The sequence below is a fragment of the Saccoglossus kowalevskii genome, chromosome 3 (assembly GCF_978046115.1).
Source record: "Saccoglossus kowalevskii chromosome 3, keSacKowa6.1, whole genome shotgun sequence".
NCBI classification, from domain to species: Eukaryota; Metazoa; Hemichordata; class Enteropneusta; family Harrimaniidae; genus Saccoglossus; species Saccoglossus kowalevskii.
In genome coordinates this window covers 18,747,791-18,869,080 of record NC_140643.1, presented here as the reverse complement: position 1 = coordinate 18,869,080, position 121,290 = coordinate 18,747,791, and the positions used below count along the sequence as shown (strand labels likewise).

At 35.7% G+C, this 121,290-nt stretch overlaps 7 protein-coding genes and 1 long non-coding RNA gene across 9 annotated transcripts; 7 read left to right on the top strand and 1 right to left on the bottom strand.

Moving 5' to 3' along the window:
- The first annotated feature begins 15,984 nt into the window (after positions 1-15,984).
- LOC100375684 (PI-PLC X domain-containing protein 3-like) lies at positions 15,985-20,591 on the top strand. Its single transcript, XM_002738348.4, has 2 exons — positions 15,985-16,109; positions 19,285-20,591. The coding sequence occupies exons 1-2, from the start codon at positions 15,989-15,991 to the stop codon at positions 20,118-20,120; spliced, it is 957 nt and encodes a 318-aa protein (XP_002738394.4). The 5' UTR covers positions 15,985-15,988; the 3' UTR covers positions 20,121-20,591.
- A 35,524-nt stretch (positions 20,592-56,115) lies between these two features.
- LOC102805479 (aminopeptidase N-like) lies at positions 56,116-64,073 on the top strand. The gene is made up of 17 exons (XM_078012331.2): positions 56,116-56,705; positions 57,236-57,509; positions 57,943-58,063; positions 58,638-58,792; positions 59,077-59,190; positions 59,354-59,491; positions 59,686-59,817; positions 59,905-60,086; positions 60,175-60,267; positions 60,430-60,559; positions 60,771-60,974; positions 61,462-61,538; positions 61,699-61,806; positions 62,083-62,253; positions 62,815-62,943; positions 63,124-63,196; positions 63,452-64,073. The coding sequence occupies exons 1-17, from the start codon at positions 56,116-56,118 to the stop codon at positions 63,605-63,607; spliced, it is 2,847 nt and encodes a 948-aa protein (XP_077868457.2). The 3' UTR covers positions 63,608-64,073.
- A 3,924-nt stretch (positions 64,074-67,997) lies between these two features.
- LOC146747534 (aminopeptidase N-like) lies at positions 67,998-74,293 on the top strand. The gene is made up of 5 exons (XM_085497336.1): positions 67,998-68,641; positions 71,246-71,528; positions 73,366-73,486; positions 73,842-73,996; positions 74,150-74,293. The coding sequence occupies exons 1-5, from the start codon at positions 67,998-68,000 to the stop codon at positions 74,291-74,293; spliced, it is 1,347 nt and encodes a 448-aa protein (XP_085353462.1).
- A 95-nt stretch (positions 74,294-74,388) lies between these two features.
- LOC100375538 (glutamyl aminopeptidase-like) lies at positions 74,389-78,565 on the top strand. Its single transcript, XM_085497335.1, has 8 exons — positions 74,389-74,418; positions 74,605-74,739; positions 75,616-75,747; positions 76,342-76,523; positions 76,703-76,791; positions 77,686-77,825; positions 78,174-78,377; positions 78,488-78,565. Exons 1-8 carry the CDS (start codon positions 74,389-74,391, stop codon positions 78,563-78,565), a joined length of 990 nt encoding a protein of 329 aa, XP_085353461.1.
- A 1,144-nt stretch (positions 78,566-79,709) lies between these two features.
- On the top strand, positions 79,710-80,729 carry LOC144359143 (uncharacterized). The gene is made up of 3 exons (XR_013421939.1): positions 79,710-79,832; positions 79,928-80,000; positions 80,306-80,729. It is a non-coding gene; the product is annotated as an uncharacterized LOC144359143 (long non-coding RNA).
- A 10,740-nt stretch (positions 80,730-91,469) lies between these two features.
- LOC102808355 (uncharacterized) lies at positions 91,470-96,058 on the top strand. Its single transcript, XM_006820894.3, has 5 exons — positions 91,470-91,607; positions 93,679-93,769; positions 94,060-94,183; positions 94,697-95,294; positions 95,856-96,058. The coding sequence occupies exons 2-4, from the start codon at positions 93,710-93,712 to the stop codon at positions 95,287-95,289; spliced, it is 777 nt and encodes a 258-aa protein (XP_006820957.1). The 5' UTR covers positions 91,470-91,607; positions 93,679-93,709; the 3' UTR covers positions 95,290-95,294; positions 95,856-96,058.
- Positions 96,059-100,374: 4,316 nt separating this feature from the next.
- LOC102805243 (protein CFAP20DC-like) lies at positions 100,375-115,550 on the bottom strand. 2 transcript variants are annotated; one of them, XM_085496851.1, is made up of 20 exons: positions 115,461-115,550; positions 115,198-115,300; positions 113,983-114,072; positions 113,382-113,475; positions 112,526-112,598; positions 111,796-111,916; positions 110,623-110,779; positions 110,212-110,306; positions 109,322-109,409; positions 108,735-108,850; positions 108,098-108,152; positions 107,721-107,777; positions 107,020-107,388; positions 106,818-106,890; positions 104,948-105,050; positions 104,334-104,675; positions 103,502-103,726; positions 102,932-103,014; positions 102,627-102,709; positions 100,375-102,052 (listed from the first exon to the last, which is right to left on the bottom strand). In XM_085496851.1, the coding sequence occupies exons 2-20, from the start codon at positions 115,216-115,218 to the stop codon at positions 101,895-101,897; spliced, it is 2,403 nt and encodes an 800-aa protein (XP_085352977.1). In that variant the 5' UTR covers positions 115,219-115,300; positions 115,461-115,550; the 3' UTR covers positions 100,375-101,894. The 2 variants fall into 2 exon arrangements, with proteins under 2 accessions (XP_085352977.1, XP_085352978.1); XM_085496852.1 differs by having other exon boundaries at positions 115,198-115,550.
- A 206-nt stretch (positions 115,551-115,756) lies between these two features.
- LOC102808151 (translation machinery-associated protein 7 homolog) lies at positions 115,757-121,060 on the top strand. Its single transcript, XM_085496512.1, has 4 exons — positions 115,757-115,834; positions 116,958-117,013; positions 119,755-119,842; positions 120,873-121,060. Exons 1-4 carry the CDS (start codon positions 115,819-115,821, stop codon positions 120,905-120,907), a joined length of 195 nt encoding a protein of 64 aa, XP_085352638.1. The 5' UTR covers positions 115,757-115,818; the 3' UTR covers positions 120,908-121,060.
- Positions 121,061-121,290: the final 230 nt, after the last annotated feature.

Below are 121,290 nucleotides of genomic sequence, written 5' to 3'. Positions count from 1 at the left end.
AGAATACTATCTGCTTATAAAATAGAGCAGTTTCCTTACCTTACCTTACCTTACCTTACCAGAATATTATCTGCATATAAAATAAAGCAGTTCCCTTACCTTACCTTACCAGAATACTATCTGCATGTAAAATAGAGCAGCTCTCTTACCTTACCAGAATACTATCTGCATATAAAATAGAGCAGTTTCCTTACCTGACCTTACCTTACCTTACCAGAATATTATCTGCATATAAAATAGAGCAGCTCCCTTGCCTTGACTTACCTTACCTTGCCTTGCCTTACCAGAATACTGTCTGCATATAAAATAGAGTAGCTCCCTTGCCTTACCAGAATACTATCTGCATATAAAATAGAGCAGCTCCCTTACCTTGACTTGCCTTACCTTGCCTTGCCTTACCAGAATAATGTCTGCATATAAAATAGAGTAGCTCCCTTACCTTACCAGAATACTATCTGCATATAAAATAGAGCAGCTCCCTTGCCTTGCCTTGACTTACCTTGCCTTGCCTTACCAGAATACTGTCTGCATATAAAATAGAGTAGCTTCCTTACCTTACCAGAATATTATCTGCATATAAAATAGAGCAGCCTCCTTACCTTACCTTACCAGAATACTATCTGCATATAAAATAGATCAGCTTCCTTACCTTACCAGAATACTATCTGCATATCAAATAGAGTAGCTTCCTTACCTTACCAGAATACTGTCTGCATATAAAATAGAGTAGCTCCCTTACCTTACCAGAATACAGTCTGCATATAAAATAGATCAGCTTCCTTACCTTACCTTACCTTACCTTACCAGAATACTATCTGCATATAAAACAGAGCAGCTCCCTTACCTTACCAGAATACTATCTGCATATAAAATGGAGCAGCTCCCTTACATTACCAGAATACAGTCTGCATATAAAATAGAGTAGCTCCCTTACCTTACCAGAATACAGTCTGCATATAAAATAGAGCAGCTTCCTTGCCTTACCAGAATACTGTCTGCATATAAAATAGAGCAGCTTCCTTACCTTACCAGAATACTATCTGCAAAATAAATAGAAAAGCTTCCTTCCCTTACAAGAATACAGTCTGCATGTAAAATAGAGAAGCTCCCTTACCTCACCAGAATACTATCTGCATATAAAATAGAGCAGCTCCCTTACCTTACCTTACCAGAATACTATCTGCATATAAAATAGAGCAGCTCCCTTACCTTACCAGAATACTATCTGCATATAAAATAGAGTAGCTTCCTTACCTTAACAGAATACAGTCTGCATATAAATAGAGTAGCTCCATTACCTTACCAGAATACTATCTGCATATAAAATAGAGTAGCTCCCTTACCTTACCAGAATACTATCTGCATATAAAAAAGAGCAGCTCCCTTGCCTTACCAGAATATTATCTGCATATAAAATAGAGAAGCTCTCTTACCTTACCAGAATACTATCTGCATATAAAATAGAGCAGCTCCCTTCCCTTACCAGAATATTATCTGCATATAAAATAGAGTAGCTCCCTTACCTTACCAGAATACTATCTGCATATAAAATAGAGCAGCTCCCTTGCCTTACCAGAATAATATCTGCATATAAATTAGAGCAGTTTAATTACCTTACCAGAATACAGTCTGCATATAAATAGAGCAGCTTCCTTACCTTACCAGAATACTGTCTGTATATAAAATAGAGCAGCTCCCTTACCTTACCAGAATACTATCTGCATATAAAATAGAGCAGCTTCCTTACCTTGCAAGAATACAGTCTGCATGTAAAATAGAGAAGCTCCCTTACCTTACAAGAATACTATTTTCATATCAAATAGAGCAGCTCCCTTACCTTGGCTTGCTTGCCTTACCTTACCAGAATACTATCTGCATATAAAATAGAGCAGCTCACTTACCTTACAAGAATATTATCTGCATATATAATAGAGCAGCTCCCTTGCCTTACCAGAATATTATCTTCATATAAAATAGAGTAGCTTCCTTACCTTAACAGAATAAAGTCTGCATATAAAATAGAGTAGCTCCATTACCTTACCAGAATACTATCTGCATATAAAATAGAGTAGCTCCCTTACCTTACCAGAATATTATCTGCATATAAAATATAGCAGCGTGCTTACCTTACCAGAATACTATCTGCATGTAAAATAGAGCAGTTCCATTACCTTACCAGAATACTGACTGCATATGAAATAGAGCTGCTTCCTTTCCTCACCTTACCAGAATACTATCTGCATATAAAACAGAGCAGCTCCCTTACCTTACCAGAATACTATCTGCATGTAAAATAGAGCAGTTCCTTTACCTTACCAGAATACTGACTGCATATGAAATAGAGCAGCTTCCTTACCTCACCTTACCAGAATACTATCTGCATATAAAATAGAGCAGCTTCCTTTACCTTACCGGAATATTATCTGCATATAAAATAGAGTAGCTCCCTTACCTTAGCAGAATACTATCTGCATATAAAATAGAGCAGCTCCCTTGCCTTGACTTGCCTTACCTTGCCTTACGTTACCAGAATATTGTCTGCATATAAAATAGAGCAGCTTCCTTACCTTACTAGAATACTATCTGCATATACAATAGAGCAGCTTTCTTAACTTACCAGAATACTATCTGCATATAAAATAGAGTAGCTTCCTTACCTTACCAGAATATTGTCTGCATATAAAATAGAGCAGCTCCCTTACCTTACCAGAATATTATCTGCATATAAAATAGAGCAGCGTGCTTACCTTACCAGAATACAGTCTGCATATAAATAGAGCAGCTTCCTTACTTTACCAGAATACTATCTGCATATAAAATAGAGCAGTTCCTTTACCTTACCAGAATACTGTCTGCATATAAAATAGAGCAGCTTCCTTACCTTACCAGAATACTATCTGCTTATAAAATAGAGCAGTTTCCTTACCTTACCTTACCTTACCTTACCTTACCAGAATGTTATCTGCATATAAAATAGAGCAGCTCCCTTACCTTACCTTACCAGAATACTATCTGCATATAAAATATAGCAGCTCTCTTACCTTACCAGAATACTATCTGCATATAAAATAGAGCAGTTTCCTTACCTTACCTTACCTTACCTTACCAGAATATTATCTGCATATAAAATAGAGCAGCTCCCTTGCCTTGACTTACCTTACCTTGCCTTGCCTTACCAGAATACTGTCTGCATATAAAATAGAGTAGCTCCCTTGCCTTACCAGAATACTATCTGCATATAAAATAGAGCAGCTCCCTTGCCTTGACTTGCCTTACCTTGCCTTGCCTTACCAGAATAATGTCTGCATATAAAATAGAGTAGCTCCCTTACCTTACCAGAATACTATCTGCATATAAAATAGAGCAGCTCTCTTGCCTTGCCTTGACTTACCTTGCCTTGCCTTACCAGAATACTGTCTGCATATAAAATAGAGTAGCTCCCTTACCTTACCAGAATACTATCTGCATATAAAATAGAGTAGCTTCCTTACCTTACCAGAATACTATCTGCATATAAAATAGAGCAGCTCCCTTACCTTACCTTACCAGAATACTATCTGCATATAAAATAGAGCAGCTCCCTAACCTTACCAGAATACTATCTGCATATAAAATAGAGTAGCTTCCTTACCTTAACAGAATACAGTCTGCATATAAATAGAGTAGCTCCATTACCTTACCAGAATACTATCTGCATATAAAATAGAGTAGCTCCCTTACCTTACCAGAATACTATCTGCATATAAAAAAGAGCAGCTCCCTTGCCTTACCAGAATATTATCTGCATATAAAATAGAGAAGCTCTCTTACCTTACCAGAATACTATCTGCATATAAAATAGAGCAGCTCCCTTCCCTTACCAGAATATTATCTGCATATAAAATAGAGTAGCTCCCTTACCTTACCAGAATACTATCTGCATATAAAATAGAGCAGCTCCCTTGCCTTACCAGAATAATATCTGCATATAAATTAGAGCAGTTTCCTTACCTTACCAGAATACAGTCTGCATATAAATAGAGCAGCTTCCTTACCTTACCAGAATACTGTCTGTATATAAAATAGAGCAGCTCCCTTACCTTACCAGAATACTATCTGCATATAAAATAGAGCAGCTTCCTTACCTTGCAAGAATACAGTCTGCATGTAAAATAGAGAAGCTCCCTTACCTTACAAGAATACTATTTTCATATCAAATAGAGCAGCTCCCTTACCTTGGCTTGCTTGCCTTACCTTACCAGAATACTATCTGCATATAAAATAGAGCAGTTCACTTACCTTACAAGAATATTATCTGCATATATAATAGAGCAGCTCCCTTGCCTTACCAGAATATTATCTTCATATAAAATAGAGTAGCTTCCTTACCTTAACAGAATAAAGTCTGCATATAAAATAGAGTAGCTCCATTACCTTACCAGAATACTATCTGCATATAAAATAGAGTAGCTCCCTTACCTTACCAGAATATTATCTGCATATAAAATATAGCAGCGTGCTTACCTTACCAGAATACTATCTGCATGTAAAATAGAGCAGTTCCATTACCTTACCAGAATACTGACTGCATATGAAATAGAGCTGCTTCCTTTCCTCACCTTACCAGAATACTATCTGCATATAAAACAGAGCAGCTCCCTTACCTTACCAGAATACTATCTGCATGTAAAATAGAGCAGTTCCTTTACCTTACCAGAATACTGACTGCATATGAAATAGAGCAGCTTCCTTACCTCACCTTACCAGAATACTATCTGCATATAAAATAGAGCAGCTTCCTTTACCTTACCGGAATATTATCTGCATATAAAATAGAGTAGCTCCCTTACCTTAGCAGAATACTATCTGCATATAAAATAGAGCAGCTCCCTTGCCTTGACTTGCCTTACCTTGCCTTACGTTACCAGAATATTGTCTGCATATAAAATAGAGCAGCTTCCTTACCTTACTAGAATACTATCTGCATATACAATAGAGCAGCTTTCTTAACTTACCAGAATACTATCTGCATATAAAATAGAGTAGCTTCCTTACCTTACCAGAATATTGTCTGCATATAAAATAGAGCAGCTCCCTTACCTTACCAGAATATTATCTGCATATAAAATAGAGCAGCGTGCTTACCTTACCAGAATACAGTCTGCATATAAATAGAGCAGCTTCCTTACTTTACCAGAATACTATCTGCATATAAAATAGAGCAGTTCCTTTACCTTACCAGAATACTGTCTGCATATAAAATAGAGCAGCTTCCTTACCTTACCAGAATACTATCTGCTTATAAAATAGAGCAGTTTCCTTACCTTACCTTACCTTACCTTACCTTACCAGAATGTTATCTGCATATAAAATAGAGCAGCTCCCTTACCTTACCTTACCAGAATACTATCTGCATATAAAATATAGCAGCTCTCTTACCTTACCAGAATACTATCTGCATATAAAATAGAGCAGTTTCCTTACCTTACCTTACCTTACCTTACCTTACCAGAATATTATCTGCATATAAAATAGAGCAGCTCCCTTGCCTTGACTTACCTTACCTTGCCTTGCCTTACCAGAATACTGTCTGCATATAAAATAGAGTAGCTCCCTTGCCTTACCAGAATACTATCTGCATATAAAATAGAGCAGCTCCCTTGCCTTGACTTGCCTTACCTTGCCTTGCCTTACCAGAATAATGTCTGCATATAAAATAGAGTAGCTCCCTTACCTTACCAGAATACTATCTGCATATAAAATAGAGCAGCTCTCTTGCCTTGCCTTGACTTACCTTGCCTTGCCTTACCAGAATACTGTCTGCATATAAAATAGAGTAGCTCCCTTACCTTACCAGAATACTATCTGCATATAAAATAGAGTAGCTTCCTTACCTTACCAGAATATTATCTGCATATAAAATAGAGCAGCCTCCTTACCTTACCAGAATACTATCTGCATATAAAATAGATCAGCTTCCTTACCTTACCAGAATACTATCTGCATATCAAATAGAGTAGCTTCCTCACCTTACCAGAATACTATCTGCATATAAAATAAAGCAGCTTCCTTTACCTTACCGGAATATTATCTGCATATAAAATAGAGTAGCTCCCTTACCTTACCAGAATACTATCTGCATATAAAATAGAGCAGCTCCCTTGCCTTGACTTGCCTTACCTTGCCTTACGTTACCAGAATATTGTCTGCATATAAAATAGAGCAGCTTCCTTACCTTACTAGAATACTATCTGCATATACAATAGAGCAGCTTTCTTAACTTACCAGAATACTATCTGCATATAAAATAGAGTAGCTTCCTTACCTTACCAGAATATTGTCTGCATATAAAATAGAGCAGCTCCCTTACCTTACCAGAATATTATCTGCATATAAAATAGAGCAGCGTGCTTACCTTACCAGAATACAGTCTGCATATAAATAGAGCAGCTTCCTTACTTTACCAGAATACTATCTGCATATAAAATAGAGCAGTTCCTCTACCTTACCAAAATACTGTCTGCATATAAAATAGAGCAGCTTCCTTACCTTACCAGAATACTATCTGCTTATAAAATAGAGCAGTTTCCTTACCTTACCTTACCTTACCTTACCTTACCAGAATGTTATCTGCATATAAAATAGAGCAGCTCCCTTACCTTACCTTACCAGAATACTATCTGCATATAAAATATAGCAGCTCTCTTACCTTACCAGAATACTATCTGCATATAAAATAGAGCAGTTTCCTTACCTTACCTTACCTTACCAGAATATTATCTTCATATAAAATAGAGCAGCTCCCTTGCCTTGACTTGCCTTACCTTGCCTTGCCTTACCAGAATACTATCTGCATATAAAACAGAGCAGCTCCCTTGCCTTGACTTGCCTTACCTTGCCTTACCAGAATAATGTCTGCATATAAAATAGAGTAGCTTCCTTACCTTACCAGAATATTATCTGCATATAAAATAGAGCAGCCTCCTTACCTTACCAGAATACTATCTGCATATAAAATAGAGCAGTTTCCTTACCTTACCTTACCTTACCAGAATATTATCTTCATATAAAATAGAGCAGCTCCCTTGCCTTGACTTGCCTTACCTTGCCTTGCCTTACCAGAATACTATCTGCATATAAAACAGAGCAGCTCCCTTGCCTTGACTTGCCTTACCTTGCCTTACCAGAATAATGTCTGCATATAAAATAGAGTAGCTCCCTTGCCTTACCAGAATACTATCTGCATATAAAATAGAGCAGCTCCCTTGCCTTGACTTGCCTTACCTTGCCTTACCAGAATAATGTCTGCATATAAAATAGAGTAGCTTCCTTACCTTACCAGAATATTATCTGCATATAAAATAGAGCAGCCTCCTTACCTTACCAGAATACTATCTGCATATAAAATAGATCAGCTTCCTTACCTTACCAGAATACTATCTGCATATCAAATAGAGTAGCTTCCTTACCTTACCAGAATACTGTATGCATATAAAATAGAGTAGCTCCCTTACCTTACCAGAATACAGTCTGCATATAAAATAGAGCAGCTTCCTTACTTTACCAGAATACAGTCTGCATATAAATAGAGTAGCTCCCTTGCCTTACCAGAATGCTGTCTGCATATAAAATAGAGTAGCTTCCTTACCTTACCAGAATACTATCTGCATATAAAATAGAGCAGCCTCCTTACCTTACCAGAATACTGTCTGCATATAAAATAGATCAGCTTCCTTACCTTACCAGAATACTATCTGCATATCAAATAGAGTAGCTTCCTTACCTTACCAGAATACAGTCTGCATATAAATAGAGTAGCTCCATTACCTTACCAGAATACTATCTGCATATAAAATAGTGTAGCTCCCTTACCTTACCAGAATACTATCTGCATATAAAAAAGAGCAGCTCCCTTGCCTTACCAGAATATTATCTGCATATAAAATATAGCAGCGTGCTTACCTTACCAGAATACAGTCTGCATATAAATAGAGCAGCTTCCTTACCTTACCAGAATACTATCTGCATGTAAAATAGAGCAGTTCCATTACCTTACCAGAATACTGACTGCATATGAAATAGAGCTGCTTCCTTTCCTCACCTTACCAGAATACTATCTGCATATAAAACAGAGCAGCTCCCTTACCTTACCAGAATACTATCTGCATATAAAATGGAGCAGCTCCCATACATTACCAGAATACAGTCTGCATATAAAATAGAGTAGCTCCCTTACCTTACCAGAATACAGTCTGCATATAAAATAGAGTAGCTCCCTTACCTTACCAGAATACAGTCTGCATATAAAATAGAGTAGCTCCCTTACCTTACCAGAATACAGTCTGCATATAAAATAGAGTAGCTCCCTTACCTTACCAGAATACAGTCTGCATATAAAATAGAGCAGCTTCCTTACTTTACCAGAATACAGTCTGCATATAAATAGAGTAGCTCCCTTGCCTTACCAGAATGCTGTCTGCATATAAAATAGAGTAGCTTCCTTACCTTACCAGAATACTATCTGCATATAAAATAGAGCAGCCTCCTTACCTTACCAGAATACTGTCTGCATATAAAATAGATCAGCTTCCTTACCTTACCAGAATACTATCTGCATATCAAATAGAGTAGCTTCCTTACCTTACCAGAATACTGTCTGCATATAAAATAGAGTAGCTCCCTTACCTTACCAGAATACAGTCTGCATATAAAATAGATCAGCTTCCTTACCTTACCTTACCTTACCTTACCAGAATACTATCTGCATATAAAACAGAGCAGCTCCCTTACCTTACCAGAATACTATCTGCATATAAAATGGAGCAGCTCCCTTACATTACCAGAATACAGTCTGCATATAAAATAGAGTAGCTCCCTTACCTTACCAGAATACAGTCTGCATATAAAATAGATCAGCTTCCTTACCTTACCTTACCTTACCAGAATACTATCTGCATATAAAACAGAGCAGCTCCCTTACCTTACCAGAATACTATCTGCATATAAAATGGAGCAGCTCCCATACATTACCAGAATACAGTCTGCATATAAAATAGAGTAGCTCCCTTACCTTACCAGAATACAGTCTGCATATAAAATAGAGCAGCTTCCTTACTTTACCAGAATACAGACTGCATATAAATAGAGTAGCTCCCTTGCCTTACCAGAATGCTGTCTGCATATAAAATAGAGTAGCTTCCTTACCTTACCAGAATACTATCTGCATATAAAATAGAGCAGCCTCCTTACCTTACCAGAATACTGTCTGCATATAAAATAGATCAGCTTCCTTACCTTACCAGAATACTATCTGCATATCAAATAGAGTAGCTTCCTTACCTTACCAGAATACTGTCTGCATATAAAATAGAGTAGCTCCCTTACCTTACCAGAATACAGTCTGCATATAAAATAGATCAGCTTCCTTACCTTACCTTACCTTACCTTACCAGAATACTATCTGCATATAAAACAGAGCAGCTCCCTTACCTTACCAGAATACTATCTGCATATAAAATGGAGCAGCTCCCTTACATTACCAGAATACAGTCTGCATATAAAATAGAGTAGCTCCCTTACCTTACCAGAATACAGTCTGCATATAAAATAGAGCAGCTTCCTTACTTTACCAGAATACAGTCTGCATATAAATAGAGTAGCTCCCTTGCCTTACCAGAATGTTGTCTGCGTATAAAATAGAGCAGCTCCCTTACCTTACCAGAATACTGTCTGCATATAAAATAGAGCAGCTCTCTTAGCTTACCAGTATAGTGTCTGCATATAATATAGAGCAGCTCCCTTAACTTACCTTACCAGAATACAGTCTGTGCGTATAAAATAGAGCAGTTCCCCTGCCTTACCTTACCTTAACTTACCAGAATACTATCGGCATATAAAATAGAACAGCTCACTTTTTTCAGACGTGGTGTCGTTTCCTTTCAAATATACAAATATTTCACGAAGTGAATGTCATTATTTGCGCTGTATGTGTCAGCTATTCCAAATATTCGAATTTAGCGAAGGGGTTTAATACATTGACATCCATATATGTTCCAAGAGGTATGTACTTCAAGTTCGTAAGTGCAGTGAAATTGTATTTTATAAAAGTAATGTATATGAAAAGTACTCGTTCCAAATTCCAGGGAACGTATGAGAACTTTTTGATCACTTTGAGGAACAATAAACAAATGGTTTATGTCGGATATGTTCAAGTTAGAGATCAAGACCGACGCATTCCTTTAGATTTGTTGATTGTTAAAGTGGGAGGTCGTCACCTGCGCACGCGCGGGAATTGAGTCCCAAGCGACGGCAGACTCTTGTTAGTAAACAATGACACGCTATGGCCATCTGACACATGCGCAGGTGACGAATCCTCCGTTTTAACATCATGTTTTCTACTACGTATTGACATTCCAATGAACGGGCCACCGGGATTCGTGTCTGTGTTCGTCTCTAGCCCCGGGGAGTACCATAAACAAAATCGACTCATCGACCATGTCCTACGGAAATTGTGATTTGAAAAATGTCCAGAAAACACTATTATTTGGAGGGGGAACAGTCACATTTTGGCGTCATTCATGTAAATTAAATTTTTGTCCAATTCGGCCAAAAACCTTACTTACCTATTCCCCACAATAAAGTGAACCCATGTCAGAGAAATATTTGAGAAAAGGATCCAATTTGGATGACACATCATGAGTAATTCTCTTTTGTGAGTGCCCACCTCCCGATATACTATCAAGCAAACTCACTTCGCTAAGCTGTGGCTCAGCTGACGGTAATAGTATTCCACTCTTTAACCAGCGTGCGGTGTATCCTTCCTGTTTTGAATGGTCGTTTATGACAAATGAATCATTACCCATTTGAGCGCCACAATGTTTCTATTCAACATTTTACACATTTTTTTCTATAATTTCTTTGTTAATTTTAAACCAAATAAATGAACATTGGCTGCACTGCAAAAAAAAAGTTCCATTTTATCAAACTAAAGGTGAGCAACGAGGTTAAATGGTATGTAAAAACGAACCTTCTCTTTTTCCAAACTATTACATCATTTTTTAAGAACAACAAGAATGCCTTTAATCTTCAAAGGTTTCCTTTTGACATGTTGGGGTTAACGCTTTTACATATATTATACGACAACCTTGGACACATACATAGAGTTATCAATGACGGTCACACGGCATATATTTTTCACGCTTAGATATTGTCACTATATTGGATGTTATTTGTTATTGTCTAGTAATTTGTGTATGTAGGTTATAGTACTGTAAAAGTAACTTAATTGAATAAACTCATCACATAATATACTTAATAGTGCTTAGTCTGTTGCTTAGTAACTAGTGTACAGGTGTACATGAATCAGGTCATAGTTTAATGTGCAGTGTGCTGGTATGCGAATGTGAATTGGAAGTTGGTGGTATGCACTTACATGTGGGTGTATGGAGGTTTACAAGAGTAGGCTGGAGTGATGAATAGAACTGCTTTTGCGATGCAAAGTAGGTCAGTGTGCTTGGTAATTCTGCAGTGTGATGTGGTTAGTTGTCCATCAGTTGTCCAGGAGTGAGCATCTCCTGCAATTCTACTCGTGGTGACTCGTAATTTTACTATCAACTGGCAAGGCGTTCAGGCTTTGAGTTGGTGGGAGTCAGTGGTGACTTCGCTGTATTAGGTCAGCCAAGTATATAGAGTAGAGGTCTGCCAAATTGGTCTTGCAGCTTGGGGATATTCCTGAGACTTGGAGATTCCACCTTTTGGTGAGGGAGATGGACAAGACGCCAGCACATAGAAACTGTAAGTTGAGAATTCAGTTTAATCGTTTCTTAGTAGTTCATTCAACTGTACCGGGTACGGTAGCCCGATTGAATACATTCATATTATGTTTCTTTAGTTGTGTTTAAAACGGCAGGTATTATGGAATGTACTTGTCCCTTTTCCAGATGACCCGTGAGTGGTGAGCCGTCGTAACGCATGGAGCATGGAGCGCAGTCTGAGTGGAAGGCTGTGAAGTGGAATTCTGGATTGTGTGGAGTGAAGCAAAAGTGTCGAGCAAGTGAACGTTTGAACTTACCGGACATTAGGACAGTCTGAACTTGTCATTGTGTGACGTGTTATTAGGTCTAAGGGAATCACCAGTTAATTTGACCGAGGGGTGCCGGTGAATTTCACATGTTATTGTTAAATAATCACAAGTCCCCCCCTAGGTGTATATTAAAAATTGGGCTGTCCCCCCTTAGAAAAAGACAAAATATGGTAGCCCCCCTCCCCCATGATTTTTTTTAAACAATAAAGATTTACATTAATGAATCGTTGCATGCTTCCAGGTTCCAGCTCTTCTCCCTGACCTCGTCACTACAGTTTAAGAAACTATTAAGTCATCAGTCTCTATTTCCTCTGCACTGTCAACGAGATCATCACCATCAGAGTCCTCTGAGTCAGTTTCGTCAGTGTTGTACATTCTGGTGTTTACAGTTTGTAAATGTTCAGTGATTTTATGTGTTTTTGCTTGATCTTTATATGATTTTCTGATTACATCACTGGTAATTGCTTTCATTTTGTCTTGTTTGTTCCCTTTTTTGGTAGCTTATTATGGTCCAGGTACTTTTCCAACTCAGCTACTGTCAATGTTTTTAGTGTCCCATTCAACACCAAAGAAATGCAGTCATAATCACTATGACTTTTTTCCTGCTTCTTTTTTTGTTGTTTCTTTCTACCCTTTTCCCTAATGGTTTTCATTTGCTTTAGTGTGGTAAGGTGTTGTAAATAGTCTATGACATATTGCTCTTCCACTGCATACTTAGAGGAAAATTCTTTGATGCTCTCAGTATTCTCCAAAGATAAAAGCCTATTTTTGAAATTCTGCGTGATGTTGAAACGCGGCTGCCAATCATCTGGCTGTCTTCTTTCAGTATTACTATTCACACATTGGGTCTCATGCACGCTTAAGAAGTGGTACGGCCTCTCACTGTTTGGCACTGGTTGTGGAAAGTTACTCTGACTTATTTACCAGTTATGGAAGACACCTAAAATAGTGGGCTACTGAACAGACGGCTTACAATGACAGCATGGTGAGTGAACTGCAGTCAATCTACTGAGTTCATGGCAGATCTTGATAAAACACTGACTTGGTTAAGAAATGTATTTCATGGACTGTCAGATGTAAGTGAAATAAGAATAAGTAGAGAAAAGAAAACAGGAGAAAAGTGAAGAAGCGAAAACGAGATCGTTTTGCAAGAGGTGTTACAGCTTTGTTACAAAGGATAACATCCACTGAGATAGTACAAAGATGTTTCCCTGATGGTATACATGGTTCAGTAGATTTTGAAATCTCAGATCAAAATGAAGCCAATTTGAAGTTGTCAAAGATGGATGCAGTATATTTGCAATACCTCATTCATCGCAATGTCTTCTGTGCTGCAGCTAAGCAGCAGATGATACAGCTGTATGAAGAACTGAAGTTAAAATGTGAGTGCCTGTCTGATAGTTCCAGTGGAGAGAGTTATGAGGATGGTGAAAGTGGTTCTAATGATCCTGGTGATAGTGCCGATACTGACATTCTTTGCGATGAGGATAGAGATTTATTTATTTACATACAAAATATTACACTATATAAATATATTTTATCTTTATATTTTGTGTTATATTAGTGTGTTTGCTTTTCACAAACTTGTTTAAAAGGTTTGTTTTTCTTCATACAGTGGAAAGTGCAGTAAGTATTTTTAAGCCATTCACAGAGGTTTATACTGTTTACAAATGAAGTTTCATATTTAATGTTTTATACTAATTTGATTAAGTTATTGTTGTGCAATAAAACTAAAAACAATAACTTTTTCTCATTGCAGTATGTTCATCACAGCAGCCGTCGTCTATACAATATATGTGAATAAACCCAGAAAATTATAACCCCCCCCTCCTTCACTCTTGGAAAAATTGTTAGCCCCCCTTTTCATATACAGAAAATCGAAAGACCCCCCTTAGAATTGCCCGCCACCCCTAGGCCAGATTAACTGGTGATTCCCTAACCGGTTGTATTAACAACTTATAATGCCAGTTCTTAATTTACTGCTTGTATTTATAACGAGTATGCTTCACGCATTATTGTAATTTTGATGAGCGTATAGTCTAGTTTGTCTTATAATTGTATGCCGTTTTATTATGACATGTATTAATGTAACTACATGTAGTAATATTTCTCTTAGCATCATCCCGTTGTGTATATAAATCACTACTAGCTTAATAAAACGTATTAATTCTGTACCGCACACTGGCGTGATTTCTGCTTGTTATTTATATAGCATGTGCGGCTTGAAAGAAAATTCTGACAGCAGGTGCGTATCAAGAATCGCTGTATTTGCGTGATCGTCAATTTATTTATTGAAGGGCGCCACCAAGCGTTCATTGGTACGTAGTTGGGTCGTTTTGATCTTGACAAAAATATTTAAAACGAGTATTTTTTGTTCTGGACGTCCGAGCATGGATACATGCTAATGTATTTTTACAAGGTATTTCCCAAAATCATTGTAAAAAAAAATGGTCAAATAAAGGAAGAATTTCCATAGCACATGGATATATTTTCTGGGCAGTGTGGTTTTGTCAAGTTGAGCAGTTACTACAAAAAGTAGAATCGGTGTCGGGTGAGTAATACACAAGCGAGCAAATTTGTCAAAACCATGACTTGTATTTTTTTATCATTATTTGAACTTGTTATAAACATTTTGGTTCTCTATCAAAATTTCCCCTCCCGCAAAACAGGTATCTCCAGCACATTACATGTAAAGTTGTTTAAATTTCCTTCTCCCCTCCATTAGTTTGTCGAATTGCTATGCTCCCTGTACACATTTTAGACAAATGTTCTGTGAAAAGAAATGCAGAGCGCCCTCTAGAAGTGGTGAGACAAAATAGCTATGTAGCAATTTCGCTGGTTCCGGCGTCCCTTGCCCAAAGTCACGTGACTAAGTGACGTAATTTGAAAACATAATATTCGTTTACAGTATAAAACAAGTCTTCATTACGCCATGCCCACACATTCTGCCTGCTTAGACTTACTTATTTATATGCCGTTACTACCTGATACTTCCATGGCATTGCAATTGCACAAACCGTTGATACGAACGGGCAGAAATTAAAAAAAAACACATGTACTACTGACATGTTAATAAAAACGTTGGAAATAATTATTTTATACTGGTAGTTTGTAGATCTATGACTATAAACGGCATCATAAGGCGCCGATTAACCACGTGTTAAACAAGGTGAATAGTATAATGGGGGGCAAGGGTTATTTTCGTTCAACGTAATTGCAATATTTTTTTTGTTCGTACAACGTAAATTGAAAAAATAAATTCCGTAATTTTGTAATCACAGGCTAGATGTACAACGTAATCAATCAAACATTTTGTTCGTACACTGCAAGAATGTGTATTTTTTCTCGGTACGTACACAGTCCCTCTATGTGGTACGTACAAGAATTTACATCCAAATTAAAAAAAGTCGTAAAGAATAATCCAGGGAAGTTACATTTTCGAAACTGTAAAACGACTAGATGACACAATTCACTGCAAAATTTAATTTTCACTGTAAACTGTAAAAACGTCTTTTTTTTCCCTTGTAAATTGTGAAAAGCACATTTTATTTCCCGTAAAACTGTACCCCCTCTATAATCTCTCAAATATGGTTTACCGGCGTGACAATGACCTATCAATATTTGTATGAGGGATAATCAGACGGCCAGTAAATTGGCACGGCTTAAAAATGACACAGGAAATAATGGCACGCTGCAACTGTCCTGATGCAATATACCACAAATAAAATTATAGTTTTGTTATATTGTTTGTTTTTATTTTGAAATATTTATGTGAATCCACGCTGCCAGAGTTACATGAATACACGGGAACACTTAGACCATTGAATTACGCTGTATTCGGCGTACATGCTTACACGATACACCAATCCCTTTTATACGCGAGTCATAAGGTTACTGGTGCATTGTGGGACGATGGCAGGTGCAAAAATGGCGGAAGTTGGAAACAGGGAGACCGGTGTCGAAACGAAACCCCAGCTATACTGCGATTGGATGGGAGACTTGCCACCAAGATTATGCAGGGAACCACTCAAGAATATTGCGATTCCAGGTAAATTGCACGATTTGTATTTACACTGACCGAATTGAAGTTGCGACACTTTCTTCGTGACGTTGCGATTTCTTCAACTTGAAAATTCATGATGATGGGACGTTCATGGTTAATTGCGTTCCCGTTCACGTGTATAGATAGGTATCACAACTTAGGAAATATTCGTAAAAGTTGTCACAGTTTCAGGGAGTATATGACCTCATAATAATGTGTTAACTATTTTTTTAGTTTTGCATTATAATATCAAGACATTGGTCCCCTGACATTCCAGTTGCCATGGAGGCGTGACCCGTTACTAAGTACAATTACAATACATTCAATGCAATTATGAACTACGCTCATATTTGTGCGATTGAACAAAACAAAATAATATCACAATACATACCAACCAGTCTGCAATTTTGTTTACGGTATACATAATATAATAATAATAGCTATTTTTTAATTTCATCCCCAGAGGATTATTTTTTTTACTCTTTGAGTCCCCACCTTTTTCATTATTCACAAAATAAATTTGCATTTTAATTTATTTCCAATTTTTTTTCAAAAACATGTGATCGATGTAGAGCAATGGAAAAGTAAATCTATTTACTCTAGTAATAACAAAGCAATTGGTAGGAGAATACACAAATGTGTGCAACATTTTGCGCTTAATTAATTTTTGCGTCAAATTGTGACATACATCAACAACAAATGCAAACACATACTACTGTGAGAAAATAAAATGTAGACATATTTTGGAGACTGTGAAAAACATTATCAGTAATTTATTGTATAATGAGTGTTAAATGGACTCTATAAATGTCAGGACTATACAGAGTCATTGAAATGTTGACCTTGTCTGTCCTGTTTCACTCTAGGCAGTACATCAATGTATGGTGGGTGTCACTACAAATGGGAGGCACTGACCCATAATATGTAGTCATACTTCAGTAACCAAAGCCACTACACCTATACATCATAGCATGTTGACATTCTGCCTCTGAGATCATAAGACCTTGACGTCTGCTCTTTTTGTTGAAAAGAATTTCTTTGGCCTAAATAATTTATACGATTTAATAACATTGAGACTGTTATATAATTTGGCAAATAGGATCTAATGGTGACTATTTTTTAACTATTCAAACTCACACTTGCCATGTGTGAAGCATGAGAATATTATCTGTGACCTAGTTAATTATTTTTCTAGGTAAATGGGGGAGCAAGTATGTAAATGTAATAAATTGTGAATCTTCTCTAGTAACACTCATCATACTATGGTATTTTCTATGACACAGTATTAAGGAATGAACTTTTCTTTTATGGTGCTGGGAAAAAAAGCTATACAAAATTTAATTAGGTTTCTTTGATACATTGTATAATGGTAGAGTGAATATTGCATTTAATCATATTCTATATTGGAATTAAATTCAGTCTTACACGACCATATTACTATCCAAATGGTCTTACGGTAATTTATTAAACGATATCTTAGCAAAAATTTTTTATGCTTCCATATTAATAATTCTTTCACATCTTTACTACACCAAATAAAACAATTTTAGTGTTTCTGTTAATGATCTAAAAAAATACTGGGTTGGTAGTTAGGCAGGGATTTTTATTTTATATTATACTTTTATTTTATTTTTCCCACTAAGTTGTATTCTTGAGTTTTTTATTAAAATAATCTGTATTTAGCTACAGATGCGAAAAAAATGACATCAAAGTTAGTTTATCAGAATATTTATAATTTAATCCCATGATATTTAATATTGAACAAATTATGGTGGGTTTGCAACCTGAATCAAGACCACATTATGGAAATCTATTTTACTGTAAGATTTATGAGATAGAATTGTGTCGGATAATTAAAAAACAAGTTAAAAATTGTACATTAAGTGTCCTCTACCCTGGCTTCTAAAAACACTCTGTTTCTATTACAAACAAACATCTCAGCCACTGATATAGAAAGATGATCACGCAACCCTAGCATATAGCCATAAACATTAGGTATCATTTCTGTGTCAGTAATGAATATCAACAGTGCTTGGACTTGCAGTGTGCATGAATTTAAACAACTACCGGTACCGGTAAACAAGTCAGGACGGGAGAGACACGAGTGACGTTCAATGCTAGGGACTATTGCCTGGCACGAACATGTGAAAAAAGTTACTTGGATTGAGAAAATTAGTTTATGCAGCTTAAATTAATGTAATGTAATTTTAATAACTTTCCCAATCTATATTTAATCTACTCTTGATAATAAAAAGTCTTGCTTTTTCTGCGGTTAAAAAACATTTGTGAAACCATACATTTTTCACTGCAGGTGTTAACAATTCAATGAATTGTGGGTGATCACTATGACAAGTTAAAATGATAAAATCGTCATGCGTCATTCGCAGAGCTTTCAGTTGAACGCCCAAAAATATGTAAATTTCAAGTCAAAATGTGAAAAAAATACTAATATAATAAAAAAATAAGTAATATAAATTTGAAATGCTCAAAAGTATGTGAATTCTGTACATGTCTTAATAAAGTGCTGATCACATAAAAATAGATATTGGGAAAGCATGATCATGTAATAATGTATGATTGAATTTTGATTCCATTTTATAGTGTGAATTACACAATGTCTCTTGTTATATGCTTTAATCGTTACTTACGTCATTCCTGTACATCATTAGAAAATCAGCTGTAGTAGTATATCATGTTTCATGCACCCTGAACCTGCATAATTAATAACCTTGTTACTATACTTCATTGAAGAGTATTAATATGAATGAACTAAATTATTAAAGCTCTTTACTTAAAAGATGTTTCAACTTCAAAGTACATCTTAGCATCGTAACAAGTGACATTCAATGATATGTACCGCAGATTAAAGCATATACCTATAGCCTTCTCCTTCTCCCCATGCCATTTTCAAGGTCTGCAAGGTATACAGTGATTTACATGACATACTCAAAATTCAAGTAAAATTTATTGTGTTTACTCTGTCACACAATACCATGTGGAATTCAATTACTGTCATATTTAAAATAACAGTAAACAGGATTCTCTGAAGTTTCACATAAAATGCCATATTTGACATTTTTGTACATTGCAATATTTGGATTCTGAGTAAGATTAAAAATGAACATCATCCATTACAACTGATTGATTAAACAGAATAATAGTATTAATATTTGTTTTTCAGGTTCTCACAACTCTGGTTCATACTTCCTAGACCTGTCTTCTGGAGTGGCACCAGGCTCCCCAGACACCATACGCCATCTGGTCTCAATGTTTGGTAGTGCTGCCAAGAATATCATACAAAATTGGTCTGTGTGCCAGACTCTGTGTTTCCGTGACCAACTGGAACATGGGGTTCGATATTTTGATATGCGCATATCCAAGCAAGATGGAAAGCCAGATATCCACCTGGCACATGGTTTATTTGCCGGCAGAGTCATCGATGCCATGAATGAAATCAATAAATGGCTGGATGAGCATCCCAAAGAAGTGGTGCTCATCGATTTCAATCACGTGTATCAGATGGATGAAACACTTCACTTGGATCTGTTTGACAAATTTGCGGATATTTTCAGTCACAAAATCTGTCCTCGCATGGACTGTAAAGATTGCACCCTTGAGTTTCTCAGAGAAAACAAATGGCAGGTCATCATATTTTACCAAGACGATTTCGCTGAAGAATACCCCACCATGTGGACAAGCCAGGCAATTTATGCTCCCTGGCCGCAAACGCCTGAGCCTGCCAAAATGGTGAACCGATTGGAAGCTTTCCACACAAGGGGAAGGCACCTGGATAAGTTTCATGTCACCCAAGGAATTCTCACCCCGACTGGAACAACAGTGTTGGGAAACTTGGGCAGTAGTCTGAAAGACTGTTTAGCTGCATCGGCAATCAGGAATTTGCAATTTTTTCTGAAGGGGAAGAAGATAGGAGAGAAAGGCATCAATATTGTTTTGGTGGACTTTGTTGAGATGGGTGATTTCATACCTACTGTACTTTCTCTCAACTCCAAGGAATAGCATATTTCACTGCTTTGTGATTTCCTACCAAAATGCAGTGGCTGGTATCCTACCCCAATGATTTCCTAAACACATTGTCTGCTGAAAGCCTCTACAGACATATCAAAATCAATGGAGAAAAACAGGATTCACAAGACAATGTGTCAAATGTTTAGTAGCAGGGTCAACAGTAAAGGGTGGTGGACTAGTGGTTATGATATGATAGAAAAATGGTTTATTTTGGTGCAATGTAGAATGCATCGGTTGCAATAATTTTGTCATTTACTGTATGTTTTATAAACTATTATAAAGTAAGGAATATTTGATATTTAAAATTTAATTAGGTATCTAAATCTAAGTAAATTGATGATTGGTACATCCATAAGGTAATCAATACAACAATATTCAGTCATGAACATTTATTAGTAGTCAAAACAGATTATAGAATCTGTATTTCCAAATGTTTAAAATAGTAAATTCATCATTTCTATATTTCTCTACCTCTAATTATGTCTAAAATAGTTGATCAAACAAATTTCAACAAATCACTGGAGGCTTGTGAATCAGTGGATCTCAAGTTCTGATTTTACCTGGGTTCAACAACCCTGGGTGTGTGCTGGCACAGACTCAATGGGAGCGTCAGTTCCACTGGCTGAGATTCATCACTAACATATGCAACTTTGGGGGAACCATACACACGGTCTGCAGGTGCTTATGCATTCAAATTGCTGTTATGATTTGAAGATGGTCACACATTCTTGTCACATAGTACCAAAGATGGAATGAGGTTTCAATGCGTGAAACAAGAGGAATTACACTACTGATTTTATAATGCCTGTTAGTGCAACGAGAGAAAAGAGTTGCTGATGAGGTTTAAGTCAAACATGTGCTCCCATTTGCAGTGATGTTTGGATGGGACCTATACTGTAGCTGTTTTAGCCAGCCACTCTAAAATTAAAAGATGCACAAAATGTGATTGAACAGGCTATAAACTTGTCAACTTTTGATTGAAAATTTCAAACTTTCACAAAAAAATAATCAACAAAAACTAGACTAGGAATTATCATCTTGTATTGCAATATAAATTTAGACTGGGACTTTCCATTCTGGCTATAAACCTGTCACTACATGTCCAGAATTACAGGTGGTTGTGACATGCTTTTGATAATCCTAGAATTTTTTTAAGGTTCTAGCCTTACATGCTAAAGGCAATTTCATTCTAAATACTTATCAACATACTGTGACTTCTATCAAAATGGTATAATGCAACAAAGGGATGTGACTGATTTTTGACAAGTTGAATGTAAAATATAGGAAAAAAGGTATATTCGCTGGAATTTATTTTTACTGAATCATTCCTTCAGTGAAAATAGCGAAAATTAATTCCAAGCGAAAATAAAGTATTCTACAGTAATTGAAATTTTACAGAGAATTATTTAAATTATTCAAAAAGAAATGAATATAATTTGAGTTTCAACTACAGTTGAAATTAAGTAATATGTTTTTATAATTACATGAATGATATGGTTGAGCTATGAGATACACATTTTGAATGGATAGTGCAGTGTAATATGTGTGGTAACAGGTTACATATGTATTAGTACCTGTGTATTTACTACCAGTACTGGTGGAAATTTTCACGATTTTGTGGCTGTCACCAAGCTCGGTTGGAAATACCTTCGTCCTGCTACTCCTTCCATAATCGTGCACTAGCATACAATTAAATGGAATGAAACTATCGTATTTGAATATTCACAATACTATTTTAATACACACGAAACTATTACAAACGTGTTAAATCAATACCATTCAGGACGTGACACATTCAATGACCTAAACAGGGTACCCCTGATCAAAACAGGGATAAATTAAAAGATTCTATACTATATAATGAGTGGTCGACACAACTCAACAAACCAAGATTACATTAAATTAACAATATCGCTAGCGTACAAACAAATGACAAGTACTGGTTTCAATAAGCTCACAATATAACAAGTAATTGTCCTACACAACAATTAGTAGAGCGACGGCGTTGCGGCGTGTATACCAGTTCCTTTGTGACTTCTTCCACGTCAGCTTTGCTAGGATTCGAACCTAGACTCCTCAATCCATTACGAGTGTGCTCCCGTTACACCACCAGTTACGTAGTAGTTCACTAGGACGCAGACCTATCATGTATCATGTAGTGTTTGTAGGGGAGCAAAAAAAAATGTGGACAGCAGCAAAGAATTGTGACTTAAATTCACTGATTTGTGAAAATTTGTTTCTCAAATTTAAAACAATTTCCAGAATATCAGTTCATTTTATGAGACAACACATATAAACAAAAATTAATCACAAACTCATTTAGTTTTAGCTGTATATTTAAAAAAAATTTTTTTTTAAATTCATTCATATGTGAAAATTAATTTGTGGTTTTAGATTAAGATATTTATGGATATCCTTTTCAGAAGATGAGTTTGTAATTTTTATCATATTCATATCAGATATGTGTATGTTATGTAAAGGTATAAGTAAGGTAAGATAGGTGTGATGAGATACCATTGCTCTGTTGATTAAGAAATTGTAATTCTAAGATTTTAAGTAAATATTATTAAACCTTAACAGAGATAAGATCAACTTTATTTTCAGTATTTTGTGGCTGTGTTATTTTACAGTCCCTCTATCATGAGACTGTGGTTACCTGTACCCATTTTATTTGGATATTTATGGATAAACATGGCGTGAAGAAGCTTTTTCCGATAAGCAAGTATTGAAAGATGATTAGATGATGCATACAAAGTATTATAGCATCGACAAATTTTCTTTGAACCAATTTGTTCATCTTGATCAGATAGATTCGATGCGGCGACCAGATTTAGGAGTAATAGTCCACTTGGCTTCTGACAAGAGACTGAAACAAATTGCCTGCATGTTTGTTTGACAAGCCAAGGGGGATACTGGTCATGCTTGATACAATTAATAATTAATATTAGGCTGACATGTAGGCGTGAGTGGCGCCCTTGCTCTGGGTTTTGGAGCACCACGGAGGGTGCAACTCACGCGACCTTGTCTATTTTGGTTGTGAGAAAGACCCCCGAGGTCTTTTTCCAGGAAATCTTGTTCAATTATATCGCCGTAAATTTTCTAGTTGTGAAGAATTATTGTACAGCCACGACACACAATCATCAAGGAGCGTAAAAACATGCCCCCCCCCCCCCATGCGCGCCCGGAGGTCTGTTTTTTTAATGCACAATTCTTTTTAAAAGGCGGACTAATTTGTATCACCAGAGGGTCTGGAAGTCCTTGAAAAATGTTGTCATAGAATGAAAATGAACCCTGCGGTTTACAGTTAGTTTTTCCCTAGTCCGTATTATACTGCTAAAGATTACTGTTGAAGCGGGAGGTCGCCACCCGCGCACGCGCGCGCGCGAATTGAGTCCCAAGTGACGATAACAATACATGCTAAACACGCAAAGGCTCGTGGGTAGACGCTTGTTTGTAAACAGTGACACGCTATGGCCATCTGACGCATGCGCAGGTGACGTACATTAAGTTAATACCAAGTACGTTTGTTACCTGTAAGGTATGAATTCAGACTGCTATGGTTGCAAGGATATTAGTTTAAGAGCTAAGTTAAGACTCTAAAGGCCATTGGGTTAGAACATGATTATATAAGCTTTATATCAAAGACTAATTAAAATCCGGAATCCATTTCATAAGGGACATACTCAACCTTTCGTTTTCATCCAATAAAATGTTGTCTGAAGCAGTTATGTGAGTGTCGCTGATTTTTTCTTTGAAATCCTTTCAAAAACACCATTTCAGGAAGTTAAATTTTCACAATTTTCTGGGAACCATCGGGAGCGTTGGTCCCCTAGAGAGTAAAAAGAACCCCCAACCCCACCAAGCAAAATCCTGGCTGCGGGCATGAAAAAGAATCGCCATCGGAGGTAAGCATCGAATTCCTTGTAAACAAACAAATCACTGCGGGATAAAGCGTATATGACATTCAGACACGCAATTTAGTTTTCGAAAACTATACTATATACTATAACACTAAACTCTAATTTCTCTAACTTCTGGTCTCAAACATTGAGCAACAGTTGCATCACTTTTGTCATTTTCATGTGACAACAAATCGGTAACAATCGTCTTTTTTTTTTTTTACACAGACTATTTATACTTTCGTTTGAAATCCGTTGAAAACACACTTTTCTAACATTAACAAAGAAGTTCCGTGGGTTGGTGCCAATCAGTTTAGCATTACACAACAAATTACATCATCGCGTCTCCGACGTCTGACTGTAAACACTACAAAGAACAATTTGACAAGACGTTTTTAAACACATTAGACGGAACCTAAATTGAATACCTTATAAATAAAAAAAGATTAATAGCAAAATTCGGAATAACAATTATGAACTCATTATGTTGCCAATCCAATTTTCTCTCATAAATATTATTTACAAATTTCGGGAATACAGCCATCATTCCTTACCCCCGTTTTACTTCTCAAACCCTTACTCAGCCCAGGCTGCCACTTTGGTCCAACAAATCTGAATGTTAGTTACATATATCAGTTTTAAAACTACGCTTAAATTACGATACTATCTATAATTACCCAACATGCTTGGCTATGATCGATGTTTTTTTATTCCGAAAATGAATCTTATTATGAGCCGAAATTTACTGAAACAAAACTTGTTTGAATTTCCAAGCACAATAAAACATGAAACGACATGTCATACTTTAAAATCAACACTCATGAATAACATTCCATTCACAGTTAAAATTTGCCTCGACCAATCTGAATACTAAATGACCAGTTTACGAGTTTACGACAGTTGTTGGCCACTGTCCTTGGATTGACATACAGGCGTATCCAATCTCCCACGCAGAGTGTTATTTTCGGTGTTGGATTATTTTATTTTATTTGTAACAGGAATGTGTGCTATTTCCATTGATTGTGTCATTATTTCTTGTGAATATTTTACCTGTGCCAATTTTTCCATAATTCAATACTGGCCGTCAGTTGACATGTATACCATAACATAATACAGTGCGTCATTAAATAATATTTTTGTGTTATTTCCTTATTTTAAACTTGTATCGCAAAAGAGTGGTCATTCTGCGAGTTGTGGCGATAATTCCCATTACTTTACTACAATACCACACAAGGTTTCGCTGACATGTATCATCGCTCTGGATCTATCTTGATGATAACGTCGTGCCGTATTTATCTTTCTTGCGGTGTGCAGAATATACCCGAATCTAAATATGTTTGTCAGGATTAAAACGACCTTACTACTATCAATGGACGCGTGATGGCGCCCTTTAACAAACGATCTCACATAGTTGAGCAATTCTTGTTACGCACATACTAACATTACTATATAAAATGTGGAATGATACATTAATTAGTAGATATTATATATTCAATAATATAATCTAAATACCAACATCAATAACATTTAACCGTGAATGATATGAGTCAAATTAACCTTTGATAATTGTATGTGTCTGTTCAAAGTGTCGTATAATGTATGTAAAAGCCCAAACAAGTATTCGTGTGAAAATGTTAAAAGACAATTTGAAGGCATTCTCGTTGTCTTTAAAAAATTATTTAATAGTTTTTAAAAAAAAGAGAAAATTCTTTTTTTATTATTTGCCACTTTTTGAGCACCTTTAGTTTCAACAAATAAAACCTATAACTTTATCAATATTTTTTCAAAATTATCAAGAAATGTACCTAATGGTCATTATGTCGATTTGGTTTAAAATTAACATATGAATTATAATAGGAAATGTGCAAAATGTTGACAGGAACCATTATGGCGCTGGCGCCATGTCATACATGGCCAATCAAGCAAATAAATGATGGGATTGATACATTGCTCACGGGCAAAAAAAGTGAAATATTGTTGTACTAAATAGATTTTAACCATTCGGTGAGTAAGTTTGCTTGATACATCCTGGGGAGAGTTTTACATGATTTTCCACCCAAATAGAATACTTTTCCGCGAGTATTTTTAAGCCATGGATCCACTTTATCGGGGACAAACAACATGGTTCAGATTTGGGGAAAAAAAGTAAGGTTTCATGGCCGAAATAGAACAAAAATTAAATTTAAGGAAATGATGCAATTTTGAACAAAAATACCCTCTCAAAAATGTACCTGTTTCACTCCAAAATAATAGTGTTTTGTGGACATTTTTCAGACCACAATTTCCGTAGAACATGGTCGATATTTTGGGTTCGGGTAGCAAATCTCAGTATTTTATTTTGAGTACTGACCCCCCAGGCTTGAGACGAACAAATCCATGTTGACAGATTGGTCCCCAACAAAATCGACGGGAACCATTTTTTCACCCAAAAATAATAGCATTTTGTGGAAATTTAACATTTTTTATTACGTCTCGGCGATATATCGTCATTGTTCTCGATGGCTCTATCATCAATGAGATCATTTTATTGTAGCAACCTCTGTGTGCTTAAACGGGCCATCCAGACAATGCGTGATGTGCAAGCTGAACTCGGCCTTAGGGCTTCGGCCTCAGTGTAAATTTATGTGAACAATAGAAACGTGTATACATTTAGCACAATCAGTTGAACGTTATTATTCATTACAATCTGTACAAAAACACTACAGTAGTGGTTGAAGTATTGTAAGTCGATAATGCACTTATGTCGTGTGTTTGTTCACATATTTGATCGACACGAGGTCCCACGACCTGAAAACACTCCACTCATGCATTATCCTTTAATTATGACATTTTCCCACTTTCCTAAATGTGTTGCCAATTTGAAAGACTTCTAACCAACTTCACAACTTTGCTTCAAATGTTTTTGATGTTCCAGACAACTTTCCGACTTTAAAACCAATTTTCTTGCCTTTTTTTTATATAATTTTTACGACTTTTCAATCCATTCGTTTGACTTTTTTGGCAACATTTCGATTTTCCATGATTCATCGCTCGGGCAACTTTACACCAAAACACAATAATGAGGTGCAATTGGCGATTACAAACCTTATTTAAAATAAAACATAAATCCTAAGCAAATCCAAGTTAAATTTCCTTTAGTGTTGGGAATGCACCAAATGAATGTACTTGTTTAAAAACGTAACATTACGTTTTTTTCTGTAAACAGTGATTTGCTAACACGAATTAAAGAAAACGCAGACAAAGTTTACAGAACCGTTTGTTGAACACAGTATAGAGTTATCGTGTCCTTTATTCGCTTCAGTAATTCATTCTACGAATGCCCATAAGTAGCATATATAACATGTTGTACCATTTTGTTTTTCTAACAAACTACACTATAATATTAGCACAGAAAATATTTACTTAGAGAAGAATAAATTCAGTTAATGAGCACAATATAAACAATGCCAAGAATGCAATCTACTGTATGCTATTAGTCAATGCATAGTTCAACATTCCGACTCCCAATTTTTCTTGCTTTCAGGTTTTCCTCATAATTCTCAAACGTTTGTCTTGGTTTAGGCATAAATCCCCATCTTCTACAGGCAAGCCGAAACCCACACCGCCGCCACGACGATAATTACATTCATCGCACAATCCTTCAATTTAACTAAATAACAGTTTTAATACGAAACCACTGTTTATCTAGTGTCGATAAATATGAAATAATACACGCCGTGTATTACGATATATTTCCGGATTGTAATCACCAGGCAGTCGCATTTCAACAGGCCCGTAGCCAGCACTTTTGAATAGGGGGTTCGAAAACAAAAAAAATATATTTGACGTGAAACGTGTGAATTTTATATTTAAAAAATGTCTATGAGCTCTGTTACAGACATTTTTAAATTATCGTTATTAAATAAAATTGGTTTACTTTGTGTTACGTTGGTAAGTTGTTTCACATAACGTCTTTGAACTATTTTACCATATGATTTTAGAGAAGGGGTTCTGAGCCATTCCCCACCCACAGACAAACGCACCGACACCCTAGATCCACTATGGCAAAATGTTGAAAACAAAAAAGACAAGACTATACGTATCTTAGCATTATTGTCTAAGCATTTTAAGGTAGAATGCTACTCACGATTTTTTTCGCTCTTCGCAGATGTTAGCGCACATAAAAGTGACACGATTTCATGTCGCTATCTGTCTACAATTATTCATTTTAGTATTTAGTAAATTTTGTATTATGTAATTTTATTTTTGTACAGGGCCTCAGCCCATCGTAGAAAATGTAATGAGTAGAAAAGTGCATAGCACGTTTTATAAAAAGACAATACAACATCCATGTAAACATATGGTACTAAGTTAAGCTGGATTATTATTCATCTCGTCGCTTGAAAACTTTTAAAAAGATACAGAACTAGTTGATATATAGTGTGGCTGTTTGTGTAGCGACGAAGTAAGCCCAAACTATCAGTATTTGCAAAATTGCATATTGCATTATTTGACAAAAGATCAACCCTTAGATCATTTAAAATGGACATATGAAAACAAAGTGAATTCCATTTTCTACCATGCTAAATTCAAGCATATCACTGCAAAAACTAAAAATTTATTGATCTAACTATATTTTTGTGTGTAAACCTAATTCAACATTATGTTAATGGCCAAAACAGCGAAAAATCGTCAGTATATATTTTAGTCTATAATTGCTTGCCAATAAATCTCCCAGGTTATAATACTACTTTGATTTTTCCTAAAGTACACAGCCTGGATGATTGTGAAATTGAGGCATGGCATTCTTGCTGACAAATTGTTTTTATTGTTTGAGTAAATATCTCTATGAAATTTGCAATATCTCCAACTTGTTTTACAAACCAGACAATGCCGAAACCATATTATGAACAGGCGATTTTTATGTGGGTATCCCAAGTAAGTCTGCCGGTTTTGTCTAATCGTTTAAGCATGATATAACATGTTTTGGGGTTCCAGCTATTTTTTACTTCAACTAATTTTAATCAATATAAGATACAACGCTTAAAATAACGACAGCATAATGGCTTCCTTCCACATTCATCCAATATCGCTACATTGTTAGTACAACTATTAACGCTAAGTAGATATCTGCAAAATGTTGTCTATACCCTCTCGATTTCCGAATTTTCGTACCCCCATATCGCTACCATAAGAAATAGCTGGCACAATGATTGTATCAAACAAATTAAATGCACTAACCAATGGCATACCACCAAGTTTCTTACAGTATATAAATGTTTTGGTTCATTGTAAATTTGTTTTTAGAGAGCGATAAAATAATATACATATAGTGGCAGTTTAGCAGCGGTCTCAATAGACTTCAATGACTCCATCTCCTTTTATGAACTCACCAAAAATTATAGTAAATGTTCTAAGACATCAAAACAAAAAACGTGATTAAAAATATGTTTGAAAAATATGATTCCTCGTATAGTTTCAGTGCTGAAAAAACACCGTGGGGGTAAATTGTTGGCTGCAAGGAGCTCTTCGACCTATACAACTCGTGATGATAAATCTTCGGCATTTTTTTAATGATCTGTTGAATCCGTAGCTATACACTATTGTCCAATAACACAGGCTACACGTACTAATGCAATAAGTTGACTACATTTAGCTGATACACTTGAAACAAAACAGTATATATGCCATCATTTAAGAATACAAAACTAATGAACCAAACTAGGAAAGTACAGTGTCGTGTTGTGTCAATCCCGTTTGATCCCCACCGTGACACTTTACTAACTGAGCGAACACTCGCACAAGACAGACGGCCGTATTCAGGACCACCACATCATTCAGAGAGTGACTACCATTATATTATTGTTTCAATGTTGTTTTAATATTTAACATCAGCTGCTGAATCTGATAGTTACCTCACTGAATCAAGTGATTTAAACGATGATAATTATTTTAACTAATACTGTTTGTTTTATTATGTTCTAATCTACGATAATAAATCTATTCACTTCCAAAATTTAGGAGGTTCGACCGAACCCCCCGAACCCCCCCCCCCAAACTACGGGCCTGTTCAACGTAGCAGCTCTGTTCGAATGCCTTCTGCTGCTCAGTAATATTACAACTTTTTAAATCATTACCCAGTCTCAAGTGTTTTTTTTCTGGGGTCACACTGTCAATCAAGATGGCTGTTGCTATACACCAGGAAAGAAGATCTTAGCTTGTTTTTCGGCAAATCTCGGTACAACCCGGAACACTGTAACATTCATGTACATGTTTTCAGTGCCTGGGAGCAGGAATTGTATGGGGGATGTGTAGCTTTTTGTATACCATTATAAACTCAAGCTGAAATCAAATACTGTGGTCATTTACAATTTTTGAAATGAAACTTAAAGAAAATGTAGAATACACAATACATTTCACAAAAGAAACATTTTTTTGGTTCACAAATAAAACATGTATTATACACATACATGCATTATACAAACATAAGTGCTTGCGCAATCGGAATTAATGCAATACAATAGGCTAACAAAATATGTATGAATTCTTATGGGGAGGAAGAGACAAGGTTGCTCGAAAACAATGATAGGGGGTTTGGGCCAACAGGGAATTGGGATGCCAGATCTTCATAACATGAAGAAACAACAGAGGCTACTATAGGTAAAAAACACTATGTGAATCCGGACAAGATTCATCCATAAAACTATTTATTGAAAAACAGCTTGGGAGCGCAGGGGGAAACATTATCTTCAAATGTAGTTATAAAACAAAACTATTACCGATTAACTGTACAGACTTCCTGTGGGAAATGCTTTGAAACTTGAGATAGAGACAGTACTATACACAGATACAAATCAGATTATCTAGAATAATAAAAATAGGGTATAATCCATATTTTATAGGGATCTAGCTAATCTAAAATATAAATAGAGTTTCAGATTTGTTTGATGAAGAAGTCATTGTACCAAGTGGAACAGTTATAACACATGGGGAAATTTCATTAATTCAAAAACTGAAATGGTTTGTCTAGTAGATGTCATTCCAGAATATTTGTAGTATTGAAACCAAGGTATTGATGAGACATGTTTATCAATATCGGGAATTTAATCAGCAGGTGAATATGTTACAAAACAGAGTATAAAAAAATGATCTGAGAAGTAGAGGGAAGAAAATTGAAGAGATGTTGAACCTAGGCTTTATAGGCTAGAAGAAAATGTATCAATTCATGATGAAAAAGTCAGTTGATAGTAAAATCAGGGAATTCCAGTTTAAACATTGTTTACACTAATAAGAAACTTCATAAAATAAATCCAGGAAAATTGCCCACAGAGATGTGTACATTTTGTCATGAAAACCTGAAAGCATTCAGAACATCTTTTCTATGAATGTCCTCTGGAGAGATATGTTGTTTAGTTGGGGAAAACCATTAAAATTAATAAATCTACCAAGTAGAATATGTATGATACTCTCAGATCCAGATGAATCACTGATAGTGAATTATATTTGTCTGCTAGCACAAAAATATATCTATCACTGTAAAATTACTGACATGAAACCCAACTTTACGTGTTTGCTACCATATGTAAAGAGAGTACTAGTATACCAATGTGAAAGCCTTATTGCAAAAACAAACAAAATGCTACAACACCTAAAACATAGAACTCACTAATAAAATTTATAACATAAATTGGAGAAACGCAAACTGAAAACAAATATATAGAAATGTAACATTTATAAAACATTTTTACCATTTATATTAGATTACTCAATAAAAAAATCATAAATTACAAAAATACACAAGTGCGTTCAAATTTGCGCTTAAACAAATCAAATATGGATTTTATAAAACAATGTTGCGTTATATTAAAGGAAATATGGAATTTGCAATAAAATTATTATCAATAATAGTACATCACTTGTGCCTTCAAGTTGGTATATGGTATTTGCTACCGCTTTGATTAGTTGGTGAAACAGACAACTGTTCTCAAATTCAATTACCAAAACTACAGGTACATCAATAAACAATATTGGAAAAAGTTCATGTTTTACTTTGTCATAATATTAGCCGATCAATTTTTAAATTAATAAACTGCCTAAACCAATGACAGTCGGATATACTAGTATGTCCCCGGGGTTCAAATATTCATATAATTATGGCCAGGCCGAGTTCAGAGTTCGAACCTTGTGTTTCTTGTGAATATGTTTGCATGTATGTCTGTAATTTTGATTCAGTAGTCAATTGTTATTTTTCAATCAGTTTCAAGCAACATTTAAAACACTTTAGTCGCCATAATTTTTTTAAAAATTTGACTGGATTATTCGGTCCACCAGCCCCATGCCAGGAAAATCCATAGCTATGATTCCCCATCTATTTTTTTAGCACTGCTAATGTGGTTGTAAACTTTTTCATTAACCTTTTCCGCGCAATCATATGGGATTATACCCCCCGAACCACTGCAGTACGTCACATACATCGTGGAAATATTTCCTCTTTTGGCTTCGTCTAGATGGGCGATAACATTGTCCACTTTTTCGCGTACTTTATAAAATTTTACGTCATATTTATCTGCGACGTTAAGGAGATCGTACTTGATTCCAAACGTTGCTTCTCCGTAACTACAAAGAACTACAATTTTCCCACGAGCTTCCTTCAATGTCGGCATAGTGTCAACTTCATTCCAAAAATCTTTCGCTCGGTCATGTTTATCGATGTATAACTGCACAGATTCGTCCATTGACCTTGAATTTTGTCTTGGTTTATGTTCTTCCTTGATTCTCAATATTATCGTTTCACTGCTGTTGTCTTTTAAAAAACTGATACAGGTCCAGAACACGTCATCCAAATTTGCATATTGGTAAACCATTCCATGGTGTAATGGGAGATCGTTCTCATAGTGCCTACACCCAATGTCTAACCACCTTATACCAGCATTTAATTGGGCACGTAGGCTTCGACTTTGACACTGGTAAGCTATACCCCCGTGTCTAGCCATCGTCTGATGAGTACCTGGTATGGACAGTGCAGCAATACTGGTATCACCACTTATTCTTGACATCCAGTCAGTCCTATAAAACTCTTTTTCACCATTGTCGTAGTAAAGACTCTCTTTTCGCGGGATTCCTGGAGTGTTGCCCATTTTGTCTTAATTAATTAAGTCAACTTATTCGACGAAAGAGGAACTAAGTCAACTTACTTTAATGCGCCAGCACCGTGACACGACGAAGGAGGGGCTAACATTCCAATTCATTATTGATCTAATATAACAGGTGTGACTCATTTTATAATATCTCATGTCATGTGAATGCATGAATAGATATATCATACATATTTCTGTACACAAAACATATATTGAATATACGAGTCAACGCCGCCCGCACATTTTTTATACGATTGATGTTATTGTAGCAGTTGGTTTTGACCTGTTACAATGTGATGAAAGGCGTTCACATATGTTGATTATACATTATGTTTCCATGACGATTGTCACATGCATAAACATATTAGTCAACTGTTATCTCAGTTGTGTCGGGTTGTACCTGCCTCGTTGTACACCGTACCATGTCTAGACATGACGTGGACTTCGGCATAAACAAACACATGACATAATCGGCAATCGAGAGAACAATTGCAAACACCTTAAAGGGCGACAGTCGTCGTGCCTCGTCCTATTCGATATGGGACTCATAGCGACGTATACAACGCGTGTAAAATACATTGTTTATTTACATGAAATTCAAATACGCGCTGCGCGACGACCACCGCGCTTTAAACTCATAACCGTTGAATCTACAGGCAATACCTACAACTCCATGTGCTGCTACATCACACAGGCGCTGTCAAGAATTTTTATTTAGTATTATCCAGAAACTGTAATATCCGCAATTTTTATCTCGTCTTCTCAAAGTCTCAGACAAACAAAGACGGCGACTTTGATTGTTGCGCATACTAATGAGTACAAACCTAGACCAAGCTTTAATTAGGTATTTTAAGGTGATTGGAAGGTATTAAAGAAGTCGCCGGCGGTAATTAGTGGAAGTCGCGCCCAGTTCAAAACTTGTTTAAGCGATTTCATTAGAAGAACGCGTTGGATTGTGGGAAAATCAATGTTTTTCAACACAATTGTCGCGCATGCGCGGCGCGACGACCACCGCCTTTTAGTTAACAATTAACTCGTGTCTCGAATGTTACTGCTTTAGTATTATTATACAAATATTCAACCCTAGCCAAGGTCAACAAATCTGTATATCATCCGTGGTAGGGGCAATATTTGTATTATTTTATCGTATAAAAACAGCACTGCGAGATCTCTTCCTAAGTGTCGGTTTATGGTTCTAAATGTGCACATTCTTGAGATCAAAAAATAAAAGAAGTATTTAAATTCAGAAAACAAATAAATAACACTAGGAGAGCGTCATCAAACCTATGTCTCTGTGGCCATCTTCTTAATGGCTTTCCAACTACTTTTTTTAGACATTTCACTCAACTTTTTTCGACTTTCAAAACAACATTTACATCTAGTCAACCAACTTTGTAGACTCTGCTATCAACTTGAACGACATTCTAATCAACTTTCACAACTTTTCTTCAAACGTTTTCGATGTTCCGACCAACCTCTCAGCTCGTAGTTGATGCCAAACGTTGCTCCTCCATAATTACAAAGAATTGCAATTTTCCCAGGAGCGTTTTTTAACTTAATGTCGGTATAGTGTCGTATGCATTTCGGAAATCTTTTGCTTAGTCATGTGTATTGATAAATAACTACACAGATTCGTTCACTGGCGCGAATTATTTTTCGGTTTATGTTCTTTCTTGAGTCCCAAAATTTACGTTTTTATTATATTATCTCGAGAATGGACAGATGTAGATTATATAAAATATAAAGTATTTGTTATTTAATCTTGACTGAGACAGGTCTAGGTAAACAATGCTATGGTGTTTGAAGAAATCCTTCTCATATTGATAATTTATCTAAAAGGATGCGATGATTAACCAGACCGAATTCCTTTATAAAGTCGCGAAACACTTTTACCTTTATATCCAAAATATAAAACTATAAAGTATTTGTTATTTAATCTTGAATAATGAGACATAACACTTTATACCTCAAAGGTACCTACACGTTTAATGTCCAATTCAAACGCTTAAGCCAAACATTATTTGCTATTTTTCATTCCTGCATGTACGTTGTTTTAGGTCGTATTACTCATTCCCATAGTTATCGTGGACAACACCACAGCATTTTATTCCCCCTCCCCCACAAAAACGTATCTACATTGTCATATATAGGGTATAACTTGAGCATTGGTTTACATTCATGGCTAGAGAAGTCTGAACGATGGAGGCCTGAGTTTAAATGAAAAGTCATTTTCTTTTACATTTCAAAAAATAGAGTGTTATTAATAACATATATCATTGGTACAATTTATTCCAAAGCCGGGAATTTGTGGAGATAATACATGGAGATACCACACAGAGCTTCTAACTGCAAATATAGCAATATTAATAAAGTGTATCACGAGGATTTCGAAGATGAAAAGTTGAAAAATATATCCCGTGCTTTCGAATAAATTCATCCTATAGAGGGCGACGTTCTCAGATACGTGGTGAATTGATGATCCACGAATCATATCGACAGGAGAGTATTTGGTGCAAAGATGTTGAGGGAAACTAGAAAATTCACTTCATAGTAGTACCTAATGAACTATTTGATGAGCGGATAACCGCGGAAGCATACACACTTGGGCTGATGACAATTCATGAAGGGCAACACTCTAACGGCAACCACACAGTACAGGGACTGTAGTTAGCGACGGATGTATGTTTTTTTGCTCGGGCTACATTTACAATGTAGTATTATGGAATGTGCGTGTACAGATGTTTTAATAGGGGGCGCGTAACTTCTAAGTCCGCCGCTGGTAGTGTGATCTCATTCTTGGAAGACAAATTTGATTTTCAGCCTGAGCCTCATACTTCACTTTAGTCTTCTTAGCCAATATGGGTTCTAACTATCAGTCCATACGTTTTGTTGAATCGCGCCTCCATTAAGGCCGGGATACACTCACTATACCAGATTTTGGGCGGCAACAATTCTCGGACACGCAGATGATGTCACTGTTAAACAGTGTTTAAATTTATCGAGCGCACTCACCAGAGTTAAAAATATTCGTACATTTTGTATTATGATACAAAATAAATTTGGGTTGAACAACATTTTTTTTTTATCTAATCGGGAAAGAGATAAATTAATATATTACAGCGTTTTTCATTGTTGTTTGGTAACGAGTTGTCATTTAAAAAATCAAATGGCAATGTAATGAAATGCATTACGTTGGGAATTATTGCTCGTAGAGAGCGTTAATGGCGTCACACGTGCGCCACATGAAATAATGTCCTGTTCAATCGTGCGACTGACATTGAGAATACATGATTTATATTCAACACATGCGAACGCCTGCCATCACATGGCGACAGCTCAAAACAAACTTATACTAGTACAATAACATCAATCGTATAAAAAATGTTAATTCATCCTAAAAGGCGGCAGTCGTCACGCCGCGTCCTGTTCGATATGGGACTCATAGCGACGTATACAACGCGTGTAAAATACATTGTTTTGTTTTTTTACATGAAATTCGAACACGCGCTGCGCGACGACCACCGCGCTTTAATATACTAGTATTTCTTGTGTACAGAAGTATGTATATCTATTCATTCACCATGATAACTCGTATGTCAGACATGAGATATTATAAAATGATTCATACATGTTTTGTGAGTTCGATAATTAATTTGAAAGTCAACCCTTCCTTCGTCGTGCCATTGTATACTTCACGGTGCTGGCGCATTCATTTAGCCGACTTTATAATTAAGACGAAATAGGTAACACACCAGAAATCCCGCAAAACGAAAACCACTACTACGACAATCATGAAAAGGAGTTTTATAGGACTGACTGGATGTCAAGAATAAGTGGTGATACCAGTATTGCTGCACTGTCCATACCAGATACTCATCAGACGATGACTAGACACGGAGGTATATCAGCGTCTAAGTCGTGCCCAACTCAGGCTGAATGCTGGTATCCTACGGGGCGGAGCTACATCACAGACGTTCTACGTTGCTAAGACGCGCACCACTGTACCACGTATTTCTATGGGCTTTGTGCGCGCTGCTGTGGAACGCCGGTGGAGCCGGTGAAAACTCGAGAAAACAACACAAACTCAACTTTAAAGTAATCCTGAACAACCAAATTTATATATGTTACACACGTAGGGCTAATTTTGTTGCACTGTTCAGGGGAGTCTCAACAATCATCCCAAAGTACCATGGAATGGTTTACCAACATGCAAACTTCTTGGGCGACGTGTTCTGGACCTGTCTCAGTTTTCTAAAAGACAACAGCAATGAAACGGTAGTATTGAGACTCAAGCAAAAATTGAGGGCATGACGGATGAGGGCGTGATTTCGTGAGCTCAGAATGTCAGCGCAACTGCTGTAATCCTTCCGCAAACACGAATAAGTAAATAATTCCGCGTGCGCCGAGATCCCGTAACCTGAACGTAGCTATTATCACCTAGCGGGTTCAAGACAAAGAAAATCGTGTTCGCAAATTTAGAACGTCACTGCGGACAGCACGACTGCACGAGCCAGAAATACCCCTAGTTGTTTGAAATGAAATTCAATATGTTAGCATTTTTCACTGACCCGAGTCAGATACGGTGTATCTGTTTCAAAACGTTGAAGCATATAGTTAGTAGACACCCAACAACCATCTAATCGGAAAAGAACGATCTCGGGCTCAATCTCAGTGATTATCCGATCGCAGACTTGAATTCCCAGAGCAGGCGATAAACTCAACTTGACTTTCCGATGTGTCGCTTTCTATCGATGTTTTACAACGGAGATGAGATGTCATTATGTGATGCAAATCTCAAATTTATAATTAATATTGTCACGTATCAATGGAACCTGACACTGTTTATTACCTTCCACTTTTAATATTTGGGTCACAATGATATATAATTCCACCATTCCACAAACACTTTATCTTTTCAAAATGGAATTATTTTGTCCATGTTTATTTCATTTATGCACGAAATGTGTGATAATGTAGTATTGTGGTGATAATATAGAAGGAACACGTATTATCGTGGGATAATACAACACTGGGGAAATATCCATTTAGCTAATGGAATTGAAATACTGTGTGGTGAATTGAAATGCTCAAACGATATCAATGCATTGTATTATATATATTTTAAAGCTTGTCAAATAAGGTAAATACTGGAGTTGGTAGTTAGTTCATGCTATGACATGGGCGAATTTTATTTAACACCACCCACAAAAAACCTGAGTGCGTATGGTTTCAGGGAAGACTGTGTGAATAAACAGGTTTTCATTTTTGTATTGCTAAAGTACATTATTAATATATTAATACAGAAATACAACAAAAATAAATACACGTTATAATAAGGACGAAAATGTAAATGTAACAGCGAGTAGATCAATGCTGCCATTTTCAGTCGAACGAGCCGAAACCCACTCGGAGTGGATGGTAAATTCTCTAAACATCTGCCGTTCTATCGTTTATCGTTTATTCGGTGTTATTTGCTTAATGTTCTATCGTTTATACAGTTATAGTCATGTGATCACACGTATACGCTGAGTTGATCATATGATTGGTCACCTGGTCACTGTGTATGGAAAGCCATGACTGTCTTAAGTAGCAAACTATATTATCGTGATGCTCATTGGCATGTTATGATGTCCATTAAATATAACATGATGTACATTCATCATATTATGATGTCTATTTACCATATTATGATGTCCATTCACTATATTATGATGTCCATTTACCATATTGTGATGCCCATTCACTATATTACGATGCCCATTCACCATATTACGATGCCCATTCACCATATTATGATGCCCATTCACTATATTATGATGCCCATTCACCATATTACGATGCCCATTCACCATATTATGATGCCCATTCACCATATTATGATGCCCATTCATTATATTATGATGCCCATTCACCATATTACGATGCCCATTCACTATATTATGATGCCCATTAACTATGTTATGATGCCCATTCACCATATTACGATGCCCATTCACTATATTACGATGACCATTCACTATATTATGATGCCCATTCATCGTATTATGGTGTCCATTCACTATATTATGATGCCCATTCACCATTAATTGTACCTTATCCTGAGGCATATTAAACACATGATGTGTTTAATATGTTTAATATGTTCATTTATTATATTGCGATGACCATGTAATAATTGTGATGGCCATTTACTATATTGCGATGGCCATTCACCATTTCATGATGTCCATTCATCAAATTGTGATGTAGTCATTTCCCAGAAACCAACGCGCCTTTTGCACATGCGCAATTTATTTCGCGGGACTTAGCAGACATCTTGACTCGACCCGGGAATTCAACTAAAACTGTGAGAGATTGTGTCGGACAATAGATTAATATCTTGGATGACATCTTATCACAGATGTCTTTGGGAAGTCTAGCCGACAACTTCAGAAAGGAGAATATCGAGCCAGCCATTGTACACACGCTACGAGATGGTGAACTTATACGCTTAGGTGTCTCAACAATTGGTAAGCGTGCACGTCTCCGAGCCTTGTGTCAACAACATCACGATAATTCAGGTACAGAATTAGAAACAGCAAGCAATTCCGGGTTTAGCGGAGGATATACTTCTAACCGTACTGCTGTCAGTATAAGGGAAGAAAGAAATGCTATGTTCCGTTCCAACCGCGGGCGAGGTGCTCACAGGTCTCGGCCTCGTAAACGTTCGCATACGCAGTCGGTGGGCAATGCCAGTGAGAAACCTCGCTATACTACCGTGGCTTGCTTCTGCCTTGCTGATCGCTCCGAGGAAAAGGTTCCAAACACCGTGACAAGGCAGATATTGCACAAAGCGGGACTAGGATTGAAAAAAATGAAATTTTGTTTGGATGACAACGAATCACAAGTAGTAGAAAAGTTAACCGATGAATCTGGTTTCCCGCAGCTAAAAACTTGCGGTGGTTTTGAAATACTTCAGTGTCTGGGAAACTGTCGAAATTTAACTGTCGTAAATTGTGCTTGGTCTATGCAAGAGTTGAAGGCACATATGGGCTCACAATCAAAAATGTATTTGCGACCAATTCAGAAAAACTTGAGTACGAAGCCTATCCATGATGTACCAACTTCAAATCTCAAGGAAATGTGTCATGGTTGTAAAGAGGAGTTCCCGACTCTTGAATTGAGAGACCACTTGAAATACTGTACCCATTTTTCTTCTTCATCTGAGTCGGACACTGACAGTCCTGCACCAATTTCAGATAATATCTTGCAACGTGGTACAACTACTGATGTGATAACTTCGGATATTATTCAGCCTGAGACAACAATTGATTTGACATCAACTGCCATTCAACAAGATACAACCACTGATTTGACAACAACAAATGCCATTGGACATGAAGCTACTGATTCAACAAGTAAAGCAGATGATAGTACTCAGGTACGTAAAATGATGCTCCCATTTCTAAAATATATAAGACACTATAATACGCTGCTATATGGCTGTGTTAACGATACAAAATAATTCCCAGGAATACTGCTAATGTTGACAAACCAACTTGTGTTGCCCATGAGAGATGTACTTAGCCCTATATAATGCGGCCAATAAAAAAAAAAAAAATTCTGTGTTTCTGGTAACCCTACCTACCCACATTTTTGGTAAAATGGAAATGTTTATTTTATGCAAATTAGCTGTACAGTTCGTATTTTTATGCAAATGAGTTAAGTTTTCCCACATTTAGCAGCCATAACTATTCTGTGTTCAAAAATCTCTTCATATTACCTTCTAAAATGAACAAAAATTGATAGTTAATTTCATCATGTCAAACTAATAATTGTTTAAAATCCTCCTATGTGATTTTATAGGATGTAGACTGAACAGTGGGAAAAATAATAAAATAACTAGAGCCGAAAGCTAATATGTTCTGGTTCCCAGAACATTAGTGAGAAGGCAAACCATTATATTGTTGCGAAGATAATAATGGATTGAGCTAATTTGCATATTTGGGGGTGGGTAGGGGTGCTCATGGCTACCAGAACCACATCTACTCGTTCCAAGGTGAAATCCTCTCAGTGGTTTACCGAGATATAAGCAAATAGTGGATTGAGCTAATTTGCATATTTGTTTTTGTTTCTTTGCTAAGCTTTCATTGGTACCCCTGTATTTTTATAATGGTAGCGTTTTATCCATGGTTTCGCAGTATTTTGGGTCTGGTTAGGTTAATATTTTTCGATCAATGTAATGACGTTAGGGTCCGGCCACGGCTAGGTACAAAAATGTAGCATTTATATTGCTTATGTCTTAAGAACTCTGGATGTGCAATATACATATATCAACATGCCATTGCCAATAACACTTGGTTTATTCTTTTATTTTCACAGCGTAATCAAGACTTGTCTGTGAGTGATGTTGTTGGGAAAACTGTTGATTTTTGTAAAACAAAGAATGTTTCAAATCCGGTAGAGATTTTAAAATTTTTTCAAAGTAAAATGGTCACTGGGAGAAAGCTTGATATTGATAATCCAGCAGAATGTCCGAAAGGTTCTACAAATTTTATAACTGTCAACCGCTCCAATATATTAATCACTGGTTTTAATGAAATTAGCATTATGGAAAATCTGCGAGACACGCTTGAAGTCAAATTTTATGACGAGGTAGGTAAATTTTAAAAATTTTACCCTTTTATTGACTCCCATGTGCGAAGCACAAAATGGGAGTCTTTGCAGTTAGTGTGTCTGTATGTGTGTGTGTATGTGTGTATGTGTGTATGTGTGTATGTGTGTGTGTGTGTATGTGTGTCCGACTGTTCCACTGCTATCTCAAGAACCATACATCGGTTTTTGATGAAACTTGGTGCATAGATGCTCTGGGCCAATGCGCAGATTTGATTAGGTTTTGGTAAAAATCCATGCTCGTTAATTACCTAATTTGCATGATAATTAGCTAATTTTTAGCTGTTCTATGACTGTTCCACTGATATCTAAAGAACCACTCATTGGATTTTGATGAAACTTGGTACATAGATGCTCTGAACATATGCGCAGATTTGATTAATTTTTGGTAAAAATCCGTGCATATTAATTACCTAATTTGCATGATAATTAGCTATTTTTTAGTGGTTCCATGACTGTTCCACTGATATCTAAACAACCACTCATTGGATTTTGATGAAACTTGGTACATAGATGCTCTGAACTAATGCTAGGTTTTGATTAGTTTTTGGTAATAATCCGTGGATACTAATTACCTAATTTGCATAATGATTAGTCAATTTTCGGTTTTTCCACTGATATCTCAAGTACTAATCATCACATTTCAATGAAACTTGGTACATAGATGTCATACGACACTGCACAGACCTGATAGTTTTTATGGTAATATCAGTACATATTAATTACCTAATTTGCATAATTAATTAATTTTCAGCATTTGATATAAGTAGTTAGCATTACATTTCAATGAAACTTGGTACTTACATACTCAAGGACTATGCAGAGATTGATTGTTTTCGATAAATATTTGTGCATATTAATCACCTAACTTGCATAATTAGTTAATTTTCAGCTTTTCCACGGGTATCTCAAGTACTAATCATCGCATTTCAATGAAACTTGGTACATAGATCCTTTAGGACTATGCAGAGACCTGATTAGTTTTAGGGTAAATAATTGTGCATATTAATTACCTAATTTGCATAATTAATTTTCAGCTTTTCTACTGATATCTAAAGTACTAATCATCACATTTCAATGAATCTAGAATTATGCAGACCCAATTAGTTTCCGGTAAATATTTGTGCATATTAATCACCTAATTTGCATAATTAACCAACTTTCACACTGATATCTCAGGTACTATACATCACATATCAATGAATGTACATGGATGCTGTAGGACAATAGACAGACCTGAATAATTGTGGGTTAAAATCTGTACATATTAATTACCTAATTTGCATAATTAACCAATTTTAAGCTTTCACACTGATATCTAAAGTACCGTAAAAACTCCAAAATTTCGACCGGTTTTAAATAATTGGTGTTAGATATGTGACGTGTTTTTAGAGTCAAAATTAAGGTGCATTTTCGGACGGTCGAATTTTTCAGAATAGAAATCAGCAAATGAAAAAATGGGGATGATAGACAGTGTGCTTCATTAGTTTTTAAAAAATGCAATGTCCGTCAATTGACGTAAACTTCCTCATGTTTCACGGTAAAAGCAAAGGTCGTGGCCGAGTTGTAACTCAAAATCTAAACAAAGTCATCAATCAGTGAGTATTATGACAAGCAAAACAAAACATCAAGACGCGGAGAAGAGGTCAGCACAAAACTAATAGGTCAAAAGACAAAGCTGTCTCGCACTACCTAGAAAAACTTGCGAATGTTCGAAGTACAGGTACCCATTGGACAAAAGATGCATGGAAGTTTAGCAAACTATCTCCCCGACCCAGTGCAATGTATCCGGTTAGAATCAAAGCTCACGTGTCCCTTATTTGAGGGACCAAATTCTGCCGTAAATTTGCCCTTGGATTAAAAAATAAAATGGGATTTAAGAAAATAAAATGGGACTTTTAAGGTGTATTTTGGCGTCATTTTTCGGACATTTCAATCAATCCTGCCGGCTAAAATAGAGTCTAAGTTTTACCGTAGTCATTGACGTTTGTCTATTCAAGAGTACACGTGTATGATTTTTATCGTGACTAGCGTGAGCGGGTAAGCTTCCTTTCGAGAATGAGCTGTTATCACTGTGAACAATGTTAAATTATTCTTCAGATGACCAGTTTATTTTTTAAAAACAACTAATTTTTTTATTTAAAAAAAATCATGCCGTTTTCGCATCAAAATCCAAGCCAAAACATCGTACTACAACACCAATCTCTTCCGCATTGCGTTCAATAACATTAACATATTTAAATAAGCTATGGTAATTTGAACACGTTGGCATCATCCAGCTTTTTGATTGGTTAATTAGCGATTTGACCTATTTGACCTAAGAGAACATGGCGGATATCCTACAGCATCAAACGTTTATACGAGACCGGAATCATTCGCTTACGATGAAACTAAGTTGACTTTTATTTGTATTTCATAACCATTCAACAAATTTATTTTGTGTACATTATTATAATCACTACTGAGTACAGTAATAATCAACAATTCAGAAACGCAGCATGCCGAGATTTTTGTGTTCGTTTTTATTTCAAACTTCGTTTATTTAGAATATATTTTCGTTACCAATAAAATAAAAGTCTCTCAGTCAATCAGAAACCCGGATTCATGCCTTCGAGGAAGGTCCCGTTTGAACGCTCACATCGTTTTTTTTTTCGTTTGTGGGAAAACTAAAACTGGTCGCAATTTTCGAATAAGAATGAGTCGGCAATTTTTAGTGGAATCGAAAATTTGGAGGTAAATAAAACACCGAAACCCGGTAAATAAATAGGCGATCGAATTTTTAGAGGGGTCGAAATTTTGGAGTTTTCACGGTACTAATTATTCCATTTCAATGAAACTTAGTATAAAGATGCTCTAGGACAATGTACAAACCTAATTAGTTTGGGGTAAAAATCTGTTCATATTAATTCCCTAATAAGCATAATAATTCATAATTTTTTGGTTCTAATCACATTTCAATTAAACTTGGAGACATAGATTTTCTGTTACATTGCGCAGACCTCATTAGTTTTACACTCAAATCTGATCATATTAATTTTCTGATTTGCATAATTAGTTTTCAGCTAAGTAATTTCGAATTATATTTAATGTGTCTCCAATACTCTCAGCACATGGGAGTTCTTTCTAAGCTTTCTTTGATTTTTTGTTGATTTCTGAGTGACCATGCATTTACTGGGTAATGTAATACTTGAATGAATCACTTATGGTAATTATGTCTTTGTATGCTTAAATTATTATCACTCAGTTAAGGGGCCATAATCTTCTTCTTTCTTCTTCCATTGTTTTTTTCGCCACACACTAACTGTACTTCAATCCACTCAAAACTTTACACACACCTTGTGGGCCATGAGATCTAGTGCATATAACTGTTTCGAATAAAATCAGTCACATGGTTCGTGTTCATGTGACTTGTGCCATTTTGTTTTTTTTCGAAAAAAGAAGCTAAATTCTTCAAAATCTTCTCCAAAACTTCCTACCAGATCCCTTTGATATTTTGTATATATCATTTACTGGTCATTTAGTGTCAGATTTGATCATTTGAAAGTGATTGGTCACATGCTGTGGTCGCCATTTTGTTTGTATTTCGAATCTTGATCTTATCAAATATTAATAATTCTGAACACATCTGATTTAAACCTACTAGATGTGTACCATGCATGGTTTGTTATATTTTATATTAATTAGTAATAAATAATTTATTCATTCATTGTAGGATGCTGAAGACTATGGAGGACCAAGAAAAGAGTTTTTCTCTCGTATATTAAGAGAAATTAAAGTTCAATATTTTGATAATGGACTGAAAGACCACATGGAAGAGGATTATAAAACAGTTGGCATTATAATGGGTAAGACTTCTTTGTGCGTATGGTCTGTGTTTGCATTCAGACCTGTATTTTGGACAGATTGATTCCCTTCAAACACACCCATACAAAAGTATCCCATAGGAATCCCATAGGACCATAATCCTATTGGATCCTAATGCAAAAATCCTATAGTATTGTGACACAAAATCCTATAGGACTTTTAATATGATCCTATAGGATCTTTTAAGATATTCATGATATCCTAGAGAGGACCAATTCCTATAGGATCCTATTGAAAGTTCTATAGGATTTTGTGTCACAATACTATAGGATTTTTGACAAATTCTTTAGGATTTTGCTAATCAAGGATACACCCCATTCTCTTGTCTGAGAATAAATTCATGTTCTCAAACTTGAATGAATAGTATAAATGAATAGTACCTGACTGTGTGTGCGTTTATCCAGACCTGTAGCTCGATCAGACATCCATGGAGCGATTCTTTTCAATCTTCACATGTATCTAGATGTAGTATCTGAGCAATATGCACATGCAATGATTTCATGATTGGATCAAAGATGGCTGACTGGTGGCCATTTTTGTTGTAAAAATGACTTTAAATCAAAACATGCATTTTGACATGTCTGGAACCAGATCTTGGGCATGTGTTCTCTGATTCTCCTCAAACTTGGTGGAAGGATTAACCATTAAGTAATTTTTGCATGTCACTTTTAATTACAAATCTGACCCAAGATGGCCGAATTTTGATTTTGACAAATTTGATTTGAGACCATATCTTGGACATGCCCAGAGCAATTACACTTTCTATAAATGTATGATATGTATTTAGTAATACTGTATTGTTTCAGCAAACAATATGTAAGTAAGAAACCTTCTAGTTACCCACATACTCACTGCTCATGGACTTTCTAGCCTGGCAGAAAATAAATTTATAACAATGGAAATAGAACACTGAAACAATGATGATGGCAGTCTGTAGTTACCAACCATCAACTACCAATTAACAAAATATCACAGTCTCATGGCCACTGACCATGGTTCAGTCTCATTTAACAAAACAATACTATGACCATGGTTGACCATGATAGTTGATGGTCACGTTTGTCTGGGTAGCTTTCCTTGATTTTCAATATGTGTTAATCTCTAGGGCTGAGTTTATTGCAAAATGGAAAAGCGCCTCAGTTTTTGGAAGAGAAGATAACAAATGAAATCTTTCGCGATATATCACCTGCCAGTGTTAGTCCATGTCTTGTGAAATTAAGAGAAGGTTTGGATGAACTTGGGATTTATCAGGTATGATTTGACTAAACTAATGTTACATTGTACTCCATTAATTATTAGTCCCCATCTGAAACAGGGACTACCGTACTCATTTTGGTCATTTCTGTCTGTGTCTGTGCTTGTGTTTGTCTGGAGTTATATTTCAGTGGTGCTTTGGTGCTTTTTTTGGCATTTTTGGTCAAAATATGATATTTTGGACCTTTGTGAGCTTGATTACAGGAAAAGTTTTGATATGAAATCAAATTTACATTTAGTGAATATATCCTCAAAAATCTTCACCGATACAATACACAATGTAGTAAGGTAGATGTGATTACACTGCAATTCCCAATTCTATTAATAGAACTAAATTCAGTGATGAATTTAAATATTATTGATTTGTTTAGAATATTAAATATACTTGCCAACTCAGAATATACATCAACTAGGGCAAGGCTATAATAGTGTCCCTATGTTTATTCTATTTGTGCCTCCATGGTCATTTTTAGAACACAATGTTTCTAATTTTGGGATAGAGAACAAGCATAATAGTATACATGCATGTGTATATAACAATTTTTTAGTGACTTGTCACTTTTGACAAAATGGTGACTATTTTAGTCCCAATAATGATATAAAAATGTTCCTAGCAACCCGAACACCTTCTGGGATTGCTATTGCTATTACATTTGCCAGAAGTCACCAGGTTTCCAACTGGAGAGGTTTACCCGGTCCTCATGTACATTGCTAATGACACAAAATCCCATAACACCCCCATCTCCCTACGTTTACTAGGTCCTCAATCATGGTGTCACTAATCACTAGGTATTCATCTTCTTGTGGTCAACATGCAGGTCTACATAGCTGACTGTATGTTTACCTTTTAACAATGTAATACCCTGATTTGGTGCCTGCTTAATTGTGACAATGGGTACATTTGAGAGATGTAGTCTGATATGGGCCAGCATCATGATCAGTGAAGGAGTGACATATTGTTTAAAAAAGTTAACCAATGACACTTGATTTCCATCTTTTCTTTGCTGATCGATTTAGCATAACAAATGCATTTACTTTAGTTTCGTTGGATTTACAAAAAATGATTTTCTTATCAAAGAATCAACCAATCTAATAGATGCTAAAAAAATGAATAAAGCCAATGAAAACCATGGAGTGAATACCCTGTACCAAACTACGTTCTCAGATAGTACTCAGCATTGCATTGCAGTGGAACAGACTACACGTTATCCATCCTGCCATATCAGGGCAATGGTGAAATGTTCTTTTAATAATCATTTACAATATTGTTCAGTATTGTGGGTTGTTTTTTTCAGCTCAGTCAAGAAGTACCAGATTTTATTCATCTTTTTCAACCTAACCAAAGTAGTATATTGACTCAAAGGAAATTGATTTTACTTCTAAAACCTCAGTTCAGCCCAGAAGGGTCAAATGCCAGAATGTTGGAGAGTAATGTTTATGCACTCTTCATGATATACATAAGGGAAACTGCAAGTAAGTACAAGTTACAAGTTTATAAACTTTAAAGGGCCATAAGCTGAGTTTGGTGTATTTTTGTTATGGTTCGGTTGTTAATTTATATTGTACTAATGATGTCCTTATGAACTATGAGCGGGTAAAAAAAAACCCTGTTGAAAATAGTATTTTTACTGTATACATTCATCAGGAACTATATATCATGATCGGCGGAGTGACACAGAACTAAAGTCAGTGCATGCCAAATCACTACAATTATTCAGTGATTTTTTTTCGAACAAAAAAAGATTTTTCCCGTGGCTGTACTGAAAAACAAGTACAGCAGGATTTTTTTGTAACCGGCAAAATTTCATAAGGACGTCACTAGTATAATAAGGTAAGATAGAAGCCGAACCATAACAAAAATAAAAGCGATAAAAAGCTGTACCGTCACACAATTGTTTGTCGTTTTTTTCCTCCGTGTACCATTCAAAAACGCATAAATTGCTGACGTTCAACATGAATATCATCATGTTTAGTGTGAAATATCAGCAGTGATATTTCACGCTAAACGTCGCAACAGGGAGCGATATGCACCATAGTCATGTGATAAAGCATGATATATTTATGTTGTTCTCAATCTTTGTTAATGCATGTAGTAGAAGTGTAATTAACTTGCTATGTTAACCAGGAACATCATTTTTTAATTTGTTTCAGGGGGTAAAAGAGGTAATATCACTGTATCCGATATTTTGCGGTTTGCAACAGGAGCTGATGAAGAGCCTATATTAGGATTCATGATGTAACCCTCAATAGAGTTTGTGGAAGTGGACAATTCCTTTTTGCCTACTGCCAATACATGTATAAATTCTATGAAGTTACCAAGAAGCACTCTTACCCAAGAACTTCTACCAATGGATGCTCTATTCAATTTGTATGATTATGCTTTCTCAAATTCTGTTTTTGGTATAATTTAAAACATAAGTTCAATAATGTTTGGATAATATCAATATCTTTATCTACAACAAATATTTTTGCCAATGCATAAGACAAAGAAAAAACATTTGTTTCTACTTCCAGTCCAGCTCATCATCAGAGGGCCACCTCATTTTGTTTTCACACTTTCAACTTCAAAGAAAATTACTGAACTTAAAGCGAGTTTGGTGAGCTATTGCTGTTATAGCTTGTCTGCTAGCTTATACTGTACTAATGATGTCCTCTTGAAATGTGACCAGTTACAAAAGAATCTTGCTGTACTATTGTGGGTGGGGTAATTACTTGTCTGACTCAATTGGTAATGAGCATCAATCTATCCTCAGGTCTCTGATGGGGACATGTCATGTCATGCCATGCCATGCCATTGACAATATGGTGTTACACATTTTTCTTAGAGTACATGCATAAGTACAGCGTTAAAATGTTTTTTCAAGGCCTTTGCCATGTATTAAAGTTGTATTGTCTTAAAATTTATATCGAAGTGTTTTTGAATCATATTATAAAAGAAAAATCAAATTTGACCAATACGAACATCACCTGTTGCCTCAGTGACTTTTCCTCTTCATGTCCAAGTCAATTTTAGTCTTCAAGATCCTGTCATACAATACTGTCTTGAATTCTACTTGAGTGCATGCTATAGAAACTAACTAGGAAGTACAACATATTTGCCTAGATTTAGTGGTACTGAACCATCCTATAAATTTGAAAAAATTCAGTGTGCAATTCGATGATAGAAAATCTTCTGAAATTCTCCGCAACATTTGACTGTTGGTAGTAAAAACTTAAGGCAAATATTATTGTATGTAATATTGTGTTGCAGTATGTCACTAATTACTCTATGGTCAAATTTGAGAACATGTATTTTTAAAAAATGTTATTATTGTACACATAGTTTCATTGTTAGTCCCCGTTCGGACGAAGTCCGAAAACGGGGACTTATAATTCGGTCTCCGTTTGTGCGTCTGTGCGTCCGTCCAGAGTCATATCTCAGAATCCCTTGGACCAATTCATTCTTTACATGTGCCTAGTAATTTATGTGGGACATATGCACATGCAGTGGTTTTAGTGATTTGATTCAAAATGGCCGACTGGCAGCCATCTTGTTTTTTTAAAATGTTGTATTTTGGACATGCTTTGTCAGTTGTCATTCAAACTTTGTACATAGATTATACACGTTAGGTTACATGTCCATAACGATTTATTTCGCAATTGGATCAAAGATGGTCGGTATCTTGTTTTTGTTTTTTTATGCGGTATCTTGGACGTGCTCTGTCAGTTTTCATTCAAATTTGGCACATACATGTACTTTATACAGGTTAGGATGCATGTCCATGACAATTTTTTTCAAAATACACGTGTTTTGATGTAAATAAACAATTTGTTGTATACGCCACTTGGAACTCAAGTTTTAAGGACACACTCTCCACAACCCCTCTGCTTTAATATGATGAGCACAAAAAGAACTTTAATGGGGACTGTGTCATTTTCAATGACTTGTTTATACTATAGAATTAGCTTGAACTTTAGTAGATCAAGATATGATTTTCATAAATTTATGAATGTATGGATTCTAAGATGCGAGGTTTACTTTGTAAATGCATACTAAGCTGTTGTTTAAATTTGTTTTCACAAATGAGTTTTTTGCCAGAAATGGTGATAAAACCTAATATAATGGGTTCCTGCCTGTTTAGGGAGACTTTTTACCCACCATCCTTCACTTTGGGATGTTGTGTAGTAAACTTACCAAAAATGGTGTAAAACACTGTTAGCGTTTACTAGGAAATGCATGCTTATCCTCCCAGACCCACCTCCCCAGTTCATGCCCAACAATTTGTTGTAGCATTATAGTGGAATGACATTGGTCTGGTATCATGATTGGTACAAGGACAACCAAGTTTAACATTTTCTGTTGGACATTTTGATTATTGATTATGCATTTTCTAGTGAACTCTAAAACAAACTCCACTTAGCACCAGTTTTGGTAAATTGATTACCACAAAACAATTTGATTTACCAGTGATTGTATTACCAACATTCTTGTCATATGTCTAACCCTATATGCATGTCAAACAAAACTTGTGTATTCACATTGATAAACATACTTTAATCTAATCCGCTTTACTTGTACATCTTTCCCTAATAGTAGGGTTGTCATTCACAAGACATATTGCATTATATTAACTAATGTGAAAACATTTGGTCAGAAACAGATTGAGACATCTGTAGCAATTTTTTGTGGAGTAATTCAAACATGCAACCTCAGTAACAATCTTGCTGCTGTGTTACAAACTACAAATGAAAATGATTGGTTGAACAAGTATTATGCCCAGCGTGTCAAATTACTTGCTGAACTAAAAACATAGTATATTGTAACAAAATTAACAAATATGATAGGGCAAACTTGTATATCTCGTTATTGAATGACATCCATAACTCCTGACTTATTTAACAGTGAAAAATGTGGACGTGGGGATACCATACCAAAAGGCGATGATGGAGGGTAGTGCCAAAGATAACCCAACACTTCAATAAAGTTAAAATATAGATTCATTGCAAGCAATGAAAATCTTCAACTTCTGTACACAGACAAAACATCTCAAGCTTGTTGGCATACCGTATTTTCTTCATTAGTTACGCATGCGCTTACATAAATTACAGAGTTTCTTATAGTCTAAATAAGTGATACTGTAATGATTTAGTATACAACAAATGTGATGTTTGGTTTGGTTTGCTTTCTATTGGAGATATGCTTCTACTAGAGCAAATACGGTATTCTGATTATGTGGACTACTAATTGTCGATTTCACTTTAGCTTGCTACTTTGACATCTGCCACAATGAGTTATTTACAATTTCTCTCTCAAAATATTCTCAATTGGTGTTCGAATGATTGTTTATAATTGATAATACATTCTGATACACATCTATGCCATAATTTTCGGATGTCCACATCTGTGGAACAGTTAGGGAAAGTTCATCTAAGCACTCATCAGATAATTGAAATGTCAGTGGTTCGAGTAATGGTCTTGAATCCAAGTGGTTTTCACTAGCATCATCAACAACCCCTTCAATACCATAATGCATTATGTCACTCTCATCTAACTCCAACATGACTGGATTCTGTAGCTGGCCAGCAACCCACAGACGAAGGGGGGATGACCTAGTTGTACGCATTCTGTGTCTACACCAAGCATCCCTCCATAGTTCCAATTTTTCATTGATTCTGCTTAAAAAAACATAATGAAGAGCAGCTAGATGAGAGGTATTTAAGGGATCTAAATAGCCTTCCTCCTCCATGAAATAAAAGAGACGATAATACAGGGCTAGAACACCTTCAAATACGTCACGCCATAATCTTTCGATCCTTTGGTTATGGACACTTGCCAGTTATCATGCTTCCTCTGTTCACTCCTCGCTTCTCTAACATGAAATCGGCAATATCTACATTCTCCATGCCTTTATCAGACCGTACTCTGCTTGGAATTCCATAAGTATGCACAGCATCCAAGAAATACTGCATCAACGTTGCTGCTCTATTATTATCCTCACATCGCAGCATTACAGGAAGACGACTAAATCCATCAATACCTCCAATTACAACAAAGTTCCAACGAATAAGTTTATGGTTTGTATCGATGTGCCACAGGTGGTTTGGGCCTTGGACATTGTAAACTCGTCGATGTAATCGACCTCTCTTCCTCGCTTCCACACCATTTTGATCCTTTCGGTGGATACTATCACGGAGTCTCATGCGTTGCACTCTGATACCAAATCTTGTCAGTAACATGTGTTTTAACATGTTTTCTCCACAGTATGGAAAGTCTTTAGTCAGTTCCATAACATAAAGATCAAGACCGTCATCATCAATATCTGTAAAAAGCATTTTACTAAGGCCATATTGTCGCATTCTGCGGTAAATAGTGCTCTCTGACACAGATAACATTGATGATATTTCAAGTATTGTGAATCCTTCTTCCAAATGTGTTTCCAGTATGTCTTTGGGTATTGAGAATTGTGGTGCACCACAGCCTTGTCTACTCCTGGACGGTTTCTCATATCCAAATGTGACACATGCTGTGCGTAGAGCCATTTGATCTGCACGGTTGTGTACACCAAGACAATCTAGTTCATAGCTGGATAAGTAGCCCACAATATCTGGAGTTACATCCTCTTCTTCAAACAAATGAGTTAAATCACCTAGATTTAGTTGACCCAAAATGGTTGACATACTATGCTGCTTTTCCATGATTACACTACTATTCAACAGATCAAATTTACAGTCCTGCTTTCAATATGGCTGTCTTTGTGCAGAGCAATGCATTATGGGAAAATCATTGGTATCAAGATATGAAATTGTGAGTGCACATCATGATTATATATGTGTATACTTTAAGAAATTGTGATGAATTCACATCACAATATGGCTAATGGACATAATATTGTGATTATACATCACAATTTGATGAATGGGCATCATAATATAGTGAATAGGCATCATAATATAGTGAATAGGCACCATAATATGGTGAATAGGCATCATAATATGGTGAATGGGCATCATAATATGGTGAATAGGCATCATAATATGGTAAATGGGCATCATAATATGGTGAATAGGCATCATAATATAGTGAATAGGCACCATAATATGGTGAATGGGCATCATAATATGGTGAATAGGCATCATAATATGGTGAATAGGCATCATAATATAGTGAATAGGCACCATAATATGGTGAATAGGCATCATAATATGGTGAATAGGCATCATAATATGGTAAATGGGCATCATAATATGGTGAATGGGCATCATAATATAGTGAATGAGCATCATAATATGGTGAATGGGCATCATAATATAGTGAATGGGCATCGTAATATGGTGAATGGGCATCATAATGTGGCGAATGAACATCACAATATAGTAAATAAGCGTCACGATATAGTAAATGGACATCATAATATGGTAAATAGACATCATAATATGGTGAATGGGCATCATAATATGGTGAATGAGCATCATAATATGGTGAATGGGCATCATAATATGGTGAATGGGCATCATAATATAGTGAATGGGCATCATAATATGGTGAATGAACATCACAATATAGTGAATGGGCATCATAATGTGGTAAATGGACATAATATAGTGAATGGGCATAATAATATGGTAAATGAACATCACAATATAGTGAATGGGCATCATAATATGGTAAATGGACATCATAATATAGTGAATGGGCATCACAATATAGTGAATGGGCATAATAATATGGTATATGAACATCATAATATAGTGAATGGGCATCATAATAGGGTAAATGGACATCATAATATGATGAATGGGCATCATGTTATATTTAATGGACATCATAACATGCCAATGAGCATCACGATAATCTAGTTTGCTACTTAAGACAGTCATGGCTTTCCATAACTGTGACCTCTCTATAATGGAAGAACGTGAATGGCTCGAGCACCGTCCCTCAACACCTTGAGGGACGGTGGCTCGAGCTAGGTTTTGCTGAGCATGTTCTATGACTGAGTAATATTATAAATAAATAGATAAATAAATAAATAAATAAATAAATAAATAAATAAATAAATAAATAAATAAATAAATAAATAAATAAATATAAAATAAATGTACACAAAGAACACAACTGTTGCCTTCTGGTATGATATAGTGTTGATTATATTGAGCACTTCCTCTTCTATCCCTAGTGGATAGATAACCGAATGAGAATCACCCGTAGAGTCAGCACCAAATGTTTGTATAAATCACTCCATTGAAAAACCTGTTCAAACTATGAACAAACAACTAATAAGAACAAGGCAGTAACCCCGGCAAGACGAAGCGTATGTATTTATGTATGTAGTTTACAATAATAAGTATATGGGATGTCAGTTAAATAAATAAATTAATTAATCAATGAAAAATTAATTAATTTATTTATTTATTTATTTGATCTAATTAATTAAGTGGGTTTGTTTTTAAGTCTTTAAGGCTTTCTTTTATAAACGTTCCTTTGCTAGATCAAATTTTAATTAATTAATTATAACGCTCGGTTATATCAAAATGAGATTGCCATTGTTTCCACCTGTCAAATGAACAACGTTACTAGGTTCTTCCAACAAATATGTTCGTATTCGAGCGTCCCGGCCAGTTACGGACATTTATAAGTCTATTATCAAGCTATCAGTCGCAGCAAATATCATCGCCAGCATAAACCACATATTCCCACAGGGGTGCGTATTTTGTTTTCAACAACACAATGACTGTGTCGACCGGATGCCTGGTGTGGTTGTCAACATAACGTGAACTTCATACATACATATATCGCCAAATCCTGTACTGACGGTAAATTGAACAGCAATTCATATATAGCAAACTACAAACGATTATAATGTAATGACAGTATAATTTGCTTCGTAAATATCACCAACAACAATTGACGACTTATAATGTTATGATAGCAAAATGAACAGCAATCTAAATTTTATATAAACCACTTACTGACGAGTTATAATGTAATGATAATGAATTGAACAGCAATTTATGTTTGTATTCGTCAACAAATGAATTTCTCCAGTTGTCAGTGCCATATGAATGTTGTAATAAATGATTCACTTTGTTAACCCTATACGTCCTGACTATTCAAACAGTGCAATCGTTAAATAAACAGTCATTATTAGTTAGGTCAACTTTCTGACCAGCTTCATGAGTGTACATACGTAAGCGATAACAACACCCATTTGAGCCGGGGACATGGAAAAACCAAAAGCTGGGTGTTTTGTGTCCCGATTTGTGGGTATCGTGATTATCGTGACCGTGGCATTGTTAATAACTGGCGCCGTGCTCATCGCATATTACGTACCGCAGTGTGACGAAGTGGAGCCGGCCGAACGGTCCGTGGGATTACCGCCAGAACCAGATATACCAGAGGAATCGTTGGAACCGTTCTATGGACGACTGCCAGATACATTGTTGCCGGTACATTACAACTTGTATATAAAAACGTATTTGGACGATGAGGATGGACCTGACTTGCAATATACTTTTTCTGGAACCGTAGAAATACTGATAAATTGTTTAAAATCGACTGACGTTATCACTTTGCACGCCCATGAGAGCGTAACTGTGATTTCGGCGACGCTGACACCGGAGGACGGAGGCGATCCTACAGATGATATCGACATTCAACGAGAATACGAATTTGCTTTTGTGCATTTTAATTTACAGTCCAGCATGATAGAAGGCCATAATTACGTATTGTATGTTACATATACGGGGTCACTAAAACAAAGTCCTCCTGTCGGTTACTACTACAGTGACTACGTCGTAAATGGTACAAACAGGTATGTTCTGTAAACCACAGTCCCTCTATCACCAGTCTCGTAGGATTGTGTGCAAATCTTGTATATCTACTAATTAAATATGACTGTCATAAAAATCGACCACAATTCGCTTCAGTTTGCCGAGCAAAGGTACACATGATCTTAACCCGAAATAGAACATTTTCCGCTATTATAACATGGCGTTACATTTTGAGACATTCAGTGGCAAGCATTGAATAGAGGGTGGATCATAGCTGAATGCGAGTTTATGTATTATTACGCAATGGAACTAGTAGACAATCTTCCCGGGTTGTGTTCTACGTGATATGGAAGACATACATTTTGTTTTGCAATTGTTCCATAACTATTGTTTTCCGGCAATCATGATGAGTGCTCCGGTAGTTTATTGTGTTGTCCCTAATGAATGAGATTATTGTTTACCGACGTTCTACACTTGGTAAACGAGATACACTGATCATTTTTATCTTTTATTTAAAATTCAGACCTTCAGTAGCATAATTTAAAACAGAACTTTTCAATTATAATTATAGACGATTGGCGAGTACACAGTTGGGACTGACGTACGCACGTAGAGCGTTCCCGTGCTTCGATGAGCCAGACATGAAGGCCACTTTTGACGTTGCGATGGAGTATCGTAACACAAGACTGGCGTTGTGCAATATGCCTATTATTAGCACCACGGAGACTAGCGACGGATGGGAGAAGACTACGTTTGAGAGAACGCCAACGATGTCGACCTATTTAATAGCGTTTATCGTGGCCGACTACGTAAACGTCACAGATTACACGAAGAGGGGGACACCGGTGAGTTATCGATATACTGTATAGAGAAAAATTCATGTATATATAATATATAATATAATATTGATAATTATATATAAATGACAAAACACATGCCCCGTTTTAGAAAAACATAAACAATATGTACAAATAATACGAGCGTATGGAAGACCCATCAAAGTGATGTTGCGGGTTAGAGTTGATCATCATTTACTTGGTGATTTCCTGTTGCTTAGTTACGAAATACAGCTGTTATAATAATGATGTATTATTGTGATGAATATCAATTAAATCAAGTAGAAATGCAACACTCGTTTAAACATAGTGCGCCTCTTTACCGTGATGGAGCATGTTCGTTTTATATGGCGTAATTCATTCAGTGTATTGCATTGCGTTCTATAATTTCCCGATACACGCTCACAAAAACACTGGTCAGTGTGATTTCTGTTCACCATAGGTGAGTGTATGGGGTTCGAAGGAACACATGGACATTCTTCAGTACTCATTGGATATGGCCACCAAACAGCTGCAAATATTTGAAGAGATATTAGATGTGCCGTACGACCTTCCAAAGTTAGGTGAGCTAAAGGTCCAGTTTTACCCACATGTGGTTGTAATTTTCTGGCCTGATAGCGAGATTAATCAATTTAATGTTTTAATAGAGCACCATGCCTTTGATCTAATTTACTCGCATTGCCAGTCACAAACAACAAGATTGGTGATATTTGTCTTGGGTCTGCAATCCTACAGACAGACCCTATTGGCGATGACGTTCTCAGATGTGAATCCTATTGTCAGATCCCACTGCCGACGATGTCCCCAAACGCACAACCCCATAGTCAGATGGCCTTTAGTGACGACGTCCCCAGACGTATATCTAATAGTCAGATCCCACTGGCGACGATGTCCCTCATCATACAATCGTAGAGTCAGCTTGCCCTTAGTGCTTATGTCCTCAGGCGTGTAATCTCAGAAGCACACCCCCCTTGATGATGTCCTAGGCGCGATTCCCAACGACAGATCATCTTGCAGCTCTGTGTCAATTGATTTAAAGTGCCCTTTGTCGCGAGCCGCTAAATACGAAACAATGTTTTTTCTATGCATATTGAACACGATGAGCTCATACTAACATATGTATGTTTCTGTCTGTAGATCACATTGCCATACCGAAATTTTATTTTGGTGGGATGGAAAACTGGGGTATTATAATGTACAGAGATAGCCGCATTACGTACGATTCAGCCTCAGACCCGCCTTCTAAAATGCAGAATGTTAATTCATTGGTGTCCCACGAGACCGCGCATATGGTAAGCTAACCCACTAAATATAATGTTTTACACTTTGAATGTTAAAGTAAACTGTTATCACCCTTCAATAACCAAACCGGTATAAATCGGCGCATACGCCGAATACATTCGTGCATTTAGTTGTTCTTGTGAAATCGTTTTGTGATTACTATAGAAACTGATGAATGTTGTGTAGATGTGGTCTACAAGGTTCGAGAATTCTATTCAGAAAGCACTGAAATTAATGATAATACCTTATAAGTACATTATCTAAGAATCTTACGCATTCTTCAATTCTATAACAGTGGTTTGGCGATTTAGTCACGTGCCAATGGTGGAATCATACCTGGCTGAACGAAGGTATCACGAGTTTCGTTGAATATATCGGCACGCACAGAACCGAACCAGATTGGCAAGTGGTAAGGGCATACTACCGACAGTGTTGTCTGCAACGAACATATTTATTTATTTATTTATTAATTTAACTGACATTCAATATACTTATTATTGGAAACTATATAAATACATACGTTTCGCCTCGCTGGGATTACTGTCTCGTTCTTATTAGTTGTTTGTTCGTAGTTTGAACAGGTTTTTCAATGGAGTGATTTATACAAAGCATTTGGTGCTGACTCTACGGGCGATTCCCATCCGGTTATCTATCCAGTAGGAACAGAAGAGGAAGTGCTCAATATATTCGACACTATATCATATCAGAAGGTAACAGTTGTGTACATTTATTTTTGATAAACCTTTGATGTTTACCGACACGAAGGTTTTAATGAGAGACCAGGTCCATGGTCGGTTCGTAATACGAGATATGGCACAAGTCAATACATTCCTGTATCAATGGGTTTATGTAGCCACATAATAAATATTTACAATCATGTTTTACTAACTTTGTTTTGTTTCAGGGTGCGAGCCTTGCTCACATGATGGCCGGATTCCTCTCCAAAGATACGCTGAACGATGGTTTCACTTCGTATCTTAAGGAGCATAACCATGACAACGTTGTGTCTGACGACTTATTTGCGGCGCTGACAGAGGTTCGTTGTCTTCAGACTACAACAGAATAGTTCTGTCCTGTGAATAAATTTGTAACATATCTTATGTACACTGTTTTCTGTTTGTAGGCCGATAAAGGTGGCTCAAACTTGAACGTTAAACTCATTATGGACACGTGGACACTACAGATGGGATACCCAGTTGTAACAGTGTGGCGTGATGCGAATACCGCGACGATTCTTCATACGGATCAACATCACTTTTTATTAGACCCGGATGATGAACCATCTTCCAAATATGGAGATTTAGGGTAAGCATGGTTACGAAGGTCTATTACAATACGGCAAATGATTTCTACTCGAGTTGTTACGATGCTTCTACATGCACTTGTATTCCAGGTATAAATGGTACGTACCGATTACGTACACTCATGGATCGGAGCAGGAATTTAAAAGTCCTATTCTGAAATGGCAAAACAGAGGTCCAGGTGAGTCCGCCACGTGGGTCGTGACTTTTGAAATGTACATATAAATATAATTGTACATTTTCTTTGTTTTGTTTTTTACTATGAATGTTGACATTGTACCAAACCATTATTTTTTATTTCTCTGTAAAAATTACCAATGAGTTATTATAACCTTCCCTACAGCCAGCATTGTACTTGACGGAGCCAATGATAACGACTGGATATTATTGAACATCAACCAGACTGGCTATTATCGTGTTAATTATCAAAATGATGATTGGGATAGATTAGCAAACCAGTTGAAAGAAGACCATCTAGTAAGTGTCGCTTTGGACTGATGATTGTTGTAAAAAAAACTATTCATTTAAGTTACTAAGACTTGACCATCTTACACAAAATATTAATGCAGAGCAATATGCATTATAATAATACACAGTCGAGTTTGAAAACTTAGAATACCGGTTTGGGCAAAGTGAGTATAATAACTTTAGTACGTATAACTGCTTACCATGGACACTGTTATTATAGGTGATCCCAGTCAGAAGTCGTACGGCCCTTATAGCGGATTCTTTTACTATATCCCATGGACATCAGTTGGACCAAGTGATTGCCTGGAAAATAACGGAGTATATGCAAATGGAATTGGAGTATAATCCGTGGAGGGCGCTGACAGATCACATTGGCACCACTAAGCGAATGCTGAAGCGAACCACGGGATATGGCAACTATGAGGTATTTGTATATATTTATTCTTTTGGTTTTCCTTATTGGTTTCTCTACGTCCCTTAGTAGCACCCTTCTATGAGCCTATATAAATACACAAGGTTATTGACTGGGCATGAAGAGTCTTTTAACATTTGGATAAATGGCGATACTCGGGGCTACGAAGAAATTACTGAGAATCATCAAATACAAAAATAAGATTAAATTTAGGTATGGTGGTCGCAATATCATTGAATATACTCGATCTTAATGAACCCAATGTGCATACGTACATTCATTATGGGAATCTGTAAAATAAAACAACTGAACTTATACGTATAGTGCCCCACATATACTCTCGGAAAAATGTACACGATCATTTCAGAAAGCTAAACTATTGATTAACAGTAATAAAATATAGTGATAGACGTGAGTAGCATTTTACTGAGCTGTTATGCAATTTCGTCAATGGTGCTTTATTTACTGTCACCATGATCCGTTTGATTTTCAATTTCAGAGATATGTAAGAAGACAGATCACTCCTATGTACAATGAACTGGGATGGGACTTCAGTTCAGATGAATATCTGCCTTAGTAAGTGACAGTTTGATGTTATGCAATATCGTTATTTCTTAGGGAATTCAATTAGGGGTTTTCATAAAAAATCTGCCTTCACATCCATCACGAGAGACTTTAAAAAAATAGACGTATGTTATAGTATAGTCAAAATCAACCTTTCACAATTTGTCAACAGTATGAACAGAATAAATGCTATCAACACTGCATGCGACCATGGCAATCTTCATTGTATTGATGAATCACTAAGACAATATCACAGCTGGATGAACACGAGTGATAACACGTGAGTATATAACTTAAATATTCAAGTATACAATTAATTATCTTCCGTGAATAAATTGAATATTAATGCAAAATGGAAATACCAAAATACCCAAATCATATTCAAATTCATATTCATTTAGCAAATTTACAAGTCCAAGAGCACAACACAATTAAAAAGTACTCTCATTAAAAAAAATGTTAAATCTGTTTTGTGGCATACTACGTAAATAACCCAGGGTATTCAACGTACGATTATTGCTAGGGTAATGTACATGATATGCCTGTTTATTTGCAGAATAAGAGATGATACAAAGTACACAGTGTACTGTACTGCTATCAGGTACGGAGGCGAACGAGAGTGGGAGTTTGCAATGGAAATGTATGAAAGTCAAATTACCCCAGCCACAGAGAAATCTATTTTACAGTCGGCGATGGCATGTACGCGAATAACATGGCTCGTGTCAAGGTAGGTTTAGAAAACATCAAAATAACGCAGATTCGGACGTGTGACTAAAAAGTACACAGCACTGTGAAAAGCAAACTCATCGAACAGCAATTTAAATGACACTAGAAACATTGGGTTCCATGCTTTATCAATTGCGACGCGTGTTGTAAGTACGAAATACCATTTTCATAGCAGTCAAACCAACGTTTTCGTATATATTCACAGTGTGGATATGTATTTTGGTATATTCAGTTGCGTTAACAGTTATAAAATATTATACGGAAATGATATAATTTGCCAAACTTCGTGTTTTATCCGCACAATCAATTGCTCACGTTTGCGAGTTCTAACCCAAACGAAATAAACAAGGCCGCCATAGCTTAAGCGGTTACTATCCCAAAACTGCTTCCCAAGCTGAGCATTCATACAAGTAACAAGTATTGTTGATGATGTATATCACCTATGGCTAACACCTTCACGTGTGGAACATGGGGGGGTGAAAGAACTTGCTTGACTTATAGGTAGTAGTGTCGGTGTTCTATTGTAATTATCATTTCGCTGTGAAATTTTTGTATTCATCAGATATATTGAATATTCGGATACCGAGGGATGGATAAGTGAAGGAATAGATAATGCCAGGAGGAACTCACCTGTCGGTTATTCCATTGCATGGTCCTATATTGAAGACAACTTTGCTGATTTGCTCGAAAGGTAAATTCAGAATATGTTTTGCAAATTCAGAAACATTGCTGGTACATATTGAAGTGATGCCAGTTTATATTTGCTACGTTGTTTTCAATGGGGTTGCACTTGCTCGAGGTTGCACGATTTTTGTGCCGCCGTTAGTTGTCTTCTGCATATTCAATGTGTTTGTTTCTTGTTATTCTTTAGAGATGGAAACTCTTCATACAGCATAGTGTGGGGTTTCTCGGAAGATATGAACACACAACGTGATAAGAATGAGGTGAGAAATTTTCTTACACTCAACTGTTCTTTATGTTCCGGGGAACGAATACTGGACAAACTTGTCAGTGTGGCGATTTGTTACGTAGTTGTGATATTATTGACCTGTAATTCTTTTTGAAACCCCAGTTTCGGTACTCATTGAGGCCAAGAAGTTTGCAAGTATAGAAGACAATTCCGAAAAATGGTCACTTACATTGTAATAAAACTGATGAGAACAATTACACAAGTAATCTAGCCTTTTTGTGTATTTCAGTTGACCATGTTTGGGGTAGCGTATGCCGACATGCCGACGGCAGCAGCTTCTGGATTTTACGACGCCCTTCACCAAGTTGATTTGAATATAGCGTGGATGGAGAGAAATTACGTACAACTATATTCGTGGTTCATGGAAGTTACAAAGAATGTGTAGAGTGTCGTGTGAATTGTTTACAGTCAGACATCCTCCACGTCGGAATTGGGGAAAACTTGGCAGTACCACAAAGTGATGTTTAACACATGTTTATTTCGTTGTCCGACACTACGCATCACGTTTCCGACTATATTGATTAGTGTATCGCATGATAATGACTATGTACTGTATTTATAAAAAAAAAATCTACCTCCAATATAACATACTTAAAGTGATATTAATTTGTTTTTAGGAGTTAACTATTTGTGTTGCTATCTGCGAATTTCAGAACAATTGGTTAAGGAATATTGAAACTATTTTGAATTGAATCATTTATTGGGTGCTAAGAAATAATATATAGTAATAATGTTTGCCAAATTACATAATATTTCTGATAAAGTTGTAATAATTCAGTGTGTTAAAAAGTAGTTTATGTTGCAAAACTAATGTTGTAAAATAAAAACAATATTTATGTTTTGTGGTTAAATTAAGTTTGTTCTTCATTTTAAAACTACTCAATTAAGAAAGGAATACATGATGAAAACACTTTTTGTCAGTATTTTTGAAGAAAGCCTCTCGGTTTTGTATATTTACCCATTTTATCACGTGGAAAAGTGTGTCAATCGAGAATATGTTTAAAGTAAGAGTTTATTATCACAACAATTTGAAAAGTGCTTTTACGACAGACAAATTTTGAAACGTTTTTTTTTTCACAAACAAACACGTATTAAAAAGTGTTTATTAAAACATCGCTACACATATTCGACAATCGATAATGTTATCCCTGAGTTGTCCCAAGAACGAAGGAGATAATATTATCCCTCAGTAATCCCACGGAAAGAAGAGATAATATTATCCCCGAGTGGCCCCAACAACAAAAGAAATATTACCCTGAGTTGTCCCAAGAACGAAGGAAATAATAATATCCCCGAGCTGTCCCAAAAACGAAGGAGATAATATTTTTCTTGAATGGTTCCAGTAACAGCAAGTACGTGATGTCATGAATATACCATTACACATTGAAATTTACCACATATGGAGGTCAGATAGTTAGATCAAATATTTACCGCAATGCTTAAATCCATGAATGTCTTATATTATCAACCAACACTTAAATGAAAATGTCCCCTTAAAAGAACTCAGTGTTTTTATTTTGAAAAAAACAAACATGTGTTTACGATGTATCCATCTTCATCAAAAAGTGCTATAATATTACTGTGACAAACACTTTTCTAAAAAATATTAGGACACTGCTGTTATTATTGTAACATGACGTGTTTTAAAATATAATACAATATTTTTAGTTTCATATATTCCCGAACTTTTTTGCAGTCTTTTTTTTTCATTGAAGATATACACACTTCATATACTTAGTAACGTCACAGTGTACTTATTTGACCCACTAAAAATGAGTTTTAATCGAAAATTGCCTAAAAGCACATACTAGTATTATTCAAACACAGTACAGTATAAACTCCTCTAAGATTGTTTTTGAACACGTGATTTGGTTTGATGGATAAGTGATAAACCCATCGAAATCCATGTTACGATAATGGGGTTTATTACAACCTGTGAGAAGGTGATGAGGGCGCGTTGTCGAGAGTGTGCTCAAGTCCCGGCAATCGTGAGGGAAATTTAGGGGAAAGCAGCCATAAAAACGGGTCTATTCATTGCCCTATACCCAATATTGAAGACGCTGATCGGATTTGGGTGCCAGATATCGTACGGGTAATTTTACAACTATTCGTTAATAGTAGTTTTTCGCCCTGAATTTGCAAATGTGGACAGTATTGATCGGATTTGAAATTTTAGAAGAAAGCAACTATAAAACGAGTGTATTTAATCTCTCGCCTATATAACCAACATTAACAACGTTGTTTGGATTTGAGTGCCAGATATCGTGAGGGTAAAATTGGAGGAAAGCAACTACTAGACGGTTATAGCAGTCTAATTTGCACAATATTGATCGGATTTGAAAGCCTTATGTTACTGAGATTTTAGGTATTATACGTACACAGTGGACATTGTCCGTTAAAAAGATCTCGTAGAGGTTACTTTTGAGAAAGATTCCTATCTATAGGGCAAGGATGCCAGGTTAGATAAATTAATTTGTATTTGTGAATGTCTTTAAACCAATAAATGTGAGAAATCGATTGAAAGTAGTTATTCTCTGACCTGTATTGTGACCCGTTGGTGTCGCTATGGTGAATTTAATGAACCGGATATGCGGATTCGTTGTCCTCTGTCAAGAAGTGAGTATGTTTTCTATTCTATTCTATTCTATTCTATTCTATTCTATTCTATTCTATTCTATTCTATTCTATTCTATTCTATTCTATTCTATTCTATTCCATTCTATTCTATTCTATTCTATTCTATTTAAAATTACTCACTCACTACTAACAATATTTTAATGAGTTGAAATGCATGGGTTTTTTTAATACGGAATATGTTATTATTGGTATCTTCATGTGCTTGTATTTATTCAAGCCTAGCCTAGTGATGACAATTAAATATGTTGATTTTAAATGTTTCAGTGATAAGTGATCCTCCCATTTTGAGTATTCAAAAGCAGCGTGACAACCTTAACAGAGGAAAATGACCAGTTCCTTACAATGACATGACTCGTTACAGCGTTTCAACCTCTTGAATCTTTGACCCAATATGCAATAAATGACTTGAATTTACGACTTGTTTGCAAAAAATGCTTTGCCCGCCCGCCCTGGAAGGTTATGTCAATACGTACAATACATTAACTGAACTATCAGAAGAAACTACGTTGAAAGCTTGAAAGAAAATATCAACTCGTTGAAACCGTGACACCCAAAAGGTAGTACCACCTCATACTGGACTCGAGGATATTCTCTGGAGGACTAAATGTCTCATCATTCCTTCATCCCGTTTTTGGATTCACTGCAGCGAAGAATTATCAAAATCGAATCAAATCACGAGTATTAATTAATACTTCTAAATGTAAATAACCACTTGTTGATTGATTCATCTCGATTACCACTACATAATTCTGTTTGCGTCAGTTTAACATGTGATGCGAATACTAGCTATTCAAGCTATCTATCTGCTTTATTAATATCTCTGTTCACAATATACGTTCGTCACATGATTAGATGTAATTTGACTTATCGGACCGCGTTTAGTATTTATTATCCGAACATTCTTCGGTTGTCACCATAACATAGCTTTGTCCTTTTTACTATCTTTTACTATCAATAAATTAATGTTGAGTATATTGGCACGGTTTGCGTTTGGAACCTATTATTTGCAGGGGACGAGAGGCCATCGCCGTAAGCACATACGTTGGTACATTGGCCGGGCACGCTATTCACTGAAAAGTAGTATATTAAACAAACATGTGGCGAATGGCGAAAAAGAAACCTCTTCATTTATTTAATTAGTTAATAAAACATATACGCGCGGAAATAAATTTTAATTTTAATACACCTGTACAGTTGTTTATTTGAGTCTATCACCAGTTGCACAGCCATCACACCTGAGAGATGTGCACCTCAATAGTGACCTAATTGTATTTTACAACTACGATGTATGATTTATGTTACAGGTGCTGGCATATTTGCAAAGAATAAGGTCACAGTTTACGGGTGGGTACACACAAAGTCAATTCGGCACTGAAAGAAATATGACATTTATGAAATACTATATACATAGTAGACGTACAGACATGATCGTCAGTTATGATAAGCGTGAATATTATATGTATGAGTGTACGGCAATTTTATATTTTCTGATTATCGCCGTGCAGTACATGTACATGTACAATAACTTGTAATCCGAAGTTTGAACGCATACTTACTATTTTGATTTGAAACCGAAAATGACCAATGCTTGTATTGATTGCTACGCAATGTACAGTGTGTAGGTATGGCGTCAGTGGCGAGCTGTATTGTTAGCTGATAGGTTTAACACAAACATAAACATATCGATGCACGTGCACACAAACATGAACATGATCCAAGCTCAGTTACATGTTAAATATGTTAATGAAATATTTGAGAATAATTTACAACGTAACATCTGATTTTCAAATAACCTACTAGAAACAGTGCGTTTTTATTTAACACTACAACTTTATTCTTAATAGATTTATGAGTTGCTATGGCAATGTTTTACTATTATCTATCACAAAATTGATCGTTTTGTGTAAACCAGGCCTAAAAGTAAACGAGTTGTCGAAAACGGGGAGTATATTTTTAGTGTGAAACCGGCCTTACAGAAATGCACTATACGGACGCGTAATTGATTACTGAGTGATTTATAACGTATTTGCTCACGTCAGATAGAAGTGTACGTCTAGATCTTGCCGCGCACCGAACACTCGGCCAAGTATTCTTTTACTCGTGCAAAGGCTGTGGGACATCTCTCTGTATAAGTCACCATGATTACCGGCGACGACTCTTACGAAGAAATCAAAAAGCCTAAAAGCGGCTACTTTATCAGTAAGAAAGTTTTAGCAGTTATCCTCCTTGTGTTCTCTGCGGTACTTATTGGCGCAGTGCTTCTTGCTTATTATGTGCCGTCCTGTGAGAAAACTGTTACCGTAGTGCCTACGGCTGAGCCGGTCAAGATGCCAGTAACAGAGAAACCCAAGGAGGATGATCGAGGTGTATGGGACGGAAGTTTGCCAGAAACTCTTAAACCGTCTAATTACAAAGTTACCATCAAACCTTATCTAGACGAAGATGATAAAGAAAAGCAGTTCACTTTCGACGGTAAGGTTGTGATCACCTTCGAAACATTGAAATCCACCGATGTCATAATCTTGCACAAACACAAGACGTTGACGATCGATGACAAATCCATTACCGTTACACAAATCACCACAAATCCACGTGCCATCTCGATCAAAGAAATCAAAATTACTGAGGTATACGAGTTCTTTGAAATCTACCTTGAGGAGGGTGGACTGACCATGGGGGAGAATTACACTATTGAAATCGAATCGTTCAGCGGAACATTGCACCATAGTGACTTTCAAGGACTGTACCTGAGTAACTACACAGAAAACGGTAATGAAACGAGGTACGTACATATAAGAAATATGGGTTGTTTCGTGCTACATATAATCCGCATACCACGGCGTTTTGGTTGGAGTATGTTGCAATCTACACAGTTTAAGATATAGGGCGAGGCAGCACCTACAACTTTGCATTGTGAGTTAATATTTCATACCAAATCGATCTAAAGCGAGCATATTTAACTACTCACTATCGATAAATTAATCCCTGTTTGATATTTAGATCTGGCCATGTTGAAATTGAGCACTGTCTTGTTCGATTAAGGAAATATTCTCTCATTGGTCGTAACGACTAATATGACATCAGCCAATCGTGACCTTATGTGTGGAACACATACCTGATTATGACTAGATATTCATGAATGCTGGGTAGTCAAACAAACCACTACATTTCGCAACGATATTTATACGAATACTTTCAGCCTTTTGAGAGTCAGTTTATCATGTATTGCATGAGTTAGCATACTGTGCACTTTGCATCACATACATCTTGATGTTTGTAGCGCCCCCATTATGAGCAATTATTTTTAATTTTGTTGTGGCTGACCTGTTGTTTTTGTGTCCAACTATTGACTGTATGCGCGCCATTTGTTTTTATGGTTGACCCCTTTTATTTTCATCATAGATTTGTTAGTTTCCTGTCAATTTCCAATGACATTTTTAGTTTCCCGGCATTCAAATAATAGTATATGGGGTTGTCTGCTTAAATCCAATAAACATGCTAAATTGCTGGCTTTATAGTTTACCTGTAGGATTTTTATTTTCACAATTTGATATGAAGCTTCTCCATTGTGAGTGTGGTTGTAAAGAAATATTATATTTGTAGAAAACAATCACCAGTCCAAATTTCAATACAGTAGAATTGGTTTAACCTTACTATCAGAAATATTTTACTTCACTAGGTCACTTTAATTAACCAAGCCATGACTTGTCAAGTATTATGATATATTATATATTTACGATTTGATTTAGTGATGTGTCCATCACTCAAAACAGAAACATACCCCATCTCAAGGACAAGTACTATAATATGGTAAAGAAATATGTCACATCTCGTTAAACTGGTTTGTAGTATTTACAAACTGCTAGGTGTCGACGTGAGTTAGACATGCATAATTTTAGAGATTACATGCCACCGATCTTCCGGCGCAACACGTGTTCGTAAGAACTACTTACTTATTTGAAAGTAAAGACACAAGTCTACGGAAGGTTAAGCACATATCAAGCATACAATGCATATCTATCGTTTGGAATGAAATTTCTTGATTATAAATAATTAAATTATTTTCTCTAATTACAAAATACAACGCCAGAGTCTGAGAATAAACTACCCTAGACTGGTACATGCATGGTGCAAAGGTAAATTGTACGGGTATACAAGCACACATTAACAAAATAGTTTACTAGTATTCATTTTGGATCAACGATGTACAGTTGCTCGTTGCTCGATAAAAAAGATTTGCTTTTCGCATTTGTCTTTTCAAAACATGTTTTTATTGAAATAAATGGGATTCACACCTGATTGAATAAGTTGTGATTCAGTCTAGAATTGTTCAGGAAATACATTTTTAAACGATGGGTTGGTGTTAGTATTCTAACGTGCATGTAAATAGACAACAATGCACTGTTTCCCGAAACGGAGATTACAATGCATTATTTTAGTAAAATCTTCCAAAACATGTGTTAAAGATGTGAATTAGGAGACTGATACTAATTTTTGTTTTCTTTTATGCAAATGATCAATCAATGATAAATTTGGTAAGCCATCTTAAAGCGGGAGGGTCGTCACCTGCGCACGCGCGAGTCCCAAGCGACGAAAACAACTCATGCTAAAAACGCAAAGGCTCATAGGTAGACGCTTGTTTGCAAACAATGACACGCTATGGCCTTCTGACGCATGCGCAGGTGATGACTCCCCCGCTTTAAAATGAACGTGCACTGATTTCATGCAGTATGCATCATTTCGATGTAAATATGCTTACGTGTTGAATAATTGATTCCTTATTGAGACCTACATTTACTTCTCGAATATGTGATTATGATATTCAAATCGGCTAAAAAATTAACAAGTTGAATGAAGTGGTTTTCTGTATTCTGTTGAATTAGAGGGCACGCCTCCAAACTAATTATTTTGCCACCGGCCGGACATCCTCACTTAGCCAGTAGTCACTTATACATATTTAATTATGCAAAATTAAAACACCGCAATGCTCAGCTGCATATATTTTGAGACATTGACATTATTAAAAGTATACATAGCTTATCTTGACCATGACGTTTTTTTTATTTATTTATTGCATTAATATATATCAATGTCATGTTGAAATGCACTATAAACTTCGTTGATTGGATTGTTTCTAACAGCAATTACAACAATTGTTTTACTGTTAGTCATATATCATTTTAATATATTCTCTAAAATTGGGTGTTCCTAGTTCAATTCTTTATTAAATCAAATTTACAGTAATTGAAACATGTCTCTTGGTACCCGAACCTAGATCTGCTATCTGTCATAAAGTGTTCCCTAATGGTGGTAACATTAACCAGTTTTACCTTGTTCGCAAGTAATTACATTTCACACTGAATTGACTGTGATTTCTTTCACGTAGACATCTCGCTGCTACTCAGTTCGAAACAACCAATACCCGCCGAGCATTTCCGAGTTTTGACGAACCCGATTTAAAAGCATACTTCGAGATGACAATTATCCACAATAATAAACGAGTTGCTCTATGTAATATGCCAGTCAAGCAGACATCCCTTTATGAAGGCAGCGAAGACTGGAACATCACTGAGTTCGAGATAACAAATGTGATTATGCCAACGTACTTGATAGCGATGGTAGTGGCTGATTTCGAGAAAGTTGAGGACACAACAGACACTGGCGTTAAGGTAAACGATTATGTACTATGGTGTGCCTATTTTCGATATTCTTCATTTTGAATTATTCCACATATTTCTCTATATCAGTCTCTTTCTGCTGCCTATATGCATATGGACATAGGGCAATGCACGAATGCACAACACAATGTGTTATCTGACTAACAACACGAGAACCACACCTGACGATTATACTGGCCAATCATGTTCAATTATTTGTGTTGATATATGTCGCAGGTGTACAACGTCATGATTAAAGCGGGGGTCGTCACCTGCGCATGCGCGGGAATTGAGTCCGAAGCGACGATAACAACACACGCTAAAAATGCAAAAGCTCATGGATAGACTTTTGTTTGTAAACAATGACAGGCAACAATCTGGCGCATGCGCAGGTGACGACTCCCACGCTTTAACTTTTGACACTGGGATCCAGTACCTAGTACATCAAGATGTTGGAATTTGAGCTTATCAGAGTTCGGGGTTCGACTTCAACCAGGGCCATTGCTTATAGTACCACAACTTTCGTATTTTCTATACATTATGAAGGTTAAGTCAGTGACGCCACTATTTTGAAAATGCAACGCACTATGACAATCGGTCAGAAAATGCCCTGCGAGTACAAATAGTTTGATCACTAACAAACAGTGTTGTAAATTATACCTATGTATCCATACCCTGGTTCGATGTATGCGGTTTGTAGTAAATAAAGGATCTAATTTAAGTGTAGTATTGTACAGGAGTAAGTGTCCCATTAAAATAATAAAAAATATTACATCTAGAACAAGCACCCAAAACACGTAACAAGAGGTTCCAGTTCAGTGATCAATGTTTGGGCGAGCGGTCGGTGTTTCAATGAGCGAGCGAGCGAAAAAAAAACGCGATTAAAATGCGGTCGGTTTCCGGTCGGACAAGACCGCATGGTCGGAAATTAAGCGATAAGCGGTCGATGTAAAAGCGGAAGGTTGGGCGAAATGAGTACTGTATGCCCGGACTGTATGACCATGTTTCTCCGACGAAATCTCGACTGACAATAATGCTGATAATGGACGCATTGTTTGCGACGGGAAGCTTATCACCCGTTATATCAGAATCGTCAACAACAGAGTATACAGATAAGATGTTATCATTTAATCCCCTCCAAAGATAAACATTATGCAAATATCCATGAAACGGCAGTTGTATTCTTTTCTGCTAGCGTCTTAAAACACTGATTTAAGCAACGTTATTTCGCGATTTCGATCTTTTGTAAACCTGGGATGATGTATCAAGGTCTAAAGTAACCGTTTTATCAATTTTTGAAAGATCAAGAAAAAGTGAAAATTTCCCTTCTCGCTACCTTAAGGGAAATAATAAAGGTATTAAATGTAGTTTAATCCACCCATACCAGTCATAGCTTATATTTCGTTAAGCGTCCGCTTCATGTCAAGGATATTGACTATTGACAGTCTCTCGCAGTCCATTGTAAACGTATGTTGTATTCACTTTGATATAATAACAAATTACACAATCACAACTAGAATAAATCAAGAAATTTATGACACACAAATTCAACACATTACTGTAGATCATTACTGAACTATAACGGCGTGTATGACCATAGAGAATACAATATCTACATACGTTTAATGTCTGAATGGGTAAATTTTTATTCTTATTCGCATTTACATTTCCAGCGAACGAACGAACATTCTTATAATATTATTATTATTATATTATTATATTTTACGATAACATCAGACTAGAGGATGTCTACCAAGATAAAATATCTGAATGATTAAGACAAGGTCGAAACTACTTCTCACATGACCCCTGTAAACAAATTAACTGTTACTGGTATTGTTTATTTCAGATGCGTGTTTGGGGTCGCCCGGAAGATGTGGATAGTTTACATTATGCCCTGAAAACAGGGATGAAAATGCTGACGTATTTCGAGAACTTTTGGAATATCCCCTATCCTTTGCCTAAAGAAGGTATTTCCTCACTATTTTGAATATACTGTATCATTCTTGTTGCTCTGGTAACTACAATTATTTTACATTTCTAGGAATAGTGATGATTATTCATTGTTGTTTCACATGACGCGACAAGTCATTTAATTAGGGTTATTACGTAATATATGTCAGTTGACTATCACATGACTATGTCGTACGTATATCATTCACAAGTGTGGATTGACACTGTAGATGTGATGTGGTAATCGTTTACATTAGTATTCACGTCACACATTATAATTATGCGTGTTCGAATAGTATGCGGAAGAGCACGTGTGTGCATGTGATATTTCTATTTATATCACATTTATATTTCATTTTCCTTTTTCCGCAGATATGGTAGCCGTACCCGATTTTTATTTTGGAGCGATGGAGAATTGGGGTTTGATCATATACAGGGAAACGGCTCTGCTTTACGATCCTAATTACAATTCAGAATTTAGAAAACATTCAGTTGCTGCAATCATCGCCCACGAACTCGCGCACATGGTAAGCATACAAAAACAACACTTGTTTGGATTTCCGAATAGTAATACCGGGGAGGTATCTGCACAGTAGATATATACGTTCCACGGTAGTAAATACCCCCCCCCTTTTACATGATTGCATATAAATGTAATTGACTTTGATGAATAATTTCAGTGGTTTGGGAACCTTGTCACTCTGAAATGGTGGGACCATGTGTGGTTAAATGAAGGATTCGCTAGTTATAACGAGTACCCTGCACTGGACGATGCTGAACCATCATGGGATGCCGTGAGTTCGAACTATTCAACGTCATCATAGCATACTTTCTATTCTATGGTTTACTTTGAACATAACCCCACTCATAATTTACTTTGTCTTTACTTACAAGAAGCAATTTGTATCTTTATACTAATATGACGGGCACTAACTACCTGTTACTATGCGTCTGTGCTACTACGTGAATAAAAGCTTACTAATTTAAATTAACTGTATCTTATTATAAAATTCTTTTTAACTTAATTACAATGCCAATAATTACAAACTGTACTTTGACTTATCTCACTAACACTGCAAGCATCCTTGCTTTGTGATTTTTCTGCATGCTTTCCTTCCTTCTATTAATACTATAGACCAACCAGTTTTCTGCGGGAGATCTCTACAGCGCTTTTGCTGCTGACGACACTGTTGATTCGCACCCAATCGTTCGCTCAGTCGGTTGGAACGATGATATCTGGTCGCAGTTCGATAGCATTGGATATTCGAAGGTAATAATTTACACTTATATATGCATTCGATATAACGAACACGAGGTCTTGACGATTTTCTTTGCAGTCAAATCAGTATTTTCTTCGAAATGATTTGTATCGAGCGTTTGACTATGACGATTCTTGGTCTTCGCATCCAATGGTGAGAACGGTGGGATGGGACGACGATATATGGTCTCAGTTTGATAGGATAGGGTATCAAAAGGTAGGCATCGACCCTAACTCATGTTTCTGAAGTCTTGCCCAGTGATTTATACATAATACCACAGTATATTGTTTTAAAAAGAGTTGCGTTGGGCGAAGTGACCACACACATGACTAATGTCACATAAAATGCGATGTGATATGTCCAGTAGTCACTATTTCGTTGAATTCCGAGTCACGTGAAGAGAACCCTGGGAAATTACAATGCACCACGCACACTGATACACTAATATGGGAAATCGGACATAAAAGTGATCACTAAAAGGCCGCCATCTTCATAGCCCTCGCTACATTGTATCGTAATCCCAATAGATGGTACCCTCTGAAGACCTGGACGCGGCCATCTTTTTTTTCACTTGTAAGTGAATTAACATACAACGTTGGTATATAGCGGTAGTATAAGTTGTTAGTGTCCACATGTCGGCGATGGTCATAGTATATTGGCACTAATGACACAGAAAATCTTGCAGTGAAAGTAAAAATCGGAAAAAAAATCCCGATAGTTACAGCTATTGCCATTTTAATGTATCGGACATAAACATGAGGTAACTCTATGTCACTCATTTTCTGTTGTTTTATATATTACATTAAATATTCTATCGTGATTGTAAGGTTAGTGTTTACTACATAGACATCAGTAAATCATTGCTGCTATCTGAAATGTCATTATAGGGTGCCAGTATGAACATGATGATGGAAACATTTCTTGGTGCCGATATTTATCATACGGGGGTATATAATTATTTAATAAAGTATTCATACGACAACGCGGAGACGACACAATTGTTTGCAGAACTAACAGAGGTATGTGTGTTGTGACCGTGTAACTATTAACTCGATCTGTATTCCAATATACTACTGATGGGAACATGTTTGACCACAGTGTGTTGATTGGAGTGAAATCACTAGTAATATATAACACAAAACAGAAACAATTAGTTTTTGTTTCACGTACTGTTTTAGCACGCTTACATTAGTCACGTTTATTTAACTCAATAACACAGATGAAAATAATCATATTGCCAATGATGATATGTTACTTAAATTTGAGTAAATATTATCTGGGGGTCTCCTCGCAATATGGCCTAATTAACACTATTGACGATTTTCATAGTATCATCATATTAACAGCTGAATTCGCGCGTATGTCGCGTTTGAGTATGCAAATTCCTCACTTAGAGAATTGCTAAGCTTGTCTTCGTAGTATCCGATCAAGGAACATGATACTAACATATGCAGAGAGAGATCAAACTAAAACACCCTATATTTTCAGTAAGTTAGTAATGCATGTACGACATGCTCATAGAAAGAACAGCATTTTCAGACCGGTTAACATTGCTAATCACCGTACCATATACATACACCCACTAGTTTATTTGTTACAATGGATATTCACAGGCTGCGAAGGAGGAGGATCTCAATATTGACGTAGAAGTACGTATGAACCCATGGGTTTTACAGATGGGATATCCAGTCATTACACTGACACGCACCAATACAAGAGATGTGTCAGCGGAACAGCAACGATTTCTTATGGATCCAAATGAGGAGCCGAATGATGAATATGATACAGATTATGGGTAACTGTAACTGAATCTATTGTAGATTGTCGGAGAACATTGTTCTCAAAGATTCGATGTCAAAGTAATAATAATAACTGTTGAGAAATATGCAAATTATGTGATTAGCATATAACAAGATATTATAATTACATGATTTGAATATTCCTTTCAATTTATCATTCATTTCGTCTTTTAAGATATAAATGGTACGTGCCACTGACATTTACGGATCAGAGTGAAATGGAATTTGTAGATCCCAAGATAGAGTGGATGGAAATGGGGCCAGGTAAGGAGGGAAATGTATTGCGATATATCCCCTAAATCAAACTTGTTATAAAACACTTGTTAATGTGTTGTGCGTTTGTCGTTATTTAAACATACATCATTCATGGGTAATAATCTTTTTCTACTTTTTAAACAACAAGTTGATTAAGATGCAAACACATTTTGTTTTTCACCAAATTGTATTCCGTGACAAAACTTTCCTTGGATACCAATTGTAAATACCTTTGGAAATTTGCGAACACTCTTCAATGCGACGAGCAGAACCGACTGTAACCACGCATGATATATTGAAGATAATATTTGGTAATCGTAGTCCTAAATAACTATTAGTTATTTAGGACTACGATTACCAAATATTATCTTCAATATATCATACTTATCAGTCCGAGCAGCGTTTATTTATTTATAAACTACTGTAACCACGCATGATTGCTTTTTATGAGTTCAACAATTCGCACTTATGAGATTGTGATCTTTCTCCAAATTTGACCCAGACAGTGTAAAGATTACAACTGTTTTGAGACAGGGCTATTAGTTATTAAAATAAACAATCCAAAAGCTTTAACAATTAAGAGAGGGGCATAGGTATAGATTCAAGGACAAAGCCACGAGTCCACGACTGTTTTGTGTAGCTACATGCAATTGCATAATAAATACATGTCGATAAATATTAGTAAGTGCAAGAATCAGTAATAGAATGAATTAACAATAATTTAGTTATTATCTCCGTGAATATCCAAATGATTTTGGAAATAAGAAAACCACAACATATGTTGAATCTATGGGTCGTTTTACCAGACTGTACAGCAAAACAGATGTTCAAACGTACCGACATCAATTGGCACTACAGTCGATTGTGTTTGCCATATGACGTTGTTGATGTCTGTACTTTTAGGCGCCATTACACTGTCATCGTCGGTGACGCAGAATGACTGGTATTTGGTGAATATCAATCAGAGGTGTTATTATCGAGTACAATACGAAGGTGAAAACTGGGATAAATTGGCAACATATTTAAAAGATGAAGATCACACGGTATATGTTTAGTTAAGCGAGTTCGGTTTCGTTGGAGTGCGGAACTTATATGTTTTATTATGCCTCAATTATATTGATAATACTGTATTATAGCAACTCGAAATTTTACAACGATATACATTAATGCAGAAAACATAAGTGTTCAGATCACCGAGAGATTGATTTATAATCGATGTATTAACCATCCATATAATTTTGAAGTAACATTTCAGACACGATATATGAAATGCAATCATTTTATGGTAGTGTCTATTTTATGTTTACACGGCGTGCTTTTCACAACAGTCAGTTCAAAGCTAAAATCCTAACGATTATTACAAAATTATTATGGTTTATATATCTCACCAGACGATTCATGTACGTAGCAGATCAGCTATTTTAGACGACGCTTTCAGTCTTGCACATGCTTACCTGTTGGACCAAGTGTACTCAATCAGACTGCTAGAATATTTGTACAAAGAGACAGAGTACTTACCGATGAACACCGCCATCAGCAGAATTTGGTACACCCGTGATATGTTAAAAAGAACTTCTGCCTATGGATATTTGGAGGTAGAAATATATGTCTTATGTCGTAACAAAACGATACCATGATTGTATTTTGATAATTCAATATATTTACTTTTTATGTTTTACTCATTCTATTCCTATTTATTTCCTAGCAACAAATGAAGCACGCTATAAATAATAACTACTACGAACGTCTCTGGGATTTTGACCACAGCGACCATTTGGGATAGTAAGTTATACGAAAATTTAAAATAATATTTTCAATCCAAAAGAACACCAGTTATCTGTGCAGGCACTATTTATATCTTGTCGCATTAGAGGGTCAGACACATGGATCGACATTGTGCCTGCTCCGTAAATCTTAGTTTTCCCGAGGTTGTTTCACTCATGTTTTTGTAGTGAAAAATACCGCTTCAGGCCTTTCAACAAATTAATGTCTTCAATATTTTGTCACTCCTACGAGCTTTATAAAGAAAAGTTCAAGTTCATATGCCAATTAAGTTTGAGAAGTAGATTTGTCATTTGAGCTATAAGGAATTAGCAATTTTTGCAAAAAAAATCTGAAAATGTATCAATTGTGTTACGTCAACAATGATTTCCAATTTTTCAAAAACTTTTACAGTTTTCCAACTCAAATTATGTTAGTTAGCACATACAAGAACGATATTGTTATTGCCTCCGTACTAATCACGAAGAGCTTTGTAACTCACACAAGTTATTCAACAGCATTATTTTTTATCTAATGAGAAATAATATAAATTGATACTTTATATTTCTTGATACAATGTTGATGCAAATAACTTTCTTTTATGATAATATTGTTTTGTTTGTTTCAGTTACATACAAGTAGATTCTATCAACACGGCCTGCTATTACGGGCACAGTGACTGTATACAAGTTGCTACAGACCAGTACACGCAATGGATCAACAATCCGACAAACGATACGTGAGTACAGCCGTAATTGATAAAACAATAAATAAGATGAATTCTGGAATTACTATTGATGCCAATGTCTAATTGCATTTACTGAAATTCATTGCATTTCAGAATCATTCACATGAACGTGGCAGGTACGGTATACTGCACGGCTATAAAACATGGCAGTGATGATTTATGGTGGACGACGCAGCGTATATACAAAAACAATATTGTACCGGAGGAGAATGGTAATCTACGGAACGCGTTAGCGTGCAGCAGTAATCCATCAACAGTTCAAAGGTTACTTATTTGCATATGAAGGAATCACAATACTGAAACATTACTATATACTTGCATTGTTATAACGTGCAAATCACCGAATGTATTGTGCGTAAACTGGTAAACTAATATATAACGTCAAGATATCAAATATTTTTGTAATCTTTAGTTATATGGAAGCTGCTCTGGAAAGAAATGAGGCTAACTCTGTCATCCAAAGCGTTCTAACTAACTCACCTGTGGGATATCATTTAGCTTGGCAGTTTACAATGGAGAATTTCGAGGCTTTGAAGGAAGCGTAAGTATATCGGCTAGCTCAGTGCATTCTGGGATAATACGTATTTACAATGTACCTGCAAATATGTGGTTGATATATTATGTAATTGCTTACAGACACGGCGATTCAGCATACAGTATTGTATGGTTATTTGCATCCTATATGAATACAGAGTCAGATCTGTCAATGGTAAGATGTAACATATCAGACATTTTAGTTAGTTGTACATTATTTCGATATAAAAACTCATTGATGTGAGGACACAATTTGTTTATTTATTTATTTATTTATTTATTTATTTATTTATTTATTTATTTATTTATTTATTTATTTATTTATTTATTTATTTATTTATTTATTGTATTTATTTATTTATTTTATTTATTTATTTATTTATTTATTTATTTATTTATTTATTTATTTATTTATTTATTTATTTATTTATTTATTTATTTATTTATTTATTTATTTATTTATTTATTTATTTATTTAAGCTCATGTCATTCGGTGAGCAACAATACGATATGCCTGGAACTGCAGCCAACAGCTTTTACAGTTCTGTCGATAAGGTGAAACTCAATATTGCGTGGATGCAGAAGAACTATCACCCTGTGAACAACCAATTAAAATCTGCTTTTGAAAATATAGTCCAGTCTTGATTACTGTAATGCAACTGCGTGAATGTCTATTATTACTTTACTAACAAGCTCTAGGAATTAACATTTCCTTAACCAATGAAATACTGGACTAGCTAAATCTCTAGCTAGCATCTGTAGAAATTTTCACAATATAAACGTATTATTAAAGCGTGTTAATGTGTGTCATGTATGAATTAGACACAGAATATGACATGTATGGTTATGTAAATTATAAATGATATGTTGAAAAAATTATGAATAAATTGTAATATGAAATTTACTACATGATTGAGACTTCAATTGATAATTGTACTGATATGAACGATTTGTACGAATCATGAACATTCGTCTCACACATAGAAACGGGTTTAAATGACTTTATGTACATGCACACACACACAAAATAATTCCAAAGGCTGGAAGATCTTCCTTGTGATTCAGAGTATACCTTTTCCATATTACACATATTTCTACTTTATACAGTATACACAACTTGTGTGGTCTCGACGAGTTGTGTTATAGCCGTATACTCCACGTTTTTTGTAAGAATCGAATCTAGTAACTTAACTAGTTGCTTAGCATACATATGCTCAGATTATTGTTGATGACAACTGACTGATTCACACCTTTCACCCCATGGAAATGTCCTAGCTTAAGGCGCTGTCATACATCTAAAGCTGTCAATGAAAGCTCCTCACCCTGTTAGGAGTAAGGCAATTAGAGCTCAGATGAACTTATGTAAAACAACAATTGTCTTCTAAAGCAGCTATTTCCCTCCGGAACTATATTGGAGATGTGATAAAAGTTGAAGCTCAGTTGATATCAGAGTCGCCAGGGTTGCCACACAGCAGAAGCGGCCGCACGAATTTTGCATGAGGGGCGAGATCTGCTCACCTTACTAACGGGGTATGCTCCTTCTAAACATTTTGAAATCTAAACCCTCTGAAACGCTATTTCATGCAATTTGAGAGGCACATTTGGCTGACACAAAGAGTGTTGAGCTCATGTTTGCCAAGCCAGCCGACAAGACTCATCAGCTCACCCAAAATCTTAAGCCTTGGTGCTTACTGTTGGTGGTTTGTTTCGAGGTTATTTTGGTTGACATGGTGACTGGGCAATGAACCACCTCCAGTGGAACTGTTGTTTGATTCAAAGGACGTGATATATCAAAATACATTGCTAAAGTTATCACACACCATAGCATCATTGCCATAAGTACTACCGGTATTACTCTCCAATATTTGAAATTGAAACTGTTAAATTGACAAGGCTAACAATCTAGTATAAACCGTTGATATAACAGCTTTTCACTAAAATCAGCCTTTCATGCTCGCCCCCTCACATCACCACACTCCAATATGCTATTCTTCGAAAGAAATCACACTATTGGCCATGTCATAAACCATCCCCTCATGGGTTTGCATATACAACAAAGTATTACTGATGTGACAGCCAATGACATGATGTTAATGAACCAGAAAACTCTCTCCAACAGCATGTTTGTCATGCAGTAGGCAAATAGTATATTACTTTTGAGACATTAGTATCTTACCTGAAAATGGATTGCAGTATATGCAGAACATACTGTAATTAGATTTCCGGACTAAATAATTTGTATCGGGCCGATTTCTGACAGCAGTTGTAGTCTCGATACCTGCTTTTCATTTGTACATCACTGGTATACGGATCTGGTGTATATCAGACCTTTTCTCCATAAATAGGTCTTTCTATTGTGATTGTGGCCCTCTGCAGTTGAGTTCAATTTCTTTATTTCCGTTTTATTTTGACGCAGAGGACGCTATTACAAGAGTCATGGTTACTGATTGGCGCGTTTTCTGTAATCAAATGAAGTCTATTGACACCTACCTCTCTAATGTACTATGCAGCATCAAAGCGTTTGTGGGGAATTGTTTTTATTTGGAAGTCACTGATTGGATGGAAGTTTGAATCTAGAAAAGGCGTGGCCTGTTATGTTTCGATTCAAATAAGCATAAACCATTTATTGGGATGGGATACTTATAATGAAGCAAGCTACTGCTAATAATTTTTAAATTATTTGAATTAAAAGTTTTAAATTATTCCCGATCAAAATAATCTTACCCTGTAATTTAAACTCGTATTGATCATGGCATTTTCAAAATCAGGAGGATTGACTCCACTCAAGTTATGACCTATAGTCCCTCCATTAGGTAGTGTTTGCATCCAAATTATGAGAAAGATGGCGGACTATAGCGTTGATTCATCTCGTTCTACTATAGATGAAATGAAGATCCAGAAAGTTAGTAATTATATGACTGTGTGTTTTTGTTTTTTTTACAATGGTTTTGACTTTTCCTATATGTTTGTGCGTATTCTTTGCCTTGCATATTGACTGTATCCGTGTGCTTGTGGGTTTTTTATGTAAACCATGATAGCGGCTCAGTACACTGCTGGCCTATAACAGTTCAGTTCTTTGCAATGTTTTAGTCCTCCTCGGCGCGATATGTGGCAGGTATTTAACATGGGTTTTATGCAGGGATCTGAATAAGCCCAAGCATTTATTTATCTATCTATGTATTTATATACGTATATGCATTTTTTTTTCTTTTTCACATTCGCTGGCTTCATTCATTTGTTTTGCCTATTTTTGGTGGAAATTTATTGCCAATCAGGGGCGGATACAGGATTTTTTTCAAACTTTAAAATCGCCAGACTAAGTTAATGAGTTTTTTTATATTATAAAAAAACAAATTGAATAATTTTTTCAACGGGGGGGGGGGGCCGGACCCCAAGAACCCCCCTAGATCCGCCACTGCCAAGGCGGTGGGACATTTGCCACATATCACAGCACTTATTTTTCACATGCCACACTCTAGATAGGAGAGTCATGTTGGGCATTAGCTGGAGCATTGGTGTATATGGAAATAGTCACTGTTATTGCCTAGGTATTGCTTCCATGCACTGTCAATGACATACTTGAAATTTGCATAAGTCGGCACTTGTGAGCTTGCATAAGTCGGCACTTTGTTTAACTGGATTCTCAGAATGTCCCGGACCACTCTCCTATGCCTTTATTAAGCTAAAAATACTGACTGGCACGTCTATGTGTGTAGTCATCTTAACAGATATCTTCATAAAAGGCACAATTCAAGGGCCCGGGCAATTGTTTATTTAGAAGGTATGTCTATGACACTTTTAATCACTTGCATGGCAACTGTTTACAGAACCACTCGTAGCTTATTTACAAAGCGGTAACACTAATCCCCGGAAGCATCAATGTGTATAACGGTCAGGTCAGGTGACATTTCTGTCTCTTACGCTCCCTTAGTGACATGTTAAATTTGTAAACACGATTTTCATTGTCTTCGCTGAACCCGCGATGTGACAATGAGTAATATATCATGATTTATATTTCAGTCAGTTTGACAGTGGTTGTCATGACATATACTGATAAAGGTTAATGACAAGACCAGATGGCGAGCTGGTCGAAATCAACCAAAAACATCTTATGACTCTGCAGTTTTTAAGATACAAGACAGTAGCTGTAATTCTAAACCAATGTTGTTTGCGAGTTTAAAAAAGGTAGTATCTTGGTGGAATGTTAGTGCGAGATTATTACCCCATCAATATTAGTTAGTGTTGACAATGTATAGAAATGTTTTCTCTAGATAGCTTGACGAGTAATTAATTGATTATGATGTGTAAAACTTTCATGTGATTGGTTGTTTGTTTGAAGGCAAGGCCTTGGAGTCTCTTATACTGATTGCAATTGGTTAAGGGGTGACAAGAAATAAAGATGGATTTAATGCTGTCTCGGGTGAAAACCAGGGACTTGGCAGAGAATCGTTTTGGGAACATGAACGAAGCTTGTGTGTGTCTTTTGTCAGCCTAGCGTGGAAACGACCGAATCCCGGTTACCTAAGTGAAAGGTTTTTAACCATCAAAAATACCTATCACAAATATATTAAGAATTGTGTGAATGTTTGTGAAGATTAGATGACACACAAATTTCAGAATTTCACGCCCCATGACAGAGAAGCCTGACGAGTGAGTTACACCTTTCGCGATGCTCCAAACCCCACACAGTGAGGTCTTATGCTGTTCGGCCGGCGAGGTCGCTACAACGTCTACATGTCAGACTAGTGACAGAAAGGAACAGCAGTTATTTATTTAAGCGCAGCAGCGCGTCCTTTTACCGGTTCGTGTTTTTTGACCGTTATTCGTCAAAATCTCATCACGTACGCTATGTATTGTCATAAATACGACATTCATTCATTGTTGTGATATTCATAGCCACAAACATCCACTTTAGTGGTACTCAATTGATCTATAAGTTGAAGAAAACACCATTTTACCAGAGCTTTGATGGAGTTACAGTGCGACAAAATTGTCAGTTCAAATAATCCATGTTATATTTTGATTACAAAAATATATTCTCAGATGATGACAGTTAGCCTGATTGAAGGATGCATTCATTGATCTGCTGACGATATCAACAGATCAAGAAGCTTACATGATCAAATCCCTTATCTGTACTAAAGCTCTGACGTGGGAAAAATGCAGGTCTGTATAGGACAGAAATAGTTTACTATATTTTTTTTTAATTTTGATTATTGTCTTTTTGTTCACTGATCAGCGAGGTTTGTTTGTTGCTCTCAAAATGTGAGTACAATATATATTCTCATCATAACACAGTGCTACTAGAATAAGAATAATGAAATTATTTTGACCTGTTTGAACTGTTCATAGCGTATCATTTGTGGTTTCATCGATTCATACCATTCTAACTAGTTACTGTGGGGCAGCGTTCAGTACAAGCTATTTTGAGATACCTCCAGGAAGGAAAGTAGTTTTTTTTTTTTGGAAAATTTGTTTTGGAGCTTCATTATGAAAGATGTTATATAATATGGAAATTGTTAAATGTTAATATATTAGGGGACGTTATTATTCCTCCGATGTAAGCATCACGTCTATATGTTTGTTTGACTGGTTGTTAATTGTTCAAGCATTTGTCCAGCACACACAGATAATCAAAACGAGATAATTAAGATGTAGAGATGAATTACTCAGCTTCAGAACATCCCATTTCTCTCAGAAGTCGTCGATTTAGTATCTTGTAGAGAGAAGTGGGTGGGCCGTTGTATGGGTGTGGTGAGGGTGGATTGGGGTTGAGTGGGGTCGGACGGCACAAATTTGCTCAAATATATGTAATACAGCGTTGTCCCGGGTAAATCCAACAAGTTGGATGAAAGTGAAAGATTTAGAGAAAAAATAACCCATAACCTCTAGTCGCTATCTGCATGGTATAGGTATCCACTCGCTATCTGCATTGGTGTAGATATCCCGTCGCTTTCTGCGGTAGGCATCGTAGTTGTCAAACACCCAGAAATGAAGAAAATGAGTAAAAGAACAAGGGTATACAGATCAGCAAACCCCATCATGATGAGATAACTTCGGTATCCCCCCCCCCCGTGGCTGAAGCTCTCAAATCAAATGCAGCAATGCTTTCCAAGTGAAAGTAACAATTTGCATTGGTTTAATCAAAACTGGAAGATTCATTATTTGAAATATCACTAGTCAAAATTTTAGTTTCAAAAACGACTTGCTGGTTTACATAGTGATAACTATAATTTTCTTTACAATTATTTTAATTTGCAAATGTCAAAATTTTCCAAAATAAAAAAATTGCCAACTCGTTCGTTCACTCTCTGTGGGTTCCGGTTACCACGTGACCAAGCACACAATGGACATTCAATTTTCAGGTGTGCTTCATAATGTACAGATAAGTGTTATTATACAGACCAGTTTATACACAGATACAAGGGTCGCGTTCAAATAAACTGCGTAAACATTTATTATGCGTAAATATGCGTAATGTACACATACTAAAATATTAAACAAGCAAATAATAACTATGCTGGCAAATAACACATTGTATTCAATGTAAACCAAAGTAATAATAATTATTATTATACATCTGTAACCGCAACGCCATAAGTTACAGCGTGCTGTTATTTTGCGGTATTTTACGGGGTATTTTCATCCTACCATATTAGGAAATGCGAATTCCAAATATGGAATGATTACGCGCGTAAGCGTCCGCCTCCACCTGAGTTTGACTGGGCTGGAGCACACAAAGAGGTTTACTGATTCTATTTTTAACATTTTTGATTTCGGCCTTACCATGGTGTATCTTTGGAAGGAAAATATGTATAATAATAAGGTTATTACGAGAATACTTCAAAGTATGCACTCAGGCAGCACGCCCGTATCGATCTTTGCATACTCCAGCTGTACTGTCTTTGTGCATACTTTGAGGTATTCTCGTAATAACCTTATAGTATTCTCTTACAACAATTGAATTCATCATAAAACAAACACCACCTCAGACTGGTGGTGTTTGTGTCTGTAATGTCACGTTGCATGGTGGTATCAGGATGTAGGCCACATTTCCAAGCAAATCTAAACATTTGGCAATCTTTTATGTTGGAAACAAATTTGTATTGAAATTTCGCGCAAATGTAAAGACCTTTTTATGAAAATTAAAAAAAAAACTGTTATTAACGTTTGGCTGGAAAGTCAAAAACGTGAGTTGAAAACGTCTGAGAATTCGGTAAATCTGACTGGAAAGTTGCGAAAAATGAATGAAAAGATAATTTGAACAATATGTCAGAAAATGATTTTTAAAAAATAAATATGTTTAACATAAATAAAAAAAACGCAACTATTACAACCTTGACCATTAATATTCTAGAAAAAGTAACAAAGTGATCGAGGAATACAAACTAACAATACACGATTTTTTTGCAGGTCAAGATTGAGTCTAAAAGACTTAAAATAATGTAGTTATATATCTCCAGATTTTTGGAAAATCATAAAGGCTAAAGTTCAGGCATGAATAATTAAGACCAAAAAGCGGGGGGAAAAATGAAAATCCACTAATTGCTGCAAATTATGGAATATAATACTAATCAGGTCCGGGCATCATCTGTGTAGCAAGTTTCAGATGCACACATGTTCCACACGCAAAAGTAAGATAATTTAAAAGATAATTTATCGTTCACTTATCTAATATGGAGAGCGCATTACCACCATCTGGTTTCATTATCAGCAGTATAAACGTCTTCATTTCATCCAAATTTTACACATTACGTTAACTTGCCAGTTACACCATAACTGAACTAGGTTGGGAAACAATGGTGACCACTAACACTCCCAAATCATTAGATCATTAGATAAAAATGGTTTGAGTTATAATAACCACAAGAACAAGACAATTTTAGGTAAATTTAACCAATAATCAGAAAAATAGACTTAAAAACATACTAAAATCGAAGGTGATCAAGGTCACAAACTGGTTAATATATTATCCAACAACAATGGGCATAGTTCTCTCATATACCTTGACTTTCATCTACGATGGTACACTGATAAAACGAAACACATTTATTCATCCTAGTAATTGTTGTGTATAAACAGCCATAATAACTGATGATTAGATTATGACTAAAAGGACGTTATCATTAATTAAAACTGTTAAGATTTCCAGGCGCATTAATTTGTTAATTGACTCATTGAATTACATAATGCATTTTCATATTTAAATAATAATTCGTTCCATTTGTTTGGTACATTTATATTGTTCATACTGACAGTAAAACAAAACAGCATTTTCTGACTGGATAATACACAGCAGTGTCGATTTATTGCTGACTGGATGATAACATGATAGGTTGTTGGTAAAGTCTGTAAACAAATTGTAAAGTTCTAATAATACATATTTTACTAAAATATATTCTCAAATGACAGTTAGCCTGATTGAAGGATGATTTTATTGATCTCCTGACGAGATCAAACAGAAACAACAAGCTTACATGCTCTAACCCCTGAAACATCAGATTACCAAAGCTCTATATCATAAGGGAACATACACACCCATTTTAAAACCAAACTGCTGGTCTGCATGTTACAGGAATAGACCACTATATTGTGTCAATTGTGACTAGTGCCACTTTGTTCACTGTTCCGTTTTCATAACACTTTCTGTTATCTGACAGGTATCGCATCTGCCCACAGTGGCACGGCACTCGTGAGATCAAATCCCGTATTGTATGTTGTAATAGATACGTCTTTGTGTGTCTCCAATTTAACACATAATAGTACATGTTGGTTATTCATTTATCCAACGACCATGAAGATTCTTAGTTAAAACAATGAATTCTAAATTGGACGCCCAGAAACACAGAGTCATATAAATAATGGAATATAATACTCTAATAATATGCCGAATTCCTTGGTGACAGTGGTTGCCATGTTTACCTCACATCACGAAGATTGTCACCTCCCTAAGCCCACTGTTTACTGAGAGATACAATTAGTACAATATTGCCATATTTACCTCACATAATGGAGGTTGTAAGTTCCCCCACGTCCACTGTTTACTGAGAGATACAATTAAGAGTACAATATTGCCATATTTACCTCACATCATAGAGGTTGTAAGTTCCCCCACGTCCACTGTTTACTGAGAGATAAAATTAAGAGTACAATATTGCCATATTTACCTCACATCATAGAGGTTGTAAGTCCCCCACGTCCACTGTTTATTAAGAGGTAGAATTAAGAGTACAATATTGCCATATTTACCTCACATAATGGAGGTTGTAAGTCCCCCACGTCCACTGTTTACTGAGAGATACAATTAGTACAATATTGCCATATTTACCTCACATAATGGAGGTTGTAAGTTCCCCCACGTCCACTGTTTACTGAGAGATACAATTAGTACAATATTGCCATATTTACCTCACATCATAGAGGTTGTAAGTCCCCCACGTCCACTGTTTATTAAGAGGTAGAATTAAGAGTACAATATTGCCATATTTACCTCACATAATGGAGGTTGTAAGTCCCCCACGTCCACTGTTTACTGAGAGATACAATTAGTAAAATATTGCCATATTTACCTCACATCATAGAGGTTGTAAGTTCCCCCACGTCCACTGTTTACTGAGAGGTACAATTAAGAGTACAATATTGCCATATTTACCTCACATCATAGAGGATGTAAGTCCCCCACTTCCACTGTTTACTGAGAGGTACAATTAAGAGTACAATATTGCCATATTTACCTCACATCATAGAGGATGTAAGTCCCCCACGTCCACTGTTTATTAAGAGGTAGAATTAAGAGTACAATATTGCCATATTTACCTCACATCATAGAGGTTGTAAGTCCCCCACGTCCACTGTTTATTAAGAGGTAGAATTAAGAGTACAATATTGCCATATTTACCTCACATCATAGAGGTTGTAAGTCCCCCACGTCCACTGTTTACTGAGAGATACAATTAAGAGTACAATATTGCCATATTTACCTCACATCATAGAGGATGTAAGTCCCCCACGTCCACTGTTTACTGAGAGGTACAATTAAGAGTACAATATTGCCATATTTACCTCACATCATAGAGGTTGTAAGTTCCCCCACGTCCACTGTTTATTAAGAGGTAGAATTAAGAGTACAATATTGCCATATTTACCTCACATCATAGAGGTTGTAAGTCCCCCACGTCCACTGTTTACTGAGAGATACAATTAAGAGTACAATATTGCCATATTTACCTCACATCATAGAGGATGTAAGTCCCCCACGTCCACTGTTTACTGAGAGGTACAATTAAGAGTACAATATTGCCATATTTACCTCACATCATAGAGGATGTAAGTCCCCCACGTCCACTGTTTATTAAGAGGTAGAATTAAGAGTACAATATTGCCATATTTACCTCACATCATAGAGGTTGTAAGTCCCCCACGTCCACTGTTTACTGAGAGATACAATTAAGAGTACAATATTGCCATATTTACCTCACATCATAGAGGATGTAAGTCCCCCACGTCCACTGTTTACTGAGAGATACAATTAAGAGTACAATATTGCCATATTTACCTCACATCATAGAGGATGTAAGTCCCCCACGTCCACTGTTTATTAAGAGGTAGAATTAAGAGTACAATATTGCCATATTTACCTCACATCATAGAGGTTGTAAGTCCCCCACGTCCACTGTTTACTGAGAGATACAATTAAGAGTACAATATTGCCATATTTACCTCACATCATAGAGGATGTAAGTCCCCCACGTCCACTGTTTACTGAGAGATACAATTAAGAGTACAATATTGCCATATTTACCTCACATCATAGAGGATGTAAGTCCCCCACGTCCACTGTTTATTAAGAGGTAGAATTAAGAGTACAATATTGCCATATTTACCTCACATCATAGAGGTTGTAAGTTCCCCCACGTCCAATGTTTATTAGGAGGTACAATTAAGAGTACATATATACATCAGTCACATGTTGAGTAGCCAGGCTAACCTATCAGACCTGTGCTAGAAAATGTACCAAAATCGTTATGTTTGGCAGATATATCGAGTAGATGAAAATATTAATTTATCATTGGTAAGACATATTGTGTCAATTCCCTTGGAACTTGTGTAATCAGTTATTTCTATAAACAAATAGTAGTCAGTACACAGGGAGCCCAGGAATTATAATCAACTGTAATACGCAGTCTCTATGAGCGAGGGGGGGGGGGTTATCGGCTGGTATCTAGTGTAAGAAATAGACAAGGGATGAAGGCTCCAGCCAGCTCACATTTTTTAAACTCGAAAAAACAGACGAAAAGAATGAAAAATAAAATCTAAAAAAAAATACCAGGTTGAAGAATATTAGTTGCTCCTTCAAATTTCGCCAAAGCCTTGCCTACATTTTACCGGTATCTGTAGAATAAATCAAGAAAACTACACAAATTGACTCCATTTGGGAATTCCTAACGGTTTGCCCGAACGCGCGGCACAGTTGAAGGCGTGGCCTGTTCAACATTTGTCAACAACCAATCACATGACTGGGCTCCCTGTGGTCAGTATACGTCATAAGGTGATATTCTCTGTATGGAAAATCCATAATACAGGCTTTATATCAATGCCTCTTTTATAAATCCTGTATCCGATCCTGGACAGACCTACCTTGTGTAAACATATTTACAAAAGTGCTGATGAGGCTTGCACTTAATACACGCCTACTGTAAAAAAAATGCTATTCTGTATAAAAGAGGAATAGTCCGGCATAATATTTCATTTTTGATTATTCTGGTCCGCTGTGCAGCTACATGTAAGTACAGTACACTTTTTCATCATAACACATTGCTACTTAAATTATGATTTCAAATGGCTTTCCTTAGTTATGAGTTGGATTGCCAGTCATTTTGTAGCGATCAGCTACTCACTAGACGAATACTGCGATTTGCTGCATACACAAAAGATAAAAACATTATACAGCATCAGTTCGTGGGGTCTCGTATGTAGCCTATGCTTTTGCGATGACTGTGAGCTTGTCGTTACATAGGAACCACCCAGCGTTATGCATTTCTTCCATCGTTTGATGCAGCTCTGGACTCCGTTTTTGTAGAACTCCCCAGGTTGGTCCTCCAACCACGTCGTAACTTCAGAAATCAAGGCTGCATTATCTGGGAAACGCTTTCCTTTCATAAACAACTTCATGCCTGGGAAGAGATAAAAGTCAGAGGGTGCAAGGTCAGGAGAGTAAGGGGTATGGGGGAGGATTTCATAGCCACACGCTCGTGCCTCTGATTTGACGAGATGCGAGTTGTGGACTGGAGCGTTGTCCTGCAGGAGGAGGATACATTTGCTGATCTTGCCCCGCCCCTTGGTTTTGATAGCTTCTCTTAATTTCAACAAAAGTGAAGCGTAATAGGCTCCTGTAATTGTGGTACCCTTTGCCAGGAAATCTGTCATCACTCACTCATCCTGGAGCACTTGACGCGTTCTTGCTTCTGGAAAGGTGTGAGCAACCTGGGAATCCATCTGGCAGACACCTTATGCATATGCAAATGGTCATAAATGATAGTTTCCACGGCCCTGTACTAATCTTGACCTCTTGGGCTATTTGGTGAACAGTAATGCGTTGATCTTCCAAAATGGCTGCCTCAACTTGACGAACAGATGCCTCATCAATGGCAGAAGAGGGACGACCATGTCTGGGAGCTGTTTCCACAAACTTCCGGCCATGTTTGAATTCACGATGTGTTGTACAAGGTTATATGATGTGGCATCATCACCATAAGTTTCTTTCATTTCATCAAAAGTCTTCTTTGGTGTGCGTCCTTTCAAACACAGAAACCGGATCACTGCGCGACACTGAACTAGCTCCATTTCACACCTGACTCAGTTCAAACACCTGTAAATTAGAAACTACAATTAATTCAAAGCTGTTTTTTGTAACATAATCCATAGAGATGTGAATCATTATTCATGCAAAATTTTATCTAGATCAGACAACTGGAAGTGGGTCAGGAGCATTACTTATTGAACGCTCCTCGTACATCAGATGACAAACACACTCTAAAACAACCACTGCCGGCCAGTTTAATATCTTCCGATTCAAGGCTTGTGTCTCAGAAACTATTCTTCAAGGCCATTTGCATTTGAGAGTCGACTTACCTCTTCATGATCCTGTTCCACTTTATGATGGTATGCAAATGATCCTATTTTGCATATCATACCAATAATATACTTTTTTCCTAAATAGCTGACATGAATATAAAAGTACATTCTCATGTGCATAACGGGTTGTCAAAAAAATTACTTGTGTTGTTGATGCTTATCAACACTTCCTTGAATATCTGTATTCATTTGTTAAACTTACGAAATCGCGGAGAATTTCATCTGTGGACGTCGGCGGCGGACATCTTTGATTCACGTGGCATCAGAGTGAGTAATATCACTTACTTGGAGGGAGACATCGAAGCTGGAAGCATGGAAGTTCGATAAACAAGATAAACGACACCAAATAGCGGCCTCGTATTTTGTTTTTTTTTCAGTGTACAACAATGTTTTCAAAATTATTAAAAGTCATTCTTTTTTTTACCCATGTCTTTATGTGGTACACCCCCGGGTACACCTTTTTAATGAAATGTAATACGTGTTGTACAATAATAATCATGATTTAAATAATTTCTGAACAGCTTACACAAAGCAGTGTATGGAAACGATAACACAAAGTATGTAATCAGTACACGATCATATCGACCTCCACAATGCGTTGATATCCACATTATTGTATCTTATCATTATTTATTCACAAACATAAATTAAATTTTCTGCTATTGTAAAATTTTTTTTTATGAAAACAACTCAACATTTCCCGTTTTTTAACCATTCAGATTTGGTGTTCGATAGAATTAGTTGACAAATATGGAGTCGCTTCGTCTTGTTCTATTATTGTTGACCCTGGTTGTTGGCTGTGTATATATGGTAACTATACTGTGCTATTTAAAGCGAAAGGGTCGTCACCTGCGCACGCGCGGGAATTGAGTTCCAAGCGACGATAACAACACACGCTAAAACGCAAAGGGTGGACGCTTGTTTGTAAACAATGACACGCTATGGTCATCTGACGCATGCGCAGGTGACGACTCCCCCGCTTTAATTGACTTCTATTCTGCCTTATAAAAACATTATTAATCGAGGCAATTGTAGTGCATTGCAACCTAAGCAATCAGTTGCAATCTAATAAACGTGTTATAATTTAATTATTATTCTAGGAGGAAAATCAGACGGAAACAGAAGAACAAATTGGGTTCCCAGGAGCTGACTGGTCGCATGTTTTGACAGATGAGCAATTATCTGCAGATAAAGATCTGCAAACTAGGAATGCAGTTCCAACAAGTAAGTACAATAGTTTATTTTGGAGATGAAATATGTTTTTACTATTTCTTTCCATTTACAGTTCTATATTGTTTAGAAGCGAATGAAAATACACCGCATCCCGATTGAAAATAAATAAAATAATATAATGGAGGGAATTAAACATTGCCAGACAATCCTGTCACTGTGAAAAATGTTGTGATATTGAGTGAATTCACAATTATAGAGAATTCTTTGTGATTACATCTCACATACACGTCTTGCAAAACTACTTAACAGCGTAGAAAGTATATATATAACTTAATGAAACTAGTATATTTTGGGATATTCGCAAACAAACGTATGGTTAAATTAACGGGATATCTTTATAAAAGTTATCATTTCGTCTTCCAAAATAATCACAAGTATACCAAAACACCATACAACTTATCAGGGAATGTTTTAAATGACATTTCAAGATACAAATATGCAATAAATTATACATTTATATTTGATACATTCGTATTTCATTATACAGACTGTTCTTATTTTCAGCTATATATGGCGTTGGACTCGATCTTCAAGTCTACACTAGAAGTGATATTCAGGGGACATGGTCTGGTCCAGCACCCTACAGCTGCTGTGTAATTTCAATAACAGCTCTGCAGGATGGCACTCTCCTAGGTGTGGGTTTAAATCTTCTATTGTATACCAAGGCCACTGTAAATTCAATTTGGGTGGGACCTGTGGCGAATAGTGGTTTCATGTTGGACGTCACTCAATTGCCCGATGGTTCACTCGTTGGTGTTGGCATCAACTTCCTGTTATATACTCGTCCTGGTGTCCAGGGTACATGGTCTGGTCCTGTGCCATACAGTGGATTCGTGAAATCTTTATCGGTGCTACCAGATGGACGATTAATAGGTGTAGGATTAGGTGGTCAATTGTGGACAAGACCTGGCGTACAAGGATTCTGGTCGCTTGTGAATCTGAATGGTTTTGTTGGTGATATATCCGTGAATAAAAACGGCGAGGTCATTGGTATTGGAATTACATGTGGTTTGTGGGAGAGACCTACCTATACCTCGTTCTGGCAAGGTGAAATTGCAAGCAGCCGATGTGTTATTTCTGTATCGTTTGAAAAATAAATACGGTTAGTATTTTTCCTTTTTGTTCAACTCCGACTCTGATACTCATTTATATTGAAATATATTTATTTTTACATTTTCGTTTTTATTTAGGCTAGGTTGATTATTTAATATTGAACCTATCAATCCAAACATTTTCAGTGGCGGCGGCCCCAGGTGGACAGAGTGGCGTCGCCCCTCCAAAATCAAGCTGAAACCTTTTGTGTCCGCAAAATTTGCCCCTCAAAATACAGGAAAAAGCGTTTCAAGGAGTCTAGATTTCAATTTTTTAGGAGGAACATGACCCCGGACCCCCCTAGTAAGGTCGGCGAGGTTGGTGAGCAGATCTCGTCCCTCCATGCAAAACTTCGTGCCGCCGCCTCTGATTTTCTATTTTATTGTGACACTGCATTAACAGGCTCTGCACTGGATACTCGGTGACTTGCCCGATGGTTTCGTTTATGAAGGTTGTTTACACAATCAACCGAGATAATATTTTGAGCTGAAATCTACTAAATGTGACAATTAGCTTAAACTCTTATATAAACCTATAATCTCTAATAATTTTATTCCGCTTTTTTATTTAGGGGAATTAACAAAGCTATGAATGATTGTATACTACGATGCTAATGGGATTATATGGATAATTACGGCCTTAGCTATTAGGAAATAAATCTCCCCGAAGATGCGGTCATATTTATGAGAACAAGTTAATATATATATATACATGATTAAAATCGCTTGTATATTTTATTGCACGAACACACAATAAAGTATGTAGAAAAAGCAAGATCCTTGTGTCTTACCATGCATCATTTATGTGTGAAAAGAAACGTTATTTAATTACTTAATTAAGATCTTACACATACAGAATAATCGTCAAAAGATATACTCTCATTGATTCATACCACTTCTGGTCACGTGACCCATTCTTCTTGTCGCTGGTTTATTTTTGTCCTCATGCCGATTGTAAACTGGCTACACTTGCTACTGGCTACAGAGTGTAATTAATACAGATACATGTGGCATATTTTGTAAACCAACATTGCCTTATTTTTTTTCAAACCGACATTGTGAATCAAACCTTGGGTAGGACTGAGCAGCTTTAGCAAAGTACCGTGACAACATCTGGAGTCGACGAGGGGATCCTCAATTATTGAAAAAGTTGGAAAAAGAAGATGTTTGAATCCGTAACATCAACCACAGAATCTAGAGCCTCTAGCGACTGGGCTACTGGATTTCCGATGGAGGTTTCTGCGAGAAAAAATAAATGTTGTTGGAAAGATCATATCAATGTTATACATTGAATTGTTCATGGGCAAATGTAAAAGGTGTACAATACATCTTTTGTATTGGTGTAAATCATTGACCGATTGCTAAATATTTAAATGTTATCGCTTTTTCGTGGTGTAAACAAAAGCAACAAACCCATTTGTGTCACGACGTAAAGTAACATCACGTGCTACTATTCATCAATACTTTCATGCAAAATGTATTCCAATAATTTGCATATAATTTGCATGATTTACTGGATGTTGTTGTTCATTGACTTAGTTGCAGTCTATTTGACCTATTTGATATTATTGCCTTTAGGTATCAATCATAATAAATGTAAAAGTCTTATCTTTTACATTGATTTTTTTACATCTCCTATACCTATAGGTAGTGCTCATGATTTACGAAAGATTGGTTGTATGAAAGACCTAGGTGTTATCATTTAACAAAAATTATTATACGAGCAATTTACATTAGTTTTATCAATACTGAAGTGTGCATTCATTATTAAAATAGCGTTAGCACGCATCGACCCAAAAGAGAAAGGGGGTACAATACCACTTTTAGTTTCATGACCTTTTCATGTTTTATATAGCGACAACCATATTTCGTCTACCCAATTTATATAATTTGCAAATGCCAAGAGGTTTCAAAAAATAAAAAAAGCCAAAACGTACTATCACGTTCTTGCGTTGGTTACAGTTTCTGCGTGGTCCGCACACAACAGAAACGCTGATGAGCGTTACAAGAGATTACTTTATCGATGCAAGGAACACGTTCAAGTAAATTACAGAATCATTTATTAAGCCCAAAGATGCGCAACGTTCGCATACGTAAATTCAAGCAAACATTGTATAAACAAAACAAATAATAACTATGCTTGGCTGACAACGTAATGTAATCAACATGATGGGACGTTAAATTATAAAGAATGCTCTCACAACAATACAATTCATTACAATAAAACTGCCGCCTCGAACAGGGTTATCTGGTGGTGTTTCTGAGTGTGAAATCTACGTTGCCGGGTGTTTTCAGTAGTTCAACTTTTCACCTGACTGAAGGCAACGCAGTTAGTACGGTAGACTCTCGGCGCAATTTTGTACTGAATAATGGTCTCTCAATTGCCTTCACAGCCACACGCTGACACATGTGGAAGACCTTTCCCGGTGTGTGGTTCAACTACAGTCCATCTATCAGGGGGTATGTGGTTCAACATAACTGGTCACAAAACAGTCACCTGTAACATCACACAACATTTGTTATAGTCACTAGCCCAAGCACGCTTGGCGTTGCCCAAATCCACCAGCTTCCTCGCATACATGCAATTGGATCAGATCGCGTAATGAGTGCACGTGCTCCAAGATACCATAAAATCATTATCATCAATTATTATTATTATGCGTGTTCATTTAATCAGGTCACGTGCCAGGTTTTACGTCATTCTCCAATCTATGGTTCAGTGAAAATACCTAAGTGGGTGTACACCCATACAGTACCCATATATATCTTGTGTTATTACATTGTTCGGGTCTTACTAACTACAACTAGGTGTGATAGGTTTGACAATTAATACAATATACGTTTTGTACGTCCACCTTGAGTTCTCAGTTTCAAAGATTTGATTATACAATGACTCACCATTCCAGAATATAGCGCCCTAAGACTGCACGTCGCAAAGTTGATATCGCGTATAAAATACTTCTTCACTGCAAATTTCGAAAAAAAAAGGAAAATAAATTCTGTTAGTTATTCTATAAAAAGTTCAAATTCCAAATTGTTAGCATTTCCTATTTATGTTACAAGTGTCTTATTCACAAGGCAGAATAAATTGCGTACTTGATAGTTTATTTCACAAAATGTTAATGTTTCAGTATAGGGAGTTGCAAGCTTTTCCTAATCCACATTTTCATAGTGTTAAACACATTCTACACTATATTCAATAGCGTGTTAGTAATTAGTTCATGGGCTTTTGACTTGAAAATTTCAAAATTTCAAAAGTCCGACGAGAGTTACGACCGTATCGTAATGTTGTATATTTCAAAGGCAAAATTACCTTATACTAAAGAGATCACAAGACTCCCTTTTCCTTCCATTCCCCCTGTCGTTGCACTCACTGTTCTACACGTGTAGTCATATGCATGCTTTCTGTAGTCAGTCAAGCTGACCCATGTGTTTTGTGGTCGGCTCTAAACATGTTTTAAACTGTACTCAATTGAACATTGGCAGTTAAAGGGTTTCGGAAAGTGATTAATAGTGAAATGTGTGAACTTATTGAAATAAATTGATGTGCATATCAAACACAGCATTACATTGTTCCATTAGTGTACAAAGTTTGATTGATATCTGCTGCGAAAATATTAAATATATAATTAAATTAAATAATAATATATAGCCGAGAAAATATTGCATATGCACAGAGAGAAAGAACGATGTTGACGAAAGTCCCAGCTGCACGCTGCAATGAAGACCAACTGTTGAAGAAATGTTGTGATTCATGTTATCTGCATGTAGCCCCCATGAATGTACTGCAAATGTGGGAAGACTTTGTCATGTTTAAAGGTTATACGATAATCACACATGTTCTGATTAGATCATATTTTAATCAAAAAAGTCTGATTTTGATGAATTATGAAATATATAACATTGAATATATGACTTTGCTCCAAAGTATCAGATAAGCATTACTGAGAGTTACACTATTTGCCATGCCACCAACATAAATACCGTACTCGACCATGTTAGCGCCCACGGTCCTCAACTCATAAAATCGGATTTTTTTAGGGGTGGGCGCTTACTCGAGCACCCCTTCGGAAAAGTGCAAATGACAATTTTAATTCACTGTGTGACAGATTGAGGGGGATATTACGTCTTTGAGGGAAAATAAAATTACGAAGTTAGGTGCGTCGTCATTGACTCTTACAATGAAGAAACAGAAATGGTCAAATATGCACATGTTATTACAATATTAATTACGTACCACCCGAATTTACGAGATTGGAACACAGTCGAAGTCAAAATCTTCATCATTATCGCCACTGTGTATGTGAGAAAATATACGCCTGAATTGACTGTGAACATTGTTTGATTGTACAAAGCACTGTTTGGGGTGGACGGGCCTTTCTTTGAAAAACAGAAGCTAGTTTGCCATTCACATTAATTTTCTATCCTTCCAGTTCAGTGAGCTAATAAAAACAAGCAGCCTGTCGACTGAGATAGCTCCGCTATTAGCAATGCACATTTCAATAAAGAACAGAAGATATCATTAGAAAATGTCGAAAATATCACTTTTTACCAAAAATATTCATCAAAATTAGAGAATTAAAGATATCATTACAAAATGAACAAATTTTAGAGAGGTCCACGTGTAGTACCTATATATGTAATATCAAAGCAATCGGACTTGCGGTTTTTAACAAGAAGTCGAAAATATCACTTTTTATCAAAAATGACAAAAATATTCATCAAAATTAGAGAATTAAAGATATCATTACAAAATGAACAAATTTGAGAGAGGTCCACGTGTAGTACCTATATATGTAATATCAAAGCAATTGGCCTTGCGGTTTTTAACAAGAAGTCGAAAATATCACTTTTTACCAAAAATGACAAAAATATTCACCAAAATTAGAGAATTGAAGATATCATGAAATGAACAAATCTAAGAGAGATCTACCCAAGATACATATACACCAAGTATCAAAGCATTCAGGCTTATAGTTTTCAAGAAGAAGTTGAAAATGTAAAACATTGACACGGACGACGGACAAACACTCGTATGATAAGCTCCCCTTGACAAAGTCGACAGCGGAGCTAAAAAACACTTTCATATAATTATAATAACAAATAGTTTATTAAATTACTCTCTCAATTCACTCAATAAAATACATTGTATTTTACCCAAGTATGCTTCGTAATTATAGTGACCACTATCTGTATGGCAGGACACTGTATCGCACACAAGATATTTCTTAATTCACATAAGGAGCACAGTAATGCTGACAGTATTAAAATAGAATATCCCACTAAGTATTACTGTTACAATTAATTGTACTGGTTTGAACCAGTGCACACGGATTATAAGCATCCTTCTGCTTACAATAAGGATCAGTTAGAAATTAAAATTGCTGCATCACCTCCCATATTAGCCAGTTTTTGTCTCTGTAGAGTGAGATTATACAAGTATATATATATATATATATATATATATATATATATATACAACTTTTATGTAGAGTTGAAACTTTTGATGAAAACAACAATGCATTAAACTTCTCCCAAGTGTTTTTTATGTCCTATACTCTAATTTCTTCATATTTCATGAACCATTTGCTGGCCATATTTCCTTTCCAAGCAGCTAGATTAAGATAATATAAATAGTAATAGTAGACTGTCCAAGCAATTAATGCACCACAGTTGTTTGATATACACTATGCCATCATTGCTATGGATAACATGTGATGTATAAAAAGTGTATTTACACAAAAACGCTCTGTCTGAAAAATGTGGTATACATGGTGATAGAACATATCAGACATTTACATAAATAACAATCATGATTATATGTACTGAAAAACAAAACACAGATTCTGATAGGCAGTGGAATGCTATCAGTGCACATACTTGCATATAGAGGTAATAAAGCATTGAGTGAAAACCACATATTAAGAATACAAACATAATAATGTATGTTCTGTAAACAGACAGTTTTTGATTGGAACCCTATATATATGCATACATATTTAGTGATAGGCATACCTAAAAACATGCAAGTTCCTCTCCCCTTCAATATAGGTGTAGATTGATTCTATCTGAGATTCTGGAATTACTGAACTGATATTGATAATAGCTGACAGTATTACGGTACATAACCTCACATATATTGTCTGACACGTATATGTACCATAACATTCAACCAGCCCCATGCAAGTGATAGTAACAATGTCACCACTGCTTAGTACCTGTGACAGACAGCAACACAAAGAAAGCTTGTTCTCTCACAAATATATTGAATACGTATTGCCCAGTAACTAGGTATACACACACGACACTCTTCAGAACAGTAAAGGTAATACTCTTAACTTAAATTAACAACTTGGTCTCAAGAGGTCATTAAACGTCCATTCAATCTTCAAAGAAACATAAAAAATCCCTGTTTTTCTGTATGAATGGATTCTGTATAGACTGTTATAGTGAAACTGTGTGGCAACAACAAAAATATGTTCACTGCAAATCCATTTTTTTATACAATCTTATTTATATTTATATGTACATGTTCAAGGTGATGATACAAATCTGCATAGCTGTAATAACAATTGCCAATTTGCAGCACTATTATTTAATGTTCGACATTCTCATACAAGTTCATAATATTTACAATTTTTTGGATCAAAGTAACAGTTAAGGCACGGATCATAAAGCAGTTCCAGTTCTTCGTCTCCATCACTCTCGCCTTTACCAGAGTCATCTTTCCGTCCATAATCATCTTTCCGACTATCTTGTTTCAAGGGACCTGAAATCAAAAACATGATTATGTTTTATATAAGCTGGAGTTGTATACTGTCCATACCGTATGGAGTACAATATGTGTAGCACATGCGTAAGTAATTCACATGTTGATATTGATGGCTGTTGCCTGAAATTTGGCATGAAATTACAAGCCTTGTGGTGTTGACCACTTAACTTTGTTGGAAAAAAGATTAGAACTAGTCATGATATACAGGCAACTATTTTCATCATTGGAACTGTGAATGGTGATGTACAATATACAAATGGTGATGCCCACATTGATAAAATGCATGTCTTGGAAGCTAACTGAGGGTACATCAGCTTATTAAAAGATTATCACAAGAATCCTGCAAAGTACACACAAAGGCAGTAAAATGACCATACCATACCATACAAATATTCTGATGGGATTTTATTTCCATCACAAACTATAGCACTTCTGTGTTTGAATGTAAACAATGAAATGTTTTCAAATATGATGTCCGTCCATAACTCTGTGTTCATAACTCGAACTGTTTCGCATATCTCTGAAAATCAACACTAACACTTAATTAGCATTTACACACTAGCAGACTTACTTTGCACAGGTAAGGTAACATGATTAGTCTTCATCTTTTCACTAGGTAATACAATCGGTGGACTAAACACATTAGACCATTCTCTGTAAGTCAGCAAATAATAATGAAAATCAATTATACTCCTTCCACACTGGATGGTTTATTGCTATGAATTGATTGGTTTCTTCAGAGCATCTCAATAAGCATAGTTACATGTGCCCTTTTTTTATTTTAAAATTGTCACGAATATTTTCAACATATGAATCAAAAATTCAACTGTATCCAGTATGTTAATTGTATTAGGTAAAAAAAAAACATGAACTAACCTTGGATTTGACTGATTGAGTTGGTCTTGTGAATATGGTAAATGCATCTCATCTCTGTAATGATGAGATAATAAGGCAGGCACCTACATATATGAGAGGAAAATCACACAGTAAATATGTGGCTAATTTGTAAAAATTTAGACAGTTTAAGCTATAATTTAAGTTTAAATTCAACATTTTAAGCAAATAAAAAACAAAGGGGTACCATGGGAACCATAGTTGTTTATGCCTTACTCTGGAGGCCATTTTAAATTAAAGACTGGCTTGAATTATTATAAACGAGGTTAATATAATTCAAATCGTTCTTCAGACATTCAATTCAGCCATAGGAAAGAACTTAATTTGGGGAATTTCTGAGTCATTACTACATTTGTATTAATAATAGAGAGCACAAGGTTGATTTGTATGATCTAGACTGTTCTCTGTTTATGCATAAAATTAACTACATGTCCAAAATGGTGGTTGTATCTTGGTGGTGAAATACATCATTATATGTTATATTTATATCATTATATTTCCCGCATGAATGTTTGTGTCTAGCATACATGTACAATATAACAGGGTACATACAGGCCCTCTCCATGTATTAAAGCTAGTATCATCACTAGAGCTGCTTAGGTCGTCATCACCGCCATAGTTATGTCGATCAAGGTCATAACGTGGTTTGTCAAAATCTTCATCATCCTCTTCATCCATTTCTTCCAGTTGCTGCCTTTTTAAACTTGCAAGCATACTAGCTTCAAACGATGATGATAGCGAGTTGTCAGGAGATGCATACTTCCGCCAATCGTACTCCTGAGAATTATGAGGAATAACACAGTGAAAATCATTTTAGGAGCAAAGAATATTGAAAGGAACCTATTCTACCCATACTGAAAACTTACGGAGGTTCATTTAATAGGGCAGTTTATGTCAAATGTTCACCAAGAAAACGCAATTGTCTTTAGCTTTCATTAGGAAAGCCTGAGTCTATTATACTATAATTGTAGGTAGAGCTAACCGAAGTATATTTTAACTAACATGATTTTTTATCTCAAGCTTACACTAATACATTAATTGTTAAGATCATTTAATATGTAAGTGTACACACATTTCTAAGGTAAAAGAAGTTCTTCATAAATTTTTGTGGTTTTGAAAACTGTTAAATTTACCAAATTTCAACAAATTTTGGGAGAAAATCTGATAAATTCACAAATTTTAAAATAATCAGCAGAGTACAAAAATGCACTTTTTCAAGTGCACTAATTCAATTACCAAATAAATGTAAAATCATAAATTAAAGCGACAGTCAGTGCGCTATATCACGTTCCAAATGTATCTCATCAGACATATACAAAACATGTAGATTACAAATTATTTTTAACATGAAATTTAAATACCAGGGGCATATCAAGATACTCACCGAAGACACCCTAGTAGGGCTAACTGCTGATAATCTTGCATCATCTTTTGGAATCTCCCGTACTCTTTTAGAGCTAATACTAAGTCTTGACTGACTGGTACCTGGTGTGGTCGGCTCATCAGGTGTGCTGTGTTTGTTAGGTACTTGCAATAGCTGGCCATTGGGACTTGGGGTCCGCTGCTGTGATCTAGGACTGGGTGTTCGTCTCTGAAGCTTCCTGATGACATCAGTGATCTCGTCATCCTCATCAGCATAGAAATCCTCTTCAGGTCTTGCCCCCCTCGACACCATCAGAGCTTGTTGACTTTCTCGTAAAAGTTCAACTTCATTTTTCATACTTGTCTGAAATTTTATAAAATATAAGGCATTATACAAATAATGAAAAACATTCTGTCTGAAGATGTTTCAAAATGTAATTCAGGAAACGTCTTTAATTTGTTAATTATAAATTAATAATGCATAACTCCTGTTCACTTAATATTCCCTGATACAGAATTTGATTTTACTACAAACTCATTACGGCAATTACATACAATTTCTGAAATTACCTGTGCTAGCTATAATAAGACTATATGATAGGTATTAGTTCTGACTTCTTAAAGTATTACACTCACCAATATTGCTTTATGATTGACACCAGTGAATAATTTATCTTTTCTCATTGGCGTTGATCTCGGTGGTGATGTGAAGGTATAGATCAAATCGCTGGAATCATCTCTGTCAAAGATGGAATTTTTAATCAATGGATAACTAAATGCAATTTGATATGAATATGAGGTTATTATGAGAATACCTCAAAAACAGTACAGCTGGAGTATCGACCGACGCGTAAAATACCGCAAAATTACGTTCTGTTAGCTTCATTTGTCGATAGGCATTTTCGTTGCTTACACTGAGACAAACACAAGTACACAGTCGATAAAACTGCCATACAGCCTTTGTGCATAATTTACAGCATTTTCATAATAAACTAATATAAATAGTATCACCTCATGAATACACTACAACATAGTTGAACTCTGGTGACCTTGCCCTTTGTTATATAATATAATTCCCTTTATCATAGTTTGTTTCAATATAAATATGCATTGTCATAATTAATTTTGAATACAAACAAGTTTTGGGGTTGAACCAACAGTGGGGAATCAGTCTACCGAATGTCCTTAAAAGATGTAAATATCTTACAAAAACATTGGTGCCTTATTTGTTTAATTATTTTAAGGAACATAATTTCCAGCTTTATTGAAAGTAATTGAGATATTTTAGAATAAAAACAAATGTCTCATTGCAAAAAAAAAGTGCTGCATTTAGATGTGAATAGATTCATAAAACATGCAAGATAACAGAAAAATTTAGCTGGCTTTAGTTCAAGTATTTTGTACAGGTGTCTGTCAAAAATTAATGATTCACTGAGACAAATATGAACTGCCTCATTGTGTGACTACTGTATTATATGAAAAGTAAAAAAATACACCCTTTATGAATAGCTATCATGTTGCAAGCTCTGCTTTGTATGCAAATCAACTTAAATAGTTGGTGTCCAGTGGAAGGAGAAGTCAACAGCACTGTTGCCGCCTGAGAAACTACATCTTCAAACACTGCAATCTCTGAAGTGCGTTTTTAAACTAGTATTATAAAAACTCTATCATTCTGTTCTAATAGCTGAAACATATTCCTGTAAGTTTTCATTTGTCGAATGAACTGTTTTTCAAATACAGAATACATATATTTTAGAATAATTTTCTTTTTAAAATGTGGATGAAATGTTTTGCTTTTAATGTATTTTTTATGTATTGTTTTTGATTTGATAACTTTTGACTAAACAGATTTTCTATTAGCTTCAGATCTTGATCAAAGTTTGGCACCCAGTTCATAGCAGTGCTTATATTGATTTTCTGACATCTTGTTTTCTGTAAAGATTTTATTGGTAGGTTTGCAAATGTGTATCAGACTGTGCAATCTCTCCATGAGTTGGTTTTGAAACCCAGTATGGGATTCTGAGATACATTACCAAGGATATTATTACAAGATAAATCATTTGCTTCATTGAACACATACAACAATGCATATTTGCACTGAGATCAGTGACCTTTGATGTGTATCACCAGTGATCAGTCAATTAGAAACAGTCAAAATATTTTATCAGATTTTCTCAATTTTTGCATGATATTTTCATACAGGACATCTGTTGTTCAAACTCAGAGAAGACTTTATACTGATGAATAAGGTGACCAAGTTCGATAAAGTTTGGAATAGAATTAGTAAAGTTATTATGCACACAATAACAATTATTAACGACGACAACAACGACGACATTGCCGGACAAAATTTTTCCCTTAATATACCTTTCCCTTCCATCTTTGATGGTACGGGCAAGGTAAAAATACAATATACTTGAAAACTAGTTTCAACACTTCAATGAAAGAAACATCACTAGAGCATTTAGTTATTGCTACTTATATAGAAAATATGCTAAGACATTACCTTGATATATCTGAATTTTCTACATTTATTTTAATCTGACTGTCTTCTTCTTGTGAGAAGCCTTCACTAGTATCTGTGAAACAATTCATTGCGAAAATAACATTATCAATTATTTGCTGGCACTGATTATGTGCCTTTATGCATAATATGTGTTACATAAACCAAATGATAATATGTCACATAAACCACACAATGTTCTTACCTCCATTAAGATGCACATTATCAACACCAGATGCATTTTCACTATACTGATGACCACTGTCATCAACTATGTGAACTGAATCGGCATACTGTACATGGTTATGTCGTTTTCTCATCTCTCCTGATCCTATTCTCTGTGAAGACTCTTCCACAGTCTTACTTAACTTGGATTCATCCCTAATTTGCCGTTGTTTATCCCCAGATCCTATCCTATGACTGACTGTGTCATCATCACCATGTTTGTTGTCAGTGTCTTTCACGTTTCTCACTCTTACCACCCGCCGAGATCTTTCACTTGATTTTTCTCTGGGTGGGTGTGGTTTTAAGGTTGGATTTTCCATGGCAACACCTCTCCCTGACACTAACTCACCTGTAATAAGGACAAGGAATATAAATTTGTATAGCATTGTATAGAAATAAATGTCTTGCTTCTGAGTGTTCCTCAAATGACAAGCAATTTAGATATTAAAAAAAGCATGATGCATGATGGGATTCCAGTAACCGTAAAACGCTTTTACCAATAATGGTTAATATATTTTCTTTTCTTAAATTATCAACTTATTTTTTAATATCCACTCGTCAAAAAAGGTAAAAAAGATAACATTAATAAAAATCATTTTTATTTTCAGCTTTTGTGTAGCAAACCAAAATACTACTGAATTATAGAGATATATGAAAGCTGTCAAAGTCACTAACACTTACTTTGTTCAAACATGTCATCATTGGTTTCTGGATCCGCAGGGATATTTGATTCTGCATCTGCGGGGATATTTAATTTAATTAGAGAATTGAAAGTTACTTGGAATATTACAAAATAAATACATGTATATAAGATATACAGTAAACACGTTTTATTATATATTTTTGAGCCAGAGAACTACCGCAGCGAACTATTATTGCTGAGAAAAAAATATTTATGTTTCTGGCCATTGTGTGCATCAGAGTTAGTTTTTTTAGGTTTGTGGTGTCAGAATGTTAGAAAACAAAATAATAATGAGCTCTTGGAACAAAATGACCAAAAATTTGTTATATTTATTCTTAGCCTACCATACAAAGCACATTACAATGAATATACTCACCATCGGGTCTTTGGATTCTTGAATACACTGATCTACTAGTTCTATTTCCAGTAGCCTACAAATAAAAACATGTCAGCTATGTAACTTAATGAACTTTATAAATTAACAATTGCGTTTTCAGATAATTTTTTCAGATAATTCCACATATTAATACTTCATTTTTATTTTCATCACTGCTCATAGACACTACCTTATTTCAAGTAATGAACAGATGACCTTCCTTATGATATTCCATGATTTAAATTTTAACAGAACTAGCCACAAAAGTTTCTGAACCAAATTAACTTGTGTAATTTTCTTTGCTTGTTTAATTTCCAGAAATATACATTTAAGAAACGTTTCATGATATACATTACATCCATAATTGTAAGCATAATAACAACTTTTAATACGAAACTGCAATAGTATTTATTTGACTTCAATATGAATTTAACCGTCTCCCTAATACAACAGATTGCACACACCCACAATGTAACATTTTTGCCAGTTTTCTCGGACTGACACAAAAAAGTCACACAATTTTTTAATGCTTTTTACTGTGGTAATGTTTTCATCGTAATGAACTATCTAAAATTACTCCCATTCTTTTACATGATTAACAATATTAAAGCAAAAGCAGTGAAACATTACAACTCACATCTCTGCTTGCAATGGACGGTTTTTTGGCAGATACTGAAGGTACAGGAACTTTAGAACCAAATGCAATATGCATAGGAACATCATTATTTTTAACTTTCTGACTAGCACCAAGATCTGAAAACATAAAGAAAATTAAAATAGAATCAATTCATCATCATGATCATTTGAGGCAAAGGTTGTTTAGACTACCTTTGATGAATGTATCAACGGATATGCAATATGTAGCAGAAGGACATCTTCAATAGAAATGCCCATAAAACGAAAATGCATTTAACATATAATTAAAATATAATGTATTATGAAAATAGAAACACCTCTGTGATATACACAAGCGCATATGCAATACTAACAGAGCAAATACAGTACTGTTGTACAGTTGATTGTCTACAAGCAGCACACATTACATTCTTTGTGTTTGATTTGATACGACTTACATAAAAATTCCATACTATGATCAAAACCGATACTTAAGAAGATGACAGCTTTGTCTACCCACGTTATCATACTCTATCAGTGTAAATACAGGAAAGGCAGAAACAACAGAGATACAGACGTATAAAATAAATCATTTGTTATCAAGCTTACCCAGATCTAATGTAGACACTGGTCTTGTACCAACTAGTTCTCCCCTGAGCTTCATTTCAGCCAATCTTATTTTCTGCATGGTTAATACCTGAAAAAAGAAAAATTCATATTATTACCAAATATGTGTACATCATACATACATTTCTAAATCAGTAATTTCTTTTGTAATGTTATGACTTTATATGAATGAAACAGATAGTCATGTCTACATATACATCTTTTTGTTGTGACTTTTTATTTTGACAGAGTAAATAGTGTTCTCTCCAGGATTTCAGAATTATTGTTTGGAATATGAATAGTGGTAGATTTGTATAACAATAGGTTATGCTAATCACTTTTATTCATTGTCATGATACTGCTCAAAATCATAGAGTAGTTGGATCCTACTCTGAGTGACAGATGACAAAAAACAGCCAGGATTTGTGTTGATTAATTAAGAAGGAGGTTCAAGACAAATTAAAGATTATATATAATCTTTTTCATGATTAATGCATTCAGAAAATGAAATGTTTAACTGGGTTATTATATAAAATGTTTACAATGATGTTATTGAACTCCAGGTTTCTGAAGCCCATTTTGTCTATATAACATAAGATAATTCTTTATTACTATCATAAAGAAACATTACATGAATGTTTGTTAAACTGAAAGTTTAATAATGAAAAAACTATTTTAGAAATTGTTTTCTAATTGTTATTGCTGTTTTAAATATAGTCAATTAGTTTTATTAGTAATAGTTTTTTTGTTTGTGTTGACTATATAAATAAACTTCTGAATTTTACTGAGGTGTTTTTGATTTTGAGAAAAATGAATACAATGTCATTCTTGGCATATACGAGTCCCGACCTGAATAGTATATAGTATACATCACACTCTAATACAATACTTACCTGAGTACTATGTTGGATGTCTGATCCGAGTTGACAAGATTTTGGTATATTGTCAGTCTCTACTGAATTGGATCCTATCTGGCAGTCATAAAGCTCTAGAAAAATGAATGAATTTGAATGCTTGTTGTTGGAATTCAAATTACATAATATAGAGTAAATGTTATTCCACATCTCACAGGGATGTTATCATATTCTTGGATATGTGATACCATATTTTATTAGTCCTCCTTCACCAGATAATCCATTTGTCCCCTCCCCCAGATAATCCATTTGTCCCCTCCCCCAGATAATCCATTTGTCTTCTCCCCCAGATAATCCATTAGTCCCCCTCCCTCACATAATCCATTTGAACCCCCCAGTTTCCTATTTAATTTTCAAATGTAAAATAAATCTCTTTTCACACTCACTCACCATCATAATCTTGAGTTTCTAATGGTTGCAATTTCATTGTAAATATTCTTCGTATTCGGCAGTTAGCGGCTATAGTCATAGCATCTAAACATTTAAAAGTTTGTCCCTTGAACACTTCCCCAACAAACGATAGCAAATCTATACAGAGATTGCACCACTGCAATAAAACAAACATCATCCAGTTGTGATAATACATCAGAGATATTTTTGTATCCCTACAGGTGATAATAGTAACTTAGCATTTGGATGCAGTGAAATTGACTATCATATATTCCAGCACACTGCACCAGGACAGCACTGTGATTAACAATTGTCAAATCCTACATAAATGGAGCCTTTGTTTAGTGTGAAGATAAAATCCTTTCCTTCCCTTCCTTTCAACTTTTGGTTGGAAATAAAAGTAGCCATGTAAGTTATTTCTGATGTTATAGAGTACATATAATAACCACACATACATGTATAAATGACACTAAACAACATATAATAGATTTAGCATTGTGGATACATTTTCGGAAAATTTTGTTTTATTAGAAATATGCACATTCTCAACACAACACAACAAAAATGCATAAATGTATGTAAAGCTGAAATACTCATTTTGCCAGTCAGTATTAGAAGCATACCAGCCTATAGCAATGGCATTCACTGTGAAAGTATTTTGAAAATATGGCGTTTGTCACAGCAGAATCTTACTATTATTTTACGTAATAAAAGAACACTACAGCGCATGAAATGACAAGTTATGCAGACGAAAAAGACATTTTTAACCTCAACTGCAATATACTTTGCTGTGATTTTTGGTGATTTGTTATCGCCTGAACAAAGCCTGTAAAAAATGATTTCAACACAATGAAATTTATACTTAAGTCTGTCGCTATTTTAGATTTTGTTTACCAATTTGTTTGTAAGAATAAAACGTCCTCATGAATAATTAATCACTTGACATACTGTGGAATACTTTATTTTTGGTTGGAATTAATTTTCGCTATTTCCGCTGAAAAAGTGATTTAGTGAAAATGAAATACAGCGAATATACCGTTTTTCCTATATTTTACATTCAACTCGTCAAACATCAGTGAAAATAAATTCCATACAAAACACCAAAAAAGTCTATTCGGTGAAAATTAATTCTAGCCAAAATAAAGTATTTTACAGTAATGATTATTAACTTACCATTCCCCTTGACAGTACAGGTATACTTAGAGGTATCTTAGCATGGAGAGGAGTTATAGATATTTCTTTTTGTGATGATGATAAAAACAGTCTTCTCTTGTTGTTACCCATATCGCTAATGCTGAAAATAGAGAGATTCTTGTTAAAAATAAAGATATTTGTTTGACGGATCTGTTTTTTGTTTGTGAACACACACCAAATGTTTGAAATTATCAAGTCGTTCTGCACTGATATTAAACAATGTTTTCATACACCACTTTTTAAATTTGGATATTGAGAAGTGTCACAGTACAATATAATATGAGGTTATTACGAGAATACCACAAAAGTTTGTATGAAGGCAATACAGTGATCGTATCAACCTATTCTTAGTTGATATTTTACCATATGCCTAACTGCATATTTTGTGGTAACCTTATTATCATTATACATCTTTTCCCTGGTTTGTAGTAATAATTTAATGAGAGCCCGAAATTGAAAGATGAAAAATTTTGCAATTTACAAATATTAGCATTTAGTGACACAATTTTAGGAAAGTATTTGAATGTGACGTAACCATGACACGCAAAATGAAATAAGGAAGACTTTCCGACTCGTACGTAACACTTTTGAACATGACCATACAGAATTTTACAGACAGGTAAATTCTGTATATGTATATTACTAAAAATTACATACAATGTACTACAAATGTGTACAAGAGTGCTACAAACAAAACTTTACAATTTACCTTAATTCTATGGAAAAATCATGTCCTAAGGGAACCATTAGTTGTAGAATTAAATAACGTTGAATAAGTAGTACTGAAAGTTGAAATAAGAACAACAAAACATCTTAATTAATGTGTAGTATTTATAGAACAGTTGGATCATGTGAACATCCGATCATCTTCCATAATTTTGGCCTTTAAACACTGGGTTATTTGACCAACTGGTGCCAAAATGGTGATCACTGGTCAAATTCAACAGGTGGTGTTTATATACAGATCACTTCACATGTAACACATGTGTGACTGCACAAAGGTGGTCACAATGGGCAGGTTGTCTTTATATAAAAAGTGGTTATTATGGGCAGGTGGTCACAAACACAGGTTTGACTGCACTTCAATGCAGAAATTTAGTATGAACTAGATGTGTACTAAAATATACTATATGTATTCTAGTTGAACTCATCCAGACATGCTCTTGAAATAAAAAAAAAAAAAACTAGTGTTGTAAAACTTTATTTGACACACATCATCTTTGTAATCAGAGAGCTGTGCTTCAACATATCTTATCAGGTACAGTTAACATTTTTAATGAGTAGAACTTAAGACATTACTGTAGGTGGCATGTTATATTACTGTACATTGTTAAGTACAGAGAACTTGAAACTATCATGATGTTGTAAGTTTCTTAAGATGAAACTGTGATACATAAAACTTAAAATCAACCCCACCCCATAAATTATTAATTTAGTGAGTACTATCTCATTATATGTACCGATACATCCTCCTAAAAATAATACAAATCATGTTGATTGCATCATTAATCTATTGTAAGAACAGTATATGGCACAATTCCTAAATGACAAAATCAGACACTCACAAGATTGCTTGTTGTCCTTTGGAAGCTGCATCTTTGTAGTGGTGCCTTCGCCTTCAACTACAAAAACATAACTCTTGACATCTTTATCATAAACCTGCAAAGAAAACAACAGGTGGTTTAGTTTTTTTTTTTTTGTACATATATTATCATTACAAATACAGTCTTCTAAGTTTACAACTTTTCAGTAGTTCTATAATAATTCTATATACATACGAGATCATTCAAAATCCGGTTAATGTTAGCCTCAAAAATAGTTCCTGTAAATTGGACACAATTTTTTTCTGAAGTCTCCTATTTTACTTGGGATGAGTGAAACACGATTATCATCAGTATTGTTTTGTTTTTTTATGTGAATCAAATCAAGTAAAAATGTACCTCAGTATCTGCATGATTTCTAACACAATGAGAATTTCACTAATTTATTCCTACAACCTTCCTCTTCAATGCATTGATTGATACAGCAACACTGTCCTAACACATACAATGCTGAATTCTCACAATAATCTTATATTCTAAATACTTGCTTTTCTATCAATAATGAACAAAGTAGACATCAGTTCACTCAAATTGTTTTAGAACACAATAGCAGGCTTGAACCTACCTTTTTAATAGCAGAAGTGCTACCACTCAACTTCCATTTTGACACCCCTTCTTTGCCTTGAGCACTGAATATCTCAAAGTAGGCACCACCCTAGAAATAAAAAAAAAAAACTATTGAGGAGTATGATTCTTGTTACTAAACTGTAATACTCTCAGTGCAACAAAGGCATTTCCTTCGTCTTTATAAATTTTGATGGCAGAATCTAACCAGACAATCAATGAGCACAGTGCACAACGTGATTTTAAAATGTTCCAATGTTATTCAATCAACAATAGAAACCTCTTGTTTAGGTTTGAATTGTGAAATTTATAAATATTCATAAAGATGAAGAAAATGCCTTTGTTGTACTGAGAGTAATATACTATAATACATGTTACATATGCATTGTACATGTAATGTATGCCATTGAAAGAACATCATTCAACATTATTCATTATATTATGGGTAATATCACTGCAGCACCTTTCATGAAACAATGTAAGCACTTTTGGATAGCAGTGCACGTGATAGCTAAATACTTTGAATTCAATTTGGAATTACGAAATAACTAACTTCACCTACTAAATATATTATAGGAAGTGAGATTTTAGAGAAATTTACAGATCTCCATATACGTAATCTCTCAATCACACCAACAGTATCTATCCAATCCGCCCCTACTATTCACCTAATTTGTTTCAGGGGCGTATTGTATGTATATTGTAACATTCCACAACACAGCAATACTGATCAATAATTTAGATGCTAATATCAGGTCTGCCTGAACTAACATTTGAGTATGCAACTATTATTCTAAGATTAAAAAAAAAACACTAAAATCAAAACTGTAATCCAACAGATCATGGCCACTCTGGAGGTCTGTCTGTAGTAAAATTTCAATACACAACTTAATATTCTAAGATTAAGAAAACACTAAAATCAAAATTGTAACCCAACAGGTCATGGCCACTCTGGAGGACGTACTTTGAGTTAAGTACTAAAATGTTATTCCATGCAGCCTTGATATTATCATCAAAATTATTATACTGACTGCAATATCACCAATTCACTGGGAACTACAAATGCAAGACAATATTGATGGCATAGTACATGTCGTTTACAACAGACCATGCAAGCTTGCAACAATAACACGCTACAACATGATTTTACACGGGTCGGGTGTCTTCAAATAATTTAATGCCAGAAGAAAACAAGTTAGCAATAATAATCGTTTACCTGAAAATCGTTTTTGAACATCCTGTTATGGTTTTTGGATGGTCTATGGTCGATAGTTAAGATTCCTGGTTCCGATCCCAACGTACAACAATCTGACACTTCACTGATGGAATATACGAGATCACGATTAGTTTTTGTTTACAACAGTTTGTCGATTTTTTGCTGGAAACCGAAAGATAGTTTTCAGCAGCAAGTCGGTCGTTAATAAAGTCGAATGTCTTCTTTTCATTAGAAATTCGATAAAAACAATATTATCCGTTCACCAAACAGTTCCCACATAATTATTCTCTAGGTCACTTAGTGTTGAAGAAATTAGTGTTACTTATCGGCCATCGTCCATATTGAAATATCTTCGCGCATGCGCACATTGCATGTTGCCCTAAGTCGATAAATATTATTAGGCCACCGCAGTTCTAACGCCAGAACTAGAATTGTGCAGTATATATACTGCTCACCTACTTATGCGTTATATTTCTAATAAATGTGAATCATCTCATGCAATACTGAATGTGAGCTTTTGTGCTGCATTTCAACGAACACCGAATCCTTTTTCGGACTCGTTTTGTTTATCCTAATACCTTAGGGGGCCTTAAAGAAGCCACTGAATCGATCTCTAACAACATGTCTGGACGGGAAGGTAAATATTGCTCATCCCGTCTCGTTTTCTTGGCATTATTTTATGCCCTCACTGCCCTGAATGTGAAAGTCAGCCGTGTGGATGAATGTATTGGGTTGTAATTCTATTATTTAACTGTTAAGTTAGTCATACTATCTACTAGGCCGAATATTTCATTCATTTTTGTGGCAAGTCACATGGCGCGCCTTTGACTGTGTCAAAATGCATTGTATACGGAACATTATATTATTGGTGTCGCTATCGATAAGTACTATGTAGTAGTTTTGCTACTCGAGCTACAGCTTGCTAAAATCAGCAACTCGAGAATTGTACAAGTCGATCTAGTATACAGAGTAGAAGCAAGGATTTACGAGATTACTGATAATTGTATGCTAGGGTGGGATGTGCGATGAAGGTCTCGCGCGAATTGAAGAATGGCGAGATAATCACAAAATTGCAAGAAATACCTACATTTTTAGAAATCGTAATGCAAATTAATGGAAAGAACTAAGTCATGCTCATCTTAGACTGATATTGGTATTGTCCCTGAGTTGCTTATCGCAAAACATGTAATAATAATCTTTTCTGAAACCGTATCTGGGAGTGGGATCTTGGTTGGAAATACAATAAAGTAACAAATAAACCAAAAAACAAAGTGTAACAACAAGACAATCACAAACATTTGAATGTAAAGAAAAAATACATACTCTATCGGTTAGAACCATGTTTGACTGACGCTGATGGAATGGGATTGCTTCAAGCATTCGCAAATCATAAGAGTTCATGTCTTGCGAGGTCTACATTGGTATCACCATAAATTGTTCACAAATCGCATACCCTAATCTTATAAATCCTTGGTATCACAATTAAAAAATGGGATCGCCGAAGGGTGTTAGTTGTATCTAATCGAATGCCTTATAAATATTTATTGGTGTTGCTATAGTGGATTGGGACACGTGTATTTAGTGACTTACTAATACATTGCCTGCTGACTTTGTCATGTCTGTTTCACCTGGCAATGTGTTAATAAAAGTGTAAAAATTCTATATAAGTGGCCTGTGATAGTATAATTGAATACATTCAGATGAACTATATAGCGTTTAATACCGGTACATTACTATTTAACCTATTAATTTTATTGTAGGTGGTAAAAAGAAGCCTTTAAAAGCGCCAAAGAAAGGCAAGAAAGATTTAGATGATGTGAGTATTCCACTTTTTACAAACAATATCTATTACACCTGTGTGTCTGATGTTATTGTAATATGATACAAAGTTGTGCAAATCCAAAACATAATTTGAATATGCTCATGAAATGTTTTCAGTTGTTCACCAAATGGCACCTGGTGACAATTTTGTCTGAAAATAAAAAGTCAAAATTTTTAAATGTCATCATCCATTTGTGAGAATATCTAGGCTAAAGTAATAAATCAATTACAGAAGTTTGTGAACATTTAAAACAATTTTTTTTTATTCAAAGTTCTATCGTATCGAATGTAAAAAGAACATCAAACAGTGTTTTCTCCAGCTTTGTATTTATGAGGGGGATTGTCGCCCCTTCAGATCAAAATAGAGGGGGATTTTCTGTAACAAGGGGGGAATTTCTAATAAGCATAAATTTTCTTAATAAAACATTGGCAGTAATTGTTCATTATTTTCTCCACTTGTTACCAATTGTTATGTTCTTCATTTTGTGTTCTGAAATGTACCGGGTATGTAATTTTGCAAATATAATAATTATAGTCCACACAATAATTTCATTATTTGTTATTTATTTAATGTTAATAACATTCTGCACATGTTACCATACAATCAGAGAAATCCTGTCAACACAACGTGCAATATGTTTCATGAACAATTGTAGTAATAATTGCCAAAACACAAAAAGCTGAAAGGGAAAGCTGAAACATGTATTTAGTATTCTATTTTTATTTTCTCTAAACCTGGAAAATACGTCTAGATTTTCTGCTTTGCCATAATTTGAGAGCTTCACTGGCATCAAATTTCGCAAGAGGAGGACCTTCTACTAGGATGGTGAGCAGACGATTCAAAGAAGCCTCTTCTAATCGATTTCGGAGGGACGTTTTCACCTTGTTTTGGGCAGAGAATCCCCTCTCACAGATTGCTGTATTCACAGGCAAAACAACAGCTGCCTTTGCCAAAGTTATTAAATTTGGTACCGTGGCCTTATGATTCGTGTTTATCAATTTCCACAGTAAAATAAAATTGTCACGAGGGTAAGCTTGCTGCATCACTAGTGTTTTTAATAAACACCACTCATGCCGGGTTTCGTCTGGATCGATAAGAGCTTTATAAACTTGGCCCTCCTTGTTTACTTTATCAACACCGTAATGTGCGATCACAGTCTCCAATTTCTCATTGCCGTGATCTGGTCGGCGGGTACGAAGGAGAGATGACGCATTGCCAATACATCGAATGCCGAAATGACGCTGGTACTGTCTTCCGGGAAGCGTGCATTTATGTTGTCTATCAAATTATTGATAAACTCATTCTTCACGTTGTTAACGACGCCAATTTGTTTCGATCTATTCTTCAAATTATTTTTTTTACGGGTGAAAGCAGACTAGTCATTTGTTACGACGTGATCTAGCATGGGTAGGTTCAGCGAGAACTTCACAGTACAACACTTTCGTTCCATACAGCTTTGTATAAATTACGCAAATCAGCCAAAAAATAACACCGTGACCCAGTTACGTCAAAGATGGAAATTCCAAAAAAACTGGGTACACACTCGCCCCCCCCCCCCCCCCCAAAAAAAAAAAACATAATGCAAGCTCATTGTTTAATTAATTTAGTTGCAATCGGAAATTCTAAACTACGCACATCAGAGAGCTGTGCCGATCTGGCGGGCTTGACAGCGTGTCAAGCAGTTATCCAATTAAAAACGTGAATTCACGCATCAGGTCACTTGTTGCTCCCATATATGGTAGCGATGAACTTTCAAACTTTCAACAACATGGCGCCTTAGTCTTTCGCGCTGGGGTGCTATCTGCGTTGACTGAGCAAGTGTTACGATCTGCATGCATTGTTTTAAAGCACTTTTCTTGTCATATGCCTGTAGTTACGTTTATTTTTGAATAAACATGATTAAAGTTGGTCTTCAATCAAAATCATCGCTGGCACGATGAGTTTCCTGTTGGTATCACCGGAGATGTCAACCGTGAAACAACGGTGCATCATGAGCTCCATGGGTGAATCGAAAACCCGACGTAATTTATTAAACGTGACACACACATCAAGTGGTGTTTTTTTACATATAACGCTGCAAATTCATATAATAATAAATATTTTTTTAAATGATTCTGACGCGCGAAATAATTAATTAAATCACGCAACAAGCGGGAAGAACAATTTATTGTTGCCTCGCCAAGTTGCTTAACGCGTCGCCCTGTCACACACGCACTTCAGAAACTCAATGTAGGCTATTCCAACTTACGTACGCATACCCGAAGAAGGTTACAATGTAATGTTTTCAAATATAAGGACGCACAATTTTAAACGAAATATGTGGGAGGATGATTGTTATTTGTATCAGCAAGCTACTCGGCGCGTCGCAGTCCAATACACGCACAGACCATCATTAAAAGAATTCAATGGGCAGTGAAGAAAGGGGCGATTTTCGCCCTTGGAGTATTTTTTTAAGGGCGCACAAAGTGTAGTAGGCGGGGAATCGCGCAATCGCGCGTCCTAGAGTAAACACTGATCAAACATGGTGGGTTACTAATGCTCTTCATTTTGTCTGCGACCAATTCAGAATGTCCAACTGGCAGCCATTTTTTTAAAAACAAAAATTTAAATATTATGCCATCAACTGTTTCACAAGAAAAAATGAATTCAGTTGGCCAGGACCTTTCCACATGAATATTTTTTGTGTATAATCTAAACTATACTGTGTTTAATTGGAATAATGTGTCACCTTTCAGGATGACCTCGCTCACAAGCAAAAACTGAAGGAAGAACAGAAGAAGCTACAGGAAGCAAAGTCAAAGGCTTCTCAGAAAGGACCCATGGGTGAGTGCTAGCAAAGGTTGAGAGATGTTATTGGCTTTCATAGTTAGACAATTACTTGTACACTTTATATACTGTTCATAGTTCATGATTTTACATAAATCACAGGGGTTTCTGTTAAGATTAGTCTTATTTTAGTACACCACCATGCACTAATAAAAGCGTTAATGTGTTTTTCTATTTAGATGCACTTGTAATATGGTTTTCTTTATTTTATATTCTTAGCTAGCACACCTTAATTCTATATACCACAAAATCTCTAATTTAGGCATAATTTTTTGATTATTTCAATTATACCTGACACCTGAATTAGAGTCTATATTTAGTTTTTCTGTAGTCATTGACATCTATTAAGGAGTACGATATTTATTGTGGCTAAACATGAATGGGTAAATTTCGTTTCAACAATCAACTGTTATCACTGTAAAGTGTTGAATTCTTCTTCAATGCTCAGTTTATCTTTCGAAAACATCTAATTTCTTGATTTGAAAAAAAATCGCACCATTTTCCATCAAAATCAAAGCCAAAAGATCGCACTACAACATGGGTAAATCTCTTCCGTGTTGGGTTCACCATGAAGTCGCTGAACTGACATTAACATGTTTAAATGAGCTACGGTAATTTGAACATGTTGGCCCCATCCAGCATTTTGATTTGTTAAATTTGCGACTTAACCTATCAGGTCAAAAAACAGTTTCGAGTCAACTTATGTGCATGGAAAAAATGTGACGGCTATTGTATCGCATCAAATCGAGCATTTACATGTGACCGAAAACATTCGCTTACAATGAAACTATGTTGATTTTTACTTGCATATCATAACAATTCATCTAATTTATTTTTTGTACGTTATTATAATCACTACTGAGTAATTATCAACAATTGCTACACTTTTTTTGATTGACTGTAATTTTTCAATATTTAGTGACTCCCTATTTCAGAACCAAATTAAGGCATTTCACTCTTCCCTGACGCCTGAATTAGGATGACGCCTATTCAAGAAATTTTACGGTATTATGTATTTATTTTCCAGGTGGAGGAGGATTGAAGAAATCTGGGAAAAAATGACCCTGGCGCTTATACTTAGTTTGATTTAGTATTATACCATTCTTTTAATCCTGTCTGGAATGATTAGTTATGTGACAGATTACTGGTAGTTGTGTTTAGTTACCACGACAATCATGTTAAAACTACAATAAAATTGAACATTTTCTACAAAAACATGGATTTCTTTTAGTCTTTTTTTAGTCCTCGTCGGATCTCGTCCAAGAAGGAATGTGTTATTGTCCATTTTTCAAATAACCTGTCACTGATTTTGTAATAATGGTTAGCATTTGCTCCAATTGTTTTTATGAAATTTATACAACTGACAACTATTTTACTTAGCTCTGCTGTCTGTCCAATGATTATAAGCTAAAATATAGACCTAATGATTATTCTACATGTAGCTA

Bases quoted from the DNA above. Each gene is read 5' to 3' on its own strand.
- LOC100375684 (XM_002738348.4), top strand. From the start codon at position 15,989: ATGGCGGAAGTTGGAAACAGGGAGACCGGTGTCGAAACGAAACCCCAG. The intron at 16,110-19,284 runs GTAAATTGCACG...TTTGTTTTTCAG, and splicing joins CAAGAATATTGCGATTCCAG to GTTCTCACAACTCTGGTTCA.
- LOC102808151 (XM_085496512.1), top strand. The intron at 117,014-119,754 runs GTGAGTATTCCA...GTCACCTTTCAG, and splicing joins GCAAGAAAGATTTAGATGAT to GATGACCTCGCTCACAAGCA. The intron at 119,843-120,872 runs GTGAGTGCTAGC...TTTATTTTCCAG, and splicing joins TTCTCAGAAAGGACCCATGG to GTGGAGGAGGATTGAAGAAA.
- LOC102805479 (XM_078012331.2), top strand. From the start codon at position 56,116: ATGGAAAAACCAAAAGCTGGGTGTTTTGTGTCCCGATTTGTGGGTATC. The intron at 56,706-57,235 runs GTATGTTCTGTA...TTATAATTATAG, and splicing joins GTCGTAAATGGTACAAACAG to ACGATTGGCGAGTACACAGT. The intron at 63,197-63,451 runs GTGAGAAATTTT...TGTGTATTTCAG, and splicing joins CACAACGTGATAAGAATGAG to TTGACCATGTTTGGGGTAGC.
- LOC102808355 (XM_006820894.3), top strand. From the start codon at position 93,710: ATGGAGTCGCTTCGTCTTGTTCTATTATTGTTGACCCTGGTTGTTGGC. The intron at 93,770-94,059 runs GTAACTATACTG...TTATTATTCTAG, and splicing joins TTGTTGGCTGTGTATATATG to GAGGAAAATCAGACGGAAAC. The intron at 94,184-94,696 runs GTAAGTACAATA...TCTTATTTTCAG, and splicing joins TAGGAATGCAGTTCCAACAA to CTATATATGGCGTTGGACTC.
- LOC102805243 (XM_085496852.1), bottom strand. From the start codon at position 115,218: ATGTTCAAAAACGATTTTCAG. The intron at 112,599-113,381 runs GTGAGTGTCTGA...TTCAACTTTCAG, and splicing joins AAAGGACAACAAGCAATCTT to TACTACTTATTCAACGTTAT. The intron at 106,891-107,019 runs GTAAGAACATTG...ATTGTTTCACAG, and splicing joins TAATGTGCATCTTAATGGAG to ATACTAGTGAAGGCTTCTCA.
- LOC100375538 (XM_085497335.1), top strand. From the start codon at position 74,389: ATGACGGGCACTAACTACCTGTTACTATGC. The intron at 74,419-74,604 runs GTCTGTGCTACT...TTAATACTATAG, and splicing joins CTAACTACCTGTTACTATGC to ACCAACCAGTTTTCTGCGGG. The intron at 76,792-77,685 runs GTAAGGAGGGAA...CTGTACTTTTAG, and splicing joins GTGGATGGAAATGGGGCCAG to GCGCCATTACACTGTCATCG.
- LOC146747534 (XM_085497336.1), top strand. From the start codon at position 67,998: ATGATTACCGGCGACGACTCTTACGAAGAAATCAAAAAGCCTAAAAGC. The intron at 68,642-71,245 runs GTACGTACATAT...TCTTTCACGTAG, and splicing joins GAAAACGGTAATGAAACGAG to ACATCTCGCTGCTACTCAGT. The intron at 71,529-73,365 runs GTAAACGATTAT...TGTTTATTTCAG, and splicing joins CAACAGACACTGGCGTTAAG to ATGCGTGTTTGGGGTCGCCC.